Raw genomic sequence first — 144,179 nt, 5'->3', positions numbered from 1 at the left:
ATTGCCTAATTTAGTGAAGAAACGAGAGAGAAATCGATGTTTGAAATAAAGAACTATGGCTGAGTTCGGGTCTCTGATCTTAATTAAAAGACCAGGTAGTTGCTCTTCGCGACCGCTGGGACACATGTCGCAGTCACGACCAGCTCCCAAATAGACCATCGCGATCGTGAGGGTAAGGTATCAGGTTGGTAAGACCAATTGGGTCAAACCCTAGTCAACTCTTCATCGCGATCACGATGGTTCCTTCACGAATGTGATGAAGAAAGCCACCTACATCAGAAATTAGCTAAAAGCTAAGTTTTCACCAAGTTCAAATACTCCGATGGGGTGCTCGAAATTCATTCGGAATCCCATGTGCACAAATGAGATATACTACCCTACTAAATTCAATATTCTAGACTTAATGGCATAGTGAAACTTTCCATATGCGGTTTTTATGACTTAAAGAGGGTCCCATACCCAGGTTTATTTTAAGCAAAATTTCATAATGGACCTCTGGATTAGACTAGAAGTCTTGGAAAGTGAACGAAAGGTCATCCAACACCAAACTCAATATTCCGGAACTAACCGTGTTGTTAGAATTTTTATCTGGGCGTGTTTTCTAAGAATGTTGACCAAAGTCAACTATAGGCCAAATTTCAAAGGCAAAAGTGCTAAATGGTCTTAAACTTGTACCGATTGTCTCGGTACTCATGCAGACCATGAAACTAGCCTAATTTGGTCATTTCGGATCTGACGGAACCATCAGAATTCCGTTCTGAGGTCATTTCCATAAAGTTATGACCAAAGTCAACTTTTTGAGTTATAAAAGTTCCTAAACAGGGAAATGGGCCTAAAAGCCAAACGAACGACCAGGCGACCGAAAAGTCAATGCCAGCAAGTCATAAATGTCTTAGGGTCACTACAGGAATGCTCTAAATGCCAGAATGAATGCTTTAATTCAAAACTGACTTGGATGGTCATTACACCTATTGGACAAGTTACCCCCGCATGAAAAAAATATGGAAAGTATCATAAGGGAGAGTGTCTAGAGGGTTTGAATGCGTGTTATCAATGAGGTAAGCCAGGCCATCATGCTAAGAAGTGTAGGATTAAAGATGGTCCTTCTCAATTCCAAGTTTCCCAAGGAAATCAAGTACCACAAAGTGCTCAACTGCAACCAAAGAGAGGTCAACGTAACAATCGATTTTACACTCTCATGGAAGGCAAGAGGTGGAGGAGACTCCCGATGTTGTTACCGGTATGTTACGGGTCTTTCACTATGATGTTTATTCCTTACTTGATTCGGGTGTAAATTTATCTTTTGTTACTCCTTATGTGGCCATGATATTTGATGTTATCCCCGAAATATTTTTATAGCCTTTTGTATTTTACTCCCGTAGGTGAGTCGGTCTTGACTAAAAGAGTAAATAGAAGTTGTTCGGTTTCAGTTTTCCATAAAGTTATTCTATGTGATCTACTTGAGCTTGAGATGATCAATTTTGATTTTATGCTTGGTATGGATTGGCTACATACATGCTATACTTCTATTGATAGTAGAACCTGAGTGGTTAAGTTTCAATTTCAAAATGAGATGGTCCTAGAATGAAAGGGTAGTAATGTGGTGTTCAAAGGTCAATTCATTTTATGCATTAAAGCTCAAAAAATGATTTTCAGGGTTGCATCTACCATCTTGTGAGGGGTAGAAATACTAATTTTGAAGCCCTTACTATAGTGTCAGTCCCCATTGTTAATGAGTTTCTAGATGTGTTTCCCCATGATTTACTCGGTGTTCCTTCGAAAATGGAAATTGACTTTGGCATAGATCTTCTACTGAGTACTCAACACATTTTTATTCCTCCTTACCAAATGGCTCTGGTGGAACTAAAAGAGTTAAAGGATCAATTGAAAGACTTGTTAGACAAAAGTTTTATTAGACCAAGTATATCTCCATAGGGTGATCCCGAGTTATTTTTTAGAAAGAAGAATGGTTCGCTAAGCATGTGCATTGACTATCGATAATTGAATAAAGTAACCATCAAGAATAAATACCCAATTCTGAGGATAGAATTTGTTTAACCAATTGCCAGGGGAAAGTTACTTCTCTAAGATTGATCTCTATTCTGGTTATCACCAACTAAGGGTGAGAAAGTGTGATATTTTTGAACAAGGTATGGCCATTATGAGTTCTTAGTTATGTAATTTGGTTTGACTAATTCCCATGCGGCACTCATGGATTTGATGAATAGGGTGTTCAAACAATATTTATACATGTTTGTAATTGTGTTCATTGATAACATTTAGGTTTACTCTCGGAATGAGGAGGAGCATACTAATCACTTAAGGATTGTGTTGCAAACTCTAATGGACAAGCATTTATTTTCCAAATTCAATAAGTGTGAGATCCCAGAAGTTGGAAAGTCAAAAGAATAAGGTTCAAAAGAGAAAATTTCTGATAACTAATCTTTTGGCACTGGGTGATGACCACGAAGGACATCACGGGCCGTGTTCCCCACCACGTTTTATGGTGTGCTACCATGGTGGAAGTTAAGAGTCTCAGACTTTGTAGGGAAAGGTATACGATAGGGACCAAGGGTCGTGGTGCCCTCCATGGTGATCCTCCCTAGAGACCCTCATATTTCACTCCAAGTCAAGGACAACTTCCACACCACCAGGGGACGTATTGCCCTTCACAAACTATGGTGGGTATCATGGTGGCACCCCTTTTCAAAACCATTTTTCCAGAATTTGAAGTCCATCACCACGACTCTGAGTACGGCCTATATTGACCTTCATGGGCCATGGTAAGGATTCGTTTTAGATCTAGATTTAGTTTTAAGTTGGTGTTATTTTGGTCATTTCCTTATATTTCATTAATGAATGTGGATGTTTTGTGAACTAGATTCTTACCTATTAACTAACTGAATTACCCTTAACCCTCTCATTCTAACATAATTCCCCAAAATCCAAAAGTCTTCTCTCCCAAGTTTCCTATCAAGAGTCTTCTTCTCCCTCAACCAATTCTAAGGATTTCTTTAAGGTTAAGCTTCCATTCTCTTCAATTTAGGCTCACAAAGGTACAAGGTATGAGGAACTTCATCCATGGGTACCTTTCATCCATGGAATCCAAAAAACAAAATTCTCAAATTCTCTTATGATTTATTCAATTAAAAGCCCTAATTTCATGATCTGCATTGGGTTTTCTTAATTATGTTATATAATGCTATTATCCTAATTATGAATAATTCATATCATATTATATGATTTCAAGTTGAATTTCAATGTCCCATGCCATATGCTAGTTTCAAGTACGATTTATGAGATATGATCATGATTTTCAAGATGTTTCAATAAAAGTTTTATGTATGAGTTTAAAGATGCTTAATGCAAAGAAGTTTATGAATGATGATTGTATGATGCTTCAAGCAAGTTAATAATAGGGAAATTAAGCCCCTAAAGGTGTTTTATGAATATATATATATGTAATGATGGAAGACCTACACCCACATTACATGAGTTACATGACAGATGAGCAATTCTTATGCTATTTTATAAAGATGGATTGATATCTATTACTGTCTTTCTTATGATGTTTATGGTCATGTTTTTGTGCGAGTTTAATTGGGATAATGACTAGGCACCAGGTGCGGTCCATTATGCTATTAAAGCTACCCAAGGGAATCTAAGTAGGAACCCTTTAGTCCCAAACTATATTGCCCGTATAGGTTTATTGATGCCAATATGGCAAATTTAGTGGATTCACATAGAAAATTAGATGAGTTACTAATGGATTATGCCCTGTCAAGGTAGCCTACCCCATCTTGATGTAGGAGTCATCATATTCTATGTATTATCTCACATGGTCTTATATGTCGATTAAAGGTCCTATCCCGCAATAGTTTTATTTGAGTTATAAGTGCTATTGATAATTATGAGAATTTGATGCTTTGACCAATGAGATAAGTTTTTAAATGTTTTCATAACTTTATTCATGTTTTAAAGAAATTAGTATTGCATCTCATGATTCATATTGATTATGTCCTACATTTATTGTTCATGCATCTTCTTACATACTTAGTACATTCTATGTACTAACGCATACTTTTGCCTATATTTCCTCATAATATAGAGTCCGATGATCATGCTAATCATCCTTTTGCTTGTGGATAGTTCTTTCTATTAGCTTACTGTTAATGAGTTCTTATAGTTCGAGGAAATGACACTTATTTCACATTTGACAGTTATTACTTCATTACTCTTATTTGTCTATTTGGGTGATCTAGGAGTTTGTCTTCTGCCCCCATCAAGTCAATAGAGTCATGTTAGATAGTAAGAGTCTATGTTGTCATTTTCTCAATTCAAGACTTATGCTTATACTGAGTTTATGCTTTTGTACCCTTTGATCTTGTTATTCGCTCATTTACTTTATGTATGCTTATGAATATTATGCTAAGAGGGGTGGTTGGAGTTATTTGGGATTCTAATCATTGTGTAACAACTAGGCCCTAGTAAAGTCTTGTTCATCATTGTGAAGCACGCCACACCTATTAATAGGAGGCTATAATGCGTCACTTCTTTTATGATCTCATCATTCTATAGAGTTCAACTCTAAGGTTTCCTCTTCTAACGCTTTCTCTTTATGATTACAGAATTATGCCTACACAAAGATCTCCTATCCAAAGGAATGTTGAAGAGGAGCCACAAGCTCCAAATGATCCTCTGAATGAACAAGTTACTAATGTGGAGTTTTGACCCATTTTTCAGATGCTAGACCAAGCCATGACTACTCAAGTAAATCAAGGAGTAGTTTTATGGATCCAAGTTTGATGAGGATCCCCAAGACTTTTTTGATAAATTATATAAGAGTATTGAAATTATGGGAGTGTCTTCGGAGGAGAAGGGGGAATTAGTGGCTTACCAACTCAAAGTTGTCATTCAAGTGTGGTAAAACCAATGGATAGTCGAAAGGGTTGAAGAGGGTCCCATAGGTTGGGAAAAGTTCAAAGTAGCATTTCTCAACAACTTCTTCCCATTTGAGTTAAGGGAGGCGAAGGTGTTGGAATTTATCAACCTCAAGCAAGGAAACATGAGTGTTAGGGAGTATGCCCTCAAGTTCACAAAGTTGTCTAAGTATTCTCCATCCTTGGTAACAGACTCTCGTTCCCAAATGAGCAAGTTTATTTTGGGAGTGTCGAACTTGGTTATGAAAGAAAGCCAAACTGCTATGCTCATCAAGGAGATGGACATCTCTAGGCTCATGACTTATGCCAAGCAAATTAAAGGAGAGAAATATAAATGAGTCCAAGAGGGCTTGATTTGAAGGTGGTTTTTCTCACGACAAATATGGTGGTGGTAATGCTAATTTCTGATAGGGTGAAAAATTTGAGAAGGATAAGCTGCCAAATCCTAAGGCACAAGGACAAGCTCTGGGTGATGAAATCATCTCTCTATGTAAGAAGTATGGGAGAAAATATAGGAAAGAGTGCTTTGCGGGGTTAGATGTTTTTTACAAGTGTAGAAAGATGGGTCCCCATGCAGATGAGTGTAGGAGTGGGGCTAGACCCCAGGTTTAGACTTAGGCTACCAGTTGTTCAGATCAACATGCTACTACTTCAGGTGGTGGTCAGTGCCAAAGCAGATTTTATCCCCTCCAGATCATCAGGAGTTGGAGGATTCCCCCTATGTTGTGACTAGTATGTTGAATATTTTTGACTTTGATGTTTATGTGTTATTAGATCTGAGTGCTACTCTATCATTTGCTACTCCTTATCTTGCTATGATATTCATTGTTAGTCCTGAGATCTTACTAGAGCATTTTTCGGTTTATACTCTGGTTGGTTATTCAATTTTGGCTAAAAGAGTTTATCGATATTGTCCAGCTTCAATTTTTCATAAAGTCACCTCAGATGATCTTGTTGAGATTGATATGATCGATTTTGATGTTATTCTTGGTATAGATAGGCTCCGTGCATGTTATGCCTCTATATGTTATAGAACTTATATGTTTAAGTTTCAGTTTCCTAATGAGCCTATCTTAGAAAGGAAAGGTAGTAATTTTGTATTTAAAGGTCAATTCATCTCATGCTTTAAAGCTCATAAAATGATTTCCAAAGGTTTCATTTATCATCTAATTCGGTTCAGAGATACTAATTCTGAAACTCCTACTCTTGAGTCAATTTCTGTTATTAGTGAGTTTCTAAAAAATTTTCCCCATGATCTCCCAGACATTTCTCTCGAAAGGTAAATAGACTTCGGTGTCGATTTCCTCTCCGATACACAACCTATCTCTATACCTCCTTACCAAATGGCCCTGGTAGAACTAAAAGAGTTAAAGAATCAACTGAAGGATTTTCTAGATAAAGGTTTCATTATACCGAGTATCTCTCCATGGGGTGCTCAGATTCTCTTTGTCAGAAAGAAGAATGGTTATCTTCGTATGAGTATTGATTATCGATAATTGAACAAGTTCACAATTAAAAATAAGCATTACATTCCAAGGATTGATGACTTATTCGATCAACTTCAAGGAGCAAGTTACTTTTCAAATATTGATTTTTAATTGGGTTATCATCAACTCTTAGTAAGTTAATGTGACATTCTGAAGATGGATTTTAGAACTCGATATGGTCACTTTGAATTCCTGCTTATGTCTTTTGGACTAATGAATACCCCTGCAGCTTTTATGAATTTGATAAACAGGGTGTACAAATAATACTTGGAGATGTCTGTTATTGTGTTCATTGATGATATTTTTATCTACTCTCGGAGTACGAAAGAGCATTCTGATCATTTTAGAATTGTAATTGTCGATGCATTTAGTAGATTGTCCATGAGTAGTGTTGCCCAATTTGGAAGTCCAATTGGTTGATTTTGAAAATGGTGGTGTTATTGTGCAAAACGGTTTCGAATAATCTCTTGTGAAGGATTTTAAGGCAAAACAAGATAACGATCCCACTTTGGTTGAGTTGAAAAAAGTGATTGCCAAAAAATCCATTATGTCTTTCTCCCAAGAGGGAGATGATATTTTGAGATATCAAGGTTGATTGTGTGTTTTGAATGTTTATGTCCTGAAAGATATGATACTTTCCGAAGCTCATAGTTTGCGGTATTCTAAACATTCCGATTCCACAATGATGTATCAAGGATTTGAGGTAAGTACATTGGTGGAATAACATGAAAAGCGATATTATAGAATTCATGGCTAAGTCTCTAAACAATCAACAAGTTAAGGTTGACCATCAAAAATCGGGAGGTTTGGCTCAAGACATTGAGATTCCTATTTGAAAGTGGGAAGCCTTGAATATGGACTTCATTACTAGTTTATCTCGTACTCATAGGCAACATGACTTTATTTGGGTGTTGTTGACCGAATGACTAAGTCGGCTCATTTTCTTCGTGTTAAGACTTCGTATTCAGTCAAGAACTATGCAAGGTTGTACATCGAGAGTTGGTTAGGCTTCATGGCATTCCATTGTCTATCATTTTGGATTGAGGTACTCAGTTTACATCTCAATTTTGGAGGTTTTTCCAAAAGGGTCTTGGTAATCCAATCAAGCTTTGTATAGTTTTTCACCCTCATATGAATTGTCAAGCCGATCTTACAATCCAAACATTAGAGGATATATTTAAATCATGCATTATTGATTTTAAAGGAAATTAGGATGATCATTTGCCATTGATATAATTTTCCTATGATAACAGTTATCACTCTAGCATTGAGATAGCTCTATTTGAGGCCTTATATGGTAGGAGGTGTAGGTATCCTATTAGTTTGTTCAAAGTTTGTGAAGTTGCATTGATAGGAATCAAGTTGGTATTTGAGGCTATGTAGAAGGTTAGACTCATTAGAGAAAGATTAAAAGTATCCTAAAGTCGATAAAAGTCCTACTCGGATGTGAGAAAAACCAAAATTTAATTTGAGGTTAATGATTGGTATTACTTAAAAATTTCATCCATGAAGGGTGTGACACATTTTGATAAGAAAGGGAAGTTAAGCACCTGCTATGTTGGCCCATATCAGATTTTGAAATGGATTGGTAAGGTGGCTTATGAGTTGGATTTGTCTTCCGAGTTGGCATAGATGCATCCGGCTTTCCATGAGTCTTTGTTGAGGATGTTTGTTGGTGATCCTAGCTCCATTGACCACTTGGACAACACTGAGGTTAAAGAGAGTATTTCATATGAGGAAGTTCTAATTGAGATTTTGGACTGGAAATTTAGGAAGTTAAGGAACAAGGAAATAGGTTTAGTTAAAGAGTTATAGAGGAACCAAGAGGTTGAGGGTGTTACATGGGAATCCGAAGTGGATATGATATCACGATATCTTTTTCTCTTTCCTTATGAGCCTAGTTGAGGTATTTAGTTCCTTTATGATCCAATCAGCCCAAATCATATATTTTATTCACCTTCATGTTTTCATGTTCATTCATAGTCATAAATAGAGTTTTAAAGTCATTTTTTATCTTGTAAGATCTCAAAAGTTGGAAAGTTAGAAAATAAGGTTCAAAAGAGGAAATTTCTGAAAACTCAGCTTTTGGCACAAGGTGATGACCACAAAGGCCATCATGGGTCGTGTTCCCCACCACGGTTCGTGGTTTGATGTCATGGTAGAAGTTCAATAAGAAGAGGTCCACAACAGGGACCACAGTCTGTGGTGAGAACCACGAGCCATGGTTCCCTCTATGGTGACCCCCAAAGCCCTCAGATTTTACTCTTTAGATAAATGCTTTCCCTGGACTATGTTCAATGGCACCTGATAAGTCAAGGGCCACATCCACACAACCACGGATCCTATTTCCCTTCATGAACCATGGTGGGTCTCGTGAGTGGTTCTCGTGATGGCAAGCTTTTCAAACCATTTTTCCAACATTTGAAAGGGTCTCTAGTGGCACCCTTTTCAAAACCATTTTTCCAAAATTTGAAGTCCATCACCACGACCCTAAGTACGGCCAGTATTGACCTTTATGGGCCATGGTGAGGATCCGTCCTGGGATCCGGATTCAATTTTAAGTTGGGGTTACTATCATCATTTCCCTAAATTTCATTAATGAATGTGGACAGTTCTTGGGACTAGAGTCTTACCTATTAACTAACCTAAGTAACCTTAACCCTCTCATTGTCACATAAGTCCCCAAAATCCCAAAGTCTTCTCTCACAAGTTTCCTCTCAAGAGTCCTTAAGAAATTGGAAGGATTTCTTCAATGTCAAGCTTCCATTCTCTTCAATTTAGGGCTCACAAAGTTAAGGTATATGGGACTTCATCCATGGTTACCTTTCACCCATGGAATCCAAAAGATTTCTTCTCAAATTCTCTTAAGATTTCTTCAATTAAAAGCCCCAATTTCATGATATTCATTGGGTCTTCTCAATTATGTTATATATCAATGCTATTAGCCTAATTATGCATAATTCACATGATACTGCATGATTTCAAGTTCAATTTCAATGACCCATGTCATATGCTAGTTTCTAGTACAATTTATGAGATATGATCATGACTTTCAAGTTATTTCAATGAACATTTTATAAATGAGTTTAAAGATATTTTATACAAAGAAGTATTTGAACGATGAATCTATGACGTTTTAAGTAAGTTAATGATAGGGCAAGTTAAGCTCCTAAATATGTTTTACAAGTAAAGATATGTAATATTGGAAGGCCAACACCTACATTACATGAGTTAGATGATAAATGAACTATTCTTATGCTATTTTATAAAGATGGATTGATATATATATATATATATATATATATATATTATTTTCTATCCTATGATGTTTATTATCATGTTTTTATGAGATTCTGTTGGGATAATAACTAAGCACAGAGAGAACCTTTACATGTGGTTCGGTCTGGTATGTTATTGAAGATACCCAAGGAAATCCTAGTAGCAACCTTTTAGTCTCAAACTACGTTGTCCGCATAGGTTTATAGATGCCAATATGGCGAAGCTAGTGGATCCACATAGAAAAGTTAGATGAGTTGCTAATGGAGTATGCCCTGGCAAGGTAGACGCCAATGTCTCAATGTGGGAGACATCAAATTCCATATATTAGCTCGCATGGTCTTATATGTCGTCTAAAGCTCTTATCCCATAAAAATTTTAATTGAGTTATGAGTTCTTATAATAATTATGAGATTTTAATTCTTTGACCAATGAGATAAATATTTTAATGTTTTTATGAATTTATTCATGTTTTAAATATATTGGTCTTGCATCCCATGATTCATATTAATTATGTCATACATTTACTGTCCATTTATCTTCTCACATACTTAGTGCATTCCATTTACTAATGTAGAGTCCGATGATCACGCTCATCCTCCTCCCACTCATGACTAGTGCTTGCTATTAGCTTACTGTCAGTGAATCCTCACAGTTCGAGGACATGACATTAATTTCATATTTGGCAGTGGTTACTTCATTACTCTTATTTTGTTTATTTAGATGAGCTAGGATCTTGTCGAATGCCCCCATCGAGTTAGCAGCGGAATGTTAGATAGTAAGAGTCTGTGTTGTCCTTTTCTTAATTCAAGGCTTATGCTTATATTGAGTTTATGCTTCCATACCCTTTGATCTGGCTATTTGATCATTTACCATATGTATTCTTATGAATGTTATGCTAAGAGTCTTGGTTGGGGTCTTCCGGGATTCTAATTGTCGTGTTATGGCTATGCCCTAGGTTGAGTCATGACAAAAAGCTCCAAAACACATAAACTTTCATAAAAACCAAATGAACTGCTCGATGACCTTTTTTTAGTCTCAACAAATCATAAATTATTTAGGAAAGCTATAGGAACGGTCTAAACCCTGAAAATACTAGAAAATAGAGAAATGACCTAGAGGTCATTATAGGGTTACAAGGCCCGCAAGTCATGCTTGGTCTCCTAGGTAGCCTCTTTGATTAGAAGGTGTATGTAGTGGACCTTAACCACATGAATATTTCTCGAGCACAATCGCCTTACATCTTTTGCCAAAATAGTAACTAGCTCTTTCACAAAAGTCATATGGTCAACCAACTTAACTGAGTCCAACCATAACACATGGAACTCGTCTGAAATGTATCAGTGAAGCATAGACACATCAAAAACTGGATGAACAGCTAAAAACATAGGCAGAAAAGCTAAGTGATAAGAAATATCTCACACTGCCTGAAGGATCTAAAATGTCCCAATGAACCTAGAACTAAGTTTTCCCCACCTCCGAAATCTCATCATACCCTTTAAGGGTTACACTTGAAGGAAAACATGATCACCAACACAAAAGCTAAAGGGATGGTGCCTACTATCAGCATAATTATTCTTCCTGCTCTAAGCCTTTTTATCCTGTCCTGAATCACACATACTGTATCTAATTCCTCCTAAGGAAAGTCTTTACCATGCACCCAAGTCTCTAAAGCCTCAAACCAACCTGTTAGACATCAACAACACCTACCATATAATGCTTTAAATTGAGCCATTAGAATACTCTAATGATAGATATTTTTATAAGAAAACTCTTTCATAACTACAAATTAATCTCACTAACCACCAAAGCCCAATATACATGCTCAAAGCATATGCTCCAAAACCTTCATAGTCTACTCAAAGTGCCTATCCATCTATGGATGAAATATTGTGCAAAAATCCATGTGAGTACCCAACTCCTCTTGAAAGGTCCTCCAGAAAATAAAAGTGAAATAAGAGCCTCTATTGAAGATAATAGACACTGGCCTACTTGGAAAATGAACTACCTCCTAAACATAGATACGGGATAACCTCTTGGCACTAAAAAAACATAGAAAGGGGAATAAATGATCATATTAGGTTAATCAATCTATGAGAAATGATGAGTGGCTAATTTTCACACCTTTAGAGCTCTTTTATTATGATTTTGTGGCACTCAAGTAGAGAAAAAAGCCAATTATTCTTTGAATATTGATATTTCAGATAAATTTCAGGTTGGCAAGGAGCTTTGATGAAAAAAATGAAATTTAAGGCAAAATGGAGCTAGAAGAGAGAATTAATAAATGGCAAGACGTTACTCTCTGCGAACATGGTCAAAAGACTTATGAAGGCAGAATCTTGGTCAATAAAAGATCAAAAACATGGTCAAATCCACATGAGAACACGGAGACACATTCAATAAAGATCCGCGAATGCAGCACCTCATCCGCGAACGCAGAGTACATCATGATTCAGATCCGCGAACGCAGAGAACAAAATCTACCAGGTGCCACGGACAAATCTAGAACTTCACAATAAAATGTAATTTTTCAATATATACATAACCATTTTTTGAGCACAACACTGAGAGGGGACTGAATACACCTTGAAGAACATTTCAAATTTGGTCTTAGGTTTTCATAGCAAGCTTTCTACAATTTTCTATTGGATTGGAGATTGAAATCTTAATTGTAAATATTTCTATCCTTTCTTCATTTCGTTTCTTTGTATTGCATGAATTGTAGGTGTAATCATCACAATATAATTGGGCTTTTGTGCTAGAAATAGACAATTGATTAGGTTGTTGATTTTATTCTTTTGATTTTACAATTAATTGAATATAGTCTCATTTATGAATTGGGTATTTGATTATCTAATTAATTTCATGCTTTAAATATTTTCCTGTTGATTTGATCCCTCTTTGGACTTGTTCATTTACTTTGGTTGAGCTTCAAAGAGCAATTGAAGTTGGAAAAAGTTGATTAGTGCATAATTTGAGGTTTAGAATCTCATACACCAGAATTTAGCTAGAAATAATTAAATCTATGCATTGCATGTGTTAAATCAATTATGTTGTCACTCAACTAGCTTTGAAAGAACTAGTTGAAAAATATTTGCCTATACTCAAGAGAAATAAGTGGATACTTTAGAATCTAGGCACATACGATATTACCTATGGTTAATTGAGACTATATGAGATTAAGATGCAATGGATCATGTGAATGTTAATTGACTTCCCATTCCCCCAAATTCTCTTTGATTTCTTTCTTGAAGAGACCTTTGCACTTGTACCCGTATTTTCTTTTCCTTATCCTAAATTATTTCCAAAATCTTTATATTATAATTTTATCTTTTATTTAAGATTCAAACTAGTAGCTTGTAATTCTTTATTTATTCAATTGCCTACACATTGTTCATTGTGGAATTAGACCCAAACATTACATGTTGGGTTTGTATTGCTCACTACCGCCTACACTTTGTATCGTAAAGGTGCAGTTGAGCATTATCAAAAATAGTGTTGTTTCCACAGAATAATTTGTCATATTGAATTAATTTAAAATTTATAGTTTACTAGTTGCTATCCAAATTGTGAATATTTTTTTCTGCTTTGTTTTTGTCTTATTTCTATGGCTTCTTGCGAAGGAACGATGTTTGGTGGTTGTAATCCCTTTGTTGATGACCCTTTTCCTTGTTGTGGAGGACTTCATGTTGGAGATTGTGTTGTAGAAGCTTCTCTAGATGAAAAAATATTTGAAAAATTGGGTGTGGTGAGCGAATCTTAGCTCATAAGCTTGGCCCAAAAGGTTGGACATAGTGAGAAGCTACAATATCTAATGCTCAAAATGAGGAATGATTTCCATAATTCGCACCTAACTCGGTGCCATGAAATGATCCAACTTGAGTTTGAAATTATAACTTTGAAGGCCAATGTAAGAACAACAATTAGATCATATAATGATCCTCCTCAAGTGGTCAAGAATAGCATATGGAAGTTGGAGACTCAAGAAAAAGGGGTTGTGCTTGACATTGATAGAAACTTGTGTGTTTGCAACTGAACCAAGCCAATAAAATTCCAAGATGCTGAAATCAAAGAAATGATACTAAAGTTACGAGAAAAAGCCAAACACATCATTTATGGAAACTTTAGTTCATTTAAAAGTGATGGTGTCATTGACTTGAAGGACAAGAATTATGAAGTTCGATGTTTGAATGGCCTAGTGACTCTATAACTCTTTCCCAATGATCCTCCATTAAAAAATTATGTGAAGTTGGGTAAGAAATGCATTTCTTCAAAGTGGAGAGATCGAGTGAGATTCTTGGTGCTCTCATGTTGTCCCCATGATTTTCGAAGAGAACTTGATTTGAAGTTGGGGAGAAGGTCCATTGCCTCTAAGTGGAAACATAAAAGGTGATCAAGTCGGCATCGCACTGCAATGTTAAATTGTTCTCTTGATGGGAGGAAACCCATCGGTATCTAATTTTTTAAAAAAAGAATTAGTCTAATTTTGAGTTTTAAATTTTTTGAATAGATTAGTATTTTCATTTTTGACTAATCCTCATGATTTTAAGGCTTCAAAAGTGTTTTAAATAGGTTTGGAAGCAAAAATTTGAGTGGGATCAAAGCTTGGGGGGTTGTACTACCTAAAAAGGGACTTGGGACATTTTTTGATAGTTGGGAGTCACAAAAATTGAATGGTCAAGTCTCCAAATGGACCATCACATCGCCAAAAATTCCAAAGAGTTCCCAGCTTCAGGCCTAAATTTGTTCTCTGCGAACGTGAATGAGAGCATTTACAAACACGAAAGTCAAACTTCACTGACTACCGCAAACGCACCCATCCACCTCGAGCGTGGAGCTTTAAGAATCCACCAAGTGCAAACTAGCCCATAGTTCTGTGAATGTGGTTCATTGAAATTCCCCAGGTAATGAAGAGACATCAGTAAAGTAGGTGAGAAGTTGCTCTTCATTTGTTTTCCAGAAATGGAGTATTGTTTTCTCTAAAAATCACCTCGCCAACTACAGTGATTCCTAATCCTAGTTATGGAGTTTGAAATTCACATTAAAGGTGTGTTCTTCTCGTCCTTCTTCATTCCATTATTGGTAAGAAATATATGAAATGGATGAAAATGGTGTTTAAAGGTTCTATTTAGTTTGTGAAAAATTGTTCTTGAAATGTGAATTTGTGGGTTGATTTAGAGGTTGTATGTTGGGTTGTTGGTTAACTGGGTTTTGGGTTTAAGATTTGGGATAAATTTGTGCTATAAAATTGATTCCCACATTCTGTTTAAGAAAATGTCCCAAAGAGTCGTTTGGATAAGAAAGAAGACAATCCGCAAATGTAGTACTCTAGCAGTGAAAGCGAAGAAGTCTGATCCATAAAGCTCCGTGAATGTGGTAATCTTATCCGGGAACGTGGACGTCTATACATTGTTGAGCCGCGAACGTGATCCTTCTTTCGCGAATGTGGCGAAGAATCAGTAATTGTCCCAAAACAATGACTTCACACAACTTAGCTAGAAACTTCTTTTAATAATTTCTTTGGCCTAAATACTTCCTAATACATTTCTTTAAGTGTCCACAAGAACTTTTAACAAGTTGGCTTCTTTTGTAGGTACTTTGAGCTCAAAATGGCCTCCAAAAATGTTTTAAACACTCCTCAAATTGTACCAGAACTAGAAACTAAGGATCACTTCGATGCGACCAAGTTCCTATCATCCAAGTGTGCTCGAAAATATGATGAATACCTGGGCCGAGCGGTACTGAAAGGAAAAGGAATATTCTTGGATAAGCTCGAGGATGGAATGATGGACTTATATGGATGGCTTGTGACAAGCAGATGGTTATGTTTTACGGCTAAGCCTATCAAGGCTAACCATACTCTAGTTTTAGAGTTCTATGCTAATGCTTTACAAACCAACTTTGGAGAGGCCGAACTAATACCGTCCGAGGTATTCAAGTCAACTTTAGCCCAACCGCCTTCAATGCATTGTATGGTCTCCTGGTTGTTGATAATAAGTGTACATTGACCTCTAAAAAGAGTTAGGGAATCAATGGCTCGTGGATAAATTGCATGATGGAGTGCCTCTAGAATGGTTCGTTTCAAATAGAGGGATTGATTCACATGATTTCACCGTAGAAGTCAAATCTTGGCTTTCCATCATATGTGCTCCAATCAGTCCCTCAACAAATGATAATGAGGTGACACTAGACCGAGCCCTTGCCATTGTCGTGATTATGGATGGGTTGGTTGTAAATATCGGACGGCTCATTATTGATCATATCATTGAGTTTACTCAGTGGAGAGCCAAAACATTGTATTCCCATCATTTATCACTCAGCTGTGCTATAATGTCGGGGTGATGAAATACCCCACTAATGAGGACAAGAAGCAAGAAAAAGAGATTCACCCACTAAGAAGAAAGGGTGGCCAAGGAAGAATGAATAAAAAGAGGAAGATTGATATACTAGATCCTTCTTTTGGCCAATTCACCGAGTCTATTCTTGAGACCGACAGTTCCTTTGTACCTGTTGTAGGTTCTCTTCAGTTAGGACCAGACATGATGCGGAACATCTCCGCATAGGTACATGGAGTGGATGCTTAGATTTGACAGTTGATAGCTGGCCTCCCCAATAGTTTATTCGGAGCCCCCATTTCTAAGGGTGATCCTTCACCCACCATTACTTCATTAGCTGCTGTTTAGAGGGATATGAGTGACTAACTTGAGCACATGTGTAGGCGATAGGGTAAGATTGAGTAGTGTCAGAGGAAATTCAGAGAGCATGAGAAGAAAAAGAGCAAGACAAGCTTAAGAGCTTATGTGGTAGAGGTGCTTCCGATGATGACTTGTCCCCTCCATCCTTCTTGAGCTCTTTGTAAGACATTTCAGGGAGCCTCTCCTATTCTCTGTCTGATATATGTACTGTGAGGACACGATTTTATTTTTTGTAAGGGGTGATGATAAGTGGGTAATTTTAACTCATTTAGAGCTCTTTTCTTATGATTTTGTGGTACTCAAGTCGAGAAAAAAGTTAATTATTCTTTGAATATTACTATTTCAGTTATATTTTTTGGCAAGGATTTTTGATGAAAAAGAATTAAATTTTAGGCAAAATGGAGCTAAAAGAGAGAATTAGTGATTGGCAGCACGTTACTCTCCACAAAAACTGTCAAAAGACATGCGAACTCAGAAGCTTGGTCGACAAAAGACCACCATCATGGTCAAATCAAGATGCAAATGTGGAGAAACAGTCAACAAATATCTGCGAACACGGAACCTCATCCGTTAACATAGAGTACAACATGATCCTGATCCACTAACGCGGACATACATTCGCGAACACGGAGAAGAAAACCTGTCAGGCGCCAGGGACAAATCTGGAACTTCATAATTAAATGCAAATTCACACTATACAATCATACACAACCATTTTTGTAGGATAACACTGAGGGGGGGCTGAATACACCTTGAAGAGAACTCCATAGCTTGGTCTTAGGTTTTCATAGCAAGTTTTCTACAATTTTCTATTGGATTGGAGATTGAAATCTTAATTGTAACTATTTTTATCCTTTCTTCATTTCTTTGCTTTGTATTGAATGAATTTTAGGTGTAATTATGACAAAAGAATTGGGGTTTTGTTTTGGTAGAAATAGACAATTTATTGGGCTGTAGACATTATTCTTTTTTTGGCAATTAATTGAATATATTCTCATTTATGAATTGGTTCTTTGATTATCTAATCAATTTAATGCTTTGAATGCTTTTCTATGGATTTGATCACTTCTTGGGGGCATCAACACCTCTTCGAGGGCATCAACACCTCCCCAAAGCATAGAAATATTTTTGGACCTAAGCTTGTCCACATCTCTTCTCAAATCCTTTATATCAGTCCGTATGGACTCCAAATCATCAAAACTCCCCTCATTCTTTTCCCTCTCCTCAACTCGAGCAGTGAGAGTAGCTAACCGTAGGGCAATGTCACTCTATATAGCACAATATCCCGTAACCTCAGCCCATAAAAAAGCAATGGCATCCTCAATAGATGTGGGAATCATAGTGGGGACAGAAGCCTCAAGTCTTGAGGCCCTCACATTCTTTGAGTGGGGAAGTTTGCCCATATGGTACATCATGACCTGTGTAAGAGAAGGCCGAGATGTGGTACTAGTAGGAGGGAATGGAGACGTAGAAGTGGTAGTAGATGTACCTGGCACAGTAGGAGCGGGAGGTGTAGTACCTGCCTCTAGAGACTCTATATCAACTACCGGTGTCGTATGAATAGGTGGTGGTCTCCTTCAGGCCTCAAAATCCCTCAAATAATCCATCCTAATCCTTTGGATGTCACTAGATGATGTGGGGGCGACATGAACATCAGATGCATCAATAAACGAGACCCTAGTGTCAAGACCTAGTCGTAACATGGCAATCAAAACTGTGAAGGGATCCAACCAAGCCTCTTGACATATCTAAGCATACATAAGGTAAATTAAAGTGGAAATAACATATGAAAGAGTCTAGAACCTGAGTTATAAAAGAAAGTGTAAGCCCAACTACACAGACTCTACATCATTTGTCCAACAAATACCTCTACTAATCAAAAAGGGTAGGGGATAAGACATGTCCCTAACTTACCCTAAACAAGAATGTAACACAAATCTTTGAAATGAACAAACTCATAATTCGCCTTCGATAAATGAGAACTCACCAAAACTTCACCTGATGGGAACTCTACTAGCCACGGGTGGAAGGGATAAGATCCTTGACCCCTACATTATGAGACAATGTTGGCAACAAATATGTGTCAGTACGTTTGAATGTACTAAGTATGTGGGCATGACATACAAGGTAAATCATACGATGCAATGATCAAATAATGTATATGATAAAGAAGATAAGTAAAGTCATAAGAAAACCATAATGATCAAAGCATTTAAGAGACATAGTTGAAATCATAAAAGAACATAAAGAGAATATACACGTGTGGGATAGAACCATAACCGATAATAAGACCATGCAAGCTATAATATGGAATCCCGATGTCTCCCCATACAACGAAAGAAAGGAGAATCTACTTGCCAAGGTAGACTCTATGCCGTTAGGCGGGTGTTATAACATATGCCATATATGGGATCCACTAGCTAGGCCATATCGGTAAACCTACGGTGGAATGCAGTATAAGACAAAAGATTTTATATAAGTACCATGTAGGTCGATCCCCCACCTCAAGACTCATTCAGGGCTAAGTCAAGTCCCACGGAATACATAACATAATAATTATACATAAATTATATCATGAGCTTGTTCATAGGTTTAAGACTCATAGAGTAGCTCATTTTCATGTCATAATTGCAATGTGAGTAATAGCCTTTCATCATTACAAATTAGACTTTCATAATTCATGCCATTAGGTTTCTATGTCACCAATTAAGGATCCTAAGTCACCTTTCTTTATAACTTGCATGAAATTCATATATTGAACATAATTGTAATCTATGGTCATAATTCATACTTGAATTTAGAGTAAAGCTCATTACATAGTCAATTTGAGTGAAAATCATGCGAATACTTTGAAATCATTGAACTTCATAATCATAATTCAAGTAAATCATCATTGAAAATAGCTTCATGCATGAGCATTAACAATTCGACTTGAAATCATGCAATTAATGTAAAATCATACTTATAATGATCATTAATAATATTAAAAATATAATTGAAATAGCCCGACATAATTCATCAAAATTAGGGTTAGAAAACCAATGAAATTTAAAGAAATCTTTGAGGAAAATCTTGGGACTCCATGGGAGAAAAAAAACTCATGGATCAATCCCCACATATCCTTATGAAATCAACTCATAATTGAAGGGGAACCCTAATAAACTTGAAATCCTAGCTTGAAATTGTAGAAGAAACTTGAGAGATTTTCGTATCCTTCCTTAGGGAAATTTAGAAGAATGAATTGAATAGGATGGGAATTTGAAGAACTGGGTAAATATAGACTTTGAACTTGGCTATAAATGTGTCTAGGTTCATTGAACTAAACTTGAAAAAAGATGAAAATACCCTTCATTAAATCTGAATTTTTGTCCCACGAATTAGGTTATACTATTCGTAGACAGGTTGACGTACAAACATCTCAAAACTCTAGAAATCTTGAGTCTCTGATCTTTCTCTATGAGTCGTCCTTACGACTCATCAAAATGATTACTGGACATAGTCCCTCGTCGTCCTGTAGGTGCTGCATATTCTGAGCCTCTAAAGTTCATTACGAGTCAGTGTTAAGACTTGTCATCTGGACGATGACTTGTCCTATTGAGTCGTAAGGACTTCTTCTGAGAATGGTCATGAACAGGCTCAAGAGCTCCCTCTACGACTCATGCCTACGAGTCTTAAGAAGTTCTACAAGTCATAGATTGACTCATGAACTTGAAGTCAGTCTATATTTTGGAAATTTCTCCTTGGTTCCAACTTTCCAACCTTCAAGGTCTTATAATATCTCTCCCTTGGGAACATTCACCCTCGAATGAGATTCAGCTAGCATCGAAAGACACGAAACGAGGACTAGCAACCAATATGAATGCAACAACACATAGTAAAACATAAACCATGAGATTTTCAACCTTAACACAAATAATAACTTTAAAATGAACTTCATGAACATGTATGCATATGAAAGACATACGAAACTGAAACGTAGGAGTTTAATCATTTGATCATGGATAACTTAGTACCTTAGGCTTGAGTAGAAGGAAAGAGATAAGGATAACACTTTATCATGTCCGCTTTCACTTGCCATGTAGCACTCTCTACCTATTTATCTCCACAACACCTTGATGGACATAAATTCTTTGTTCCTTAATATCTTCACTTGTCGATCTTAGATTTCCACCGGAACCTCTTCATAAATCGACTTCCCTTCAACTTTCATATTCTCCAATGGTACAATAGCATTTGGATCACCCATAAACTTTCTCAATATTGACACATAAAATACTGAATAAACCATAGCCAACTCAAATAGCAAATATAATGCATATGCAACTTTACCAACAGGCTTCAATATCCTATAGGTTTCTACATATCTAGGACTCAATTTCCCTTTCTTACCAAAGTGCATTATCCCTTCATAGATGAAACCTTCAAATATGCTCAATCATCCATATCAAATTCAAGCTATCTTTTTCTAGTGTCTAAATAGGACTTTTGGCAAATTTGAGTCATCTTCAATCTTTCTCTTATGACTCTTTACCTTCTACAATACATCTACTACCAAATCGGGACCAATCTATTCCATCTCACCCACTTCAAACCATTCCACCGGGAATCTACATTTTCTTCCATATAAGGCTTCAAAAGGATCCATTTGGATGATAGAGTGATAACTATTATTGTAGGCAAACTCAATCAATGTCAAATGCTCATCCCAACTTCCTTTAAAATCAATCACACACGCCCTTAAAATATCCTCCAAAGTTTGGATCGAGCGGTACATAACTTAACCTTTGTACCAAGACCTTTTTAAAAGGACTTTCAAAAATGTTAAGTGAATTGAGTACCTCTATTTGATATAATAGACAAGGTAACACCATGAAGTTTTACCAATTCACGAATGTATAACTTAACATAGTCTTCGGTACCATAAGAAGTCTTAACCGCTAAAAAATATGTTGACTTAGTCATTTGGTCCACAATAATCCAAATAGAATCATGTTGTCTTCTAGTAAGAGGAAAACCCGTCACAATGTCCATATTCACATCTTCCTACTTTCAAGTAGGAATCTCAATGTCTTGAGCTAAACCTCTCAGTTTTTGATTCTCAACTTTCACTTGTTTACAATTTGGACACTTAGCCATGAACTCCGCTATGTCCTTCTTCATGTCATTCCACCAATAAACTTCCCTCAAATCATAATAGATCTTGGTGGATCCCGTATGAATCAAATACCGAGAACTATGGGCCTTATTCAATATCCACTCTCTTAACCCATCAACATTAGGAACACACAAATGACCTTGGTAGCAAAGTACTCCATCTCCCTCTTGGGAGAAAGCCTCAATGGATGTTTTGATAGCCGACCTTTTTAATTCAACCAAAACTGAATCATCATCTTGTTTGGCCTTAACATCTGCCACAAGAGACAATTTCAAACTATTATGCACAAAAACACCTCCATGGTTGGAATCAACCAAAAACAAACCTAAATGTGTCAATCTATGAACATCCTTAACCAACTCCTTCTTACCTTCTTCAACATGAGCAACACTATCCATGGACAACTGACTAAGAGCATCGGCCACAACATTTGCCTTACCCGGATGGTAAAACACACTGATGTCATAATTCTTTAGAAGTTCAAGCCATCTTCTTTGCCTAAGGTTCAAGTTCCTTTAGCTAAACACATATTGCAAGCTTTTGTGGCCGGTAAATACATCCATATGCACCCCATAAAGGTAATGATGTCAAATTTCAAAGCAAACACAACCGTCGTAAGTTCAAGATCATGGGTTGGATAGTTCCGTTCATGCAACTTGAGTAGACTAGAGGTGTATAACCTTACTATGTCGCATCAAAACACAACTCAAACCAACACGTGAGGCATCACAATAAACAACAAATTTGTCTGTTTAATTAACTTCTCTTTCTTTATTTTCTTTTACTTATTGTTTTTTTCTCTTTTTTAAAATCTTTTTCTTTTTCTTTTTCCTTTTTTCTTACTACTATTTTTTTGTCTTTTTTGTTTCTTCTAAGACAAAAGTTATTTTTTTTCCTCATAAGTTTGACTAGTGAAAATGATGAAAATTGTTGTCCATGAGGCGCAACATGTTATTTGAAAGTTTTTTTGGCTAAAACTTGCCTCTAAGGCAAGAGTTATAGAGAATCTCATAAATCAAGACACAATGTGGTAGTATCAATTTTTTTCCATAGGGAGTAACTTGTTATTATAAAGTTTTTGGTCTAAGTCTTGCCTCTACGGCAAGAGTTATTGAGCATCTCATAAGTTAGACATAATGAAATAGTGTAAACTATTGCCTATGAGGCATATGTTATGTTTTTTTAACCCCTGAGCTATGTTTTCCCTCTAGGAAAAAGTTATTATGTTCCCCATAAGTTAGACTTAGTAACAATGGTGTAAAATATTGTTCATGAGGCGCAACTTGTTCTTTCAATTAGTTGGGCTAAGTCTTACATCTAAGGCAAGAGTTATTGAGCATCTAATAAAGCAATACATAATGTGATAGTGTCAAGTCTTGCTCATGGGGCTTAACTTATTGTTTGGAAGTCTTTGAACTAACAAGTCTTACCTCTAGGGCAATAATTATAGAGTATCTCATAAATCAAAACACAATGTGATATTATCAAGTCTTGCATGTCGGGCTTAATTAACTTGTTGTTTGAAAGTCCTTGGGCTAAGAGGCAAGAGTTATAGAGCATATGATACATCAAAACACAATGTATTAGTGTCAAGTCTTGCTCATGGGGCGTAACTTGTGAAGTTCTTGGTCTAAGTCTTGCCTCTAAGGCAAGAGTTGTAGAGCATCTCATAAATCATGATACAATGAGATAGTATCAAATTTAGACCATAGGGAGTAACTTGTTATTTTGAAGTTTTTGGTCTAACTCTTGCATCTAAGGCATGAGTTATAGTGAATCTCATAAGTTAGACATAATGAAATAGTGTAAACTATTGCCCATGAGGCATATGTTATTTTTTTAACCTCTATACTATGTTCTTCCTCTAAGGCAAAAGTTATTACATTCCCCATAAGTTAGGCTTAGTAAAAATGGTGTTAAATGTTACCATGAGGCGCCAACCTATTTTTTAAAATCCTTGGCCTAAGTCTTTCCTCTAAGGCAAGAATTATGGAGCATCTAATAAATCAATATACAATGTGGTAGTGTCAAATTTTTTCCATGGGGCTTAACTTGTTGTTTGGAAGTCCTTGGACTAACAAGTTGTATCTCTAGGGCAATAGTTATAGAGTATCTCAAAAATCAAAATACAATGTGATATTCACAAGTTAGGCCCCATGGACAAGACTTATCACTACTACATTGTTTCTTGATTTATCATATCCTCTATAATTCTTGCCTCTAAGGCAAGAGTTATAGTGCATCTCATAAATCAAGATACAAAAATACAGTGTCAACTCTTGCCTATGGGACATAACTTGTTCTTTGAAATTCTTTAGGCTAAGTATTACCTCGAAGATAAGAATTATAGAGTATCTCGTGAAATTTCAAATCATATATATATATATGTATGAAAAGAGTTACCTTGAATCTATGAATAAATTTTATTTTTAAAAAATAAAAAATATATAAAATAGATACAAAAATTTAGTTCCATAACTTTAAAAAAAAATGAAAAGAGAGAAAAAATAATATAAAAAAACAAAAAGAAAGAAAGAAAACGAATGAAAGTAAAAAACAACAACTCAAGCCGAAGAAACTTATTCAATGATCACCGCTAACCGCTTTAAGAAAAAAAAAGACACAAAACGAGAGGAAAAAAGAGAGAACGAAAAAAAAAGAAATATAACTTTGTTCATTTCATTTAGTTATTAAAATACAAGGTTCCTTTATTTTGTTAGGTTTGGAGAATAATTTTGTCCAAAAATTTTTATTAAATGAATGAAGGCTATTTTTCTAATACTTTTCTTAACAGAAAAAAAATATCAAGACCAGCTCTTATGAATGGCATTTATGAACTTAACCCCACAGAGTTACCCCTCCATCAACTATACTCCACCCTAGTAGAATCACTAGACGTTGAGATTTGGAGGGGAAAAAATAAAGATTCCAGAAAGATTATAGAAGTAAAAACCCCAACATTCAATGTATGTATAGGTGAAAAGGTTGGTCTGTGTACTGATTTTTGGAAGAATAGTTGCGTTTTGGATGGTGTTGGTGGGTTGGACAGCGGTGTCTCTGAATTTTATTCGAAGCTTGTCAAAAGTGGGTACTAGTTAAATATCTTTTTAAAAGTAGACTCAACTTAATAACGTCCAAACTTCAAATAGGGTACCTCGTGAAATTTTTACTAAAATATGCATTGAAATTTAAATGTTTGAATTTAAATACATAATTGAATATATGATATTGCATTAAGATCTGAATATTATAAAACTATTTTTTTTCTCCACATCTAATATATAAAGTTGTTTTTGTTCAAAAACTAATGAATACCAAATTTAAATAAAATACTAAATTAATTTAATATTCTAAAAAATTACGACAATTGTTGGTGACAGCTAGAGCTAGTGGTTGCCAAGTGCAAATCGTGTTTATTATGTTAAGCAACTAATGGAGATGGCAGTTGACATTAACAATTATTGTTTGATAGAGAAAGCTAATAATTATGGTAGATTATAAATTTATAATAATAACTAATGATGATGGTGAATAATGATAGCTAATAATAGTGATTGTCAATAGTAATTATGATTGTAATGTTGTTGGTGGTGACAATTGACTGATTGATGGTGGTGGTAATTGATAATTGTTTGATGCATCCATTCTACACAGCTTCAGCTATGCCACTTGTTCCTATTATCCTTTGTAAAGTAAGTTGCCAAATGAAGCTCAATCGGATTGATAAATGTTATACATCAGTATGCCAAATGAAGCTCAACCGGATTGATAAATGTTATACATCAGTATTAAGCTTCACCCGATTAGAAAATACAGAACCATATCGCAACAACATAATGGCAAGCCACGATCATGTTGCCCACAAATAAATGGCTGTTTTCACGATTGCAACTTAAACATAAATCAAAAGGAAGTTTCTCTAAGAAAAGCATCCTTTCCAACAGCTTCAACATTATGGTCCATTTGAATGTTTACAATCTATATAGCTAAGCAAATTTGCTACATGTTTATCAAGTGAATTGGTGTTGTACAACCACAAGTTTGATAATTTACAGAGTGAAGTAATGCATGGAACTGCATTTAGTGAGGCAACCTACAAAGAAAACTTGGGATCATTTAGGAGCATAAGAGTTGGTTAGCCTGTTTACATACATGACGACTTATACATTATTAGAAAAGGAAAAAGTATATCTTAATAGGTGTCTGCATCTATTTACTCATTGCTGACTCCCCGGATTTCAACTCTTTCTCCAGCTCATCAAATTCCCAGTCACCAATCTCTTCCGCAGAGTAATTGCGATTTATCTTACCAAATTCAGATTCTAGCTTTGCCAACTCTGCTTCAGGGTCCAGGACCTCCTCTGTTTTGGCAGATGGTGGCTCATTTTCCTTCTTTTCCCCAGCTACAGCAGTTTCTATGGCCTGCTCTGAAGGATGTGAAATACTATCATCTACCATTTCATGAGAAGAAGTATCTCCCTCTTCGACAGGGATTTCCATTTCTAGGTTTGGTCTTTCAACAGATTCGAATTCCTGTCTAAGCTTCTCAATGTTTTCAAATAGTTTTTTAATTGTTGGATCATCTTTCCTAAGGAAAACAGCAGAAAGTAATTACTTTATGGAGCTTGGTATCCAAAAAAAAGATAAAAGTTAAAGAAAACACTATAATGCACAACCAAACCTGCAGATTTTCCCTTGTTGAGTGTAGAACTGCTCCCTCATGGTGTCAACTACACTAAAGGTGGTCACAATCTGCAGTTAGAAGAGACATATACCTTAAGATATTTAGGTTGGTTTAACAAGGTACATGCAACACAGTAAAAGGTAAGACCAATTCAACCGAAGATGTGTTTGAACTGATTTTTAGAAGGTATACTTATTAGATAGAAGTGGAGAAAATTAGAAACACGAATATACGAACATAGTGTAGGTTAGAGGTGACAATGATACAGTTCGATCAGTTACTTTAAAATTTTCAGTTGATATATTACACATAACAAGAAGCAATTTTCAAACCATTTGAATGTACCAGTTTTTCTTCAAATTATGTTTAATTGGGGAAATTTTCTGAACAATGTTTCTGGAAAGATAAATAAGAATGTCAATGATACTATGTTTTGGGAGGATATGGGCAACTAGGTTCCAGGGAGTTCAGGAGGCCAACAAATCTTTATAGGTGAGATCCAAATGACCATGCGTAGGTGAAAACAATGATTTTGAACATGTACACGGCGGTTATGGTTATGGTACTTGAATGATGAAGGGAAGACTATATTAGAATTCGCTTTAGCTTATGAATCTTATGAATAAATCTTGGCAACTCTGAACAACATTGCTATAGCCAGAGGCTTAACAGAAGAAGAATCAATAGAGAAGGCATCCTTAATCATTAACTTTGAGCAGCTAATCAAGAATGAAGAGATCTCATGGAGACAGAGATCTAGATCCCTGTGGTTGAAAGAAAGGGATAAGAATACCAAATTCTTCCACAAAATGGCTAATGTACACAAGAGATATAACAACATTGACCAACTTCTTGTTCAAGGGAACCTAATCAGAGATCAAGAAAGGATTCAAGGGGAAATAGTGGAGTTTTACCAAAACATATACTCAGAGGATGTCCGGAGGAGACCTGCCACAAATTGCCCAAGGCTGACATTGGAGGAAATGGAAGATTTAGAAAGGGGGTTTGAAGAGGAGGTACTGAAATGTCTAAAACAATGAGCAATTGATAAAGCACCTGGTCCAGATGGGTTTGCAATGGGGTTCTTCATCAAGTGCTGGGAAGTGGTAAAAAATGATATCATGATGACCTTTCAGAATTTCTATGAACAAGGAAGGTTTGAAAGAAGTTTCAATGCTACTTTTATAGCTCTTATCCCAAAGAAGAAAGGTGCTAAAAAATAAAAGGACTTCAGACCCATCAGCCAGATATGCAGTATCCACAAGTTATTCTCCAAAGTGCTTACTGAAAGACTGAAAAGTGTGATGGCTAAGCTTGTGGACTCACAACAACTGGCATTCATCAAAGGAAGACAGATTATGAATGTTGCCCTCATAGCAAATGTAGTAGTAGACTCCAAGCTGAACTTGAAGAAACTAGGAATCCTATGCAAATTAGACATTAAGAAAGCATATGATCATGTCAGCTGGGGCTTTCTTATGGATTTGTTAGAGAAGATGGGATTTGGTCAAAAATGGCATTAGTGGATTAAATTTTGCATTTCAACAGTGAACTTCTCTGTACTTATTAAAGGTTCACCAGCAGGTTACTTTAATTCACAGGGGGGCCTAAGACAAGGTGATCCTCTATCACCCTTTTTGTTCCTCTTAGTCATGGAGGGACTAAACAGCATGATTAAGACAGCAAACATGGAAGGCTGGTTAAGAGGATTTGAGGTTGCTAGAGCTGGAAGGGATAGCTTGAAGACAACTCACCTTCAGTATGAAGATAAAAAGGGCAGCCCGGTGCACTAAAGCTCCCGCTATGCGCGGGGTCCGGGGAAGGGCCTGACCACAAGGGTCTATTGTACGCAGCCTTGCCTTGCATTTCTGCCAGAGGCTGTTTCCAAGGCTTGAACCCGTGACCTCCTGGTCACATGGCAGCAACTTTACCAGTTACTCCAAGGCTCCCCTTCACCTTCAGTAGAAGATGACATACTTATATTCTGTGATGCTGAAGAGGAGCATCTCAAAATACTGAGATTGATCTTGGTAATGTTTGAAGGAATGTCAGGTTTACATGTTAACAGGAGGAAAAGCTTCCTACACCCAGTTAATGAAGTGCCAAACATGGAAATCTTGAAGACAATCTTAGGGTGTGAAGTGGGTGCTCTACCAACTATCTACCTTGGATTGCCTTTGGGTCCAAGTCTAAGTCTATGGAAATCTAGAATGGGGTGATTGAGAAATGTGAGAAGAAGTTAGCAAGGTGGATGTCCAATATCTCACTAGGTGGAAGATTGACTTTGACAAACTCTGTGATTGATGCACTTTCAACATATATGATGTCATTATTCCTTGTCCCAACAGGAATCATCAATAGGTTGGATAGCATCAGGAGGAAATTTCTATGGCATGGGAACAAAGACAGGAAGGGTTACCACCTAGTCAAAAGGAAGGTAGTGAGTGATCAATGCGAAGAGATTTGGGGGATTGGGGATCAAGAATCTGAAGAATCAGAGTAAAGCTTTAAGAATGAAATGGCTATGGAAATTGTAAGTTGTGGTACCAAAATTGTACACTTCTATTCATCCATATAGATACAAATTTGTAGTACAGAAAATAAACTAACTAGCAATCAGATCCCTTGATTCTAGGAGATTTGAGAATCCAGGGATGATTTTATTTGATCTAATATCCTAAGCTATTTAATAGCATATCAGCTATGATTTTATCGGATCAATTTAAATCCTACAAAATCATATCTGATCACACTTAGATATTTACAAATCAACAGAAATATTCAAATGAAAATCAGAATTTATGGGGCACAGTCATCAAAGCTAAATATGAGGAGAATGATAACCAGATGACAAAGGAGGTCACTACTTATGGTGTTAGCTTATGGAAATCTATCAGAATTTTGTGGAATGAATTCAAAGTTAACACCATAATCAAAGTGGATGACGGAGTTAAAATTGTATTCTGGAATGATGATTGGAATGAAGCAGGCAACTTGGAGACACAATTCCTAGCTATTTAAAAGTTAGTTTACATCAACAGAGCACAATTGCAGAATTGTGGACACCTTAAGGGTGGAATTTTGTGTTCAGGAAACACCTCAATGATTTGGAAATACCAAGAGTAAAAGAATTCTTCAGCACCATTGACCAATTTAGTAGTTTGAAGGCAGGACAAGAAATCCTATAGTGGCAGGGAAATAGTAAGGGGACTTTTAAAGAAAATGCAGCCTATAGGAAGATGAACCAACAAAACCAGCAGATACTCTAATGGCCTTGGAAACACATTTGGAAAGCCAAAATCCCACACAAAGTAGCTTGCTTTGTTTTTGGTTATTGGCAAAGGAAGTTGGGCTGACACAAGATAACTTGATGAAGAGGGGGATCCCTTTATGTTCCAGATGTTTTTTTCTGTGGGGAAACTGCAGAAACAGTGGTCCATCTATTTATACATTGCAAGGCCACAAATCAACTGTGGAGATTATTCCTAAGTCTCAAAAGCATATCTTGGTCCATGCCTAAGAAAATCACACAAGCATTACATAGTTGGAAAGGAACAGGAGTACAGGCTAAGAAAGGAACAATTGGAGAATTGTACCTGCAGCTATATGATGGACAATATGGAAGGAGAGGAACCTTAGCTTTCTTGAGAATATAGGAGAATAGTATCCAACAAGTCCAAATGAATTGTATTTGACTTTATGATTTTGGTGTAACCAGATGTACTCTAATGATATTGTCTCTATTATTGATGTCTTAGACTCATTAGTCATTATAGGGACAGGACAATAGATTTTTGAGATCTTTTGTAAATATGGTTTCACTACCTCCACAAGGTAGTGGTAAGGTCTGCGTACACTCTACCCTCCACAGACCTCAGTTAGTGCGATTTCATTGGGTATGTTGTTGTTGTAAATATGGTTTCAATACAACCCATGTACTGTGTTACAGAAATAGAAATAGTTAACAATGTCAAAAAAACATCTGCTTCGGTGAAAGGTTTGCTTTTCTCTAAACATGATCACCTCCAGATAGAAGCTTTTACAGATGCGGATTCAGCTGGATCTTTACATGAAAGAAGATCTACATCTGATTAAAGTTCACTCGTAGGAAGGAACCTACTTGGAGAAGCAAGAGACAAAGTGTAGTTGTCAGATCTAGAGCGGAAGCAGAATATAGAGCTATGGCCCAAAGTGTTTGTCAGCTTTTTTGACTACAAAAGTTGCAAGAAGAATTGATGTTGTCTGAAAAGGGAACTTTCCTTATACTGCGACAAACACTGTAATCAACATAGATCAAAATCTTGTTCAACATGAACAAACAAAGCATATTGAAATTGATTGGCACTTCAACAAAAGAGAAAGTTACTAGTGATAACTTGAGTTCACTTCATTTACTACCATCAGGAAAATTGCTAGCGGATGTTCTTACAGAAGGCCTCAGCAAAAGATATATTCATACTTAGGTTTGTAAGTTGGGCATGCGTGACATCGCTGCTCCAACTTGAAGAGAGAGCTGATTGTGTTGATAAATTAGCATGATTTTAGGAGACTTCTATTTTTTCTTTCCTGGCATAATTATAGGAACAAAATACTTTCTTTATTTAAGATGATTGTCTTTCCATAATTAGTTATAGGATGCATTGCATAAATACCTTCTTATGGGATGTAAAGACATTAAAATATAAAGAAGTCTTTTCTTCTTTCTCAAATTCTACAGTAGTAATTGTTACCTGATTTAAAAAAAATCTACAATAGTAATTACTATTATTATTTTATTTAACTTTTTTTCACTGTTATTTTATTTAGAATGATGATGATTCGAAATGAGCTAAAATGAAGAAATGGAGATTCATATAGCCAACTCCAACTTGTTTGGGACTAAGGCATGGTGGTTGTAGTCAGGTTTGGTCTGATCGGTATTGTTGATTGTAAGAAATCCTTTAACATCTTTGGCATAACTCTCTGGATACCAGACAGCAACATAAAAGTGAAGGGATAACATGTAGTAATGTTTTTCTACCTTGGCTTCATAGTCCAAGTATTCCTCCTCCAGATTTTTTCTAGGACTCAATGATTTTGACCCACCAGATCCCACAGCAGAGCTGTCAGACAAAAGCAAAATAACCATAAGACTCCGCGGTACATTATAGGCTAAAGAACACGTCAAAAAAGAGGATCTTACCCGTCACCTAAAATCTTCAAATTTTCAACATATGTACCTATGCGGTCAATAGAAGGCCTCAACTCTTTCTGTGCACGCAACAGATATGTTCAGAAAGATGTCCTGCGCTAAGCACAGGAAAAGAAACTATGATCATTTACCAATTAAGTACCTCATAAAAAGAGAGGAGTTGCAATATCAAGTTCCCAAAATAAACCTCATGCTTTTCAAGTTCAACACTACAAAAGTAAGTGCAGACCAAGAATTCATTTAGGATAACATTTAACAAACTAAACCAGAGTTATATTATAAGATTCTTCCGGTTCTGAAATCTGGAAAACTGACTGTGCAGTAAATCCAGTAACATACATGACCTCCTTGTCTTTACTCTCTATAAAGGAAGACTGAAGTGTCCAAGTATCTTCCAAAAAATTAATCCATGTACTAAGGATATTTGCTTCAACTTTACAAGAGCCAATGGATTGTGTCAGCTCATCTTCCTACAAGGATGAAGAGATAGGTCATGGCAAGTCCAAGAATTAAGGATAGGAGACACATAAAAGATATACCCCGGGAACAGGAAAAGCAAAGGGAATTAATGACAGAACAGATATTCAAATAAAAGATGCACCCTAGTTTTCAAATGAGCAACAATCTGATCATTAGCTTCATAGAACTGGTCCCTCTCTTCTCGGACATTTTGAAGGCGTGCATTAGCCGCAGCCAATGAGATATTTACCTGAAAGAAGAAACCATTAGACAGTACCAAAAAAATGAACACTAGCACAAAAAACAAAATGCAAATTCCAACAATTTGATCATTGAAAACAAACCTTGAATCCCTTTCAAAGCAATCTCCACCTTGATAGAGATAGAGAACAATAAAGCAAAAATATTGCATCAACACAGAGATGGTGTAATCACTAATCATGCAAGTCATTGAGCTTGCATTTGGACATGCAATTTCAACTCACGATTTCAAATCAGTGTTCGGACATGCAATTTGGGATCACAATTTGAAATCATGATTTCATAATTCAAATTCTCAAAAAAAAAACATGATTTGGGATTTAAAATCATGGTTTCAAGTTTTTTAAATGCAAACTAGACCCATAAGTTTATATTTTGCAATAAATGATCCATAAATTGGTAGATACACGACACCTTCTCAGTACAGGACCTTCTAAAGAAGACCCACGTTTGATCCATGGGATGAACATGATGCAATGGTGATGTCTTGATTAGGGAACTCCATGTTTCCGGAAATCAGTGATAGCATTATGTTTCTGAGCACCGGTAAGAAAATTTGGAATGCAGTGAAGGAGACATACTCTAAAGTACATGATGCTGCTAGGATCTATGAACTAAAAACAAAACTTTCTGCAGCAAAACAGAAAGCTTGACCTGTCACTGAATATTCTAACTTTTTACAGGGGTTATGGCAAGAAATGGATCATTATCAATGCATTCAAATGTGTTGTCAAGATGATGCTGTTATTCTGAAAAGATTTATTGAAAAAGAAAAGATTTATGATTTTCTTGCAGGACTAAATGCAGAATTTGATGTTGTGCGAGTGCAAATCTTAGGAAAAGAAGATTTGCCATCATTAAACGAAACAATGTCCATTATACGAACAGAAGAAGGACAAAGGAGTGTTATGCTTGAAACTCAAATTAATGACGGATCAACTCTTGTAGCAAAAGGGACAAAATCAAGAGGATCTAGACTTTCACAATGGGAGAGCATCGTCAAGCCTGTGGGTTCATTCAAACCTCCAACCAATAGGGGACAATCTTTATTGCACCTTCTGCTAAAAAATATCAGCACAGCCGAGAGATATGCTGGAAACTCAGTGGTAGTGATGGAAAGCAGGCACATATAGCTAGCAGCCCTCAGATTGATGAAACAAATCCACACTCCGCTTCAGCAGGTAGTTGTTCATTGGCCTTCACAGGTATTTCTTCCTCTTTTGGTAAAAGTCTCAGACAAAAGTTCTCCAATCATATGACAAGTTCCACTGATCTATTTATATCATATTTCCCTTGCCCTAGCTATAAAAAATAACTATAGACAATGGTTCAGTTATTATTGTAGTTGGACAAGGAGACATACCGCTGGAAAATTTCTTGATACTTAAAGATGTCTTTCATGTTGTTTATTTCAGGAACATAACACGAAGGAGATGATTGGACATGCTAGTAAAGGTGGTCTTTATTGTCTGGATTTCCACAATGGCGAAGATACAACTATGAATTCCTTATCTAGTTCATTCTTATCTGAATCTATTAAGTCCAATAAAGAGAAAGTATGGCTTAATCATAGTCGGTTAGGTCATCCATCCTTTTATGTGATCAAAATGATGTTTCCATCTTTGTCTAAAGATTCGATGATTGAGTCTTTTCATTGTATTGATTGTGAAATTGCAAAACACAAACATGTTTCTTTTCCAATTAATAACAAAATACGTCAGACTCCATTTTTTCTTATTCATAGTGATATTTGGGTCCCTCTCCCATTCCTAATACTTTTGGTGCTAGATGGTTTGTCATTCATTGATGATTGTACAAGTGTAATGTGGATCTATTTGTTAAAGCAAAAATCAGATGTCAGTCAAATTCTTCCTTTTTTAATCTGATCTAAACCCAATTTGATGTGCCAATTAAAACATTCCGATCTGATAATGCCAAGGACTACTTCAATCAAAACCTCTCTGTTTTCTTCCAAAAAGAGGGAATTATTCACGAATCTTCATGTGTCAATACTCCTCAACAAAATGGAATAGCAGAGAGAAGAAACGGTGCATTACTTGACATTACTATATCACTATTGTTTCACAAAAGGGTGCATAAAGTGTACTAGGGGGAAGCTGACCTAACTGCCGCACACCTTAGTAATAGAATACCATCAAAAATTCTGAACTTTAAAAGCCCGCTTGATACTCTTAGGAATTTCTTCCCAGATAAATTGGTAACTAGCATTGTAGTCAAAGGCGCGCTTAAGCCCTGAAGCGAGGCTCAAAACGTGTTGAGCGCTTCGCCTCGCTTTATGTGCGCTTCAGTATTGTCGGCAAGGTTCTAAGGCAAACTTTTCCTTGCCAATGAGCCTCTTCTAAAGAAGTGACACTAAACAATTGATGTTTCACTTTATCATAGTTTTTTTTCAATTTCTTTGGTCATATATTTGTCACTCATGTTTATAATTATTAGACTTGGACTAAACATATATATTTGTATTTTTTTGTCCCTTTGCGCCTTTTTTCATTAAAGCTCATGCTTTATTTGCGCTTAAAGCCCCAACACACCTTAGAGCTTTTTGGGGTTTTTTGCCTTTGATAACACTGGTAGCTATAACTAATAGCATCCATGTCGGCCAACTTGCACTAAAGTTGATGGGCTTCAATGAGAAATCAAAAAGATGTTTATCATGGAGAAAAAGCCCGAAATAGATCCAAGGATTATAACAAAAAGTGGACTAAGTGCTACATGTTTTTCGTGGTCCAAGTTTGAGTCCAAGAGCCAAAAGATTGGGCCACATTAAGGCAATGAAGAGGGCCCACATGGAGCCCAATAGGAGCATAAAAGTTTCCTAGTTTAAAGTTTCCTATGTTTAAAGTTTCCTAGTTTAAAAATTTCCTAGTTTAAAGTTTCTAGTTTAACATTTAAACTTTCCTAATTTAAAAGTTTCCTAGTTATTATTTCCATAAAAGTATGAATTGAATCCCATTCTATTTTGGATAGGTTTTCCCTATATATAGGGGTAGGTTTTATTATTATGAAAGGAAGACATTATTATTATTAATTGAGAGTTTCTCTTCTTTACACCTTTGTGTTTGCCTACTTGGGATTTATCTTACAACCTTATAAGAACAATTCTTAGGAGGTAGGATTAATTCTTTAACTTCATACCTTTGGTTCTTATTCGTGAATTAAAAAAGGTAATTAGTCTTATACTAATTATTGTCTATAGTTTCTTCGAAATAAGGGTCTACATCACTTTTGATCTAAGTACTTGAATTGACTCTATTAGTATCATAATGAGTTTTAATCCGCTAATTTTATACTAATTAGGGTTCTTATCACTTTTCTTGAAATTTGGGGATTTTATTTTTGAAATTCACATATCTTTCAATTTCTATCTTTAATCTATATAATTTCGCTTCCGCATTAGTTTCTTGTTATAAATCCCCACTTAATAATCTAATCATGGTTAGTTAATCCCTAATCTCCACTAATATTTCCACACTAATTGTAATTAATTAGCAGATCGTGCACTTATTAAAAATTGGGATTAAAAAGTCTTTATCTCATATCTCAAAATGATCTTGTCCTTAAACTTATCTCGATTAGCTTAAAATATTCCAATGTACAAAAATACGGGATATAACACTTTTTTTATAATTATTTTGGCTCCTCGTTTTTTTGGCTATGTAGCTTAACGTTTAAGCTACTACAATAAAGACAGTTTTTTTTGTTTTGAAACTCCCAAGATTATCAAGTAACCTGATTCTTATCAAGTGGTATCAGAGCGGTTCTATCAAGGTTCTATTGTTGATAATCTTGGGAGTTTCAAAACAAAAAAAACTGTCTTTATTGTAGTAGCTTAAACGTTAAGCTACATAGCCAAAAAAACCAGGAGCCAAAATAATTATAAAAAAAGAGTGTTATATCCCGTATTTTTGTACATTGGAATATTTTAAGCTAATCGAGATAAGTTTAAGGACAAGATCATTTTGAGATATGAGATAGAGACTTTTTAATCCCAATTTTTAATAAGTGCACGATCTGCTAATTAATTACAATTAGTGTAAAAATATTAGTGGAGATTAGGGATTAACTAACCATGATTAGATTATTAAGTGGGGATTTATAATTAGTTAAGCTAATTGGAGTGCTAAATGGACCCCACTACAACATGGCCAAATCTGATTAGTCCATGCCATAGTGGGACACATGTCATTGTGGTTGGACACATGTCTTAAGGGATGATAGCATATATATGTACCAGCTGATGACAAAGCATAGAACATAATCATTTTCATAATTCATCTTCTTCATCACAACTTCTTGAAAGAAAATTAAGAACAGCCATGGCAGCAAGCTCACGGCCAGCTCCCATATGGTGAAAGAAAGGGAATTTTAATTCCATAAAAGTGTTCTAAATGTTCCAAGGGGGCAGCAATATTAGGATTTAAATTGAGGAAGAAGAAGTGGTGTAATTGGTGCAAGTAATTATAGGATCTGTCCTAACTTGTTTGAGGTAAGATTTCTTTTTCTTATGGTACAATTGAAGTTAATGATGTTGTGTTGGAGAAATTAATTTCAATTAAGTGGAATTGGAAGTAAGAAATTACATGATTATTGTTGGCGTTGTAAATGGACAGAATTGGAGTTGTTCTAATTGGATTAAAGTTTGATTAGTGTTGTCATTATTATGGTATTGTATTTGAAGGTAATTTGTTTAGGTTGAAGGGATGGAAATATAGTTATAGATAAGTATAGGTGCTGCTGTTCACAGCAATATTATGCTCTTTTCCGTGTGTCTGTAATTTTGCGAAGTAAAGATCGAAAATCGTATTTTGATGTTGTAGTTTTGGTGGGCTGTTTAGAACTTGTATTAAAATGATATTGAAGTAGTTTTATGTATGTGGATGGTGGTCGATGTTGTTGTCATGTTGTTGTTGATATGGCTCGTAAATTGGGAAGAAAGCAAGCGTATAAAATATCGTATAAGAAGCGTATGTTGATCTGTTTGGCGTAAAATCTTAGATGTTAATGATCTGAATTGAAAAAGGGTTAGGAGAGGTTATTGGGTTGTTGTCGTTGTTGTGGGAGTTGTTGTGCTAATCAGAGATTAATTGGATGTTCGGGTTAGGCGAGTTATATAGAGGAAATGCTGCCCAATTTTCGTTAAGTTCTTAACCAATCAAAATACTAATCAAGAAGTGTGAACTAAGAAATGATTCCTATAAGTGATCGGTTGTAGATTTATAAGCTGGAAAGTCGTAATTTATTAACAATAGTGTTACTTTCGTATAAAATAGGCTAAAGGGGCAACGAAGCAAGCTTGGTTACGGTTGATCTATAACAGGTATGTGAAGCTATCCCTTCTTTATTTTGGCATGTCTTAGATATAAGTGATATATGATATGGCTTTGGGGTAATTCCATCCATAGGTTCCGAGTATGATTCATGGTTCTTATTCACTTCTTGATGTTAAAACTCTTAAAGTAGCCAAGCTACTGCCCTTGAGTCTTCTATACGTTGGACAATCGTTGGTATGTGAAAGTCCCTATCCTTAAAGACTCTGTAATGATTAATCTTCTTAACTTTCATAAGTTGTTTCGCATTATCTTGATACGTGTCTATGATTCCCTGAGGCTTTATTTGATATAGTTCATACTGACATTCAAAGAGTATGGAACATGATTATCGCCCGGATACTCGAAATTAACCTACTTATCAACTGAGTCTTAAATGATGATTTAAATGCATATGGTTACTCATTACTCTGCTCGTGCATACTGTTATTACATCTTTCACCGAGTCCCAGGCTAAGTATGTTATCATGCACAGTTTTACTACATCATTCACCGAGTCCCATAATGGACCGGGTACAATATACGTGTACACAACTTTATTCACCGAGTCCCTTACTAGAGGGGCCGGGTACGGTATATGTATATGATGATATGATTATGGCACCGAGTCCCTTACTAGAGGGTCGGGTACGGTATATGTATATGATGATATAATTATGGCACCGAGTCCCATAATGGACCGAGTACGGTATATGATAATGAAATGCATGACTTTGTTTCGTAAGGCACAGGTACAGTAATTTCTTGATTATTATACTTGCCTCCTGGAATCTCTACTTCAGTTATAATCCTTCTTATTGTATTTCATGCTTTATATACTCAACACGTATCTCGTACTGACCCCCTTTCTCTGGGGGGGCTGCATTTCATGCCTGCAGGTACAAACACTCAATTTGGTGATCCGCCAGCCTAGGATTCCTACTCAGCTGTCTTGGAGTGCTTCTTTGTCTCGGAGCCTAGACTTTTGGTATAGACCCTTTTTGATGTATATATACGTTTATTCAGGGGTAAGGCGGGACCCTGTCCCGCCATATGATGCTATTGATACTCTTAGAGGTCTGTAGATATATGTGTGGGTTGTGTGTATATGTGTTCGGTTGTGTCAATATGACTTATATTTTGGGACATTCCCATTCGTGGTGCCAGCCTTGTCGGCTTGCGTACGTACCTATTTTGGGGTGTTGTATGTAGTGACAACCTTAATGGCTTGTGTATTATGATGTTTTAATTTGATTGTGATTCCTCAGGAGACAGGTTACCCTAATACATGTACGTAACGCTTGAGATAACGTTCTGTTTTCACAAAGCCTCCATATTGTGTTTGGTTTCAGTTTGACGATGTCTAACAGATATGTACACGACTGCCCAGCTCAGGCACTAGTCACGGCCTACGGGGTTGGGTCGTGACAAAGAGAGGGAGAGAAGAATTAGGGTATTTTCAAGAAACTCTCAATTTGTTTGGATTCTTGATTTTCTACCTCAAAGAGGAAATCAAAAGAGGGGAAATTTGAGAAAAAAAATTGTTACCCAACTTGGTCTTTTTCTTGTCTCATTGAACCCAAATTATCTGGGTATTGGTAAATTCCTTTTTCTTTCTACATCTTACTTCTAAAAGAATGTTACTAATAGGATTTATATATAAATCGTGAAGGATCCCTCAAAAGGTAGTAATTTGAGTGGGAAAAGGCAAGAGAGGGTGAGATCAATAGAGAAAGAAAAAGCCAAATTGAGAGATATTTGTTTCTTTAATAATTCTTTGAGATGTCTCAAACAGGTAAGGAAATTGAAGCAGGAACTCAAAACATCATCAACTGTGTTGATGTGTTGATGTGTTGATCAAACGATTGGAGGAGAAGAATGTTACCATAGCTAATTTAAGAAGAGAAAATATTTTCCATACAAGGTGTGGGATAAATGGTAATATTTGCTCTATGATTATTGATAGAGAAAGTGGTACTAATGTGGTAAGTTCATACGTTGTGGAGAAGTTGAAACTTAAATGCATTAAACACACTACTCCTTATAAGCGGCAATGGTTGAATAATTTTGGTGAGCTTAAGGTGACTAAGCAATGCATGATTTCTTTCTCCATTAGAAGGTATTCTGATAATGTTCTTTGTGATGTCATTCCAATGCAAGATTGTCATATGATGCTTGGGCACCCATGGCAATTTAATAGGAACGCAATTCATGATAGGAGAAAGAATAGAGTTTCTCGTGAGATAAACAATAGAAAATATATACTTGCACCTTTTGAGGAAAAAGGAGAGGATTTGTTGTGTGAAGAAAATGGGATGTCAAGTGAGATCAAGAAAAAAGAAAATAAAGATAACCATGAGAGTAAAAATTAGAGAGATGGTCGTGAGAGAGAGAGAGAGAGAAAAACAAGAGAGTTTGAGTGAGATTATTTCTTATTCTAACTCTAACATTCCTACTTCTTCTAGATATTTTGACTCTCTTATAGGTACTCATGGGAAAGTTTGCATTGAAAAATTATCATTGGATGAACTTAATCCTAAGGTGGTTGATACTACATGTCCCATTGAGCAAGTGCATGTTGATGAGAAGGATAAAGAGCATAAGAAGTCCAACAAGACAGATGTGAATCTAACACTCATGCAAAAGGAAAAACGAGGTGATAATGTTCCTTTGTCACATAAGACCAAATATGGTATGTATAATTGGTTTATTCACATTCTTTATATTCCTAGAACACCTAAGGTCTTTTTGGTAGTAATGAACTACACTTTTAATTCTTATGTTGGTGACTTTGTTAATTTTGAAGATGATGATATTTTACTATATAACAAGTCATTAATTGTAATGTCTAAGTTCAATAAGAATAATTCAATCTGTTTTAAAATAGAGCATAATATAGTTGATTTTGGATTCTCACTTGTTGAAAAGATGCGTGATGCTTGTTCGAGGAGGATTGTGAATGGGTTAGATGATTCTTTCCTTATTCCAGTGTTGAATCAATTTTTGTGCGATAACTTGTTGGAATATGATTCTTTCTATGAGATGAGACATAATTCTTCAAGTCTTGATTATTGTGAGCTTTAAAAAGGTGTTTGTTACTAGTGATAAGGAGATACATGACTATTATGATACTAGAGATCAAATACTCTTTGTTGAACCTATTCATAATTTCTTGTTTAAGAATTTGAGAAATTACTTAGAATTTAATGGAGATTCTAACTTGAAATATAAAGGTTCTTCTAACCTTCTTGGAAACTCATGTGTTTATGTGAATAGTTTTTATGTGGGAGAATCTTTGGGAGGTAAAATTGAAAATGATTGACTATATCATAAAAGTGTCAAATTTGGTGCAGATTTTGTTTCGTCTCTGTCATACCCATTGGAGTACTTTATTGATCGAACTAAATTGAAGTTCCATGTATCATTTGTAATGGCATCTAGACGAGAACTTTGGTGTGCTTACTCAAGTAGGAGAATTTTCTATTGGGATGATGATGTCCACATGCTTTATAAGGGTGTATTTATACATGCTAGGATTAATTGGGTTAAGTGGACACATGGTCATTATCTTGTTTTGTTTCTACCATTGTTGCTTTCGAGTAATGGATGTTGTTTACTAATGCATGTCTTCTTAATTTTGCGAGATTCAAATTCGATGACGAATTATTTGCAAGAAGAGGGGAGTGATAGCATCCATGTCGGCCTACTTGCACTAGTGTTGATGGGTTTCAATGAGAAATCAAGAAGATGTTTATTGTGGAGAAAAAGCCCGAAATTGATCCAAGGATTATAATAACAAGTGAACTAAGTGCTACATGTTTTTCATGGTCCAAGTTCGAGTCCAAGAGCCGAAAGATTGGGCCACATGAAGGCAAGGAGGAGGGCCCACATGGATCCAATAGGAGCATAAAAGTTTCCTAGTTTAAAAGTTTTCAAGTTATTATTTCCATAAAAGTATGAATTGAATACAATTTTATTTGGGATAGGTTTTCCCCATATATAGGGGTAGGTTTTATTATTTTGAAAGGAAGACATTATTATTATTAATTGATAGTTTCTCTTCTTTACACCTTTGTGTTTGGCTACTTGGGATTTATCTTACAACCTTATGAGAACAATTCTTAGGAGGTAGAATTAATTCTTTAACTTGATATTTTTGGTTCTTATTCGTGAATTAAAGAAGGTAATTAGTCTTATACTAATTATTTTCACTGGTTTTTCGAAATAGGGATCTAGATCATTTTTTGATCTAAGTTCTTGATTTGACTCTATTAGTATCACAAATTAGCTTTAATTCGTTAATTTTTTAATACTAAGACTAATTAGGGTTCTTAGCACATATTTGAATTCGAAGATTTTCTTCTCCAATTTCGCATATCTTTCATTTCTCATCTTTAATCTATTTATTTCCGCTTCCACATTATTTTCTTGTTTATTCAAGTAACCCGATTCTTATCAAGAACCTTCGAGAGTGCCACATATATTCATATTCAATCTTAAAATACAGGCATATTAGACTCACGTGCTCTTAAATGTGTTTCCATAGGATATTCTCCTACTCAAAAAGGCTACAAGTGTTATCAACCATCATTAAAGAAATTCTTTGTTTCAGCTGATGTCACATTTGATGAGAGTGAACCCTTTTTTAATCATTCTACAATCGGAGGGATCATTGAAGGGAGAGGGGCCTCTAGACTTATCAATATTTGATTTGTCTATTTCTAGTTGTGCCAAATCCTTGCTTGAGTCGCCATTTCTTCAATCACCGGATTCTCTAAATCCAAATGAACCAACTAAGTCTCCTAATCCGGATATTGATAATGGAATTCTAAAAAATCATCTACCATTGCAGGTTTATTCCAGAAGAAAGAGGCTAACTGATCAAACTACACAGCTGCAATCATCTCCTTGGGTTACTGCTCCTAATACCCATCTTGAACCTGTTTAACCATCAGAAACACCAAACTAAAATGATCATGAAGAAGAACCTCACAAACCTATTGACCTTGACCTTCCCATTGCACTAAGAAAAGGAACCAAAACTTGCACACAATACCCTTTGGGCCTTTCTGTGACGTCAAAATCTATCCCCAAGTCATAAAACTTTTTTTGTAACCTCCACACAATTTCTATCCCTGGAAATTTGTCTCAAGCATAGGAAACAAAGAATGGGAGAAAGCTATGAAGGTAGAAATAGAAGCGTTGGAGGCAAACAAAACCTGGGAAATTGTGGAATTACCAAAAGGGAAAAAGTCAGTAGGGTGCAGATGGGTGTTTAGTGTGAAATATAAGTCAGATGGATCCATAAAAAGATTTAAAGCATGTTAGGTAGCAAAGGATTATACACAGACCTAAAGAATTGATTATTTGGAGCCTTATTGCCTCGGTGGCAAAAATGAATAGAGTGAGAATCTTATTATCATTGGTTGTGGTTTTTAATTGGAACCTACAACAATTTGATGTAAAAAAATGTTTTTTACATGGAGACTTAAATGAGGAGATCTATATGGAGGTGTCACCTGGTTTTGAAAGCAAGAAGGGACTGGTGTGTAGACTGAAGAAGGCACTCTATGGATTAAAGCAATCACCTTGTGCGTGGTTTGAAAAATTTTACTAAGGTTATGATCAAGCTAGGTATCGATGATGTCAAGGAGACCACAGGTTCATACGACACTCAAAAATAGGAAAGGTGACAGCATTATTAGTTTATCTAGATGACATCATAGTAATGGGTGATGATTCAGAGGAGATACAAAATTTGGAGAAGTGTTTACTCAAGGAATTTGACATCAATGAGCTTGGAAAATTAAAGATTTTTTTTTGGGAATCGAAGTGGCACACTCAAAACAAAGAAGCTTTATTTTCCAAAAAAAATATGTGTTTGATTTTCTGAAAGAAATAGGAAAATTAGGGTGTAAACCGGTGTCTACACCAATTGAACATAATCATAGATTGTGCAATGCTCCAGAAGTCTGTGGTAGATAAAGGCTTGTAGAAAAATTAATCCACTTGTTCCATACAAGGTCGGACATTGCCTTAGATGTAAGTGTTAGTCCAGTGTTGTGAAAAAGCGCTGAAGCGCTCGCTTTAAGCGTGAAGCGAAGCGAGGCGAGGCACTAGCGCTTCAACATCGTGAAGCGAAGCGATCTCGGAAAAGCGAGCGCTTCATGGGAGAAGCGAGAAGCACGCTTCATCTAGAAGCGAGAAAAAAGCGAGCTTTTTTGGAAAAAAGCGGCGCTAGGTTTTTTTTTTAAAAAAACTGTATAACTTACATTAATTGTTCCAAGCTGCTCTTTCAGTGTGACTTCTTCTTCAATTCGACAGTCCAACTTCGACATTTCAACGTCAACCAGGTTAGTTTTTCTTCTTCTCTTCTTCTCTTCTTCTCTTCTTCTCTTCTTCTCTTTCTATTTCTATTTCTATTTTTATTTTCATTCAGCAGTGTTGCGGTCTGCTCTCAACTGCTGCGATCTTCTTCTCTTCTTTTCTTCTTCTCTTCTTCTCTTCTTCTTTTTCTATTTCTGCGCAACTGTTGTCTGCAAGAATTATTTTTTTCAACTTTTATTCAGCAGTTTGGCCTTCTTTTTTTTTAAGATAAAGCATATGCTCTGTTTTTTTTTCCAAAGTGGCTGTTTTATTATTTTTTAAAAAATTTTGCTGCAGCTGCTCTTTTAATTTTGCTGCAACTGCTCTGTTATTGTTTTGACAATTTGACTTGTGTGACTGAATTATTATTCTATTTTTTCTTTGTAGTAAGTTATATTTTCTTAATGGCACAAAAAAGGGATCCAGCTTGGGCATATGGAATTGCCATGGTGGGTAACACAAAAATCAAATGTATTTTTTGTGATATAACATATAATGGCAGAATATTTCGTCACAAGAAGCATCTTATTGGTGGTTATAAAGATGTTAAAGTGTGTCCAAAGGTCCCAAATAGTGTGAAGGAAGAAATAAAAGAGTATTTTACGAAATAAAATGAATTTAAAACTCAAATGAATCCTGAAACATCCATGGTGAATCTTGTTGATGATGATGAAATGGATGATGAAGTTGAAGTGAATATGCCAATGGGGCCTCCCTCAAAAACAAAAAAGAAACTTTCAACTAGTGAAAGTGGGTCATCCACCTCTAGCAATGTCAAAGGTCCTCTTAATCTCTATTTCTCGCAAAAACCAAATGAAAAGAGAAAAGGTGGATGTATGATGCAGGATTGCCTTTCAATTGTGTTAACTACACCGAAAGTTTTGGTGAATTCATTGAGGCAGTAGGCCAATATGGCCCTGGAATGAAGCCCCCCACCTATCATGAGGTAAGAGTTCCTTGTTTAAAAAAAGAGGTGGAAAAGACAAACAAAATTGTAGAGGATCATAAGGTTCAATGGAAAACGTATGGTTGTTCCATTATGATGGATAAATGGACAGCAAGGAATGGGAAAATGATCATCAATGTTTTGGTGAATTCTCCAAAAGGGAGTGTGTTCCTTGAATCTCATGATGCTAGTAACTCTTCTACTGACTCTAATAAGATGTTTAACTTGTTTGAGAAGACTATCTTGAAAATAGGCAAGGAAAATGTGGTACAAGTTGTGACTGATAATGCAAGTGAGAACAAAAAAACGGGTGACATGTTGAAGGGAGTGTTCCCGCATATTTTCTGGACTCCTTGTGCTGCTCACTGTATCAACTTGATGTTTGGTGACATTTTCAAAGAGGCCCCGTATTCTACAGGTGAACTTGAGTCTTGATATTTAATATTCTTTTTTAATCTTCATGGTAGTTTTCTTACTTATTAACTATTAAATTTTTTTGAATAGTTTTTGGTAAGGCTATTAAGATACATTCTTATATCAGTCAAAGGGCACTGTTGTTGAATATGATGAGGAGATACACAAAGCAAAGAAACTTGGTAAAACCTGCTAAGACAAGATTCGCAACAGCTTTTTTGACATTGCATAGTTTTTATATGCAAAAGAAAAATCTGAGAACCTTGTTTATGTCCACTGAATGGAATGAAAGTGTCTATGCAAAGGAAACTCTTGGGAAAGAAGTTGCGAGACACATCATTAGTCCATATTTTTGGAATGACACTGTTCAAGCACTTAAAGTTGGTGGTCCTTTAGTTAATGTACTTCGTATGGTGGATGGGGAGAAAAAACCACCAATGGGCTACATTTATGAAGCCATGGATAGGGCAAAAGAAAGTATTGAAAAGGCATTCAATTATGATGAAAGGAAATATATGAATGTTTTCAAAATCATTGATGCAAGGTGGACGGATCCACTTCATCAACCTTTACATGCAGCAGGACATATTTTGAACCCGGGGCTCTATTATAAAAATAATGAGATGAAGACTTTAACTGAAGAAGTGTGGTTGGGATATCATGCATGTGTTGAGAGGATGATCCTAGATAAAACTTTGCAAGACAAAATAGGGGATGAGCTTGGTGTGTACATGAAAGCTGATGGGCTACTTGGAATTGAGTCGGCCATTAGAGCTAGAACCTTAAGGTCACTAAGGTGAGCATTTCAACATTTAACTGTTTGAGCTTTAACTTTTTAAGTTATTACATATTAACTTTCAAAATAATTCTTCTACAGTTGAATGGTGGAAGCAATATGGTCATAATGTCCCAAACTTGCAAGAATTTGTTATTAGAGTGCAAAGTTTAACTTGTAGCTCATCCGGTTGCAAGAGAAATTGGAGCGTGTATGAACATGTGAGAACCTATATTATGTTATTACAAAATTAAATGATATCTTAATTGTCCAAAGTCCTCCCATTAATTACTTTCTACGAATTCTATGCAGATTCATACTAAAAAGAGAAACAGGCTTGAGTTAAAACGCCTGAATGATCTAGTGTTCATCAAATATAATAGAACATTGGTGCGTCGCTACAATGCTCGCAATACCATTGATCCAATTTTGTTGGATAATATTGATGATGCAAATGAATGGTTAACTGGAGCACCCCAAAATCATGAAGATGAAGAAGTATATGAAGGAGAAGGTCTCACTTATGGTGATGTTGCTACGGCTAGTGGTGTGGAGGGGAATATTTATGGTTTTAGGGGGAGTACTTTAAGGGGCAAGGAAAAAAGAGTAGCTACAGGTTCAAGTTCATGTTCAAATAGAAGTAGAACTCTTGTTGATGAGTCCTCCGATGAGGAAGAAGTTGAGGACCAAGTAGAAGTAGAACCCTTGTTGATGGCACTTCAAGAGTTTGAGGATCTTGTTGAAGAATAGGATTTTGCTCTCTTTGTGATTTGGTTATGCATTTGCTTTATATGTTGTTACTTATGAGGATTATTGACTATCTAGTTACTTTTTAATCTAAGTCTTTTGAGTTCTTGATAATTTATCTATGCATATTTTATATTTTATATTTTTATACTAAAGAGCGCTTTTTCTGAAAAAAGCATGTGCTTCGCTTCACGCTTCTCGCTTCTGTAAAGCGAGCCCCCATCGCTTTTTTCCGCTTCTCGCTTCTCAAAACACTGTGTTAGTCAATTTATGCATGCTCCTAGAAAAACCCATCTTCAAGTTGTCAACAGGAATCTACAATATTTTAAAGGAAGTCCAGGATAAGGAATACCATTCAAAAGAGGAGGAGACATGGTTTATACGCTTAGGATTATGCTGGTTTACAAGTGGATCGATGGTCAAGTTCTACATATTGCACTTTCTTAGGAGGAAATCTGGTGACTTCAAGGAGTAAAAAACGAAATGTAATAGCCAGATCAAGTGCAGAATCCGAGTTCAGATATATGGCTATGGGAGTTTGTGAGTTGTTATGGTTAAAGATAATCCATGATGATTTGAAGATGAGATGGGAAGGACCTATGAGACTATATTGTGACAATAAATCAACAATAAGTAAAGCTCATAATCCTGTACAAATTGAACTAAGCATATTGAGGTAGATAGACATTTCATTAGGAGAAATTGGATAGCAGACTCATTTGTACACCATTGGTATCTACAAACAGGTGGCTGATGTTTTAACAAAAGGACTGCCAAACAATGTGTTTTAAGATCTAATAAGCAAGCTAGGAATGGAAGATAACCATTCACCCGCTTGAGGGGGAGTGTTGGCTGATAGAGAATTTCTGAGAAGATATACTTCATATCAAGATCTGATCCTCTAAGATCTTAGAATAATTGTCGTAATCTAGAATATCATATCTACAAAAGATCAGGTGGCTGATGTTTTAACAAAAGGACTGCCAAACAATGTGTTTTAAGATCTAATAAGTAAACTGGGAATGGAAGATAACCATTCACCTGCTTGAGGGGATGTGTTGGCTGATAGAGAATTTCCGAGAAGATATTCTTCATATCAAGATCTGATCCTCTAAGATCTTAGAATAATTGTCATAATCTAGAATATCATATCTATGATTCTTTCTCCTTGTGTAATTTATATGATTCTACATATCCCAGATTCCATGGGATTTAGGTGATTTTGTTCCACAATCTCTTATGTATATAATGTCATTTATATGACATAGAAAGATATGAATAAAATTATTCAACTATCTTATTCCACAGAACTGATAACTGATACAGCAGAAGCAGATAAAAGAAGAATAGTTCTTGCATTGTTAACATTTTCTGATTTCCAAAGATTTTGGAGCTTATTTCATATTATCTTTATCATACAAACTCATATCATTTAGACAATTTACGTACAGTTCATGCATGAGCGAGATTATCACTATGAATGCATAGCACGAAAGAAAATATTAGTGTTGACAATTAAAGATAATCATGGTGTCTTCACCTATCATGATAAACCTGTACATGAAATGCACCAGCAAAGAACTCATCCAATGCAAAATATAGCAACAATGTCACCAAAGGAATGCCTTCTATCAACAACAGAGTACCTGTTTCAATTGAGCTTCAATCTCATCTCGTTGTTTCTCCAGTGTAGAAATCTCACCCACTAATTCCTGAAAAACAAGCAAATGAACCCCAAGCCCTTTAGGCCAAGCAATCCCAAAAACCTATATTTGGCATATACTCTTCAACCACCAGTGGTGCAAAAGCACTTTGTTTATAACTTAACATCATGCAAACATGTTACCTCCTCTATTTCACCAACTTCGCTAGTCTTGGCCACACGAAATTTTAGTGCCTCCTCTTTCTGAATTCTGTCAACAGCAAATAGTGATAATAAATCAAATAGCTACATAGATACATATTAAGAATCAAGTAGCAGCAAAAGCACTTCACTCAATTCATTATTAAGTGATGTCATCATTCAACTAGTACTATCACTATTGTCTATCTTTAATGTGATTTTATCTTTTATCTTTTAGTCAGAAATTTGCTCTTATCTATTTAAAAAATAATCTAACCTTTAGTTAGAGATAATGTTCTACTAATCTCCCTCTTCTGAGTATGAAAGTAAAGCATCATAATTGATGAGAGAACAACCGAAACTAGAGCCTTCATACTCTCTAGGATCCGGGCATAAGTCTAAATATATATCTTCCATGTTTCTCCAGATAACTAAATTCTCCTTGAATGAGAATAATATATTGAGATTAGTAATGATGAAAGCCTAGTTATAGGGCAAAGGGAAAAGTAATCAAAATCCATTGTTTAATTATGAGGAAGACGTAGCATTCTGATTTTAACTTCAGTGGGAACTGGCAAGATATGACACAAGTGGAAGAGGAGCAACTAGAAAAACAAAATCTTCCAAAATTTCAACATGTGGTATTACAAGTATTTAAGCAACACCAGGAAACAAAAGGTTTTAACTGATTAAGGTTGGACAGATATAGCAGCAAAATCTTGAAGTTTATTCAGAAAGATATTTACACATCTATGATGGCAAAAACCTTAAGAAAGATGAATATGCACACAGGTGGAAACTATGGAAGAGAGGACGATCAAGAAGAGTAGTCGAAGGAGAAAAATGCAAACAAAGCACCAAACTCTGTTGGTGATTTAAGTGCAGAGCTCAATCAGAGTGTAGACTTCAGTGAAGAAAAGCATCAATGAGGATAAACCAGAAAATACAAATGTAATGCAAGAAAACGTAAATATCTAGACAAACAATAATTATTTGGACAAGAGAATGAAAGAACTATAATTAAGCTATATAGATGCAATTAAATCATGTCAATCAAGTTCAGAAACCATCTTAAATTTTTTATATCTAGATGAAAAAACAATGTATTTATAGGTTTTCTACTAAATTTTAAATTTCTTATTCTTAATCACTAAAAGGCCAATCATGATGTTTTCTTAAAATATAATTTATCACTTACTCAAATATATGTTGTCTAGTGTTTTGCTCTTAAAGATTGAGCCCATCAGTGAAGATGTGCACGACTTACCACCTTGATTCCTACATTAAAGTGCCAACTAAGCTAAGGGAAGCACAAAAAAAGAGTTTCACGAAGTTTAGTAGTTATGTAAGCCTATTTATAGCACAAAGAGAAAAGTAATCAAAATCCGTTGGTTCACAATTATGAGGCAGAGATGTAGCATTCTGATTTTATTTTCAGTGGGAATTGGCAAGTTATGTCACAAGTGGAAGGAGGAGGAGCAACTATACATGAACAAAATCTTCCAAAATTTCAACATGCAGATTTACATGTATTTAAGCAACACCGGGAAACTAAGGGGATGTTTGGTTGGGAAAAAGTTATCCTGGGATCAGTCATCTATCATATATATGGATAACTTAACCCATCACTATAGTCTAAATGAGGGGATAAATAATCCAAGGAGTATCTAATACCTCCAACCAAACGCGTGATAAAATAATCCTGCATTTTATCCCGGGATTATTATACCTTATACCTCACACCAAACGACTCCTAAAGGTCTTAACTGATTAGTCTTAAAATCAATCAGGATGGAGGTTGGACAGACATAGCAACATAATCTTGAAGTTTATTCAGAGAGGGATTTACATATCTATGATGCGACTCCCATAGCAAATGTGGAAGTGAGGATTGATACACACGTCATCTCCAAGAGAGAGAGTTTCAAGTATTTGGGGTGATAATACAAGGAAATTGGGAGATTGATGAGGATGTTAGATATTGTATTGGAGCGGGGCGGATCAAATGAAGGCATGCATCTGGTGTCTTGTGAAATAAGAATGTGACACAAAGCCTTAAAAGTAAGTTTTATAAAGTGGTAGTCAGACTAGCTATGGTGTAAGGGGCATAATGTAGGTCGAACAGGAACTCGCACATCTAGAAAATGAAAGTAGTGTAAATGAGAAGTTCAGTCAGATGTGTGAGTATATTAGGAGAGATGGAGAAGGAGGGAATGGCCTCATGGTGGACAAAATGAGGGAGGCGAGGCTGAGATAATTCGAGCATGTGAAGAAGAGATGCACAGATGCCCTGGTGAGAAGGATATAGAGGTTGGCTATAGTGGGTACGAGAAGAGGTAGTTTAGGCCGAAGAAGTATTGGAGAGAGGTAATTAGATAAGAGATGAAACTAATAGAAAAATTTGTAGGTCGAGATTAGGATAGAAGGTTAATAATTAGTCGAGCTTCTCTAGTTTCCTTATCAGTATTGTTTTTAGTACTCTTCTACTATCTTATTCTTCAATTTTGTTGTCTCCTTGGCTTTAGTTATCATATATTTGTTGTTTCTACTATTGTCTTTGTAGACACGTAATTTTTGACCAAATCTGAGGTTTAACACTATTTTATGTGCCTAAATATTTCTTTTAGATCTAAATAAAATAGATATTTTAATTTTTATCTTATTTTTAGTAAGTTTATTTTAAAAGATTTGAAAACTACAAAAATAGAATAACTCTTTAGGCTAAGTTTTATTTTCAATTTCTTCAAAAGAAAATTAACAAAAAATATATGGTTCTTTTAATTTTGATTTTATAAATAAGCAAATGTTTCTTAATTATATTTTTAGATTAGCTATTTAACTTTTCTTATATTTTTATTAGTTTAAAACAGTTAGCTAATATTTTTGTCATTATATATATATATAGATATATATATTAGGCTTAAGTCATCTACGACTCCTTAAAGTTGTCCACATATTTCACTTAGACATCTCAACTAGGAGTATTACCTATTGAACACTTTTAACTATTCAAAACTTGTTCCTATTAGACATTTTTCGATACTCAGCAAAAATATATAAAGTGTGTGTGATACACTCGCGATGACATGGCAAAATAACTAATTAGAAGCTGACATGTGGCACTTGGCCCCAAAAATTATAGAAAATGATTTTTATATTAAAAATAAAAATTATTTCAAATACATTTTCAATCTTTCTTTTATAAAATAAAAAATTGAAAATAACAACACATTTTACCCAGCCCCACCATACCCCACCCACTTTCTTCTTCATTTTTTCCCTGCAACATTTCCTTTCCCAAATCACAAAACTCAACTTCTTCTAAAATTACTTGCAAATTCAATTTTTAAAAAAATATATATTTCATGCCTAATATGTGAGAGAAAGATATAGAGAGAGATTGGTATAGGAGTGATGAAGAAATGGAGTTTGTTGATGGATAATCATTTCGAAATCGACTGCAAAGAGAGATCAACAGGACCCAAATTAATTTTATCAAATTCTCTAATATCATTTTGATAAGTTTAATGGATTTACATTTTAATTTGAGGGGTGATGTTTGTTCGTAGTGGTCGAAAATGGCGATGGCCGAACGTGTGCTAATTTTTTTTACTCCGATGTTCTTTCTTCTTTGTTTATGCAGATCTAATTAGTTGACTAAAAAATGGACACAAGATGCAGTTGGCTTTGAAAACCTAAATGAGGTGAAGAAGACGATTGAAAGTTGGGGGTGGGTTGGGGGCTTTTTCTTTTTTAGATTAAGAAATTATTACTTTTAAAAAATCTTTTACGTTATTTACAATGCCAAATGTCAATAGAAAAAGAAAAAGAGTAAGATTTTTCAATAAAAATAAATATTATTCCAAATATCTTCACGCCCTAAATGAAAGTGAAGAACACTTTTTTTGCCACATCAACATTTTGTGTTTAATAGGTACACGTTTTGAACAATTTAGGTGTTCAATAAGTAATAAGTAATACTTCTAGTTGAGGTGCCTAAGTGAAATATGCGGACAACTTTAAGGGTCCGTAGATGCAGTGGTGGACCCAGGATTTTTAATAAGGGGGTTCAAAATCTAAAAAAGTAGATACACGAACTAGCCGAAGGGGGTTCAACATCTACTATTTATACATAAAAAATATTTTAACCATGTATAAATAGTATAATTTTTCGCCGAAGGGGGTTCGGATGAACCCCCTAATTACATGCTAGATCCGCCCCTGCGTAGATGGCTTAAGCCTGTATTTTAATTAAGAAAAGAAAAACAAAAACAATAATAAACCTCACCCACCTTTTTCCCTTATTTTCCTCCCACACTTCACCATGCACACTCCCTTCAACCACCTTAATCTACTCATCCTCACATCTCACACCTATATACTCCATTCTCCCTCACAAACCAAGAAAAGGAGGACAGCCACTCAAGAATCAGCAAGAGAAAACAGAGAAAACAGAGAACACAAAAAAAAAGTGAAAGAAAAAGAAAGCAACAAGAGAAAATAGAGAGCATTCTTGTGAAATTTTGTCAGTTGGAGTCTGAAGTTGGGTTCCCGTTTCTAGTGTCCAGTGACGCGCTCTTGCTTCTGTTTTCAATTAGTCATCACACAGGTTTTTTTAATAAAGTTTCTTAATATTTATTTTTCGTAAATTTATGGTAAATCAAAGCATGAACAAAGTTATTTAAATGGTTTCATGTATTGTCAATATGTAAAGTTGTTTATTTATTAAAGTCTTTTTATGAGTTATATATTTAGTTATTCGAGAACTTATATTTGTGCATATATTAATTTTAGATCATTTTACATTTATAATTTTGATTCAATAAAACATGAACATGGTCTTTTCCCTATTTGTTCAATGAAAAATATTTGGTTTGATTATTTTGTTTTTTTTAATAAAAAAAATAGGAATTGGAAACTAAATAATATGTGTTAGGCTGTGAATGAAAATAGATATTTGACACAAACGGGGATTAGACACGATAAAATATTTTTTTCGATTAAGAATGCGGTTACGCATCTTTTTGAGACACTTAAAAAATTTCAAAGATGCGGTGACGCACCTTAGCCAAATCGTTTTAATAATTAACTTTTTTTTAATTTAGATTAAGAGGTCTAGATATAGAATATTAGGTGTAATGCACTCGAGAGAAAAAAGCAGTTATGCTTCTAAGTTATTGTATGTCAAGAACATGAATGTGGTTACGCATCTGAGCTGAGACCAATAAAAGTCAACAATAAAAAATGTGAGAAAAACAGTAGTCTATAATAATATATCCAAAATAGTTTAAGATAAGTATAAGTCGATAAAAGGGATCGTGCTAAAACCATAGGACTTGAGGGGTGCCTAATACCTTCTCCTCGGTCAACAGAATGCCTTACCTGAATTTCTAGTTCGCAGATCAATAAAAAATAAAGAGTCAACTTCCTTTTGATTAGGTATTTAAATAAGATGACTTGGAACACCACAATTCAATTCCAAGTGGCGACTCTGAGTAAATAATAAAATAGTCCCTTTCAATACAGTCACTTAAATTGGAAAAATCCGGACGAAAAAAGGGGTGTGACAGTCTTATCCATTATTTTCAGTATGGCTTCTTCACTATTGTATTTATTTAACATACTTGATATTTGAAATACTTTACTTGAGCTGGAATCTATCGAAAATAGTCTCTCTACTTTCTCAAGATAGGAGTAAGGTTGCGCACACGCCACCCTCCCCAAATTACACTAGTATGTTGTTGTTGATGGCAAAATTTAAAGAGAGATGAAGATGCACACGGGTGGAAACTATGGAAGACAGGTCGATCAAGAAGAGGGCAAAAGAGAAAAATGCAAACAAAGCACCAAACTATGTTGGTGTTTTAAATGCAGAGCTTAATCAAGCGGGGACTTTAGCGAAAAAAGCATCAATGAAGAAAAAACAAAAAAATATTAAGTAATGCAAGAAAATGTAAATATCGAGACGAATGGAAGAACTATAATTAAGCTATATAGATGCAATTAAATCATATTAATAAAGTTCGGAAACCATTTAAAAAAATATTTAGATGAAAAATATAGTTACAGGTTTTCAGTGGCTAGCAATCTCATACTTTCTTAATCATTAAAGGCCAATCATGACGTTTCTTAAAATATAATGGATCACCTACTCAAATATATATTGTCTAGTATTTTTCTCTAAAGTAGATTGAGCCCATCACTGAAGATGTGCATGACTAACCACTTGATGCCTACATTAAAACGCTAAGTAAGCAAGGGGAAGCAAGAAAAATGAGTTTCACTGAGCTTTACAGCTTAAACAAACCTTTAACAAAACTATTAGGAACATCGAAAATCAAAGGTGCAATGACTTGTGATGAATCATTAATTGAAGTAGATGGCTAGTCTGGAAAACCTAGGTCACAGATCCCGAACATAGAATATATTCAAGAATGGCTTTTGTTTTTTTTATAACCGAGAAATCCCCAACACTTGTTGCACATGGTTGAACACTAGGTGGACCATGGCCCCACCCCTCTACACTTCTTAAATTAAAATACCAGACTTTTGTCTGCGGCAGGGCTCGAATCCAGGGTATGAACCTAATCCACACATCACGGGTTGCGCTCTTACCACTAGACCAAAGCCCTGGGAGTTTATAATTTGGACAACCTATTAATATGTTGATAATCTAACACAGCCTAAATAATATTTGATGAATTGATCTGGTATTATAATTCCACTTTTTATTCCTTCTTTCTCCTACCATCTCCCATCATTCTTGTTATTCTCTTCTCCAATTTTTTACTTGGTGATACATTCTATTTTTAAAAACGTCATGATTGAACTTTTAATGATTAAAAATAAGAAATTTAAAATTTAGTATGAGAAAGCTGGCAACTTAAAACCTCTTTCTCTCCCTTTTACTCTTTTCTCTCCCCTCATTCTTTTGTCTCTCCCTTATTCTTCTCTCTTTCTTCGCTTTCTCATCTTCCCTGTCCGTCTACCCTACTTTTTTCCCCGTACTACATAAATTTTGGTATCAAAGCACCACAGGTTTTACCCTTTTCAGCATTATACTCACAATAGAAAATGAGGTGCTGTTCCAAATGGAATCATAAGAAAATTTAAAATAAGACCTTAGAGAGAAACAATCAACTAACTATCTTGAGAACTTGCTCAAACATGAGGTTTTTTTTATATAACCCAGTCAATAGACAGATATAATATAAAAAGCTTCTAGAATGTCTCATTGAAACAAGCAGAAATCATAATCTGATCCACCAACAAGCCAAAACCAGTAACTCGACTAGGCTCTACTATTAACCTGTTAGAGTTCAAGCTGCAAATGGAGGGAATAAGTTCCCTTCTGTCATAAGTTGACAAGCCCACAAATCTTTCAACCAAAAATAATAAGCATTACTTCGTAGAATAATTATATTGATAAATGACTTTAGCCCAGATGAGCAACAAAATTGCTCGTTATCTAGCAATAACCAGAGACAAATGATCTGCCTGTCTTCTTGAAATACAGGATCAACCTTTTACTTAAGCATTAAAAAGGTTGCACTTATATATCCTATATATTTCAACAGTAGTTCATCCTAGTATAAGGAAGTGAAATCCAAACAACCCCCCCCCCCCCCAACTACACTATTTATTTTCCTTCTTTGGTTGAAGTATCAGTCTTTAGGCAGATTCCATTTTAATAACGTTTAGTCCCATGACCAAAGATGGAAATGAAACTATCATCTACAATCCCTCACAAAGATGATGCACTCTCCCCCACACCCAAAAAAGAGGGTTGTTTGCAAACGAAGTAAATTCTTGGTGTAGAAAACTTAGGGGTCGTTTGATAGAGTGTATAAAAAAATAATGTTAAATAGAGTGTGTTAGTAATGTCTGCATTAGTAATGCTAGTATTAGTTATGCTTGCATTAATTATACATAGATTATTTCGTATGCATTGTTTGGTTTGGAGTATTAAAAATAGCATGCATTGCATAAAAATATTTATTTACAAAGATATCCTCCACAATTATGGTGGAAAAGATGTAAAAAGGGTTTTAAGGGGTAATTGGGTCTTTAACCATGCTAATGCATGCATTATATTCCCTTGCATTACTAATACCTTGAAATCCATGGTATTAGTAATACACACCTTAATAGTTAATACACAATAGATTGTATAACTAATGCTTGCATCAGTCATACATAGCATAAAAAAGTGTACCAAACAAGGTATTACTAATATATAGAGCCAATGCATGCATTATTTTTGTTAATACACTCTACCAAATGAGCCCTTACAAGACATGGAACACAGAAGTATAGCATATCTGGTTTGGGGAGACAGCTCTATGTGAGTAATTAAAACTAATTTAGAAGCAAAGAGAATACAGATCCTTTAAAGAGACTCAGGTCTCCCTTTACCAAATGGAAACACAAATAAAATTAAAGATTGCAAGAAAAGTATACAAGGCCAAGATAATGGTACTCCTAGTGATGAAGTGAACAATTTGCCAATATACAAAAGGGACTTCCCTTTTTGGGTAAAATGTGCCACTTAAAAATGGGATTAACTTAACACAAGGACGTAGCAATTGAAATATTTACTTCCAACCTGTGGTCGGAGATCTTCTTTTCAGCTTTTCCGGTGGAGCTAGCAAGAGATTCAGATAAGACTTTCAACTTATCAACCTGCAAACAGTCAAATATTGCTTTAATGTAGCGAAAGATGCAACAAACAATTGATACAAAAGAAGGGATGAACTTTGCTGAAAACAATGCTCCCTGTCTCTCACTAATGTATAAGGGGATCTACCAGTGTTCTTTCCACAAACAATTTTTTATACCAAAACAAATTGCATGAAGCATGTTGCTTTCTAGAACTTGGACACTGAAAAGATATGCTTGATACACACCACAAAGAGAGAAGTCCCTAACAAATACACTCCCTATGATTCAATTTATATTATACTGCTATTATTTGGGGAGTCAAGTAGTTTTTATTTGACTAAAACTTTATAAACATTTGATAAATAGTTTTCGTTATAAAAATTATGATCTGTTGTACTTTTTATGTAGTTTCCAAAAGATTAAATTATTTTAAGAAATTAGGAGATCAATGTCCAACTGAGACAGCAAATTTATGGTTTGACCCTTGAAATCCAATCCCCTTCATCCTTCTTGAAACGGAGGAGTAACAGGAAAGAATGTGATGAACAATGAAAAAGTCTCACATTGGTGGTAATTGAGACAAGTGGTCTACTTATAAAGCTTGAGCAATCCTCCTCTCTTTGAGCTAGTTTTGGGGGTTTGCGCTAAGCCCAAGACCCAATTTTACATGGTATTAGAGCCGGACTCATCTCACCATATGTTGCGCCCAATGTTCAGGGAAGCGTGAAGGGGAAAAAAGCGACAAGACCCCACTTCACGCTTTAAGCAAAGCGTGAAGCAAAGGGCTCGCTTCGTTGAAGTGAAGCATAAGTTAAAAGAAAAAAGACCAAAATAAATAAAGACAATATATATAAGCAAAATTTCTAATTAAAAATTCTAGATGCGTGAAAATCCTAAAGGAAAAGCAGACCAGTAGTCAAACTAAACTGGGTCACTTGAAATAAAAGGTCGCGGCTCTTTTTTCCCCTTTAATCGACTTTTTCAGACTTAAAAAAAATTAAGAATCACTTCCTTTGCTTCGTGCATTGTCACGCTTCAGCCTTCGAAGCGACCGCTTCTCTTCACCTCTATCGCTTCTAGTCTGCGAAGCGTGACTGGTTCGCATCGCTTCGCTTCATCTAAGTGATGAAGCTCTCGCTTTCCTGAACACCGGTTGGGCCCTTCAATTAAATAAGCTCAAGCACCAGATGTCCAGCGCTGGGGTGAGATGGGTTGTTGAAGAATGAAAAAATCCCACATTGGTGGTTTATGAGATGGGCAGTATTTGGGCATTTCTCCTCCATTTGAGATAGCTTTTGCGGTGTGAGTTAGGCCGAAGACCTAATTTTACAAAATATAGTTGTATAAATAGAACACAAAGCCCCACCGGAAACAAAGAATGGGTAGGACTAAGAAAGGCTTAAGATTTATATGAAACTAAAAATTTTCATGAGAAAACAAATTTACAAAGGCATACACACCAATAGTATAAAACTTGACAATGTAGTTCAGGAGTAATGATTTCAATGGAATCTAGACTGTACAAATATGGACATAACATATTATAGAGTGTTTGATTACCAGCCTGATGTAGCAATAACGAACAATATTTCAAAAAAAAAGATGGGCACAATGCGTTTTTCCACAAGATGGGGAACCATAGGTCCTGTTTTTCAGAAAACTACATTGTAAAGTAACAACTTAGAGTGGTGTACCTTCTGAACATGGACTTCAGGAGAGTCCCCATATTTAAGAGCTTTTTTCTTCAGTAGAAGCCCTTCTAATTGGGAGCAGACACGAATATGTGCAAGTGCTTCTTTCAAAGCCTATCAATAAAAAAGAACTGTCGTGTTAAATCATGTTCTATTTCTAATGACAAAACAAAAGGAATTTTTAGCCTATTTAATGAAGTACTAAGTACTTTTTGCTAATTTAAGCTTCTTATCATGTCCATAGGAAAAAGCCCAAAACTCCTTAAATTAAGGCCCTGGGAGAATTCTATTTGTGGTGATGCTGAGAGTTGAGGCACAGTTATTTACCAACCATTTTAAGTACAGATGTCCATTGTTGATGCGACGGGGAAACCTCTCTCTTGCAGTAACCTCATATAAAATTATGAGACCTTACAAAGGTCTACAACTAAAACAAACCATGAATACTTTTTTTTAATAAGTAAAACTAGAACCATGAAAACTTCATTTTAGTAAGTATAACTTTTCCTTGAAAACCATAAAAGTGAGCAAAATAGAATTAAATCTGAAATCTGAAAAGGAGTTAAATATGAAAACTACAAAAGTGAGCTCAAATAGAGTTATGCAATACACTTATGTTATATTTCATGCATGTAAGGCATCTACCTTACTACAGACCATATTTAGAAATCTGAAATAGGAAGTATATTCGTGAATAGGGTGTCAACACACTCGCAAGAACCAGAACAGCAACGGAGGGGAACACCTGGATATCGCACACTTCCCTCTCAATAAAAAACATGTCATTGTCATATATAGCCCAATTACATTCTTCAAATACAGATTAAGACAAGATAACCTATCTGAATTCATGAATTATATCCTCCAAGTAACAAATACATTCACAAGTTTCATAATATAAACTCATTTAACAATTCAATGTCAAATAATTATACAAGAATAGTTTCTTTATAAAGATTACTCAAACAATGGAGAGGAATACCTGAATATCACATACTTTCCTCTCCTTCAAAAATCATGTAATTTAAATATATAGACCAATTATATTCTTCAAATACAGATTAACATTCAAAAATATATGTATGAAATACATTCACTAGTTTCAATAATGTAAACTCAGTTAACCATTCAATGTCAAATAATTGTACAATGATAGTTTCTCTACAAAGTATGTTACTATAATAACTTGCAATTCAAATTAACTTCTTCATGCCATGCTCAATTTGATTATGCCACATAAAATGAAGTTGGAGACAACAGCAAAGCAATACCCTACAAAAATCCAGTTAAATAAGCAATAAGGTTCACCTCTATTGAAGCAACAGTCTCTTGGGACATCACTTCATGACCCTGACCATTTGGGTCCTTTGCTGCTTTTATTTCATCAAGTTTTTTCTTCAACGAGGAGACTTCAGCATCAATTCTGCAAGGCAGAAAGATGAATGATGAAACAATGTTACTTATAACCTCTTCCTGACATGTTTAAACATTTTTTCACAATGTATTCAGTTCAATGCTTATAACAAGTTTGAAAAAGAACTGGGTTCTTTAACTGAGGTCAGTTGTGAATTTCAAGTATGCTATTTTTCGGACATAAGTAGACCACGAACAAATGAAACAACAGAAAATATATGAAACAGTTCCTTGCTCATGATTCAAGAACTTGACTACAACCATTATTCACAAATTGAAGACTTCCTTCCCTTTTTGGATGATTGACGATTTAACACGCTGATATTGCCATTTATTTTGGTATAAGCACTGATTTGCCAGTTACCCCCAAAAAAAATGCAAAATGGAATACCTTTAATTATTTAGTGTTCCATTTTCTACTCTCAGAAAACCTACAATTATGTCTTCATTTGCATTAATGGACAAGGAAGGGAACAAAAAGAAAAAAGGCAATAACTTGGAATATTGTTTTAGATACATTATCATTTTTCTATCATAAAGATCAAATGAGCATAAATTTTCCCCCCTCACCTAAGTAAGACCCTCTTTACTAATCGCATAAAGATTCCAAATTGAAATCAAAGCTCATAATTGGCTCCTGATGGCCAAGTATCAAATACACAAAAATGTAAAGAACGGAAGTGTCCTAACAAGAAATAACCTCCCAAGATCTGCATTAATTTTCAAACCAGTGATAGCACTTTCTGCAAACTGGAGCAGCTCCTCTCGCTTTACCTGCCAAAAGAAAATTATATTTGCAAAGGTAGTAAGCCATGACAGCAAGGATTAGTCTTTTAGATAACATTTTATTATAGAGATGTAAATATTGTTATAACAGAGGAGACAATTCCTAAAAAATTACATAGGTCAGAAAAACAGATTAGGTAAAAGCGGACACTAGAAACAAGTGCAAAATTTGCTTTTGAGAAACGGAATGGAAAGGAGCAAATAGAACTGCATTAATTCCTTGAGACTGGTCAAGACTCAACAGCACATAAAAATATTTGCACATGCGCACAAGCAGATTGTACAACAAAGTATGACAAAGTCTGAAGATTCTCCTAGTGTTCCCACCCACCCCTGTCAACTTTGATCCACAAACGGAAGTGACAGAAAGTGTGCTAGAAATGTGCAAATGAACCTGGAAGAGCCTAAGAATCTCACTGGCCTAGATGGAATACAGATAAAAACATTCAGAATGATCAAAGATGTGGAGAATGTAGGAATCCTAAGTAATGAACTTCAGACATCAAGACCATGGGGAAACTACAACATATCAGATAAAGTGGTCCATACAATGGCTGGCAAGAACTTCTGCAAATAACCCTTATAAGTATTGTGGGGCATCTATAATCAATAAAATAATACACAGAATTTTGAAGGAGATAGAATTTTCCTTTTCAAGATGTCGAGTATTTGGTGTAACAGACATAAAAGCTGGTAGAGATGTTTTTCGATAAAGTAATAAGACCTTTTTTATGTTTGGGAAAAAACAAACGCAGATGAAATACAGATAAAAACATTCTATCCTAAGTAATGAACTTCAGACACCAAGACCATGGGGAAACTACAAAATATCAGACAAAGTGGTCCATAAAGTGGCTGGCAAGAACTTCCGTAAGTAGTCCTTATAAGTATTGTGATAATTTCAAGGAGACAGAATTTTCCCTTTCCACATGTCAAGTATTTGATGAAACAAACATAAAGCTGGTAGAGATATTATTTTTTGATAAAGTAATAGGAATTCTTTTGATGTTTGGACAAAAACAACCACCCGTACACGAGGTATACCAAAGGAAGAAAATCTAGAAAAACATATGGTTTTCTACAAAAGCCACCCAGTCTTCTATACCTACAAGGATCTCATGGGTGCATCAAAAGCAATAAGGAAAGAGAGGCTACTCCTCATTCCTCAAGTGTACTAAATTCATCATCACCTCTTTAAAAGCTCTCCTATTTCTTTGTCTCCACAAAACCCACATAAATGCTACTGGAGATACGTTTCCAACTCTATGCCCTTTCCTCCATCTGACACAATTCCAGTTGGACAACATTACTAGGCACCACCCATTGCACTCCAAACCGTATCAAAACTTCCCACCATAATCTCAAGATAACCCTGAGATAACCCGGCAATGAAGAAGATGGCCAACATGTTCACCCGAGCCCTCGCATATAAACACCAACTCACACAACGAACTTTCTCTTCCTTAAGTTCTCGATCGTCAAAGATCACCCCTCTAGTTGCTAACCAAGTGAGAAAACACACCTTTCTCAAAATTATATGAATCCAAATCGAGCCATAAAGGAAGTTGATACTCCCCGGTCAACATCTTCACATAAAGTGACTTGACAGAAAAACTCCATTGTTCCCGAAACCCCATCTCCACACATCATGTCCCTCCGGTGAGCATCCCTATTTGTGCAGAAAATCTAACAAACTTGGGAATTCTGACTCCCCCCAGTCTTGAAAATTTCACCTAAACTGCAAATACCAATAGACTTTCGCATTTTGTAATCTCCGAAATCATTGGACTATTATCTCATTTTGGCTCGAACTATTGTGTATAAGTTGGGGAATGTAATGTACAAAGCATTATTGTCACACCACTTGTGCCTCCAAGAACTTATTCTCCTCTTTCCCCTACTCTAAATGTCACGTTGCCACTAAATTCTGCTCATACTTTCAAAATATCCTCCACAAACCAAAGTCATATGGCATAGTGACATCTTTAGTTCTCCACCCCAAATTTCCATAACCGATATCCTAGTAAGCCTTGTTAAATACCTTAAGGTCTTTAACTCCAAGTGCACCCCCAACGTTTGGGGGTATAACATTCTCCCACTGCACCAAATGAAACTTCCTGCAACCTTTCCGAAATTCCCCCAACACTGGTTGGAGCATAAAACAAAGACAAAAAGTATGAGCTCGATAAAGTGTTCTTAAGGAGCAGTTCCTTCCCCCCTTTTTTGGACAAATATCTTTTCTTCTAACTCATAAGTCTTTTCTCCGTCTTCTGAAGAACTTGATTCCAAGTTGTTTGATCTTTTTTCAAAACTTCTAGGGACCAAGATAGGTAGTGGGCAGAGCTCCCAATTTATATTTCAAAATTTGTGCCAACGACACAATATCTTCCACCATGTCAAACGGATGCGTCGGAGGGACGTCAAGTGGTTGATATTATCCCTCCTGGACCAGAATTTAGCCCCTTGTTGTTTGAAGAAACCCTCCACTTCAATTGGTATTTTTTCACGAAAAGCAGACATGAGATAAGAAATCCAGATCTTGTTGTTTCTTCAACAATTTCTGATCTCTAGTGGACCTCTCAGTAGGATTCGAACCCAGATGAAGTTCTGACCATCTATTAGAGAAAAAAGAACGAACGCTTGATCATTCAATTGACTCCTTGTTTGATCTTTTTTCAAAACTTCTAGGGACCAAGATAGGTAGTGGGCAGAGCTCCCAATTTATATTTCAAAATTTGTGCCAACGACACAATATCTTCCACCATGTCAAACGGATGCGTCGGAGGGACGTCAAGTGGTTGATATTATCCCTCCTGGACCAGAATTTAGCCCCTTGTTGTTTGAAGAAACCCTCCACTTCAATTGGTATTTTTTCACGAAAAGCAGACATGAGATAAGAAATCTAGATCTTGTTGTTTCTTCAACAATTTCTGATCTCTAGTGGACCTCTCAGTAGGATTCGAACCCAGATGAAGTTCTGACCATCTATTAGAGAAAAAAGAACGAACGCTTGATCATTCAATTGACTCCTTGCTGCCAGTCCGTGCTTGCTGTCATGCTGGCAAAAGCTTGAGACTAAGGCAGGTTTGGAACCCTGTCCTATCACCTTTATGATTTTCGACGGAATGAAAAAGACATATATGGTAGAATCGTAACCATAGAATACGACCCTAATCGAAATGCATACATTTATCTATGGGGATGGTAGCCATTTCATGAATAAAATGTGACCAATTAACGGGTGATCTCGCACTTTCTGAGGTTTATATTGAGTCATGACACCATTCAAAACAACAGTAATTTCTGCCTCATGTATTCAATAGAGACTTGTTAGCATCACAAAAAATATGTCTTTTGTGAATAATCAAATGTGAGATCGGCATGTGCGAAAGACTCAGGCTTGTGCGACCTTTCTGACTATTTCTACCTTCCACCTCTTTTTCCCTTTAGTTATCACATTTCAACTAGTCTTGGTCTTCAGGGAAATCAAACCTAAACTTGTGAGACCCTCCCCAGAGGTTCGCACCTCTGTGTCGTGGTCTGAATCGTGAGATTTTGCTATTTCTATTAACTTTCTAAACCACGCAACCTCTAATTCTGAAATTCTTTGATGTCATTTACCCATGTCGTACCTCGCGATGGGACATAGAGAAAATTCAAGGACTTAAATTTGGTCAAAATCCATTTTGTCAGTGAACCGATTCACTATACTCCTCCAAGTTGGTTCACAAGCCCGAGGGCAAATGTGTCCTTTCACCTTCTTAATAATTTCGCTGTCTCTTAAATTTAAAATTCTTGTTGGCTTCCCTCCTTGGAGACGTTATCGATGATGTCTACATGTAATCATACCTCCATCTTTTAACCATATCATATCCAAAGAATCCCCCACTCTTCCTAACACATTTCCTTCCCTCCCTCTTACCTACTTCCTCAAATCCCCATCCTTCAGAGTCGTAGCAAGTGGTTGATGTTAGTGTTGACTTTAATGATGTATGTGTATTGTGTAGGAAGATCCTAAGTTGGAAGTCAAAAAGGAAAAACCCGTGTAATACCAAGTGAGTAGCTATAGTACAAAAGGAAAAAGGAAGCAAGTCCAAATGAGGCACGACTCATGGTCAGCAGCAATTAAAAGACTCAATTGCTTATGAAATCAATTAAGGAAACAAGTACCAAAGGAAGATCTCAGATCTCGTCAACTAAGGAAGATATCGAGATTAATTGATACTGACATCAATTAAGGAGGATTGAATCGAAAACAATCAAGAACTCAACAATCAAGGAAGAAGTCGGGAAGTAGCCTTCATTGATGGTCCCTCAATCTCGCCGGGAAAGAATCAAATCCAAAGTTGACCAATAGCCAAAAGTTTACGAGTCAATCAAGACTTCACCTTATTCTTGGAAATAGGATCTCCCTTTCCTTTCCTTTTCCAAGGATCAAATCTCTTGGGTTGTCTTCTCTTCTGAAGATCTCCAAATTAGCTGAACATCTTCATCTAAGGCTCTTGAAGAACATAAGTATACAACACGTGTGAACCATTTCACAAGCTCTGCTCTAATTTCACAAGCTCCTTCCCCATTCTTTCTTGGAAAAAAAAGAAAAAAAAGAGAGAATTCATCTAGTAATTGGAACTACATTGTTGAATCCCAAGTTTCAGAAATCTTGAATTTTCAGCAAAACCAAATTGAATAGAAAAAGGGTTGCGGCCAAGAACAGGATAACAAGCTTCGTGCTCTTCGTGAGATCTTTACTAGGCCTGGTGTAAATATTGACGCTTATATTATTCCTTCCCAAGACGCCCATCAGATCTGCCCTGAAAAAGTCTGAAGCAGACAGCAACGGTTCTTTCTTCTCTTTTTCTCCGACGGCTTTTGCTTTGTGCTATTTTATCTTTGATATTTGCAGGAATATGAGTATTTGTTTCCTCTGCAGTTTATAGCTTGCTGGGTTTGGGGTTGTTTTGAATGCACCCCATCTGTTCGATAAATTGTCTAAGAGGGAAAAGAGCTTGTTGGTAAGCCGACGTGAACGGTAACCCCGATGTGAACAGTACTTCCAAAGTGAATAGTGTTTTTCGGCGGCAATCAGGTTCATTTCAACCGGAGTTGGTACCTCCGGTTTTCGATTTCCATATCTTTCCATATCTATTCTTTGTTCTTACATTTGTAATTACATTTTGCTAACTTTAGACCTTAGAATAATTTAGTAGTCCTTACAAGTTTTCATGGCTTTGGGTAGTGATGGTAGATTAGGGTCATGTTCTCGCTCAAGGACGGGGACGAGGGTAAGAAGGGGTAAATAGGTGAAAGGAGCGTCTAGACTGAGAGTAGGTTCTTGGAATATTGAGACGTTAACGGAAAAATCCATAGAACTAGTTAAAATTCTTAAGAACAGGAAGATCAATATAGCCTGTATCCAAGAGACCAAATGGGTAAGTTCTAAAGCTAAGGAGGCAGACGGATATAAGCTTTAGTTCTCTGGTAGATCAAAGTATAGGAATGGGGTAGGCATTTTAGTAGATAGCGATTTAAAGGATCAGTGGTGGAGGTTAGGAGAGTCACTGATAGGATGATGTCGATTACGGTGGTCATTGAAGGGACCACGTTGAACATTATTAGTGCTTATGCACCGCAAGCGGGCCTAGACGAGGAGGTTACGAGGCACTTTTGGGAGGATTTGGACGAATTAGTAGGAGGCATATCGCCTACTGAGAAGCTTTTTGTGGGAGGGGATTTCAATGGGCACATCGGGTCTATTTCGGGAAGGTATGATGATGTGCATGGAGGCTTTGGCTTCGGGGACAGAAATGGAGGTGGAGTCTCACTTTTGGATTTCGCAAGAGCTTTTGGGCTGGTGATAGCTAATTCGAGTTTCCCAAAGAAGGACCATTTGGTAACCTTCCGTAGTTTGGTGGCTAGGACCCAGATAGATTTTCTACTCCTTAGGAAGGATGATAAAGGTCTGTGCAAAGACTGTAAGGTCATTCCGATCGACAACCTAACAACCCGACATAAGCTCTTGGTGATGGATTTAGGGATCAAGATGACGAGGAAGAAGAGGGTCGGGGATGATCGACCCAGGATCAGATGGGGAAGTTTGATCACGGCTAGTGCCCTAGAGATGGGAGAGAAATTGAAGGATATGGGGGCCTGGGATAGTAGTGGGGATGCGACCAGTATGTGGATTAGAACGACTAGTTGTATTAGGGCTGTAGCAAGGGAAGTGTTGGGAGTCTCAACAGGTAGTCGTAGTCGGCATTGAGGGAACTGGTGGTGGAATGGAGAAGTGCAAGTGAAGGTGGAAGCAAAGAAGATGGCGTATGCGAAGTTGATATAAAGCAAGGATGAGGTGGAGAAGTGGACTAATGGGGAACTTTATAAGATAGCGAGGAAGGACGCGAAGTTGGCGGTTTCGACGGCAAAAACAGCAACTTTTGAACACCTTTACGTTGAACTAGAAGAGAAAGGCGGGGATAGGAAATTGTTCAGGCTAGCTAGGGTGCGGGAGAAAAGGGAACGCGATGTGGATCAAGTAAAGTACATTAAGGACGAGCATGAAAAAGTATTGGTAGATGAGACCCTCATTAAACAGAGATGGCAGTCCTACTTCCGTAAACTCTTGAATGAAGAAGGGAACAGAGAGATTGTGTTGGGAGATTAGGAACATACAGGGAGGCGTCACGATTTTGGGTGTTGCAGGAGTATTACGGTCGAGGAGGTTAAGGGTGTTGTTCGTAGGATGCGCTGGAGAAGAGCGACCGGACCTGACGAGGTTCCTGTGGAATTTTGGAAGAGCGCGAGCTCGGTAGGTTTGGAGTGGCTGACTAAGCTATTTAATGTCATTCTTAAGACGGCAACGATGCCCAAAGAATGGAGGTCAAGCGTAATGATCCCCCTATACAAGAACAAGGGGGATATCTAGAGCTGCGTCAACTATAGAGGTATCAAGCTGCTAAGCCATACTATGAAAGTGTGGGAAAGAGTGGTGGAGATGAGGGTGAGGAGAGGAGTGTCTATTTCAGAGAATCAGTTCGGATTTATGCCAGGACGCTCAACTACAGAAGCCATCCATCTTATGAGGAGACTGGTGGAGCAGTAAAGGGAGAGGAAGAAGGACTTGCATAAGGTATTCATTGACCTAGAAAAGGCTTACGATAAAGTTCCACGGGAAATACTGTGGAAATGTCTGGAGGCTAAAGATGTACCGATGGCGTACATTAGGGTGATCAAGGACATGTATGAGGGTGCCAAAACCAGGGTAAGGATAGTAGGAGGGGACTCAGAGCACTTTCCAGTTGTGATGGGGTTGCATCAAGGATCAGCTCTCAGTTCGTTTTTATTTGCCTTGGTTATGGATAAATTGACGCGACAAATTCAAGGTGAGGTGCCATGGTGTATGCTTTTCGCGAACGACATAGTCCTGATCGATGAGACTCGTAGTGGAGTTAACGCTAAGCTGGAGGATTGGAGACATACCTTGGAGTCTAAAAGGTTTAAGCTGAGTAGGACGAAGACAGAGTACTTAGAGTGCAAGTTTAGTGAGACCCTTCAGGAGGTTGGCGCGGAAGTTAGGCTTGGAGACCAGGCCATCCTAAAGAAAAGTAGTTTCAAGTACCTTGGGTCTATCATGCAAGGCAGCGGAGAGATTAACGAGGATGTCACACACCGTATTGGGGCAGGGTGGATGAAATGGAGGTTCGTTTCCGGTGTGCTATGTGACAAGAGGGTGCCACCACAACTTAAGGGCAAGTTCTACAAAGTGGTGGTTAGACCGGCTATGTTATATGGGGCGGAGTGTTGGCCAGTTAAGGTCTCCCGTGTTCAAAAGATGAAAGTTACCGAGATGAGAATGTTGAGATGGATGTGTGGGCATACCAGGAGCGACAGAATTAGAAACGAGGCTATTCAGGACAAGGTAGGAGTGGCCTCGGTGGAAAACAAGATGCAGGAAATGCGATTGAGATGGTTTGGGAATGTGAAGAGGAGAGACCCAGATGTCCCAGCACGGAGGTGAGAGAGGTTGACCGTTGATGGTTTCAGAAGAGGTAGGGATAGGCCGAAGAAATATTGGGGAGAGGTGATTAGACAGGACATGGCACAGCTACAGCTGACCGAGGACTTGACCTTAGATAGGAGGGTGTGGAGGACCCACATTAGGATAGAAGGCTAGTACATAGTCACGGTATTCTATCGTACTAGTAGACGCTTTAGCAAACTATAATTTCTTGTTCTCTGATGTCTGCTATTATCTATTACTTTCCGTAGTTTTCGTACTTTGATTACTCGATTTTATTTGTAGCGCCCCCGTTATTTGCCTTATCATATCGTCTTGAACTTATTAACCTCTTAACTTTGTAGCCTTATCTAACGTCTTTTTATGCTTTATTGAGCCGAGGGTCTCCCGAAAACAGCCGTCCTACCTTGGTAGGAGTAAGATCTGCGTACAATTTACCCTCCCCAGACCCCACGTTGTGGGATTTCACTGGGTTGTTGTTGTTGTATTGTATTTTTGAGTGATTTACTGTGTACTTAAAAAAGATAGGAGAGAAAAATATTGTTGGTGAAGCTTTGTATCAAAAGATTGAAAAGAGATAAAAAGAATTGAGTGTAGACTTAGGAAATATACTCTATAAGCACCATACAAGTACTCAAAAGCCAGAAGAGAATACCCTTGTAACTCAAGGGGATTGCACTAAGATCCATTCCAGATCCAACCAGTATAAAAACATCTGGTGTCATATTTACTTTCAGCACTTTCTTATCTGTCCGAAGTAAATTGAAGTTATTTACTGTTAATCTAGAAGATAGTTGACTGCTGGAAAGAGGAAGTCGACTAGGAAAATATGAAAAAGGTCAATCCCTCCCCCCCCCCCCCCCGCACTTTCAGTCAAAACTCTGGGTGCAACCAGATTTTGAAGCTAGCCTCATCTTCGATGACCATAGAAATAGGTACCTTGCCACACTCTTCCTCACCATAATTCTAGCTCTTTACAAATCATTCAAACTACACACAACATCTACAATTCTCCCACAAAGATTCTCCACCACTTTCTTGAATAAGTCAAAACACCAAAGGTGAACCCGGGGACGCACTAAATCCTCCACCACAGTCTCCGATTAATCATGAATCTTCGCACCGAATATGTTCTGCCCACCCTTCCACCTTCAAAAGATTGTCACCCAACAATCTTCTAACCCCTTGAAGACTTTCGCAGCTTGGCTCTCGTCTACAAAACGAAATAGGAACTGTGAATCACTCAACTGAGTGATCTTCAACCCATTAACCAGATCCCATACTGCAGCAACCCAGCTTCCTGCCGCTTCTGACGATCCCACCATTTTGAGAAGGTCCTGACCAAGCAAGACTTGAAGAAACTCTTCTTTGAACATGTTTGCTTGATAGAGAGAACCAAGGTTCTTTTCCTGATTCTATCTTCCAGCATGTTCCCCCAACTCTAGAACTGGCCATTCCAGCATTTCTTTGAAGGACCTTTGCTCCAGCTTCCTTAATTCTAAAGAGAAGTAGGAGCCCTTCTCAAGACATAACTCTCGACTCCAACTCATGCAAACTCTACACACTAAAATTCTACAAGGAAGAATTCAAATCAAGTTACAAGATTTCTCATGTTCAAGAGGGGGAGGAGGCGAACTAATCCACAGAACTTCAATAACCTGGTTGAGATGTTATTAAGGAGATACAATTTGTTTTCAGACTAAATGCAGAATGCCAGTACCCTCTAGGACAAAATGGCCTTCTATTTAATTGGCATTATATTTTAGTTAGCCAACCAACACTGTAAAATTTTAAAATTATTAGATAAAGGATATCTGAAATTGAACTTCATAACAATTCTCAGCCTCAGCAAAACATAGTACTGCAGTGAAAAATATTGAATGGATACGAAGGCCCAACACTTCATCAAATGATTGTGGCATCAAAGTAGCACAGTCAAAGACAGTAATAAAAGTACACAGAGTTTCAATTACAGTTGTCTATTGCTAAAAGATAGAAAGGACTGTTTGACTTTACCAATACTTCATCTTTGTAGCTTGAGAAAGCTTTTGCCAGATCCTGGATACTGCTGACTATTGCATAGTGCACCTCTTTTCCTCCTGTGAGACAAAGTCTGCAAGTAACTAAGTTAGTATCTTGAAACTCAATGCCTACTCAACAGATACAACATAAGCCAGAATTTACTGAAGACAAAAGTTAGTAAAGCACAAACTCATGGCCTGTGATACTGACTTAACTTACCCAAACAATTCAAGAAGGAAAGAGACTTCTTCTTCATTTGGCGCTTCAAGAATCTGAATAATAGGAAAGAGTAAATTAGTCGTTAACTTTTGTAATCAACAATTTCAAGAGCTAGATATCGACCTCTGATGGTATTGGTTTTCGTACAACACTGTCAAATCTAAAGATTGACGTGAACAGCCACTCAGGTCGCCAGAAAATTGCATGATGACCGAGTTCTTTCTTTCTGGATGTCGCTAGAATGAGGCACGACGATAATTATTTTACCAAAGCTTTGATACCATGTGAGAAATAAAAGAGAAAAATGTTATTGAATAGTGTTGATTACTTTATTACACTAAGCTCTATTTGTAGACATCATCTACTACATAATAATCCTTTTCCATGTAGGAGACTACATAAAATCCTATTCTTATTCCTATTTTAACAATACCTTTTGTGCGAAAAATACAAAATTAGGTGTTTTATTAACACTTCCCGTAGGGATAATGCACGTGAATATTTATCATCTCAATTTCAACAATTTATGTCCTCCCATAGAATTATCCACCACATGGCACCAAAAAATAGGATCGTAGAGGAAAAATAGTCATATTAGTGAGGTTGCTCATACCTTACTCATACAAGAACATATTCCATTGTGCTTTTGGGAGGATGCAGTACTCACACCTTGTTATTTAATGATCATAAGCCTTCTTCCGCCATTCAAAATCAAGTTTCACACATTATTTTGTTTCTTCGGTCTCAGCCTTGTTCTCTCTTCCACCTCATGTCTTTGGAAGCACTTGTTTTGTCCATATCCTCACTCTAGGAAAAGACAAATTGGTTCATCGTACTCTTAATTGGATCTTTCTTGCTTATTTGAGGGTACACTAGGATATTGATGCTACTCATCTAACCTCCAGCAATACATTATTTGCATTGATTCTATTGAACATCCCGACATCTCTGAGGGTTTACCAGTTCCATGATTTGGAGATATCACCATCATCTATCCTCCCACTCCACCTTCTACAACTCTGTCCTCCTCACCTCAACCTCCACCACTTTTGACTTATCATCATCGTTCATGCTCTTCATCTAGTCCTGAATATTCAACACCAGATTCTTTGCCTGCTACAGACTTGGCCACACGTGTTCTCCCATTGCCACTTGAAAAGGTATTTGTTCCACGGGTAACCCTCATCCTACTTATACTTGTTTGAGTTATCATCGTGTCTCACCGGCTCACTTTGCCGTTGTATCATCTATTTTTATTCGTAGACTACAGGTGAAGCTCTTTCTCATCCAGGATAGCAACAAGCTATGATTGAGATGTCTACCCTATACTCTAGTGGTACTTGGGAGCTAGTTCCTCTACCTCCAGGTAAGTCTACAATTGGTTGTCGTTGGGTGATACGGTGAAGGTTGATCACCAAAGGGCACGACAAGCTGCCAAGAATTCTACACAGATTTTTGGTCTTGAAAATGGTGATACCTTCTTTCTTGTGGCTAAGAATGCTTCTGTCCATCTTCTTTTTTATGGTTGTTGTTGACCATTAGCCTCTACGAATTGGATATTAAAAATGTTTTTCTTTATGGGGATCTCAAAGATAAGGTATATATGGAGCAAGCATCGAGTTTTGTTGCTCAGGGTGGAGGTCTAACAACATGGTGTGCAGACTACGAAGATCAATTTATGGTCTGAAGCAGTCTCCTCGATCACGGTTTGAAAAAGTTTAGCATGATTATTCAGGAATTCGGCATGGTTCAAAGTAAAGCTAATCATTCTTTATTTATTATCACTACTCTAAGTTTGTGCATGTCCTTGTTGGCAAAGGAGGATCTAGGATTTTTATAATATGGGTGCACCACTAAAAAAAAAAGGAGAAAAAAGGAGAAAGAAGAATGTATGGGAATTGATCCTCATTCCTTCGAGCAAATAACTCAATATTCAACCAAGTGCATCATTCAGCCTTTTTGAAGTATGTGTGTGCCAGCATCAGACAATATTAGATCAATAGAAAACATGTACATAAAATAACTAGTTTGATGGAAAGACCACGGGTTCACGTGCACCATGAACTAAGCTATAATTCTATAAATTCGCCATGTGTGGTGGTTTACATTGATGAAATAGTCATTATAAGTAATGATGAAGAGGGAATCACCAAGTTGAAATGTCACATTTTTCAACACTTTCAGACTAAGGAACTTGGTCGACTAAGGTCTTTTCTGGAATCGAAGTTTCTCAATCCAACTTAGGAATCGATATTTCACGAAGGAAGTATGTACATGATATCCGCGAGGAGACAGGGATGACAAATTGTAGGCCTATTGATTCTCCAATGGATCCAAATGTTAAGCTCCTACTAGGTCAGGGGGAGTCTCTTAGTGATCCTAGAAGATATAAGAGGTTAGTAGGAAAATTGAATCACCTTATTATGCCTCGACCTGACATTTTCTAATTGATTAGTGTGGCAAGTCAATTCTTAGGTTCTCCTTGTGACAATCACTGGAATGCAGCTAATTGCATTATTCGATACATAAAATTTATTCTAGGGAAAGGACTAATTTACGAAGACTGAGGACATGAGATATACATATATAGATTGGAAAACTTTTTGGATAGACATATGAGATTGGATAGGGTCAACCTCGTCAGACGATCTACTTCTGGATACTATGTTCTAGTTGGGGAAAATTCAATGTCTTAAAAAAGTAAAAAACAAAATGTGGTTCTAGATTGATTGCAGAAGCAAAACATCAGGCTATGGCAATAGCTACATGTAAACTCATATGGATCAAACAACTATCGAAGGAATTGAAATTTGGAGAGATCACAAAAATGGAACATGTTTATGATAATGAGGTTTCACTTCACATTGCATCGAATACAATGTTTCACAAGAGGGAACAACAAACACATCAAAATTGATTGCAATTTTGTCAGAGAGAAGGAACTCTCAGGAGACATCGTCACAAAGTTTGTGCGGCCAAATAATCAATTGTAGATGTACTCACCAAGTCCCTCGCCGGTCTCAAAACATGTTATATATGTAGCAAGTTTGGTATATATAATTTGTATGCACCAACTTTAGTACGAGGATTAGGATCTCGTGAGTATTTTAGATTAAGTATAAATCAAGTATATTGCTTGATTTACAACAACAACGGACCCAATGAAATCCTCCAAATGGGGTTTGGGGAGGGTAGAATGTACGCAAACCTTACCACTACCTCATGGAGGTAGTAATGTAGTATTGCTTGATTTACTCATATTGTAATTATGTAGTGATTTTCTTTCCTTTTTACAGCATGTATACATGGTTATTTTGACCATAAAAGCTTGAGGGAATAATTAAGCCATGTTCTCTCTTATTTCTCTTCCTCTTCACACTTGGAAACAAGGATGACATATACAAAATTGGTAAATGAAACTAAGCATGAATGAGCTTCTTTAGCAAAACCAAGCAGGAAATGGAAATATTTATTTACATACCATACATATTGATATGCCCTCCAATGCTTGACTGTAAAGAAAGATGTCACGGAAGTTCATTGGTTCACCACCCATCTCTGTATCATAATAGAGAACCTATCAAATTGGAGACGGGTTAGGCTAACTGTGTGAAACAAGTAAACTGGAGTTAAAAACTTTTCTGAAGGGTGAAGCATGAGAATCCAATCAATCAATAAATAACATATACCCATAACAGAAAAAAAATATTGTGATTGAGTTTACTCTCCATCTAAGCAACATAAGACAAGAAACACCTGTAACTAAATAAGAGGTAAGGTGGCCACAATCAAAAACAGTCTGAATTTAATTGTGAAACAGTAGCATAATTTATAAAACATAAGAGTTTTCTCTAAACCGTTCAAGAAAAAGCAGAAACAATCCACAGATCACGAACAATAGAACTTGATATGCATTGTAAGACAACCAAAGACAATTCGATATCCATTCACATTTTCTTCCATAAAAATTGTGGAATGTGGACAAAAAAGCACTATCAAACATATCAGTTTTTGAGAGGTCGGTTTCTCATGGTCTGCGGACTTGATGCAATAAATATTACTGGATTGTAGATGGTATACGAATCATGCTCCAGATAAAATAGGCTTCAACAAGGTTGGCTTGAAATCAGCTGATGAAGACATCCTAGAAGTATAAATAACAAACCAAGACCGAGTTGCTAATTTAGCAATCAAAAGCAGCATAAAAAGATTGGAGTCTGACACTCCTTGATATTTCTAAACCAGTAAAAGAGCCTTTTAAGGGACTAATAGACACACCATATCAATAACGAGATTACTTGACACTAGGGGTGTACAGAATCAAACCGTCAAGTCAAATCGAACTGACGAACAAAGTCAATCCGAAGAAAGAAAATCGACTTGTGGTTTGATTTAGTTGGTTTGGCGTAAAAAAAAATGACTCACTCTTTTTTTGACAATTGGTAAGTAATTCTTCAGCATTACGGAATGTTGGCCACCATCAAAAAAGGTTATAGCCATGTTCCAACAAAAATTACAAGCTTCCTATCATATCTATGGTTTGATCTACTTCTTCTATACCTAATTGTTTACACCAAAAAAGTAAAGATACTAAACAATTCCATTGACTTTGTGGATAGAATTGAGTCTATCTTCAAAACATCTAGCATTTCTTTCTTTCCAGACAGCCCACCAAATACATGACGGAATCAATTTTCACCATCTCCTTTGAGTCTTGCTGCCCCCTCTTCTGATCCAGCAGCTAAGGAGGTCGGAAGCATGTTCTGGCATGGTCCAACTTTGGCCAGAGATGTTTAGGAAAAGCTCCCATAGTTGGGTAGTGCATTTACAGTGTAAGAACAGATGTTTGTTTGTGACTCCTGTCAAGTTACACAAAAAACACCAGGGAACTAGTGTCATTCCTTTTTTTTCAACAATTCTTGAGCAAGACATGCTCTCCTGATAACTAGCCATGTGAAGCATTTCACCTTAGTCGCAGTGGCGGAGCTAGGATTTTTATTAAGGGGTGTCAAAATATAAAAAAAAGGGCAGCCCGGTGCACTAAAGCTCCCGCTATGCGCGGGGTCCGGGGAAGGGCCTGACCACAAGGGTCTATTGTACGCAGCCTTGTCTTGCATTTCTGCCAGAGGCTGTTTCCAAGGCTTGAACCCGTGACCTCCTGGTCACATGGCAGCAACTTTACCAGTTACTCCAAGGCTCCTAAGGGGTGTCAAAATATAAAGTACAAAAATATATGTTGTTATCAAGGATAGAACACACAACCTCTAACAATTTTTGTAACCCCTTAACCACTATACTAAAGTTTTAACTTGTGTCAAGGGGTGTCAACACTTGTATATAGATTCATTAAACTAAATTTTGACTTATATATATAATGTAATTTTCCGATGAAGGGGTGTCGCTCGACCCCCCTTGCCCGAGGGTGGCTCCACCCCTGCTTAGTGGGTGTCAATCCTTTCCAGATATTGTTCCATTGGTGAAGTCTACCACCTGCCATTTCATGTACCCTTCTCCTATATGCACTATTTACTGTGAAAAGTCCCTCCTTTGTGTGATTACTCTATCAGGTACATCGTAGAGATGTCAGCTCCACCTAGCAGTTCCAAAAGGGAAGCTACTCTAGACACTTCCCAATCATTTAGAAGTTTCTGAAGGACAGATCCCAACCTTGAGCAGTCCAACATTCACTAATTTTGGCTTCATGATTGTTATTTGTTGCATATAGAAAATAGATCTGGGAAGACCTCTCTCAGTGAGCTTAAATTGATCCAAACTTCTTGCCAGAACTTTACTTTGATGCTTTGGTTTGGTGTTAACAGTAAAAAAAGTCAAACCGAACTCAAACCAACCAACCTAATACAAATATGATTTTAATTTTTTATACATAAAAAATATTAATTATAATCTACTTTGTTAATATGTTTTAAATTCGTTTACATTTTCAATGTTTAGATATATTAATTCAAATGTAGGCTTGTAAATATTTTGTTTAGTATTCGGATCGGAAATTAACAATCTATTTTGTAAATATTTTGTTTTGTATTCAATTTGATTGTAGCCTAAAACTTATAAATTTAGCATATTGAATGTTGATATTTCAACAGAAGTATTTTGTACTGGTGTGAATTTTACAGTCTTTTTGTAGATTCATGTTCAGTTAACGTTTTTAAGTGCTAGCATGTCACATAGGTAAGTGAAAATATGTTTGATCTCTTTTTCAGTCACTCTGTATGTAAGAAAACTGAAAAAACCGTCTAAAAGCGAAACCGGAAAATCCGACTTTATGTTGGGTTGATTTGGATTATAGATTTAATAAACTGATATAGTTGGTTTAGCTATTTCTTTAATGAAAAAAAACCCAAACTGACCTATGTACACCCCTACTTGACACAATGAACCAATTCCTGAACAGATTATACCATGAGATAAAACAGCACCAATGAATCTGCGGCAAAACTACTTATACATACAATTATTTTACTTAATGCACATACAAATCCCAAACTGAAGAACAAAATAATTCTAGAATATTCAGATTTTCTTCTAACATGAAGACCAAAAGGGAGAAATTATTTCTAAAAATAGAAAATCCAAGTCCCGCTTCATCACAAAACAGCAAAGATAAAAGTGAAAGAGCATGGAAGATCAATTTACTAACCAAAGATTGTTTTCTTGGATTATCCTTTATTTCTTCAGAAGGATACTGCTGCTCGTTGATCTTTTCCTTATCTTCAGCAGAAACCTCAGTCCTCTTTTCAATTTCTTTAAGTACAGCTAACCACCTTTTCATCAATTGTACTCTCTCTGGTCCCCTACAAGAGACAGAAGCTTCTTCCAATCTTTTGACCGTCTGTTTGAAACTTTTGAAGTTCCTATTCCCCTGGCATAAACAATAAATCATCTCATGAACTCTTTAGTTATACATAAGAAACGGAGCGCAAGCACAGGGAGCCCAAATATAAAACTTCACATTTCCTGTAGTATTCCAGAAGTTCATAATGATGTTAAACTCCAATTTGAGCTCTGCTTCTTATATTTAGAGCCCGTTTGGATTAGTTTATAAGCTGCTTTTTTGAGTATTTGGCTGGCCAACTTAAAGTCATTTTGTGCTTAAAATAAGCCCCAAAAAATAATTGGGTTTGTTTGATTTAGCTTATCTAAAACAGCTTATAAGCCAAAAAAATAAATTGGGTTACCCCAGCTTTTTTTAAGCTTAAAATAAGCAGTTTTCAGCTTATAAGCAGCTTAAAAAAAGCTTCTCCAAACAGGCTCTTACTTTAAGCAACCTTACTTTTAAAAAAAAAAATTGGTCAAAACTTTTTAAAATTTTATTATACTTCAGCTATCATAATGATAAAAACAAGAAACAACTTGGTTTCCTTTTCTTTCGAAGACTATAATACAATAATACTCTCTTGCCTGCTTATATCAGGATTTTCTCTATTCTTTGATTTGTCATTTAAAGTTACATTATCTTCTAAGTTGCTCGGACGTAGGTGCGGGTATCCGATGTGGATGCGAATCCAACGTTAGATTCAACAAAATCTAAATTTTAAGATTCAGCAGTACGGATCCAAGTATGGATACAGGCGCTGGGATTCGGCTAAAAAATCCAAAATTATAAAAGAACTATAAACAACAACAACAACAACAACAACAAACCCAGTGTGATCCCACCATGTGGGGTCTGGGGAGGGTAGAGTGTACGCAGACCTAACCCCTACCTTAAAAGGTAGGGCGGCTGTTTCCGAAAGACCCTCGGCTTAAGAGAGAAGAAACAAGGGAGGAGAAACAAGGAAAAACAAGACATAGGTCAGTAAAGCCAGGCATATAACAGACAATATAAAGATATGAATAATGAATAATGAATAATGAATAATGAATAATGAGAGCGATAAAGCGATAAAGTCAGGGTAGGAAAGATCGGGGATAAAGGGGCATTAACTACTATAGATAAAATAGGATACCCAAAGTAGACTGGGCCAACTAATATAAGCAGTAAACCCATGCACAATCCTATGTTAAGACAAATGAGCGCGACTACGACTACTATGGGGAACCGATCGGCCACCTAGCCCACTATCTTAGTCTGAGTCCTCCATAGCCTCCTATCTAAGGTCATGTCCTCGGAGAGCTGCAACTGTGCCATATCATGTCTAATGACCTCTTCCCAATATTTCTTTGGCCTCCCTTTGCCCCTCCTGAAACCGTCCATAGCCAACCTCTCGCACCTCCGCACTGGAGCATCTGTGTCTCTCCTCTTCACATGCCCAAACCATCTCAGTCTCGCTTCCCGCATCTTGTCCTCCACCGATGCCACTCCCACCTTGTCTCGGATATCTTCATTCCTAATTCTATCCATCCTAGTGTGCCCACACATCCACCGCAGCATTCGCATTTCCGCGACTCTCATCTTCTGGACATGAAGTTTCTTGATTGGCCAACACTCCACCCCGTACAATAGGGTCGGTCTAACCACCACTTTGTAGAACTTGCCTTTGAGTTTTGGTGGCACTTTTTTGTCACACAGCACTCCGGAGGCGAGCCTCCATTTCATCCACCCTGCACTGATGCGGTGTGAAACATCGTCGTCGATTTCCCCATCTTCCTGTATAATAGACCCAAGGTATTTGAAGCTTCTTTTCTTTTGAATGGCCTGGGTACCCAGCCTCACTTCCCCGTCAGCCTCACGTGGCAGGCCACTGAAACTGCACTCCAAGTATTCTGTCTTGGTCCTACTCAATTTAAATCCTTTAGACTCCAACGTCTGTCTCCAGCCCTCCAGCTTGTCGTTAACTCCGTTGTGAGTCTCGTCAATCAGGACTATGTCATCCGCGAACAACATACACCAAGGCACCTCACCTTGTATTTGTCTAGTCAATTGATCCATCACCAGGGCGAATAGAAACGGGCTAAGAGTCGATCCCTGGTGCAACCCCATCGTAACAGGAAAGTGCTCCGAGTCCCCCCCTACCGTCCTTACCCTGGTCTTAGCTCCATCATACATGTCTTTAATCGCTCTAATGTATGCCACAGGTAAACATTTCGCCTCCAAGCATCTCCATAGGACCTCCCTTGGGACTTTGTCATAGGCCTTTTCTAGGTCAATAAATATCATGTGTAAGTCCCTTTTCCGCTCCCTATACTGCTCTACCAATCTCCTTAAGATATGAATGGCTTCTGTAGTCGAGCGCCCCGGCATAAATCCAAACTGGTTCTCTGAAATAGACACACTACTCCTCACTCTCATTTCTATCACCCTTTCCCACACTTTCATAGTGTGACTTAGCAGTTTGATACCTCTATAGTTGTTGCAGCTTTGAATGTCTCCCTTGTTCTTGTACACGGGAATGATTGTACTCCACCTCCATTCTTCAGGCATCTTCGATGTCCTGAAAATGACATTAAACAGCGCAGTCAGCCACTCCAATCCTACCCTACCTGCATTCTTCCAAAATTCCCCAGGGATCTCGTCAGGTCCGGTCGCTTTTCCCCTGCTTATCCTACGAACAGCTCCCATAACCTCCTCAGCCTTTATTCTCCTACAATACCCAAAGTCGCGACACCTATCCAAGTGCTCCAAGTCTCCCAACACAAAGTCTCTGTCCCCTCCTTCGTTCAAGAGTTCGTGAAAGTATGACTGCCATCGCTGTCTAATGCGGGATTCCTGTACCAGTACTTGACCATCCTCGTCCTTGATGTACTTCACTTGATCCAAGTCGCGTGACTTCCTCTCTCTCGCCTTGGCAAGCTTAAATAGCTTCTTATCTCCGCCTTTTTCCTCTAGTTCTGCATAGAGGCGTTCAAAGGCTGCCGTTTTGGCCGTCGAAACTGCCATCTTCGCCTCCTTATTCGCTAACTTATACTTTTTCCTATTCGTTCGCTTTTCTTCATCATCCTTGCTATATACCAACTTTACATATGCCTGCTTCTTTGCTTCTACCTTTTCCTGGACTTCTCCATTCCACCACCAATCCCCTCGGTGCCCGCCATGGCGGCCTCGTGAGACCCCCAGCACCTCTCTAGCTGTTTCCCTAATGCAGCTGGCCGTCCTATCCCACATACTACTCGCCTCCCCCCTACTATCCCACGCCCCCATAGCCATCAGCTTCTCCCCCATCTCTAGGGCACTAGACGGAGTCAAACGACCCCACCTAATCCTCGGTCGGTCATCCCCGACCCTCTTCTTCTTCTTCCTTCTTATCTCCAAGTCCATGACCAATAGTTTATGTTGGGTCGTAAGGTACTCACTTGGTATGACCTTGCAGTCCTTACAGAGGCTTTTATCCTCTTTTCTAAGTAGCCAGAAGTCTATTTGCGTCGCCGCCCTCGAGCTACGAAAGGTTACCAATTGTTCCTCCTTCTTTGGGAAACTCGAGTTGGCCACCCTTAAACCAAAAGCCTTTGCGAAATCCAAGAGTGAGGCTCCTCCACTATTCCTGCACCCGAAGCCAAATCCTCCATGCACCTCGTCATAGCCCGTCGAAACAGACCCAATGTGCCCATTGAAATCTCCTCCTATGAATAGCTTCTCAGTAGGTGGTATACTGACCACCACTTCGTCCAAGTCCTCCCAAAAGCGCCTTTTTGTCTCCTCGTCCAACCCCACTTGCGGCGCATAGGCACTAATAATGTTCAGGGTGATCCCTTCAACGACTAACTTAATCGTCATCATCCTATCATTTGTCCTCTTAACCTCTACCACCTGATCTCTAAGCTCGCTATCTACTAAGATCCCTACTCCATTCTTAAACCTCGACTTGCCTGAGAACCAAAGTTTGAACCCATCCACCTCCTTAGCTTTAGGTCCTACCCATTTAGTCTTTTGGACGCAAGCTATATTAATCTTCCTCTTCTTAAGAATCTTAACTAACTCTATGGACTTTCCCGATAAGGTCCCAATATTCCAAGACCCTACTCTCAATCTAGAAGCTCCCTCCGCCCCCTTAGCCCTCCCAACCCTGGCCCTTGATCCCAACCGAGGACATGACCCTATTCTACCATCGCACACTAAAGCCAGAAAAGCAGAAATACGCTACTGAAAGGTTACTCTCAGATACACGGACGATCAATATTATAGCACAAGTTAGCAATTGTTTAAAAACAGTGAGACAGGTACTTAATTTGGCAGTGCAATAAATATTTATAGGCTAAAATATCGGAAATGGACTATTGGAGGTACCAACTCCAAGTTAGTAAAACCTGGTAACTGTCGAAACACTGTTCACCGCCGGAAAGTACTGTTCACCGCCGGAAAGTACTGTTCACTGCCGGAAAGTACTGTTCACCGTCGGAGCACTGTTCACTCGCCGGAAAACTGGATACAAATATATGGTCAGCCTCGGAATGCAGAGGCGAGCACCCTGGGAAAAAAAGCGGAGCCCAAAAAATGGCCGGAAACTGCCACACGATATTGTAAATTTTAAAAGATCGTCTAGGTCGTCTTTCCCAAGATCCCCAACTTCTTCTTTCAAGCTCTCTGGTTCCTCCCCTCATAAAAGAAAAAGAAAGTCATTAAGACCTTCCACCAACTCCCTTTACAAATCGTTGCTACAGTCTACCAAAAGTCGGAACACGACTGCTTGAATTCTTAGTTTCTCTTTGTTTGGCTTGAAACATGAAGCAACAAATATTGACCACGAGGCAAGAGGAAAGGCTAAAAAAGAGACAAAATAACTATAATATTGAAAGTATGTCATTCCTCATGTCTTAAATCTATTCTATCATTTATCATAATCTCAATTTTCCCACAAATTTGTCCATGGACTCTGGTCAAAGTATCTGATGTGGGTTGACCGAATCTCACACGTATCCAACACTTGCACCTGCGCCTGTCTCGTGTCGACACGGGTGCGGTAGCAAAAATGAAGAGTACGCACAACTTAGATCATCTTCATAGATATTTGTATAGTGTCTGCCTTTGTTATATCCATGCACAATGAGAAGCTCATTTCTGTTGTCTTTCCTTATTTATTGCCACTATGGTAGTACTACTTCAAAGGAGATACTCATTTCCTTTGTATCGTTGAATTGATCTTTTAGCTACTTTGATTTTTCTTTTCAATAATGGTAGTGGCTGGCCAACTGACTCACACTCAACTAGTCCACCAGGTTATTGCTACCCCCCACCAGCACAAATACTAGGTGATTCTACCCACCAACACATAGAAAAAGTTAACCTAGTGCCAGCTCTCCTGCAATTTGAACCGTAGTTCACTAGGGTTATTGGTCCAAATAGGCAACCATGTAGTTGTTGGAGCGCTAGCTATTTAATTTATACTTTCTGTAATGTTGACATCATCGAGGTGAAATTTGCACAAAACTCAATAGTCCTTACAAATAATTCTTGGATTAAATGCAGTGTAAACTAGGACTAGAAGTTTACAGATCTATAACCCTGCACGACGTATTTTATTAGAAAAATCACTTCCGATCAAGAATCAAGCTCTCTTTTACTCTTTTTTCCAGGTGAGTAGACCCATCACCCTAATATCAGGACTTGGCTTTTTTGTTTTCCGCTTTTGTGAAGTAAAGCATTTGACGAATGCCAATTCGTCAAATATTACCAAGCCTAATACTCAGCTCTATTAAAACCAAAATGGAAATCAATAGTTCTACTAGTAAGTAACTTACATAATACATGGACGCACCTCTCTGTTTCCTCAAGCATCAACTTGAGCTTAGCTGTCTGGCTCTCAATTTCTTGTAGTTAATCATTCCTACACTTGTGGTCGGGCCCTTCCCCGGACCCTGCGCATAGCGGGAGCTTAAGTGTACCGGGCTGCCCTTTTAATCATTCCTACACTTCAAAACACCATTGCTAATGCCATGGTGATATCTTTCAACTCATCCAACCCTTCTTCTTAGTATCTTCCTCTTTCTTCACTCTCTTGATAGCTTCCTATGCAAAAAGCACTCAAACCAATACCCCTTCTCGCAGTCTTCCTCAAATCCTCCACAAAAACATTCATTGGAATAACCAGTTTGAACTTACCCTTCCACTTCATTTAGGTGACCAAAATTTGTCTCCACGAACTTCTAGACACAACAACAACATACTCAATGTAATCCCATAAGTGGGGTCTGGAGAGGGTAGTGTGTATGTAGACCTTACCTCTTCCTTAAACAAGAAGAGAGGTCGTTTCTGATAGACTTAGACTAAGGAGCCTAAATTTGATTCTCTTCCTCTATCAATCTTACAACTATCGTCCCCTCCATCCCTCATGTGGCTCATGAAGCTCCATTGTGCAAACTCACTACCCACTACCAACCACAATTTAGGCTCCTCAATCAAGTCATTCGTGGAGTAGAAACATAGGTCATCTAAATGAAAGTAAAGCAAAAGGGTGAGTTGAAATTAGTTATTCTAATGAATTTTCAAATGGACGATTTGAAGAAGATTGCGAAAGGGTACTAGTTTATGTGTGTGTTGCAAAAAAAAGCTACTGAAGAGAATGAAGAGAGAGAAGGTAGTGAGGAGAACTGTTAACCGAGTTGAAAAGGAACAACATGACATTAGGAATGGTGCTTAAAAGTGAGATGGTATGGTCATAGCTAGAACTTTATTGGATTCCACTTGCTGTTAGATCCCACATCAGTTGGAGATATAAAAATGGATCTCCTTTTAAGGTATCGGGCAATCCTCACCTCATGAGCTAGCTTTTGGAGTTGAGTTAGGCCGAGGGTCTATTTTATATCATGGTATCAGACCTCAACTTCATCCTGATTTCTTGGTTTACCTAATGTTGGGCCCCTATGTCATTATGTTCACGCTCCAAAATATACAAGTCCTGGGCATGCAGGTCATTAGATCCCACATCCGTGGGAAATTTTAAAATGGGTCTCCTTGTATGGTTTTGGGCAATCATCACTTCATGAGGTACTTTTTGGAGTTGAGTTAGGCCTGGAATTCATTTTTTATTATTTTGTCTTAATTACTTTTGTCGAACTTGATTAGTTGCTCAATATAGTGATGATTATTTACAAGAATTAAAAGAAAGCACTAAGGATAAAAAAAATCCGTCGCAAAATATTATCCTTAGTGGAATTCACCAAATGCCTAATGTATAATTCACAAAATGTGTAAAACAAATAATCAAGTTCTAATATTAGGGACATAAGTACACACACCATTGAATGAAAAAATTAAAGAAAGTCTTATACCTGACTAGAAACTACATTTTTAAATTAGTTAAAGGTCGTTTAGTTCAGATACAAGTTATGCAACGATTAGCAATACAAGCATTACGATATAAGGATTAGTTATGAAGGGTTTAGTAATATAAGGATTGTTTTGCACTGATTAGTAATGCAAGGATTATAATGTGAATTATTTCTTGTTGAATATTTGGTTTGATTATCATATTAGTATATAGTGTATATATTTAAAATATTTAAGTAAAATAAAATGTTTGTTCACTATTACGAAGGTTAGTTTTATCATTTCAATGTTTTAATCTAGTTATTATTTAATACACCTATTTTTATTCCACATTTTACCCCACATAAAATATATGTAGATTCCTCATTAATTTACCTGGGTAAAGCTAACCAAACTTAATATTAGCTATACTGGATTATATGCCAAGAATAATCTCCCTAAAAGGCAACCTAACAATGTACTATATTATGCTGATTTTCGTAAATCGGCCAACTCCATTGAAAGACCAACCAAACAGCACCTTAGAGATTTGTGTGTCGTGCAGAGGAAACTGAGAGGTTTCGATAACATAATTTGTGTTGTCTATTTTCAAGACATTAATACAAAAGTATTAAATATATGGAGTGCTGGCCGTAACAAAAAAAATTGGATAGTGGAGAAATTACGATACGATCCTGGAGGATTTTGGCACCCTCTGCGACAGCTTGACCGGCTTGTTGAACAACGGAGTCGGCGTAGTTCTTGACAGTGCGGGTGAGATTGTTCTTGTTGCCAACCTCCACGGCTTTGCTCATGGCCGATTTGAACCACGACATTTTTCAGTTTTGAACTCTGGTTATCCCAATTAGGGCTCTACAGAATATGACGTTACGGATGTTTGGCTCGCCGGAGAGAACAGATACTAATGAAGCTAACTTTTTCCGGTTGCTGATATCCAATCTATAGTGAAACGGAAAATGGGAATGAAGATCGCGCACGGTGTTGCTCTTCTCTGCACAGCTTGGGATAGGAAACTTGCTTTGCCAAGACTAGACTTCTTCGGAGTCCACTATAGAAAATTGAATTTCTTTTGCAAATTACACTCCGACTACCTAAGTTCTTCCTTTTATCATTTTCTTTTAACTTAAATTTGGAAAAATACCTAAATTGTTAGAGAGAACTTATTTTAAGTGTTTTAAAGTCAAAATAACTTTTAAATATTTTTGAGTATTTGTGTAAAATTTGTAACAAATCTAAATATTATAATATGAAAGCAATATAAGACGAGAATACTAATAGATGAAAGCAATAGAAATAGATACACAAGAGAGGGAAGCTTTTTTATTCTTCCAAATATGTTCAAGTTTCTCTAATATAAACTCTTATGACGTTATTTATAGTGCTACATAAAAGCATATAAAAGGTTAGTCAAAAATATGACATAAACCATTTATGGGGGAAGGTTATGGAACAACAACAACAACAACCCAGTGTAATCCCACAACGTGAGGTCTAGGGAGGGTAAATTGTACGCAGATCTTACTCCTACCAAGGTAGGACGGCTGTTTCCGGGAGACCCTTGGCTCAAAAAAAAAGCATAAAAAAAACGTTAGATAAGGCTAAGAAGTGAAGAGGAAAAAAAATAAGTTCAAAGCGAAATGATAAGACAAATAACAGGAGAGCTACAAATAAAAAGGAGTAATCAAAGTAGGGAAAGTACGGGAAGTAATAGTTAATAGCAGACATCAGAGAACTAGAAATTATAGTTTGCTAAAGCGTCTACTAATACGGTAGACTACCGTAACTATGTACTAGCCTTCTATCCTAATGTGGGTCCTCCACACCCTCTTATCTAAGGTCATGTCCTCGGTCAGCTGCATCTGCGTCATGTCCTGTCTAATCATCTCTCCCCAATATTTCTTCGGCCTACCCCTACATCTTCTGAAACCATCCACGACTAACCTCTCACACCTCCGCACTGGGGCATCTGGTACCCTCCTCTTCACATGCCCAAACCATCTCAGTGGCATTTTCCGCATCTTGTCTTCCACTGAGGCCACTCCTACCTTGTCCTGAATAGCCTCGTTCCTAATTCTGTCGCTCCTGGTATGCCCACACATCCATCTTAACATTCTCATCTCGGCAACTTTCATCTTTTGAACGTGAGAGACCTTAACTAGCCAACACTCCGCCCCATATAACATAGTCGGTCTAACCACCACTTTGTAGAACTTGCCCTTAAGTTGTGGTGGCACCCTCTTGTCACATAACACACCGGAAGCAAGCCTCTATTTCATCCACCCTGCCCCAATACGATGTGTGACATCCTCGTCAATCTTCCCACTTCCTTGCATGATATACCCAAGGTACTTGAAACTACTTTTCCTTTGGATGGCCTAGTCTCCAAGCCTAACTTCCGCGCCAATCTCCTGAGGTGTCTCACTAAACTTGCACTCTAAGTACTCTGTCTTGGTCTTACTCAGCTTAAACCCTTTAGACTCCAAGGTATGTCTCCAATCCTCCAGCTTAGCGTTAACTCCACTACGAGTCTCATCGATCAGGACTATGTCATCCGCAAAAAAGCATACACCATGGCACCTCACCTTGAATTTGTCGTGTCAATCCATCCATCACCAAGGTAAATAAAAACGGACTAAGAGCTGATCCTTGATGCAACCCCATCACAACTGGAAGTGCTCTAAGTCCTCTCCTACTGTCCTTACCCTGGTTTTGGCACCCTCATACATGTCCTTGATCACCCTAATGTATGTCATCGGTACCTCTTTAGCCTCCAAACATCTCCACAGTATCTCTCGTGGAACTTTATCGTAAGCCTTTTCTAGATCAATGAATACCATATGCAAGTCCCTCTTCCTCTCCCTGTACTGCTCCACCAGTCTCCTTATGAGGGGAAGGTTATGGAAGTGGGAGTTAAAATCATTTAAGTGAAGAATAATGAAGGGTTTTTTTATTTCTAGAGTAGTGGACATCCGTGATTAGTTTTACAATACTCCAATTTGGATGTTCATGTCTTGATAAATATTGTGACTCATTAAAATATTATTAAGACAGACCCTATGGAGGGAAATCTAATGAAAGAAAAAGAGAACAGATAAATTTTAATGCACATTATTGTTACCTCGTTAAAAATCTTGCAAGAATAATTATGTGGGATGAAATTTGACTAAGAAAAAAAGGGCGTGTATTTTACTCCCTATGATGAAAATATTATGCAATTTATCGAAGATAACACATTCCAATCTTGTTTGTATTATGTTGAAGCTCGTGTCTGGAAAAAAAACTTTGACAAATGTACTTTATATTTTGTCTTCTCCAATAAATTTTTCATTCAATTGAGTTACGGAAGCAATATCGTCTTCATATAATATTGTAACCTTCTTCTCAAAGAAAATTACACATTTTTATGTGTTGAATCATTGTTTATAAGTTGCTATTATTTTGTCCTTGTAGATGTATAAAATTTTTTTAATTAAACTCATACAAATTTTTGAATGTAATTCATGTTCATTTGGGTTGATTAATTAATTTGAATTTTATAAATTAATTAGTCCATTTTAATAAATTCAAGTCCAGGGTTCATTATACCTTGAAGCCTAAACACAGGCCACGTGTCATGGTGACTAGACATCCAAGACCAACAAGATGACGTCACATCTCCAAATGATGTGGTAATCCCAATCAAATTCAAGAACCAATCACAATCCTTCAAGTATCAAAATGACATTATTTGGCCAATTATAAGCAACCTTATCAACCCCTTAGAACTATAAATAGGGAAATAGACATGACATTCAAGGGAATTTTGTAAACACTTCAACATGCATTGAAGCAAGCATTGTAGAAAACTACAATTCTTCCAAGGAGTGGTCGACAGAGTTCTTCTTGAAGATCTTTCCAAAGTAACAAAGTACTATAACATCTCTGGTGATTGGAATACATCTCAATGATCCAAATCATCCAATAATTCGAGAAGTATGCTACTGAAGGCCCTCGAATCTCAGAGAAGTTTAGGAGAGAAGAATCAAGAGAGTAACAAAATTATACTCACAAATTCATCAATAAAAATTACTCTTTACTTTTATTTATTTTTTATTGAAGGTAATTTTCAGCACTATGGAAATTTGTTGCGAACAAGTTTTGGCATACCCAATATGACCAATTTTGCTCTTCATCTCTTTATCTTGCAAATAAGAAACTTCAATGTCAACAACTGCAATGACCTTCAGAAAGACTAGTAATGTTTGATAAATGCTCAATTATGTCTTATTTTTAAAGCATAGGCGGTCATATGCAAAACAATACCCAACTTGAAAGATCAGAGTTGATTTACAAAGATTGAAAGATGGGATCACACTCAAACTGATTTCGTAACTTAAAATTAACTAGCAAATTGAATTCTTAATAATTGTATATAAAATAGGGGGTTAAAAAAACAACTATAACTATCAATTTCAAGTATCAAAAGCAAGGAATCAACACAAATACAATCTATCAAGTTTGAAAATGACTAGGGGTGCATGCATTATGATGGAGTTTTGACACAATAGGTGTAACATCCCCTAAAAATGTTGTATATGATGTTCCAACTCTCGATGAAAATAATACAACTTCTATATTTTGGGCATAAATTTTCGTAGGATAGTCCAAATTAGATGATTCAAATTTCTGAATAACTCCAACATCATTACCTACAACTTTTGTGAGACCATATTTTAAGTTTCGGAGGTTAAGTAGGTCAAATAAATAAATTATTGTAAGCTAGGGTGTTGTGATGAAATGGAGTATTTGTAGAAGAAAAATCATATCTCACTGTAGGTGCTCCAAATCAGTTAATTCTTAAGCACATGAAAGTAGACTTCTAGATCAATAATTCATGTGAAGACACCAAATTCTAATGAGGAAGTTATCTTGTTCAAACGTAGCTCCGAAAAAGGGTATTCCATTAAAAGAAAATTCATCTCACCAATCATGGAAAGATCTAGATACATTTGACATCACTCATGACATCAATAGTCTTCCATTTGACATCACCCATGACATCACAATCTTCCATTAAATTTTTAATTTTTTCTTTATAATTCTTTTAATTATTATTAGGTCCCTCTTTCATACCTATAAATACTCACCTTAATTCATCATTTTGTTCATCAAGCTTTCTCAAGCAACTCTTCTCTATACACTTCTTTACTCATTCTCAAAATATAGTTTTAGTTCTTAGTAGTGTATAAATACTACTTCGGTGATTGATATACTCCGGATAGTACACAAAATGCTCCGGCAAGGAGAAAAGGCTAGGATTTAAGTGTATTCATTAAGTCCTTCGATTCTGAGTGACGCTTCGAATTCCAGGTATGTAAGGCTTCAATGAGAGTATTCCTTCCACTCTCATGCCTAAAGTATTTTGATTATATGATAAATTATATTTATTTTCTTTAAGCTTTACTCTAAGTTATGTGGGTGTTTATCAATGGGTTCTTCCACCCATGTAGTCCAAAAACTCTTTCAATTAAGTCTCTTGATTTCAAGTAATATTTTCTTATAGGTAATTCTTATTTTTACTTAGTAGCATGAATCATGGTTAAAGTAATAATTATTGGTCTATTTTGATGCAATATAATTTCATATGTATGAATTGATGATTTGCAAGTAATTTCTCTATTTATCTCTTTAAAGGTTCTTGAAATTAATGGTGGGTTGTTTAAAGCATGATTTTTAATTAATGGATTTCAAAATATTTATGCATATTTATTTACATACATGTTTGCAAGTTGAAGTGATTTGAACCCACCTAATTTTACTATGTTTTCAATAAAGTTTGGCTTGAAAGCTTTGACTCCAAATGAATGTTTATGAAAGCAATATCTATGATCAAAAGAGAGTCTTATGAAATGAAAGAATGATGAAATGATTTGAATGATGGATTCTTTATGCAATAAGGATAATTCTTGCATATTTGAATTACCAAATGTTTTAATGAGTAATTCTACCGAATATGATATTTAAATTCTCAAGCTATATGCTATGACTATTTTGAAATATTAAACTATTTCATGGATTTGACTTAGCACCGAATGGGGCATTGAGGTGGGATTCGATAAGGGAATTCTAGTAGCAACCCCTTGTCTCATTAACTACGTGCCAACATAGGAGCCCTTGTAGGCTTAGTCTAATGGATCCATGAAAGCCCTTAAAGTTAAAGTTAAAGAAATGAATGAAGTTGATGGAGTTCTACCCGGCAAGTAGTCTCCCCGGCCAACGTAGGGGATTATGTTGGATTCCATATAATAGCTCGCATTGTCTTAAATATCGGTTATGGTCACTTTTCTACAAAATAAATGTTTTAAAGGATATCTATATGATTTATTATGCATGCATTACATTATGTTCCATATTACATAAATGTTCTAATGTTTCCTCAATGTTCATGCATCCTTACATACTTAGTACATTCAAAGTACTAATGCATACTTTTTTGCCTACATGATATCACCATGTAGGGACTGATGCTCCTCTTTATTCTCCTTCACATGGCTAGTTGAGATTTTGTTTGAAGACTACTTTTGGTGAGTTCTCATGTTCCAAGAACAATACTTCTTTATATTTCTAGCTTATGATATATTGAGATCTTTTACTATGGCATTTCTTCTATTATGATTGAGGGTGAGCTAGAGACTTGTCTTAGCCTCATTAAATCTAAAAGTTAGAGGTATTGTTGGACATATGTAAGTTGAACATTTACTATTATAATTTTCTCTTATTTATTTATCGTTATTACCTATGAAAGGCTAAAAGAATGCTAAGAGGCTTGTTTGAGGTACTTTCGGCTTCCTCATTCGCCATGTCACATCTAGGCCCTAGGCTTGGGTCATGACAATAGGCAATAATTAATTAAAACTAAATTGATTGATACATAGATGTGTTTGTTCTGGGCTACATTCGATATTCTCTCAAACTATCAAACGTATAGCACTTGGATTCTCTCGAACTCCATGACCCTTACCAATAAAACACCAAACATTTCTTGTGTAGATAGACTATCACTAGCTCATATCATTAAATAGAAAATTAGTTGGTTTATCTTATCTCGACATCAAATTTTTTGATTAATTTCACCAAGTCCTCACCATTGAAGTCTTACCCAACTCTATTTTGCTTTCTCAAGACAAACTAGTGTCTGAGAGGTCAATCAATGTTTGCAACCACTTATTTTTAGATTAAAACTTCAAGACAAAAATAGATCCATGCTTAACAATCAAATTTAGAACTAATTAATCAATACCCATTGAATTTTATATCCATATATCGCACAAACACCCTTAGCTACAAATTTAGCTACTCATAATTCAAAAAATAGAGAATATGCCCATGTAAAAAGGCTCCATATCAAGTGATATTGATTAACAAAACTGAAATCCAAAGCTTGGAAGAATGCAAATCTGAGTTTTCTTCCTTAAAAGTAATAAAAGTTCTTATCTACTTTCTATCACTACCAAAATATTCAAAAATGTATTCTCTCTAGACTATTCCAAGCACAATTTCAAAGCATCTCAAGTCAATGGCATCAACCTTCAAGGTTTGCCTAAAGATTCACAAGAATTTATCGCGTTCATGCAACTCAATTAAAATAAAGATCTTACTATTCAAATGAAGAATGCAATGCCACTTAAGCAAGAGAGAATCCACACAAAAATATGAATGTCAATTCAAAGGATTATATATCATGCAAAATGCTCACTCTCACAAATGAATTCAAGTATACACACATTGAACCATAGACTTGAACAGTATGTAGATCACCACTAATGTGGATTCACAAGGCGCAAAACCCCCAAGGATTTGTGGGTTTAACTTAGGCTTGAGCAAAAGGTAGGGTATCATTTGGTCGAGCGACTAAACTACCTCCCTAATGTTTTCACTTCTTATTTAAGCACACTACTCACATTTTCATCTTGCCTTCACCTTATCTCTCCTAATCAAAAGTTTCACTCATTCAACATCCATTTTTCTTTTCACTTCAGGCTAGTGCACATTATGAGCTAGCACCAAAAAATTATTTTCCTTATTTGCATTGTTTCATCTATTAATTCACATAAGCACTTTTTATTTTGACACTTATGGTGATCTATACTTTTCATAGCTAATTTCTCTTTGTTTTTCTTGGTGCACAAATCCCCAAACTTAGACTTTTTATTTTGACGCTTATGGTGATCTATACTTTTCGTAGCTAATTTCTCTTTGTTTTTCTTGGTGCACAAATCCCCTAACTTAGACTTTTGCTTACATCTCAATTCACTTAGGCTCTTAACCTACACTTTTTCTTATAAGCAATTAAGAAGACACTAGTATGCCAAAACAGAGGATTACAAATGGTTAAGGTATGCGTAATGGTGGCCAAAGAATTAGGTTCAGGCCCAATAGGGTTGACAAAGATTTTATCAATGGAAGGAAGAATTGGATGAAGTGGCTAGTCAAAAAGGGCCTAGGTTCATTTCTCAAGCCAAGTTATATCTAAAATTTTGCCTTGAAATACATTTTGGAAAAAGTTCTAGATAGCATGTATATATAAGAATGAATCAAAGCCTTATCACACAAGGCACAACAACCCAACAAAAATTCAAGTTAGTTGCGAAATCAAATAATGACAAACTACAATGTGAAGAGTTTTACTCCCACTTATAAATCACAAAGACAAATAAAGAATACATGATCAATAACAAGAGATTGATTCAAAATTCATTTTTTCCTTATTTTGAAATCGTTTTCAACCTTTCTTTGGCAATTAAAAATCTTTAGTGGTCCCTCTTGCAAGAGGTTTGACACAAGACTCAAATTAAAATTAAAACTTGCATTTTTCCTTAAGAAAGTCGCATCTCAATCTATCATAGGGAAGCTGCAATCTTGTTCGACACAAAAAGACTCAAAGAAAAAGATAAAAATAAAGAATAATTTTGCTCCTTGGAAAAGAACCGTGGTATAAAGAAAATCCTTGGAGTTTATTCAACTAACAATCATTCACAAAGACGATTTTGAATCATGCACTCATAAATTCATTGAGATAATAAGTCATATTGAAGGAACTAAGTGTGATTTCCAAGCATAGAGAGTAAGACAATAGAGCAATGTAAGACTAACCTGGCTCACATCAAAAATTAAACAATCAACCATTTTAAATACGGCCTATTAAGGCATGTTTAAAAACATTGTTTCAAATTTTTGGCCAAAAGACCCTTAAAATATTCAAACAAGCCCGATAAGGGCCTACAAAAATTACTAAGAAAAAATTATCATTGCCCTCAATGTTTTACCACTAAGAAGGGGCAAGAGTACTTCTTACCCTCCTCCTGGTACACTTGAACCTTCTCTGACATCCGAGAATTGGGATGCTAATAATGTCCTTTGAAACTCTACCTCATCTTCCCACTTTCCACCTTCATTCTGCTCTTCCTCAGCATTTTCGCCTATCCTCGCTATAAACTCATCAATTGCATCCATTCCCGTTCTATGTGTCTGCCTCAAGCTTTCTATTGTAGATTATCACATCCCAAACTAGGGGCTAGATGTGATAATTAGGATTCTCGAAAAACCCCCAACCAAGCCTCTTAACATATCATAAACATATATAAGGTAAATAATAAAATTCATAAAAGTCCAAGAAGACATAACATAACTAGAGAGAGTCAAGACAACATAGACTTCTTACATATTTATCTAGCATGCCTCTACTTGACTACATAGGCGGAGATTAGGACATGTTCCTACCTCACCCTCAAGAAAGTAATAACATGACACAAGATAGTCTCAAAATATCAACATAGCCTAGAAATGACAATGAAAGGAAGAATGACTCAATTTTTCCTCAAAGCATGAGGACTCACCACAAACTCTTCAAATGGATCACTAACTAGCTACAAGAATAAGATGGAGCGTCTATCCCTATATTGTGATATAATGTAGGCAATAAATTATGTATTAGTACGTTTAAACGTACTAAGTATGTAGGCAATGCAATGCATAATAAAACCATATTGTGCAAATGACCATTTTCAAAAGCGTGATAAAGAAGTAGTAAAAATCATACGTAGCCATAAGAAGGATCAATGCATACTAAACCATAAGAGTATTATATAAAAGTAAAGAATAAGAGTAGTCTTGTAAAACATCATAAGGACCATACATATATGGGATATAACCGTAACTGACAATAAGACCATGTGAGCTATTACATGGAATTCCGGTGTCTCTCCATATAATGAAAAAAGGGAATCTACTTGCCAAGGTAGACTCTACCTCATTAAATGGGTCATCATACTATGTGGATCCACTAGTGAGGCCATACTGACAAATAATCCTACAGTGGCAACATAGTTTAAGGGACTAGGGTATAATATCTCGGAAGTTGAAAAGTCACAAAATGAGGATCTAAAGATGAATTTCTCAAAAATGCAGCTTTTGGCACCAGGTGATGACCATGAAGGCCATCACGGGTCATATTCAATACCACAGTTCGTGTTGTGCCATCGTGATGGTAATTCAAAAACTTAAACCCTGAAGGAAAGGGTCCACGACAAGGAACACAGGTTATGGTGAGCACCACGAGCCGTGGTGCCCTCCACAGTGACCCTCCCCTAAGACCCTCAGGTTCCACTCCAAGGCAGGGACCACATCCCAACCACCACAGTCGATATTTCCCTTTACAGATCATGGTAGGTTTTGTAGTGAACACCTCTGCAGAACCCTCTATTAGGTTCCTTACCACGACCCTCACCACGGACTATGGTGACCTTCATAGACCGTTATGGTCTCTATGAAGGAGGTTCTGTAGATTTTGTTTTTCCCCAAGTTTAAGGCATTGGCCACATATACCACCATGGGCCATGGTGAAGTTCACGGACTATAAGGGGTCCTTCGTGCAACCACTTTTTAGTTTTAATAAAGGATATTTTGGTTATTTTCTATATTTTTATTAATAATTGTGGACGGTTTTTGGGACTAGATTCTTACCTATTTACTATCCTAAAGTCTTCCAACCCTCTCATTCTCAACATAACTCATAAAATCCAAAACCTTCTCTCCTAAGTTTTCTCTCAAAAGGTCTTCTTCTTTCTCAAGCAATTCAAGGGATTCGTTCATGGTCAAGCTTCCATTCTTTTCAACTTAGGGCTCATAAAGGCTAAGGTATGTGGGACTTCATTCATGAGTACCTTTCACCTATGAAATTCTAAATATTTCTTCTCAAATTCTCTTATGAGTTCTTTAATTAAAGGCCCTAATTTAATGATCTTCATTGGGTCTTCATGATTATGATATGTATCAATGTTATTAGCCTAATTATGCATAATTCACATGATATTGCATGAGTTCAAGTTGAATTTCAATGACGCATGCTACATGCTAGTTTCAAGTATGATTTATGAAATATGATCATGATTTTCACATTATTTCAATGAAAGTTTTATGAATGAGTTTAAAGATGTTTTATGCATAGAAGTTTATGAAAGATAATTCTATGATGTTTCAATCAAGTTAATGATAGGGCATGTTAGACCTTAAAGCTATTTTTATGAGTAAAGATATGTAATAATGGAAGGTCTACACCTATATTGCATGAGTTGTATGATAGATGAGCTAGTCCTATGATTTTTTATGATGAAGCTAGATAAGCTATTCTTATGTTATTTTATAAAGATGGATTGATATTAGTTATTGTCTTTCCTATGATATTTACAATCATGTTTTATGAAAGTTCCATTGAGATATTGACTAAGCATCTAGTGGACCTTGGGGTAGGCATTCTCTCTCGCAGTTAGGGAAGGAGACCCGTAGTAAGATTCCATTGTCCCATAATTACATTGCCCGCGTAGGTTTATAGATGCCTATATGGAAAAGCTAGTGGATCCACATAACCTAGTTAGATAAGTTTCTATTGGAGTATGCCCTAGCAAGGTAGCTTCCCTTGTCTCGAAGTAGGAGTCACATGATTCCATGTATTAGGTCACATGGTCTTATATGTCTGTTAAAGGCCATATGCCACACCAATTTCAGCTGAGTTATGAGTTTTTATGATAGTTATGAGATTTTAATGCATTGACTAATGAAATAAATGTTTTAATGTTTTCTTGACTTTATTCATGTTTTAAAGATATTGGTCTTGCATTCATGATTCATATCGCCTATGTCCTATGTTTATTGTTCATGTATATTCTCACATAGTTAGTACATTCCATGTACTAATGTGTACATTATATCATAATATAGGGACTGACGATCATGTTCATCCTTATCCCGTTCGTGTCTAGAGTTTGCTGTTAGCTTCTTATTGGTGAGTCCTCAAAGTTTGACATAATATGACATTTATTTCACATTGGACAATTATACTTCATTACTCTTATGTTTTCTATTAGGTGAGATGGGAGATTGTCTCACGCCCCCATCTAGCAGTAGAGGCATGTTAGATAGTAAAGAGTCTATGTTGTCGCTTTCCCATTTTGATACTTATGCTCTATTGAGATTATGCTTCCATATCTTTGATCTTATTTATTTACTTTATTTACCTTATGTATGCTCATGAATTTTATGCTAAGAGGCTTGGTTGAGATCCTTCAGAATTCTAATCGTCGTGTTACCACTAGGCCCTAGGTCGATTTGTGACATAGGGGTTGCTACTAAGGCTTAGGTTGATCCCCCATCTCAAATATCTCTTGGTATTAAGTAAACATCCCATGGAATACATATCATATCATAATCATAAATCATACTTGTCCTACATTAGAAGCTTTTCACAATCATACTTCATAACATTTGTTCATAGGAATATCCATTGTCATGTGATTCATGTAATGTAGGTGTAGGCCTTCCATCATTATGTATCCTTTTTATAAAACATCATTAGTTTCTTAATTCAGCCCCATTCATAAAATTTCTTGCATACTTGAAATTCAAGATCATAGCTTATACTTGAAATTAGGGTAGAAACATGAATATATGATCGATCAATTGACTTGGAAATCATGAAATTTACTTGAAAACATGCATGGTCATATACTTTATATCAATCCATACATAATTTATGAAAATAACATCAATTGGAAGTATAATTGATACTCATAATTAATACCATGAACCCTAAGAATCTATGTATGAAAATTCATAGAAAAAATCTTCTATTCAATGCAATAATCATCACTTTATATTAAAACAAAATCATAATCATAATTAGAATCATACTTCATGCAGTTGAAATAGAGATCATAAAATTCATAAAAATACATATTTTAATTGATTGAAAAAGTAGAAAATCTTTTGGGCTCAATGGGTGAAATTACCCTAGGATGTAATACCCACATACCTGAGTGAGAAGACTAAAGAAATTTGAAGAAACTTGGAATTTTAATGGAGAGCTTGAGAGAATTCCTTGAAGGTCTTCAATGGAGTTTTGGAGAGCTTTTTAGTAGAGAGAGAATTATTTGAATAAGTTAATTGTGAAAGAATGAATGAAATTCGAGTTTTAGGTTAGTTTATTAGCTGAATTAGGTTCTAAAAATGTACAGGTTCATTGACTAATAGTTAAGAAAATGTCCAAAGTGTCCCCACTTAAAAAATGAATTCAGATAGAAAATCACACCTGTGTCCGCGATGCAGACTTGTTCCCAGATAGGCTAATTTTGAGCGAATGATCTTTTGTCTAGATTTTGACTTGGGGAGAAATTGCACAGTAGGGTATCAAGTGTGCGACAAGGACTTGCCGCACACCCTCTTATTTGTGCAATTTCTTGAAAAATTATATCTTTCAAAATACGGATCCTACAAATCCTCCGAGATCATTTTTGGAGTGCTTATCCTTATTATATCATATTCTAACTTTCAGACATTCGGGATATTATAGGTTCGTCCTCCAACTCCATAGGTGCCTTTCCCTTCCAATTTTTGACTTTTCTAAGCATGATTGTGACTACGCCTTCTAGCACCTTAACTCACACACACAAGTTGTACACTTTATCGACTAACCTCTTCATGGCATCATTTGTTGCATTATCAATCATTTTGGGTAGGGAAACAACTAATTGACTGAGTTGTCAATTATTACAATAGGTGGTTTCTACCAATTCTTGGTAGCTATTTCCAAAAGTAGAGGTGGATGGTGGTTGTGGAGTTGCTGGTGCATCCTCGTCAGAGACATTTCTCGGTTCTATGGGAGTAGGGTCATGTTGTGAAGGGTCATCTACCTCCAAGCTAGATTTTTACATCTTCTTTTTAGCTTCGAAGCTACAACATCCCTCATTTTCTCAACCGCTGTAATACTCCTAACATGGATGGATTCATTAGACCTAAAGTAATAGATCTTGGCTTGGTCATAGAGTCAGTTAATAAGTACTGATAAAGGCATGGAGTGATTATGTTGGTGAACTTTCTTTCGGATCTACACTGCAACAATTTCCTCGTAGTTCATATGAATGGATGTTATCAAGCAGGAAATGAGAATAAATACCTCATGGGGAACCCTCTGATCATTCTTCGATGGCATAATTCGGGTATAAATGAAGTCAAGACACACTTTGGCTTTGGAAGACAAGTCTTGCCAGGAGATATCTTTACCTGCAAAATCCCAAGGTTGTTGGCTACAAATTAAGCTATCCATCTATTGGAATTGGCTTCTTTTGAAGGCAACCTTCTGAGAATACACACAAACGGTTCCGATTGTCTCATCCCAAAATAGAGAATTGATTGTTGTTAGTGTAATATCCACCTCCACACCATGCACTTTCATTGAAGACAAGCATGGAAACTTGTATACACTCCTTCGATGCCCTTGGGCATCATGTGTGACTATTAAAAGGCATATAATTCCAATACCACCTTAGAATAGTAGTCCTCGGGTGCTTTCATTAATGAGAGCTATAGCCGATCGGTAAGCTGCTGTACCATGCTTAGGACAACCTCTGCTAGGCCAATAAAACTTATTTCCCTCTCTGGTGTGAAGGACCTATTTTCCTTAAACAACTTGTAGTACTCATTCATGCCCTCTACGCAGAACTTAATCGGTGTTTCTTCTCGGAGGTTGTTTGGTATTCTTATATTTTGGGAGGTGGAGGCTTGCCTGGAGGGCTAGTGCCACATGATTTTGCCTCGGCATAGTTCTTAAGAAAAATATGAGTTGCAAATGACAAGCTTATATTTTTGGGATTTCATTTATGAAAGAATAACAAAGCTAAAAGAAGTGAATAAAAGAAAAAGAATAGTAGTGCAAAAGGTTGAAACATTTTAGCTCGTAGTGAGAACGACATTTGACCAACAGTTCGTAAATGTGATATTGTACACCACCAATGCAAAAGGCGACTACAAGCAATAGTCTGGCATCAATTTAGGCTAGACTGTGTTACATCGACAGTTCGACAATGGAGACAAACGGCTTGTAAGTGGAATGCCAGTCGAGGTCATTGGAATTTAAAATGTTCAAAACTAATCGGTGTTGCACCGAGAAACACAGGGCATCCATTGTGAAGTGACAATGCTTCACATGTGCCACTTCGGCCAAAAAAGGTCCAATTTCAGTTCAACCTTTTACCAATCACTTCCAATAGGTACTCAAACTTCTCCAAAGGATTCACAAAGCAATTTTCAACCAATCTTTGATGATTTCTCTTAAGAAGGACGTCACCCAATCTATTATTGGGAATAGTCAAGCATAAAAGCAAGCCATTTTCAATTATGCACCTCTCATTCACAATTATTTGCTCACCACAAGATTAGAATCATTCAAATTAATTCAACAACACTCATGAATGCTACTCTTTTACAAAATTCCGCCAAAAACTCAAAAATTCACACAATGATGAATTTACCCTTGGGTATGGTGTCACCCAATCCATCATAGGGTAAGTTCATACATTACGAAAACATAAATAGATTACTCATACTTCACCCCCAACTCAAATTTAAGAAATATACACACGATTTATATGCTATTTTGCATTTACAAGCACATTCATCTCAGATCTATCAATTTTAAAGTACAAAAACCCATTTTCAAATTCACATTTCGAGTGCAACAAGTGGGTCTTGAAGAAACTTACATCTAATATGGAAACATTTTCATATTTTATCACTATGAAAGCTCAAAATTAGTAAAAATGGAGTAACGTGCCAAAGATTAAAGAAATTAAGGAGAAAGTCTGAGAGCTTCAATGGAGATATCAACTTCAACTCAAGGAATTTCACACTTGGTCCTTTTGGATTTGATAAGGGTGAGGGTTTCAAGTAAGGAAAGAAGAGAGAAAATAGGGTTTAAATAGAGAGGAAAGGAGGAGTTGGTGGTGTGTGGGAGAGATGAATGTATGAAATGGAGTTTTAGAAAATGAAAGTGGAAGAAAGTGAAGGGCTTTAGACATTTGGGGTTTTAGGAAAGGTGGTTAAAATCCAATTTTTGGTTCTCCATGAGTCAAAATTTAAATTCTCTTCACATTACATGACTTGCATTCGATTGTTGGCTTGCCAACCAATACCGACGAGATGTTGGTTCAACGCAAATGCTAAAACATTTTGCTAGTGCACTGTATTGCATCAGTGCCTCGCCTGTTGATGTATAATTTTTGGCAGTGGTTTACTGGTCAAGCATAGAATTTTAAATTTTTTCCCAATTAGTTGTTGGGAACCTGCATTTGATATGCCTTGTACAATTTCCAACTGGTTTTTTGCCTATCTGGCGCCATTGGCCACGACATTCAATTTTTTGTCATTTTTCTTATCATGTTTTTGCACCCTTTTAGCACACTAAAGACAAAAGAAAGTGAAGTAAAATAAATTCTAAGAAGCACTTGATTTAACATTATGGCACGACGAAAGTACCTCAAGATCAATTTATGTCAGGTGGCACTTTCTCCTTCAATGGATCATCCACCAACTTGTACATCAAGTCAATCACAAAAGTCACTCTATACTTATCAAGTGGTTTTTGTAGAAGTGCCCACACTAAACTTCATTGCATCTTCTCCAACTCTAAACTAGAGCTCCCCAAGCTCAACATTAGCAAATGCTCAGCTCGTGGCAAGAAATGGTCGTACTAGAGTAATAGGCACCTCTAAGTCTATGTTGAAATCAAGTAGTACAAAGTCAGCTAAAAAGAATGTATTTTCTACTTTGACTAAAATATCAAATAGTATACCCACTAACATTTTTATAGAGCAATCCTCCATTAGTAGCCTTATAAAAGTTGGTGTGGGGTTTCTGAGGCCCAACTTTTTGAAAATAAAAAGAGGCATCAAGTTGATTCTATCCCTAAGTCACACAAGGCTTTGTCTAATTTGTGCATCCTAATGGTACATAGAATGGTAAACGCTCCCTAATTTTCTCCCATTATGGCCAAATTGTTGACCATCACATCATTATAATTATGGGATATTTCAATTATACCCACATCAACCACTCTGTTCTTTTGTAGTAGCTCCTTTATGAACTTTCAATACCTCATCATTTGCAACAGAGCATCAAATAGTGGTTTATTCATAGACAAGTTGCTGAGTTGATCCAAAAACCTCTTGTACTGATCGTCCTTCTTGTTTATCATCCTTTGAGGATAAGGAGGGAAAAATTAGGCACATCTCTCTTAGAGGATTTATTCCTTTCCCTTCCTCAATATCAATCATCACCTTAGGAGGTTCATTTCTTTTTTTCATCGACAATCACATTTTCCTCAATTGATAAGACTTTATTAATGATAAGTTGGATGGGTGCATTAATAATGCTCAACTACCTGCCAATAATAGGAAAGTAGGCGATCGTATGCAAAATAATACCTAATGTAGGAGGCCGTGGTCAAATTTCTCAATGAGCAATTTATGGGTGTTGGAATATTAAGGAATGATAAGCCGCGAATTTGATCCAAACAAAAAATACAAGTAATTTTAGGAGTTTTCAATAAGGAACAAATAATAAACGTAAGATAATAATAATAAAAGATAGGTTGATCAAATACCTTTTAACTCGAGGATAAAAAAATATGGGAATGGAGATTCAATTGTTGCTCATATGATCCATCACAAACAACCAAATATTATCAAGATAATCGTGTGTGAATAAACTTTGCATTTGTATCTCAAGTACCTAATTGTACCTGCCAATCAGAAGCAAGTAGATCTTGACTAATTCTTTTGAACGTAGAAAGTATAGAAAATAAAGAACCAATATAGCAACACTAGTATATCCTTTCCCAAGCTCAATAAGATGAAAGTTTCTACACTCTCCCGAGCTCTAGTTCGTTCGTCAACTCTCAAATCATGCTAATCAATGTTTCTACACTCAATCTTCTTTCTCAAGCAAGATTGAGACACATAGACAAGTCCTTGGGTTAATTACTCCCTTGAAAATCATTTAAAGCATGTGATTAATTAGAGATTCAAAGACTATATGATAAACAAGATAATATTCAATTAATTGCAATAGCACAAAGCAAGAATCAAAATCCAAATATTATTTATATCTAACACAATTTCCAAATATGACAATTAGAAACACTACAATTATAAATAATCAAACAAAACCAAGAGTTGAAGAAGGATTTAAAGATATACATATTAAAGCTCACAATCTTCACTCTTCAAGTTGAGTGAAGGCTTTTTACTCTTCAAATTAGGGTTGATGTTCCAAAAATTAGGTCTAACATAGGTGATTGATATCAATGATATGTTTCTAAAGGGTTGAGATTCCTTTTATCTATATTGGGGTCTCCAAAGAGTGGGAAGATAGCATTGGGCTTTACTGTAGCCCGTCAATCACAAGATAGGCTCTGTAGTCATAGGCATGACCTTCACTACAGTGAGTTTCCTTCACAGGTGCAAAGTTCTCCTATTCATTGGTGTAACACTTTGAATTTTTGACAGGTCTTAATTAACCTATGTTTTCGTGGTAAGATGAAGAGTTATTAATAAATTAATAATTATGTGGTATGCTATATTTGAAGTGTTTGAAGTTCATATTTTAAGTTTTGAAGTTGGGCGAGTTTTAAATTTTGTATCTTCAGTGGATATAACTGTCGTTTATCATTCTTATTGGGCTAATTTTATGATTTGGACTTGGATGGTCAGAAGTGTGACATTGATGCCTTATTGCTTGGTTATGACTCATTTTTGCAACCTTTTGATTCTCACATTTGTCCCAGTACATTTGGTTGGTTAAGATTCATAACAACACCTTTGGGGCTTTAGTTGAAAGGTATGTTAAGAATATTCCGTTCCTTCGACATATTTCCTTAAGGTTTAGGAACATTATAAGAAGGTTGTTTTTATTATTGATATACTTGAGCCGTGATTATTGGTTGTTGTCTGCTTGAGTTGTTATAATTCTTTATTGCAGTAGTGGCCCTATTTTTGGCATGGATTAAAGACTATTTATAGAGGTTGCTTATAGCTATATTGCTCGCTTTATCCTATTGAGTTGTTATTGTTTCCCTTGGGGCTATTGTAGTTAGCATAAGGAACGTGATTTATGCCTAAGAAGGATATGAGTTGCCTATGGGGCTATATTAATGCTTTAGAAGGCTATGTGTTGCCTACAGGGCTATATTAATGCCTAAGAAGGCTATGTATTGCCTATAGAGCTATATTATTGCCTAAGAGGGTTATGATTTGCTTACCATGCTATATTGATGCTTGAAAAGGTTATGTGTTTCCTACAGGGCTTTGTTATTGCCAAAAGGGCTATGAGTTGACTATGACATTATATTGATTCCTAAGAGGGCTATGTGTTGCCTATAGTGCTATATTATTGCTGCTTACTGGGCTAGGGAACTATCAATAGGGGTATATAGATTGAATTGGTACCTTCTAGCTTATGGGGGCCTACGCAGGTGGTCTTGTCTTTTGTTTATACCTGACAAGCTTATGGGGGCTTGGTTAGCTTATTTTTTGATTATTTTTGGTATACTTAGATTTAGGAGCAGGTTAATACACATATCTTATTCTTGACTTCCTTATATGATTACTTTCAGTATATTATGATATCTGCCCATTTAGTCTATTTCCTTTCATACTTGGTACATTGTTTCATATTGATGGCCCATTGCCTGGGAGATCTGCATTCATGCTGTAGGTCTCGATAGACAGCCCGATTGACCTCCCCAATATCATGGGTAAGTTCTAGCAGGTTGGCCAGGCCTTTTTTTTGGAGCTGCTAGATTTTTGAGGTTTGTTACCTTTTACTATAGATAGTTTTGGGTAAGTTGGGGCGCTGTACCACATATTTTACTACTCTTAGTAGTTTGCAGACTAGTGTGTGGATTGTATAGCTACGTTAATGGCCATATTTCCCTAGTTTATTGGTTTTCTAAGGCTTGATAGTTGTTTGTTCTATTGTATTGATATATAACTACTTTCAATTTCTATATAAAGATTATGGTGGATTTGATGACCCATATAGCATTTGCGTTTCCTAGATATCATAGTGGCCTCGATGGCCCAAACATTATATGTGTGCTAGTTGGTTATTTCTTTAAATGAACTATTGTGAGTAGCTGTTTCCTTTATGGAGCTGTTGACAGGGCCTTACCGGACAAGGGCTTATTTTTAAGACAAGATATACTTGCTTGTTTTCTTGATTACATGTGGCTTCTATGCGCTAGTAGCAAATGGTTAAGTAGGGTTAGCTCAGGCCTAAGTTTTGACATTACGTGCCTGTTACGCCTTTGATTTTGGGGCGTGACAAACTTAGTATCAAAGCAACATCGTATCTTTGTTAGTCTGCAAGCCCTGTCTTATAGAGTCTTGTTTTTAAATATGTTGTGCACCACATTCGATAAACAAAAAGTTACATGTCATATTAGAATGGTTTTACTTTTTTTGCTCACCTCGTGCTATAGAGTGGTGTCTTAAGGGTTGAGTTTTCAGCCTTATATTTGATATTTATATACCAAGAGAGATGGCTGACACCAGACGTGCCGCAACTAGCCAAAGGTTAGATATAATTATAGGTGAGGGTACCACCAGGGTACCACATATGGAGGTAGCCCATATTGAGACCAAGATGGAGATATCTTCTCAGCCCTTTATAGCTTCTCCACCACTTCAAGAGCCTCTTAGGGCTACGAGACCCTCCCTCCCCCACTCCACTAGTAGTACCACCTTCAACTCTTCTTATTTCATTTGATCAGGATTTCAAGAGTGCAGTAGATATGTTAGCACAGTTAGTAGCAGCACAACGCCAACCGCCAGATGTTGTTAGATATTCTGAAGGGCCTAAAAGTTTGAGAGTTTGTGAATTACTTACCTTGAATCCTCCACTGTTTATAGGGACATATCATGGAGAGACTCTCAACACTTTGTTGATCAACTTTATAAGATCTTCAGGATCATACATGCCTCAATAAATGAGTCACTTGAGTTAGAAGCATTTTGATTGCATGGTGTTGCAGTATTATGGTACGAGAGTTGAGATAGATCGAGGGGAATGATGAACCTCTACCTACTTAGTACAGCTTTACAGAAGTTTTCATAGATCACTATTTTCCTCGAGATATTTGGGATGCCTGAGTAGATTATTTTGTAAACCTCAGACTGGGCAACATGAGTGTCTGAGAGTATGAGCTAAGATTTGATTCATTAGCTAAATATGCTGATGAATAGCATATTCAAGCCATATCTAAGCTTATCATAATTGTATTCATTAAAGATATTTTAGTATATTCATATTTAAAAGCTGAGCATGTAGATCATTTGCAAGAAACCTTTCAGGTTCTTCAAGATTGGGAACTAAATGCAAAGTTATCTTAGTGTGAGTTCTAGATGAAATATGTTTCTTTCTTAGGGCATATTGTATCACTTGCAAGCATTATGGTTGATACATAGAAGATCAAAACTGTGAAGGCTTGGCCCATGACTCCTAGAGGTTTGTAGTGTCCTATGGTTAGCTAGGTACTATAAAAGGTTCATGGTTTTTTTTTTCACTTTAGGAACCACTAAAAAAGTTGACTCAGAAAGCAACTAAGTTTCAATGAACTGAGGCTTGCGAGCATAGTTTCCAGAAGCTAAAGGAGAGGTAGACATCAACACCAGTTCTAACCTTTTAGAGGGTTTAGAGGGCTATGCAGTATAATGTTATGCTTTGGTATTGGGTTGGGATGTTTTATGATGCAACATGGTAAGGTAATCGCATATGCTTCAGGAAATGAAGCATGCGAAAAACTGACCTATAATTTAAAGTTGGATGCAGTTGTACATGCGTTAAGGATATGGAGACACTATTTTTATAATGTTCATGTTGTCTTCTTTACAGATCATAAGAGCCTTCAATATATATTTAGATAAAAGGAGTTAAATCTGCGACAATTTTGATGGCTTGAGTTTTTGAAAGACTATGACATACATATTTTATATCAATCAGGGAAGGCAAATATGTTAGCTGATACCCTCAGTCTTAGATCTATGGGTAGTTTATCCTATTTAGGTGTTGTGAGGTGTTACTCAGCTCGAGAGATTTATCACTTCACTAGCTTGGGATTCAAACTATTAGAGACAGGTGATAGTAGGGTCACAGTTCAGGACATAGTTGCAACATCTCTAGTTATAGAGGTAAAGGTACGATAACATGAGGATACCATCTTAGAGTATCTAAGAGCCAAGGACAAGATCAGGAGTCTTTAGATTCTATAATATAGAAGGAGATGGAGTCCTTAGATATAGAGGTCAATTGTGTGTTTCAAATGTTGTAGGGCTTCAACATTAGATTATGATAGAGATATATCATTCTCGTTAATCTATTTACCCAGGTTTGATGAAGATGTACCATGATATTAAGGAGATCTATTGGTGGTATGGGATGAAGAAGGACATTACTGAGTTTGTGGCACAGTGTCCTAACTGCAAACAGGTGAAGGTTGAACACCAAAAGCTCATTGGGATAATACAAGAGATAGCCATTCCTTTGTGGAAGTGGGAAGCAATTAATATGAATCATATTACAGGGTTACCCCGGTCACATCGTAAGTTTGACTCTATTTGGGTAATTATTGATAGGCTAAATAAATCAGCTCACTTTTTACTAGTAAAGACCACTTTTATAGCCGAAGACTATCTAAGGCTTTATATTAGAAAGATTGTTAGGTTGCACAGTGTCCTGGTATCTATTATCTCTGATAGAGGAGTACAATTTGCCGCTAACTTCTGGAAGTCTCTCCAGAAATGATTGGAGACACAAGTTAATCTTTGTATAACATTTCATGCTCAAATAGATGTCCAGGTTGGGCGTATAATTCAAACACTTGAGGATATAGTACAAGCATGTATGCTATATTTCAAAGGAATTTGGGATTACCAGTTACCTTTTATTGAGTTTGCATACAATAATAATAATAATAATTATTCTAGCATCAGGATGGGCCTTATAAGGATTTGTATGGACAAAAAAGTTGATCCCCTATTGGATGGTTCAAGGTAGGTGAGTCAGGGTGGATTGGACCAGACTTAGTACAATAGACAGTGGAGCAGATTAAGTTTATTCGGGAATGATTGTTTATAGCTCAAAGCTGGCAGAAGTCATGCTCAAATGTGCGGCAAAGAGAGTTACAATTTTGTATCGATAAGTGGGTATTCTTGAAAATATCACCTATGAAGGGTGTTATGGGATTTGGCAAGACAAAAAAGCTTAGTTAAATATTCATTGGGCCATACCAGATCCTTTAGAGGGTAGGACCAGTGGCTTATGAGTTAGAGTTACCTTCGGGGCTAGAATCTATTTATCTGGTTTTGAATGTATTGATGCTACAAAATGCATATTAGACCACTCTTGGGTTGTCCTAATTAAGGATGTTCATATCATAAAGGAGTTTTCCTATGAAGAAAATCCAATAACTATATTAGATCGACAGGTCTAAAATTGAGGACCGAAGATGTGGCTTCGGTTAAAGTATTATGGAGAAACAAGTATAGAAGAGGTGACCTGGGAAGCTAAGGATGGCATGAGGTCCAAATATCCTCACTTATTTCATACCCGAGGGTGATGTCGTATCAGTTTATATTAGTGTAGTAAGGTAATATACCTATTTGGTCTTTATATTATTGCTTATTATTATAGTTGTTGTTGTTGTTGTATTTTTGCTCACACTGTTATTGCTGAGCTATGGTGCTTAGCTGTTTGTTTCAACCTATGAGATGCCTAGGTTGGAATGTTTGCATTTCAATTTTTTTGATAGTCATGTTTATAGAGGAGACTACCAAAATTTTTGGCAACTCTTAAAGACTTAACCACGTGCCTCAGATTTTTCATTCGAGGACAAATATTCCTATGGGGGTAAGGATGTAACACCCCATTTTTTTGAAAGGTCTTAATTAACCCGTGTATTCATAGTATATGAAGAGTGGCTAATTAATTAGTAATTATGTGGTATGTACAATTTAAGTGTTCAAGGTTCGTATTTTAAGTTTTGAAGTTAAGCGAGTTGCGAAATAAAAGTTGGCAAAAGTTATCACAAGTTTCATTTTAAAATTTCTCTGAAATTTGGGTCAAATATCTCATAGTTTTTCTCCCAATCTATAAATAGTTATGGGGCCTATGACCTATCGAATTGAAGGTCTACAATTCTAATTTCTAATGCAACAAACCGTTCATCCATACAATTTGAAAATAGGGAGATATTTGCGTTTTCTTAAGACTTCATATGTAGGCACGTCAAGATGGTCCGGGTCGGTGGAATTGAAATATATTGAGACTTTAACTTTTAAAATTCATGTTCTAGTATCATTTCTATAGTTTTTCAAGCCACAAAGTGGTGTTTTGGATACTGTGGCATTGGATAGCCCCTTTATCTTACTATGTTTGGTTATTTTTGTCGTTAACTTATGGTGTTAAGGTTCTTGAGGGATTGGGGTTTATGTGATTCTTATTGGATTCTCGTACGATAGTTATTGGATTGAACGACGTGAAGTATGCCTTGTTATATTACCTCAGGAGTTCGTCGCTCCTTTGATAAGTTATTGGAATATCTTCATTAGATATAGTTTCTTATTGGCCTAAGTTTATGATTTGGACTTGGATGGTCATAATTATGACATTGTTGCCTTATCAATTGGTTATGGCTCATTCTTACAACCTTTTGATTCTCACATTTGTTGCATTACATTTGGTTGGTCAAGATTTATAGAAATATCTTTGGGGCTTCAGTTTAAAGGTATGTTAAGGATATTTCTTTCTTTCAATATGTTTCTTAAAGCTTAGCAGAGTTACAAGAAGGCTTAGTTATCAATGATATACTTGTAGCCGTGATTATTGGTTGTTGGGTGCTTGAGTTGTTATAATCATCTATTATTGGGATTCTTATACTGTTAGTAGAGGCCCAATATTGGGAACAAATTAGAGACTATTCATATAGGTTTCTTATAGTTAAATTGTTCATTTTAGCCTATTGAATTGTTAATGTTTCCCTTGGGGCTATTGTGGTTAGCTGCAGGAATGTGATCTATGTCTAAGAAGGCTTTGAGTTGCCTATGGGGCTATATTGATGCCTAAGAAGGCTATGTACTGCCTATCAAGCTATGGTGTTGCCTACGAGGGCTACGAGCTACCTACTAGGCTATATTGATGCTTGGGAAGGCTATATGTTGCTTATTGGGCTATATTGATGCATGAGAAGGTTATGTGTTTTCTACGGGACTATATTGTTGCCAAGAGGGCTATAAGCTGAGTATGAGGTTATATTGATGCTTAAGAGGTATAGTTGCTGCCTACGGGCTTATATTATAGCCTAATAAGGCTATATGACTCCCTACGGGGCTAGGGTACTATCGATAGGGGTATGTAGATTTAATTAGCACCTTCTGGACTTTTGGGGGACTAGGCAGGTGGTCTTGTTTGTTGTTCGTACCTGCCGATCTTATGGGGGCTTGGTTAGGTTGTTGTTTGATTATTTTTGTTATACTTAGATGCAGGAGCAGGTCAATACGCTTATTTTATTCTTGATTTCCTTACCTTATTACTTTATTTGTATTATGATACCTATTCATTTAGTCTATTGCCTTTCATACTAGGTATATTATTTCGTATTGATGCCCTATTACATGAGGGTACTACATTCATGCCTGCATGTCTCAACAAATGGCACAATAGACCTCGTCTGTGGCACAGTTGAGTTTTAGCAGGTTGTCTAGCCCCTTTGTTTCAGAGTTGCTAGATTTATGAGGTTTGTTAATTTTGTTATAGATAGTTTTGGGTAGGTCATGGACCTGTTCTACCAAGCTTTACTACTCTTAGAGAATTGCAGACTTTATATTTAGGTTGCATAGCTACGTTAATGACCATTTTGGCCTGGTTTGTTTGTTTGGTGAGGCTTGATAGCTGTTTGATGTATTGCCTTGATATATTCTTTCTTTAAGATTTTGTATAGAGATCATCGTAGATTTGATGGCCCATATAGTATTTGCGTTTCCTAGATATCATGGAGGCCCCAATGGCCCAAACAAGACTTGTGTGTTAACTGGCTATTTATTTATTTGAACTGTTGTGAGTATTTGTTTCCATTATAGAGCTGTTAACAAGGGAATTGGCAGCTGAGGCTTAATTTCAGGCCGATATATACTCTCTTATTTTCTTGATTGCATGTGGATGCTATGTTCGAGCAGTAAATGGATTAGTTGGGTCTATTCAGGCCTGAGTTTTGGCATTAGGTGTGTAAGACCTCACAAGTTAGAAAGTTGGAACAAAACAAATCTCACAAGTGTGACTTTGTCTATGTCTACGACTCCCCAAACGACACGTAGAAATTAATTCATAGGATCAAAATTCGAGTTTAATAAAGGGTAATATTGTCTTTTCCCCAAGTTTGGTTTGATCAACCTCAACACATTTATGGCCAAGTTCAGAGCCTATAATTACCTAACCTTTCATATTCTCCTCTTATTCTAATTCATTCTTCTAAATTTCCCTTAGGCAAGATCAATCAATTCTCTTAAGGTTCTCTTATACACTCAAGCTAGGGTTTCAAGGGAAATCAATTTCTCCCTCAATTTTTGGGTTGATTTCATCAAGTTATGTGGGGTTTCAATCATGGGTTCCGTTCACCCATGAAGTCCCAAGGTTTTTCTCAAAGGATCTCTTGAATTTCAATTGCTTTCTAACCCTAGTTCTGATGAATTGCATTGGGTTATTTCAATTACGTTTTTAGTTGTTATAAATGATCATTATAAGTATGATTCAACCTTAATTACATGATTTCAAGGTTAATTATGAATGCCCATGCATAAAGTTATTTTCAATGATGATTTACATAAATTATGATTATGAAGTTCAATGATTTTCAAAGAAAGTTTTATGAATGAAGTTAAGACTTATGATTGAATAATGAAAGTTATAATAGTGATGAATGATGATCCAATAAAGTTATTATGGTGTGATAAGGACAAGTCTCACATAAATTATGATTTAAGATGGTGATAAGGACAATTCTCAACAAAGTAGATGGATTCCTACTAATCATTAAAGTTAATGAGCTACTCTAATAATTATTTTTCATGATGAAGTTAATGATGATGTTTTAATGTTTTCAATGAATTCCTTTGAAATATTGACTGAGCACCGAGAGGAATCTTAGGGGTTTTGGTCTGGTCACTTATTTAGTGAACCAAAAAAATCATAGTAGCAACCTAAAATTCCAAACTACATTACCACTGTAGGTTGCCTTATGGCTTAGCTAGCGGATCCATATATAGCTTATAATATTAAAGTTGTTCTCACGGAGTCTACTTTGGCAAATAGCCTCACTCTTCTTGATGTGGGAGTTACATCGGATTCCATTTTATGGCTCGCATGGTCTTAGATGTTAGTTAAAGGTCTTATCCCACACAAGTTATATTCAAAGATGTAAGTTTTACTATGAAGTTCTATGATTCATTTACCATAAGTTTTTATGTGTTTTCAAATGCTTTTAGGCTTTATTCATGTTCATTTATGATTGGTCATGCATCCTATGTCATATTGCTCATGTCCTATTACTTGTTCGTACATATCTCACATACTTAGTACCTTTTATATACTAACACATATTTTGCCTACATTGTCTTATAATGTAGGGATGGATGATACTCACATTCCTAACATTCTTGGCTAGAGTTCACTTAGCATTCTTGAGTTGTCATTCGTAAGTCCTTATTTATCAAGGACCGGTCTTTCTTTCATATGTTATTTTGACTTCTTTATGATTCAGGTGAGCTAGAAGCTTGTCCTAAGAACCTATCAAGTTTAGTATAGAGGCATGTTTAGACGTTGAAAGTTGATGTAGTTCATTTTGGACTATGGGATTGAGTTTACTTTCTTTGACTTCTATGTTGAGTTGATTCTTCTACCTATCTTATTATGTTCATTTACCTTATCTATGCGATGAATGCTAGGATGGCTTAGTTGGGATCCTTTGGGTTCCCGATCGCCGTGTCACGTCTAGGCTCTTAGCTCAAGTCATGATAAACTTGATATCATAGAACAAGGTTTAAGAGTGTCCTAGGGAGTCTAATATGTTGTGTCATATAGATTCTTGTTCATCTGTGTGAAGCGCTCTTGATCTATGAATAGGAGACTATGAGGCATCTTAGTAAAACTTCACTTCTTTCATGATCTATATCCTGCAGTAGAGTGATACTCTAAGTCTTTTTCTCTAACGCTTGTTCTTTGCGATTTTCAAAAAATACCTCCACGAAGATACCCTATTCAAAGAAACATTGTTGAAGAGGAGAAACAAGCTCCAAATGATCCCTTGAATAACCAAGTTATTAATGCCGAGTTTTGAGTGGCCTTCCAAGTGCTTGCCCAAGCCATTATGGCTTAAGTGAATTATGAGATGATAACTCTCGTGAACCCAAATATGGGTACGATAGTGATAAGGTTTCATGACTTTATAAGGATAAATCCTTTGGAATTTTGGGGTTCTAAGGTGTATGAGGATCCATAAGAGTTTTTTGAGATTATCCACAAGATTGTTGAGATAATGGGGTTTATCCTGGTTGAAAGAGCGGAGTTGACTACATATCAATTGAAAGGTGTTGCTAGGATTTGGGTCGATCAATGGAAGAGTGAGAGCTTAGGGAGGTGGATCTCGTGATGCAGGAAGAATTCAAAGGGGTGTTTCTTGATCACTTTTCCCATTGGAGTTAAGGGAGGCCAAGATGCAAGAGTTCATCAACCTTAATCAAGAGAGTATGAGTGTGAGGGAGTATGCCCCTCTAGTTCACCCAATTGTCAAAATATTCTCCATTTATAGTTGTCGACCCGAGAGCCCATATGAGCAAGTTCATGTCGGGTCTATTGAATTTGGTTTCTAAAAAATGCAAGATGGCCATGTTGATTCGGAAAGTGAACATCTCTAGACTTATGAACCATACAGAGCAAATAGAGAATGAGAAGCTGAGGGAGGAAACTTGGGAGTCCAAAAGGGCAAAGACCGATAGTGGTGATTCCTCTCATGCTAGGTCCAAAAATGGTGGACGTCCTTATTTTTTCCAAAGGTATTCCGGTCAAGGTTCTTCAAATGATACTACCCCAAGGTTTGACAAGGATAGGGTTCCCAACCCTAAGCCTTAAGAAGGTGCCCCAATTAGCCAACTTAACCCCGCATGTAAGAAATATGGAAAGAATCATAAGGGAGAGTATCTAGTGGGTTTGAATGTGTGTTATTGATGTGGCAAGAGGGTCATCATGCTAAGGAATGTAGGGTTAAGGATGGTCGTCCTCGAGGCCTAGTTACTCGTGGAGGCCAAGTTCAACAAGTGGCTCAAGCTCAACCAAAGGGTGGTCAACGTAATAATCAGTTCTATGCTCTTCATGCTAGGTAGGAGGTAGAGAAGGCTCCCAATGTTGTTACCAGTAGGTTACAGGTCTTTCACTATGATTTTTTATACTTTACTTGATCCGGATGCAAATTTATCCTTTGTTACTCCTTATGTGGCCATGAGATTTGATGTTAGCCCCGTATTATTGTTGGTTCTTTTTTCGTTTATACTCCCAAAGGTAAGTCGGTTGTGGGCAAGAAGGTCTATAGGAATTGTTGGATTTTGTTTTTCATGAAGTTACCTTGTGTGATCTAGTTGAGCTTGATATGACCGATTTTTGTGTTATCCTTGGTATGGATTGACTATATGGATGTTATGCTTCTATTAATTATAGAATCTGAGTGGTTAAGTTTCAATTCCCTAATGAGCCATTCCTAGAATGGAAGGGAAGTAATTTCGTGTTAAAGGGTAAATTCATCTTGTGCCTTAAAGCTCAGAAAATGATTTTCAAGAGTTGCATCTATCATTTTGTAAGGGTTAGGGATACTAATTCAGAAGCCCCTACTCTAGAGTTAGTCCTTATTATTAATGAGTTTCTGGATGTGTTTCCCAATGATCTACCTGATGTTCCTTCCTAAAGAGAAATTGACTTTGGCATAGACTTTCTTCCCAATACCCAACCTATCTTTATTCCTCCTTATCGAATGGCTTCGATGAAACTAAAAGAGTTAAAATATCGATTGAAAGACTTATTAGACAAAGCTTTCATCAGACCAGGTATATCCTCATGGGGTTTTCCCATTTGATTTTTAAGAAACAAGAATGATTCGCTTTGTATGTGTATCGACTACTGACAATTGAACAAAGTGACCATAAAGAAAAAATATCTAATTCCTAGGATAAATGATCTGTTTGACCAATTGTAAGGGGAAAGTTATTTCTCTAAGATTGATCTCTGTTCCGGTTATCACCAACTAAGAGTGAGGGATGTGACATTCTCAACTCAGCATTTCGAACAAGGTATGGCCATTATGTATTTTTAGTTATGTTGTTTGGATTTTCTAATGCCCCCACAACCTTCATGGACTTGATGAATATGGTGTTCAAGCAATATTTGGACATGTTTGTAATTGTGTTTATTGATGACATTTTTGTTTACTCTCATAATGAGGGGTAACATGCCAATCATTTAAAGATTGTGTTGCAAATTTTAAGGGACAAGAAAGTATTTGCCAAGTTTAATAAATGTGATTTTTTTCTAAGGGAGGTTGCATTTCTTGGCTATGTGGTGTCCGGTGATGGAATTAAGGTAGATCCAAAGAAAATGGAGGCGGTGAGGATTTGGTCTAGACCGTTGTCCCTTTAGGATATTAGAAGTTTCTTAGAATTAGTCGGATACTATAAAAGGTTTTTTGAAGAAGTTTTATCAATTTCATCACCTTTGACTAAGTTGACTCAAAAGAAAGTGAAGTTCCAATGGTCGGAAGCTTATGAGAAGAGTTTCCAAGAGTTGAAGAATCGTCTTACTATTGCTCCAATTTTGACTCTATCGGAAGGGTTCAATGGTTTTGTATTGTATTGTGATGCCTCAAGGGTTGGTCTCGGTTGTATTTTGATGTAACATAGTAAGGTGATAGCCTATTCTTCTAGGTAACTTAAGGAGAATGAAAGGAATTAACCGACTCATGACTTGGAACTAGCTGCGGTTGTGTTTGCTTTGAAGATTTGGAGGCACTATCTTTATGGTGTCTATATGGATGTGTGCACCGATCATAAGAGTTTACAATATGTATTTCAGTAAAAGGACTTGATCCTTCGACAAAGGAGATGGATTGAGTTGTTGAAGGACTATGTTATGAGTGTGTTTAACCATTCGGGTAAGGCTAATGTGGTTGCCGATACACTTAGTAGGTTATCCATGAATAGTGTTGCATATGTTGAGAAATGCAAGAATGAATTGGTGAAAAATATGCATAGAATGGCTCGTTTAGGTGTTTGGTTGGTTGATTCCAATAATGGAGGTATTCTTATTCAAAATAGTTTGGAATCGTCTCTTATGGTGGATGTAAATCTAAGCAAGATAATGATCCAGTGTTGGTTGAATTGAAGAAGTCGGTTTCCAAAAACGCCATTGAAGCTTTCTTCCTTGGGGGAGATGGTGTGCTTTATTGCCAATGTCGGTTGTGTGTACCAAATGTTAACGGTCTAAGAAAAATGATATTAGGTGAGGCCTATAGTTCTCGGTATTCAATTCATCCAGGATCCACCAAGATGTATCGTGATTTAAGAGATGTGTATTGGCGGAATGACATAAAAAAGGACATATCAAAGTATGTGGCAAGGTGTTCTAATTGTCAACAAGTTAAAGTTGAGCATCAAAAACTGAGAGGTTTAGTTCAAGACATTGAGATTCCTACTTGGAAGTGAGAAGATGTGAACATGGAATTTGTGATGGGATTGCCTCGTATTAACAAACAACATGATTCTATTTGGGTTGTGGTGGATTGGATGACTAAGTCAACATATTTTCTACCGGTTAAGACTTCTTATAGTATTGGCGATTATGCTAAATTATATATTCGTGAGTTGGTAAGACTTCATGGTATCCCCGTTTCTATTAAATCGGATTGAGATACTCAATTCAATTCATATTTTTGGAAGTCGTTTTAAAAGGGTCTGGGTATGCAAGTCAAGTTAAGTGCCACTTTTCACCCTTAAACCGATGGTCAATCTAAAAGAACAATTTAAATTCTAGAAGATATGTGAAAGGCGTGTGTTATTGATTTCAAAAGAAGTTGGGATGGGCATCTACCATTAGTTTGCCTACAATAATAGTTATCACTCTAACATCAAAATTTCCCCTTTTAAAGCTTTGTATGAGAGAAGATGTAGGTCCCCGGTGGGAAGATTTAAAGTAGGTGAGATGACGTTGATTGGTCCTAATTTGGTGAAAGATTCTATGGAGAAGGTTAGACTCATAAGGGAGAGGTTGAAGATGGCTCAAAGTCGTTAAAAGTCCTATTTGGATGTTAGGAAGAAAGAGCTTAAATTTGATGTAGAAGATTGGGTTTATTTGAAGATTTCACCCATAAAGGGTGTAATGCGTTTTGGTAAGAAAGGGAAATTGAGTCCTAGGTATATTGGGCCAATAAGATATTGAGACATATTGGCAAGGTTGCATATAAGTTAGATTTACCATTTGAGTTAGCTATGGTTCATCCGGTGTTTCACGTGTCGATGTTGATAAATATTGTGGGTGATCCAAATTCCATTATGCCATTGGAAGATGTGAGTATTGAGGAGAATTTGACTTATGAAGAAGTTCTGGTGGAAATTACAGTCTGGCAAGTGAAAAGGTTAAGGAACAAAGAGGTTGTGTCCATCAAGGTATTGTGGAGAAATCAGCAAGTAGAGAATGCTACATGGGATGCGGAGGCGGATATGCTGAAATGATACCCATACCTCTTTCATTTTACTCAAACCTAAAGTAATAAGTTGTTCTTGCTAAAAACTATTAAACTCCTATGTATTCAGTTCTTTCTATTTCATTTATATGCATGCATGTTCATGAAGATTGATTTTAAAGTCTCGTTTTATGTTAAGCTTAAAAATCTCATGTCCTATGAATTTTTAAGGTGTCATGATATTCATGTTGATTGCTATTCCTCTTTTCTTGTCTTTCCTACACTAGTTGAATCTCATTCGAGGACGAATGTTCCCAAGGGGGAGATATTGTAAGACCCCGGAAGTCGGAAAGTTGGAACAAAAGAAAATCTCACAAGTGTGATTGTCTTTGAGTCTACGACTCCCCAAATGATTCGTAGTCACTCCTATGACTCATAAGGAAGGGTCGTAGAGGGAGATCTTGAGCCTGTTCAGGACACCCTTAGAAGAATTCCTATGAATCACCTCTACGAGTCGAAGTCCTGTTGATGAATCGTAAGGTTGACTCATAATGAAACTTCAAAGGCTCAGAATCTAAGGCCTACAGAACAGATTGGGTCTACAACCTGTAATCATGCTGACAAGTCGTAGAAACGACTCATAGATGCAACTTTAGAGACTCATAGAATTCAGAGTTTACAAGGTTGCCAGGATGACTCAACTTGACGAGTCGTTAAAGCTTCTACGACTCCATCACGATGCAAGCCTATGGCCTAGACGTGACATGGCAAATGAAGAATCCGAAATTACCTCAAACAAGCCTTTTAACATTCATTTAGCCTTTCATAGATAATGACAATAAATAAACAAGCATAAATCATAATAGTAAATCTTTAACTTACATAAGTCCAATAATACCTCTAATTTTTAGAGTTAACGGGGCTAAGACAAGTCCCTAGCTTACTCTCAATCATAATAGAAAGAAATGCCATAGTAAGTGTCTAAAGATCTCAACATATCATAAGTTAGAAAGATAAAGGAGTATTGTTCCCAGAACACAAAAACTCACCAAAGGTAGTCTTCAAACGAAATCTCAACAAGCCACGTGGAGGAGCACCGGTCCCTACATGGTGATATCATATAGGAAAAAGAGTACGCGTTAGTACTTTGAATGTACTAAGTATGTAAGCATGCATGAACATTGAGGAAACAATTAAACATTTATGTAATATGAAATATAATGCAATTAATGCATAATCAATCATATAAATATCCTTTAAAATATTCATTTTGTGGGAAAATGACCATAACCGACATTTAAGACCATGCAAGTTATTACATGGAATCCAACACAACTCCCTATATTGGCCGGGGAGACTACTTGCCGGGTAGAACTCCATCAACTTCATTTATTTCTTTAACTTTAACTTTAAGGGCTATTTGTGGATCTATTAGCCTAAGCCTACAAGAGCTCCTATGTTGACATATAATTAGTGATACAAAGAGTTGCTACTAGGATCCCTTACCGAATCCCACCTCAATGCCCCATTCGGTGCTAAGTCAATCCCACAGAATAGTTTAATACTTCAAAATAGTCATAGCATATAGCTTGAGAATTCAAAACATCATATTTAGTAGAATAACTCATTAAAACCTTTGGTAATTCAAATATGCCAGAATTATCCTTATTGCATAAAGAATCTATTATTCATATCATTCTTTCATTTTATAAGACTCCCTTTTGATCATAGATATTAATTTCATAAATATTCATTTGGAGTCAAAGCTTTCAAGTCAAACTTCATTGAAAATATAGTAAAACTAGGTAGGTTCAAATCACTTCAACTTTCAAACATTAATGTAAATGAAATTATGCATAAATAATTTGAAATTCATTAATTAAAAATCATGCTTTAAACAACCTACCATTAATTTCAAGAACCTTTAAAGAGCTAAATAGATAAAATACTTGCAAACCATCAATTCATACATAAGAAATCATTTTGTATCAAAATAGATCAATAATCATTAGTTTAACCATGATTCATGATATTAAGTAGAAATAAGAATTAACCATAAGAAAATCTTACTTGAAATCAAGAGATTTAGTTGAAAGAGTTTTGAACTACATGGGTGGAAGAACCCATGGATAAATACCCACATAACTTAGAGTAAAGCTTAAAGAAAATAAATATAATTTATCATATAATCAAAATACTTTAGGCATGAGAGTGGAAGGAATACTCTCATTGAAGCCTTACATACCTGGAATTCGAAGCGTTACTCAGAATCGAAGGACTTAATAAACACTCTTGAATCCTAGTATTATCTCCTCGCCGGAGCATTTTGTATACTATCCAGAGTATATGAATCACTTGAATAATATTTCTACACTACTAAGAACTAAAGCTATATTTTGAGAATGAGTAAAGGAGTGTATAGAGAAAAGAGTTGCTTGATGAATAAAATGATGAAATAAGGTGAGTATTTATAGGTGTGAAGGAGGGACCTAACAATAATTAAAATGATTATATAGAAAAATCTAAAAATTTAATGAAAGATTGTTATGTCATGGGTGATGTCAAATGGAGGACTATTGATGTCATGGGTAATGTCAAATGGATCTAGATTTTCCATAGTTGATGAGATGAACCTTCTTTTAACGGAATACCCTTTTTCGGAGCTGCCTTTGAAAAATATAACTTCCTCATTAGTATTTGGTGTCTTCATATGAATTATTGATCTAGAAGTATCTTTCATGTCGTTTAAGAATCAAATGATTAGGAGTATCCTACAGTGAGATATAATTTTTTCTTCTAAAAACACTCTATTTCACCACAACACTATATCTTGAAATAATTAATTTATTTAACCTACTTAACCCCTGAAACTTAAAATATATCCTGCACAAAAGTTGTAGGTAATGATGTTTGTGTTATTCAAAAATTTGAATCATCTAATTTGGACCATTCTATTAAATATTATGCCCAAAATACAGAAGCGATATCATTTTTATCGAGAATTGAAACATCATATACAATATTTTTAGGGGGTGTGACAGACTCATAGGAATCAATTCATATGATCAAAATCTGAGTTTAATGAAGGTTAATATTGTCTTTTCCTTAAATTTGATTCAATGAACCTAGACACTTTTATGGCTAAGTTCAGAGCCTACAATTACCCAACCCTTCAAATTCCCCTCCTATTCTAATTCATTCTCCTAAATTTCCCTAAGGCAAGTTCAATCAATTCTCTCAAGGTTCTCTCTCACACTCAAGCTAGGGTTTCAAGAGCAATCAGTTTCTCCCTCAATTTCTGGGTTGACTTCATCAAGGTATGTGGGGTGTCATTCATGGGTTCCATTCACTCATGAAGTCCCAAGCTTTTCCTTAAAGGATCTCTTTAATTTCAATTTCTTTCTAACCCTAGTTTTGATGAATTGCATTGAGTTGTTTCAATTATTTTTTAATTGATATCAATGATCATTATAAGCATGATTATACATTCATTGCATAATTTCAATTTGAATTATGAATGCCCATGCATAAAGCAATTTTCAATGTTGATTTACATGAATTATGATTATGAAGTTCAATAATTTTCAAAGAAAATTTTATGCATGAAGTTGGGACTTATGATTGAAAGATAAAAGTTATAATGATGATCAATGATGTTTCAAGAAATTTATTATGGTGTGATAAGGACAATTCTCACACAAATTATGATTTAAGATGGTGAGTAAGGAAAATTCTCACCAAAGTTGATGGATTCCTATGAATCATTAATTTTAACGAGCTACTATAATAATTATTTTCATGATGAAGTTAATGATGATGTTTTGATGCTTTTAATGAATTCCGTTGGGATATTTACTAAGAACCGAGAGGACTCTTGGGTGGGGTTCAGTCTGGTAACGTGGTTAGTTACCCAATGTAATCCTAGTAGCTACCTAAAGTCCCAAACTAAGTTTCCACAGTAGGTTGCCTTATGGCTTAGCTAGTGGATCTACATATACCTCATAATGTTAAAGTAATTCTCACAGAGTCCACCTTTGCAAGTAACCTCTCTCGTTTTGATATGGGAGTTACAGCAGATTCTATGTTATGGTCGCATGGTCATAGATGTCAGTTAAAGGTGTTATCCCACACAAGTTATATGAAAAGATGTAAGTTTTACTATGAAGTTCTATGATGCATTGACCATTAGTTTTCATGTCTTTTCAAATGCTTTTAAGCTTTATTCATGTTCATTTATGATTGCTCATGCATCCTATGTCATATTGCTCATGTCCTATTACTTGTTCATACATATCACGTAATTAGTACCTTCTATATACTAACACATATTTTGCCTACATTTTCTTATAATGTAGGGACAAATGATACTCACACTCCTAATATTCATGGCTAGAGTTGACTTAGTATTCTTGAGTTGTCATTGGTGAGTCCTTATTTATCAAGGATGGGACTTTCTTTCATATGTTACTTTGACTTCTTTATGATTTGGGTGAGCTAGGAGCTTGTCCTAAGCCCCCATCAAGTTTAGTATCGAGGCATGTTCAAACATTGAAAGTTGATGTAGTCCATTTGGACATTGGGATTGACTTTACATTCTTTGATTTCTATGTTGAGTTGATTCTTCTGCCTATCTTATTATTTTCATTTACCTTATGTATGTGATGTATGCTAAGATGTCTTGGTTGGGATCCTTCGGGTTTCCGATCACCATGTCACATCTAGACCCTAGGCTCAGTTCGTGACAAGGTGCTAGTTGTGCCCCTTGATTTTTGGGCGTGATAATTGACTTCTGTTGGGGTGATTACTTTTTTTCTTATGCGAGATCGCAGGCGCGAGCATTTGTTTGCAAGTACAAAGGGCTTGGCAATGCACTTATAATCGTAACTTCTCTTTTTAGCTTCTTTTAGCTCTTTTCCTTGTCAATCTTTCTTTTACAGCTTTTCACCTGAAATATGCATAAAGCATGCATAAGTAGTCTCTTCTGATGATTAGAAGACACAAGATCACAAGAAAAAGGCAACCTATAAGTGGTAAATTCACAACTTATCAATACCCCCAACTTAATCCATTGTGTATCCTCAAGCAAAGTAAAATAAAAGCACATAGAGATTAAACGTTTCAGCACATACTTCATGTTTATAACTTTACTTTCCCACATAACAATTAAGCACAATGAACATGACTTTGGTTAGTATTAGCAATTATCCCATTCATGCAAATATTCTTTTTTGATGCCCTCCTCTTTCTTTCAAAAACTATTTACAAGCATGTACCACATTGCAACTAGAATAAACATGTGACAACAACTTATCCTCAAGAAATAACACTCACTTACTTGTTCCTTTTCATGCACGCTTGGCTCCATTTAGGAATTTCAACATAACCACTATCATAAATTACATGCCCTCATAAGAAAGAATGTCCCAAAAATACTTGCATGATATATACAAAATGAGGAACAAATACCCAAACACTCACACTCACAAAGAACTTCTCACGCTCACAAGTACCAAATCATAGGCTTGTATTTATTTTCAATCAACAATGACTCAAATATAATCGACCGAGAATCACAAAGGACTTTTACCAAGCTTGTACTGTAGGCTTAGGGAATGTTGGGATAACATTTGGGTATGAGTGACTACACTCTACTTGAACTCTACATACACCTTTCACGTGCCTTTTTACCTTTTTTCTTCACTTTTCAAACCATACTCTTCTTTTTAAACTTCACTAGATGCCCCACATGTAACAATTTACTTTCTTGGATGAATTCTTTTTTTTTCTTTTTCATGCTTCATTTCATTTTTTCCTTTTCACTTCTTTCTTTAGAACATATTCCTCCTTTCTTTGACTTATTCATTCATTGCTCATTTCAAGCCACTTCGTTGTTAGCATATCCTCTTCACAATTCTCATCACTTCCAACTTAGGCTTTTAGCCTCATTTTTTAATTTCTTTTAGAGTTGAAAAAGGGAAGTGTTCAAGAGACGATTTATTTTCTGAAAAAGGGTAAGGCTTGTAAATTTGGTTGCCAAAGAAAAGGTATTAGGCTCAAAAGGAGACAACTAGTAGGATTTTCCGATCAAGTAGGTTTTCAAAATTCACAAAGAAGGCCTAAGTTCATTTTCCCAATAAAAAGTAATCAAGACCACATTGAAAGACTAACCGGACAAGTTCTATATGGCACAACAAACATAAGAATTTATTTTAAAATCTCACTTCATATGACATGCAAATTAATCAAGATAGTTAAATATTCACATCCTTTCACAAAGAACAAAATATCACTTTTAACACCACTAATGAGTTACGAGTCACAAAAAGAATTACAAGAGTTGTCACAAAATCATTCTGAATGCATTTCTTTTGCAACAATTTGAGGGGTATTTATTTTTTAATCGCATTGGAAGGTTACATTGATAGTACTAATTAATTCACATCCTCCTAAAAAGATGACAATTTACCCTTAAGAAAGGTTACCGACTCCATCATTGGAAAAGTTCATGCATCATTTTGAGATGTGACTACTCAGACACCATACAAATTCCCCATGTATATTTTCTCAACCACACGATGGTTTTTTCCTGAAGAAAGTTGTCACTCTATCCATCATCGGCCACCTCCACTCAACCTCATCGTAAAATAAAATAAGAAGCTTCTAAATAAAATATACAAACTAAAAAGGAAAATAACAAAAGCAACACTAATCCAAACACATCCATAATCATAAAACACCTCGATGAGGGAACATTATCCAATAAAAATCATTGAAAAGCCCAACAACAGTATAATATTCTATAACATAAAAAAACAACCCAAATACAACCACCCCAACTTAAAGAAATGCATTGTCCCCAATACACAAGGCAAAATTAAACGCAGAAATATAAAAGGGGTTCCCTGAAGTCGCTTTAGACTAGTATACTCGGGACATGGTGTACATCTAGGCCGAGGAGTGTGCCTCCTCGTTCTCCTCCTCATCCTCTTCCTTAGATAGGAAAGAATACTTCTTATCCTCTGTCGCATCAAGGTGGGAATCTTCTTGCTTAGCTGGCCCCATTTAAATATTGCTTTGATTCCACACCACATCTTTACCATAAACTTCTCTCTCTTTTTGTTTCTTTGTTTCTCCAACTTGCAATCTTGTTGAATAGTAGCATGTGGTTTGGCTGAATTCATATAGGCCATTTCAAGCATGCTTAATGAAGCTTCGATTTTGGTGATGGCCTCACCCTGTTTCTTTTGGGTGTCAAATAACCCCTTCATTTCCAGCTTAGTGAAGTTCTCTATTTATGAAAGACCACTAGTCGAATTAGATATCACATCCTAGATGATATCCAATTGGGAAGAGAAAACTCTAAAGAGCCTTTCCGATTGTGGGTTTTAGGAAGAAGTGGCTTGCTCCACATTTATGTCCAACTTCCTCTTTTTGCTCTACAATACACCACCTTTGCCATTCACTTTCAATGGATGATAATACGTCTCTGATTGGAGCCACTGATTATTAGGTTTCATTTCAGCACCCGCCATCGATATAACTCTATAATTAAAGAAAGGAATATCAAAGTTGGACTATCTTGATATAAATACTCCTTGACCTCATTCACTATATAGTGACCAACATTCATGGAAATGCCTTCAACTAGACAAGCTATCATCTTAGCTCGGAGTAGGGGCACATCTATAATATTTGATAAAGGGGACATAAGACTACAAATGAAATTGAGCCACATCTTTGCTTCAGCCGTGAAATCACTAGCCACTATTCCCTATTTTCCTTGTGCCTATTTGATGCTATTCCCCAGGGGACACAAATCTGATGCTTACCATTCCAAGAGATTCTATCATAACTTTGCATTGGCTCAAGTGGATAGTTTGGAAGCCTATAAACTGAGTTGATGTTTTCTAGGTTGAAATGAACTACTTTCCCTTGGATGGTTAGTTTTGGGTCATTGAAGTCCGTCTGCTTGAGATTAGCATAGAACTCCTTCAGCCATTTTATTATGACCCAATTTCTCAGGCTGTGATGGCATCTGCTAACACCCACCAATAGGTAAGCCTGACCCTTAGTCCTTAGCCCAGAACTAGAGGCAACGGGCTATCAAGCAAAAGATTTATAAATAAAGTGGAAAGTGAGTGCTAATGAGAAGAGAAAGAACAACTGAAACAAATATAAGAAACCACCCATGACATGATATCAGTCAGTAATTGAGCATCTAAATCAAAACAGAAGTATAGGGATTTTACAAATACAATACATGAGTACAGACAGTCTCCAAAAGCAAGTAAAGACTAGTCCTAATTTGTTATGCATGGAAATCAACAACTCCGAACACTAGGAGCTTACCATATCTCCAAATCAGAAGTTGCTCTGCACCAGTCCAAGTGAACGACATTAACCCGTACAATGATCTGTAGGGGGCTGAAGTATAGTATGAGTACCAAACGAATGGACTCAATAGGCATAGGACAACTGAGCTCCATAGATAAAGCAAGTATGATGAACGTATAATCGGGTAAATATTGCACAAGTAACTAATCAGGGAGTTTCACAATAATGACAGGAAATAAGGCAAGAAGACTGGGAATATAGATAAAGGAATAGAGTCAAAGAATGCACCTGAAACGCAATCCAACAACCTATTAACAGGAAAAAGATATCATAGGAGTGTACTAATGGAAATACAGTGCTAACTGGTAGCTCTAACCATATAGTCACCTAGGAACTATTCCGATTGAGCCTAGCAGGAAAAACCATCCACATCCAACTCAAATACCACGTGGACCAACTACAAATACAACCCAAAGGTACCAACTACAAGTACTATAAGATATAAGAACAAGTATAATTAGATAATAACCGACCAGATGCCCATACCCCTGAAAGGTACAAACAAGGATAAACATACCCCCGACCTCTATAAATCTCAGGGACAACACGATATAAGTATGCTGATGATAGGCGATGCTAATGAATGCAAGTCTGTAGTAAAAACCAGTGACATCATCGATGGTTCTTAGAGATCAACAACCATAAAGGTATAGACCAACCCCATCCCCCGGCTTTCCAGGTGGGACCTATGCGACTCCCTCATCCAGTTTAGTGGTGCACTGGCCAAAAGGGCCCATAGGGGTCGTAGGAAGTCCATATACACTATATGGGCCTGAACTTGGTCTTATATAGACATATAGAATATCTGTAATAGTACCGAAGAGTGATCAACCAAGCCAATGTAGAAAGGGAGATGTCGCACCTGATATTCAAGTACAGGCTAAGGAATCTTGGACGCAACCAATGTATAAAAGGGTGACACTACGATAGATATCAATAAAAAATTAGCGCATCACCGATACCTCTGAAATTGTTTGTATAAAAAGAGCAAGTCCTCGATACTTCGTAGATCTCAAAACCAGTATCCAATATTCAAGGTGGTATGACTACCTTTAAACCAGTTTAAAAGTAGAAAAAGTGTGAGAACTCCTTCTCAAAACAATCATTAAAAACCAATAAAGTACCAGCATCGTACCACAAAATGATGAATATGGTCAATCAATGCAAGCATGCCATCACTAGCATTCAAATAAGAACTACATAATAAAAATAGTAACATCGAACTAAACCACACTATCAAGGGAACAAAGGGACTAACCTGGGATCCAATCTCTCCTCGAGCATGGCCTCAAGCCCAAATAATAGGTAATAGATAAGATGGCATCATAAGCCTACCGCTAAACAAAAGCAAAACAATTGAGGCATGGCTTGAAATCATAAAGGAGGAGAGATATCTCTAGGTAAAATAAGCCACCTTAGCACCCAACCATCCCAAATAAGCCAAACCTATGGCTAGGATGAGCCCCAGAGGTCTCAGACACTAGCATAAAAGGGTATCCTATCCATAATAAGCCCTACCAAAAGCTACACCTAGATAAGAGGGAAACAACCATATGATAAAGCACCTAAGGCTCAAATCTAGCCTAAGGCTCAAATCTAGCCTAAGGCCATCAATATCGATCCTAAACAGGATAGTAAATTCTAAGTCAACACCACAACCAAGGCCCACAACCTAATCTAAGGATTTTACGAGATCATTCTAGCCTAAAGCTCACCCGAGAAAAAAAAAGGAGGAATCCAATTAGGAGAATGCCAATCTCGACAATTACTCACTTGGGTCACATGTAAAATATACTACATGATATCTAGTAGAGTTCAGTCAAAAGGGGGAGACCGTAGCCTACCTCGAAGCCGATCACGCTTGCTTTGCATCCACCATAATAAAGCTATCATCCTCTGAATTGCCTCTAATTTCTGCCACACTAAGAAAATGTTAATCACTTTATTAATGCGATTATTTTGATACTAAAATTATCAAATTTGGAGATGGGTCAATTTCAGGGTCTAAAATGGGAAATATGGGACCCGCATCTGGAATTCCGAAATTGACCCAAAAATAGGTTCTAAACAGACTCCATACTCAAGTATCAAAATTATAACATAATTCGGGGTGGAAAACAACGCAAGACGAGCATGCAACAAGATTCCCATAATTTAAGCTAAAAAGGATAAAAATGCCAGCTTCTTTACGCGACTATTTCTCATAAAACACATCCTCCCAATCCAAACAAATTATACGATGACGTTCCTTGAAAAATACCCCACAATCTAGACTCTAAAATCACTAAAAATGGAGTTCATATGATCAAGATACAATCTCCACAAATTTAATAAAATCCAGTCCGAAAATAACTAGGACAGTAGATAATTATGAGGTTTTACCTCACGCAAAGCTTTTCCTTGAGATTTTGAGCTCACTTCCGGATTTCCTACGAAAGTTTCTTAAATTTGGAACTTGGAATCACCTAATTTGAGCTTGTGATGAAAGATATATCGATGTTGGAAGTTTGGAAATGAAGTTGAAAATTCGTGCTTGGTCTTTATGAAAAGACCAAGATTTGGCCTTCATAAATGCGGCTACAGTGCTCTGGGAATGCGGAGGCCAAGAAGCTTGCCCTTCACGAATGCAAGGCAAATCTCTCACACCTCTGCGAAAGCGGTCAAGGCCTCACAAACATGGAGAGCACCTTCCAAGACCTCCGCGAAGGCGTCCAAGGGCCCGCGATCATGGAGAACAAAACTCTTTGCACCAGATATCAGCTAAAAAGCTGATATTTCTCAAGTTCAAATATTCTAACGGTGTGCTCGAAATTCATTCGGAATCTCATGCATGCAAATGAGATATTCTATCCCACCAAATTCAATATTCTGGACTTAATGACGCAGTTAAAATTTCCATACGAGGTCATTATGACTGAAAGTGAGTCCCACACCCAAGGGCTATTTTAAGCTAAATTCCACAATGGGCCTTGAGATTAGACCAAAATCCTCGGAAAGTAAATGAAAGGTCGTCCTAGATCAAACTCGATATTTCAGAACTAAATCTACTATTAAAATTTTCATCTGAGTGTATTTTCTAAGAATATTGACCAAAGTCAACTATAAGCCAAATTTCAAAGACAAAAGTGCCAAATGGTCCTAAACTCGTACAAATTACCTTGGTGCTTATGCCAACTATGCTACTAGCCTAATTTGGTTATTACGGAGCTGATGGAACCGTTATAATTCTATTCTGAGGTTGTTTTTCTAAAGTTATGACCGAAGTCAACTTTTTAAGTTATAAAAGCTCTAGAATAGGAAAGCTGGCATAAAACCCAAACGAATGACTAAGCGACCAAACTGTAGTGCCAGCAAGTCATAAATGACTTGGAGTCGCTGCAGGAAAGTTCTAAATATTGTAAAGATCGGAGAATAAAGAAAATAACTTGGAGGATCATTGCACATTCTTCATTATCTTTACACTATGTAGGCACAAAACAAGTCCAACCTATATCTTCCAACCTACCATAGAAATCTAGAAGAAGTTCCTCTAACCTCTTTTCCTGTATTTCTCTCTCCAACTTTATCTTTTTATCGAGGAGGTTATTGAAATATTGACGTGCACAATCAGTCAACATGAACCTTTCTTAATCATATGGAGTTTCCTCCACTTTCTCCTTACTATCGTCTACCAATCGGGTGGTTCCATCTTCATCGAGATACATCTTTGTATTGGAGAATACCTAAAATGTTCAGTAACATTAAAATGGGTATTTTACATGTAAAACATCATAATTCATTAAAAGTATGCAAAAAACAAAATGGACAAAAAATCTTAGCATATGGGTTGCGCGAAGCTACTATTTTTGACAGTAAGAAGGGATCGTTTACCTGTTAAAGAATTATCGCAGGTTTAAAGTCGCGCCTGTGATAAGAGCATCATAGTGGCGGAGTTACCCATCACTACATCTTCACTCCTATGGAGTGGTCAGCAGATGAGTGGCATCACCGGTGCAAAAAAAGTTCTGCTCCTGCGGCTTCGTCTTCATCAGTTAGGTTTCTAAATTTTCGGCCACCAGCAGCTGCTGATTGAACGTTCTAAAAATACAACCTCAATGCAGGTTCATTATGAAAACCACCCAAGACTTTGTTAAAGCGGTGTTTTCCTATTTCAATATTGTAACTCGTCGACTCAATATAATCAAAATCATATTTTTTTTTATCACTTTTGGTCATATGGATTTGTACTCAGACTGTCAAATCCATTTTTGAAACACATATTCATGCTTCAATCACAACACATTACAGATTTAAATGCAAAAATCAGAAAAACATATTCATGCCTAGATCTCTACTATCAAAATCATTTCAAGCATATTCCAATGTCAACAATGTTAAAGAAGTAAAATACCCTGCAAATGCAGACCAAATGCAATAAATTTAGACTTTATACCTGCTTTTTAGAGAAATTAAGCAAAGGAAAAATTTAATTTCTTGAGGTCCCCTTGAAAATTCTTTGATCTTTGGAGGAGATTACTACTCTCTTTTTATAAGATGTGTGGTGTGTGAAAATGGTGGAATTATAGCAGACTCACTGAGAGGGGTGATGAATTTTTCTTAAAGATTGGATAATGAGGAGTTGTGAAAAACCTCCTCATTCATGAACCTGATATGAATGGAATTCCAATTGAGTCTCACTCCGGTTATCCTTATGTTATAGTTGCGGCGCCACATCTACGCAAAAAGGGTCACTCTTGCAAAAATCGACATCTTAGGTAAGAAAAGGTCCTCTCACATATTGTATCGCGCCTGCAGAAGAAGTTTTGCAAGGGCGTTTCCCTGTACTTGTGCTGCCAAATCACCTGAATTGTAGCTTAACTTACTTGAAAATTATTGATTACTGCAAATAAAATTAAAACTAAGAACTAAAAAATTAAACTAAGAATAAAAATCAACTACATTGCAAAAATTTTAAAATTAATGGTTGCCTCCCATCAAGCGCTCAATTTACCATCACGACGCGATGGCGGTTGCATCACCATTTTATGTTCCACTTTGAATCAATGAATCTCATCCCCAACTTCAAGTAAATATTCCATTGAGGATTGGGAGATAAATTTGAGCATACCATACATCCCACTCTATCTCTCTACTTTGAAGATTTAATCTCTTGCCTAAATTCATGTCAAATATTTGTTGAGGAGAATTAGGAAAGGGAGAGGTAATAATAGGCCGATTTTTTGATATTGAATCATGAATTGCTTGGCCTTAGAGTTAGGAATTACCTCACCTTCAATTGAAATAAAGAGGGTATTGTTTACCTTTTTTGGACCTCTAGTATCATTTCCTTGATTTTGGCATCTTGGATTAGCTATAGCTCGGAAGGTCTAAAAATACCCAAGATTTCATCTATAATAACCACAACCCTTTCTTCATCAGACTCTAATTCTATCTTATCACTCTTGATTTCTTGAGGAAGAGCATTATGTTCATGAACCTTTGCTCTCAAGTCGGCCTTTAAGTTCATTACATAAAGCCCAAGTTGGATCATGGCTTGGCACCGGTGAAGATATAAGTCAAGAAGATCGTCACTCCATTGGAGAAAGTGCATCCGTGCCTCTTCTTGGAGTTCAATACATAGGATTATGCACATGATCCAATTGTCACTCACAACGTCCATTGTGTCACTCATTTTTGCATTTAAAGAAGTCTCCATACAAAGTTGCATAATATGAGGTCCTCCACAATAGGGGCAAAGGTCATCACTATAGGAATTGCAATCAACAAGCTTGGTTTCATCACAAGACATAATAGAAATAAAAATAAACAACCAAAATAACAAACCAATAAAAACACAAACAAACATTCACAAGGTGGATCGAAACAAGTGAACTATCAATTCAAAATTAATTCAATACTCTAAATTTTTCCTCGGTAACAATACCATTTTTGATAATTCTCAACTACCTCCCTATATTAGGAAAGTAGGCAATCATATGCAAAATAATATCCAAGGTATGAGGTTGGGGTTGAATTCCACAAGGAACAATATAAGGGTGATTGAAAAAGTAAGGAATTACAAGCCACAGATTTGATCCGAACAAAAGATACAAGTAATCTTTGGTTGTTTTCAATAAAGAACAAATAATGAGCCTAAGATAATAACAATAAAAGATAGGTTGATAAAATACCTCTCGACCTGAGGATAGCAAATATATTTGGAAATGAGGATTCAATTTATGCTTATATGATCCATCAAAACAACCAAATATTATCAAGAAAATCATAGGTGAATCAACTTTGCATTGGTATCTTATGTACCTAGTTGTATCTCCCAATCAAAAGTTAAGTATATGTTGACTAATTCTTCCAAATATATCAAGTATAGCAAAATAAACAACCAGTATAGCAATACTAGGATATCCTATCCCTATCTCAATCCAAAAGATGAAAGTTTGACTCAGATCTAGACTCTCCCGAGCTTTAGTCCATTAACCAACTCTCAAATTGCATCAATCAATCTTTCCTATACCTAATCTTCTTTCTTAAGCAAGATTGAGACACATAGGCAAGTTCTTGGGTTAATTACTCCCTTGAAAATCATTTAAAGCATGAGATTAATTAGAGAATCAAATACCATATGATACACAAGATAATATTCAATTAGTTTCAAAAGCACAAAGTAAGAATCAAAATTTAAATATTATTTATCTCTATCACAATATCCAAATCTGACAAATAGAAATACTACAACTATGAGTAATCAAACAAAACCAAGAGTTGAAGAAGAATTTAAAGATATACACATTAAAGCTCACACTCTTTAAAGTTGAGTGAAGGCTCTTTCCTCTCCAAATTAGGGTTTATGTCCCAAAGATTGGTCTAATATAGGTGATTGTCATCAATGATATGTTTCTAAAGGGTTGAGATACCTTTTTACCAAGATTGAGGTTTCCAAAAAGTTGAAAAGACAGCCTTAGGCTTTATTGCTGCCAGTCAATTGCAAGAGCGGCCCCGTAGTCGCAGTTGTGACCTTTACTGCGATATTTTATTCATAGGTGTGATGTTCTCCTATTCATTGACTTTACTGGGTTGATTGTTTTTCTACTAGTGCGGGATCACAAGTACGGACCTTTATTTGCAAGTAGAAAGGGCCTGACAGTGCAGTTATAATCAAAACTTCTTGTTTTAGCTCTTTTTGGCTCTTTTACTCATCAATCCTTCTTTTACAACTTTTTGCCTGAAATTTGCATAATGTAAGCATAAAATGTCTTTTTTGATGATCAGAAGACACAAAATCACAAGAAAAGACAGTAAATAAATGTTAAATTCACCATTTGTCATGCATTAGGCTTCACCCCATTATCAACCTTCTCAGAAACATCCTTCTTAGGCACAACCTTAGCACCAAAAGCACTCTGCTACTACTTGTGACTATCACCATACAATGGCCATCATTCTTGGGATTTGGGAGAGTGTCACTTGGAAGTGTACCATTGGCTTTTTGGATTATTTGAGCTGATAAAAGATTCATCTGGGGTCTTCTAGTGTTTGATTAAAGTGGAGTGCGATCTAATGATTTGAGGTAGATTGGATACACCAGTTTAAATTCCTTAACTCTCGATAAACTTGACCCTCTTAAGAACTCGGTTCAACACCTCCTCGATCTTTAAACTCATTACACTTGTTTGATTGTGAGGAGCATCATATTTTTATGGAGGCATATACGGGTTTGAACTTTGATGATTGTGCCTCTCATCTATTTTTGTACAATCACTCTCATACCACTACCCATCTTGTCCTCTCCAAGGACTGTCTTGACCTGTCCAACATTGATTCTTCTCTTGAGAATGCCAAGGACTTTGATTGGTACCTTGGTACCATGGTTGAGAACCCGACCCTTAATTTTCCAAGTATCGAATATATCATCAAATAATGTATAAAAAAATCTCCTATTCAAGTGATGACACATCATATGATCAAATGACCTTTACACTCTTTGTTCTGGTGCCCATCATGTATTTAGATAAGAGCTCCACATTAGTCATCAACTTTGCCATCTGTTCGTCTAGCTCTGTTTCACTCCTCATCATCTTCTTTTCCATTATTAAAGCATCTACACCCAAAGACATTTCATTTTCCCTAGTATGCCATGCCATATTGGTCTTCCCCATTTGATCAAGGATAATGAAAGCTAATGGGTAGGTTAGGATCATGAAGGAACCTCTATCTAGGTTGTTCACTACCACTTGGTTCACGTTATCCAATGACCGGTAGAAGATTTGTAGCAATACTTCATTCAAAAACTCATGGTTTAAGCAATCAACAACTTTCTTTTAAACCTTAGCCACACTTTATGTGCATAGGTTCCCTCCAGTAATTGTTGAAAGTTTTTAATCTCATCCCTCAATCTAAGGAAAGCATTCTTTAGTTCAGCCGAAGATATAATAGACCCTTGGGGCAATTTAGCAACCAATGAGGTGGCTTCTCTGGTCAATGAGAGAGGGGGATACCATAGTCGAATAGAGGCTAATGTCCGTCATTTGAAAAAGAGACAAATATCCATAAAGTTGCAATGGTGTTGGTTTTCATCTTCCACAGCTTGCCCTCTGAATAGTCCTTTTATTTGAAGAAGGTGCAACTTGGGAATTGTGACTTGGAAAATCGTGCTCCCTACCATAGGTGGTAGGAGAATAATTCCATAACACCTAACTCAATGAGCTCATGAAAAACATCGTCGTCAAACCCATCCATGCTTTTATTTTCATCTGCTTAGATCATTTTGCCGTATTTTTTCCACAACAAACAACACAAAACAAATATTAATAGGAGCACAAAATGTAGAAAGCTGGAATTCAAAAATCAATTAGAGGTAATCCTTTACCAATCCTTAGCGACGGTGCCCTTTTTGATAAACACTGAACTATGATGTCGTATTTTTCATAGTATAGATGGTCATATGTAAAAAAATACCCTACTTTAAAGGTCAAGGTCAAACCACAAGAATTGAAAGATGGGATTACACTCAAAATTGATTTCATAACTCAAAACAAAATAGCAAATTGAATTCTCAGTAGTTGTTTATGAAATGGAGGTTTATGGGAACAACTATAACTATCAATATCAAGTATCAATATCAAGGTATCAGCATAAATATTATGTACCAAGTTTGGAAATGACTAGGGGTGGTTGCATTCCGTTGGGGTTTCGATATAATAGACAAAGACTAATCACAACATATCGATCTATACATGAATAGCGTTTGGTTTTGGCCACATTCAATATTCTCTGAAACTATTAAATGGATATCTCTTAGATTCTCTCGAACTCCAAGACCCTTACTACTAAAATACTAAACATTGCTTGAGTAGATAGTCTATCCCTAACTCATATCATTAAATGGAAAATTAGTTGGATTATCCTATCTCAAGCTTAGCTCCTTTGACTAATTTCACCAAGTACTCACCATTGAAGTTTGACCCAACTCTATTTTAGTTAAAGACAAAATAGTATAAGATAACTCAATCAATGTTTGTAACCATTGATTTTTAGATTAAAACTTTAAGACAACAATAGATCCATACTTAACAACCAATTTTAGAACTGATTAATCTATATCCATTCAATTTTACACCCATATCTTACACACAAACCCCTAACTACAGACTTAGCTACTCATGGTAACGAAAATAAAAAATATATCCATGTAGGAAGACTCCTTTTCAAGTGAAATTGATTAATAAAACATAAATCCAAAGCTTGGAAGAATGCAAAGCAGAGTTTTTTTCCTTATCAAGTAATAAAAGTTCTTAGCTACTCTCTATCACTACCAAAATATCCAAAAAGTATTCTCTCTAGATTATTCCCAATCAGGAAAAAGATAATAGTACATAACTACACAAATCTCCATTCTATACTTGGAACCTTGTAAAGGAAGCACTTTATCTATCAAGTACATTTTTTCTCTTTGCTTTCTGTTCTCCATCTTGCATTGGACTGGAGAAACAATGATCTAAGTTTTTACAGTACCACTTCAGCCTTCGATTTCTTCAGTACCACCCGTGGTGGAGTCGGTGAAATGCTGATAAAAAATTGTACATCACCAATGACCCACCGATGCTTGGAAATTTCCTCTAGTCAAGTCGGTGTTTAGCCTACAATAAGTCAAGTAGATCATATGGGATGTCGGTTTCTTTCCCCGTATGCTTAAGTCATTTTAATCTCTAAGTCCTTCAAACATGCTTTTTCCAAGGAATGTCTGCATACAAGAGAACTGGAGCCTAAAACCTCCTCAATAAGCGTTAAAACATAACAATGATTCATGAATTTGAGTCTAATAAGTTGGTAAAATACTGGCTCATCAATGTTTCATGCAATGGCTCTATTATTGCTATATCTACTGATCTCTGTCATGTTGGACCAATTACTCGATGTAAGTTCAAGATTAGTGGCTTATATATATCTAAATACATTGCCATTTTAGAGATGGTGAAAACCAACTCTCCTATAATGGTCATAATTGCATCCCATGGGGGCAACCTCCCTCCAATTATGGTGAATCTGATGATTCAATGGATTCTCCAATTTTGACAAAGGTCAATGCTTTGATGGATGAATTAACTAACATGGGCGAGAAGTTTGTAATGATGGAGAAAACTATTAAAGCCTTGAAGAAGTCTATTGATGATAAATATCTTCATATTTCTCAACTTATAAACAAGTTAGAGGCCTTCACACCTAAGAGTCAAGTCATATCCCCACTCACCCTCCTGGATTCAATTTAAAAAATAAGGACATTGAGAAATCTCTAGCAAAGTCAAATTTTTAAAGAAGAAACAATCTATTTCATTTGTAGCGTTATCTATCCAATAATTGCCAGATATGACAACAAACACCATCAGGGCTCAATATGGTTGTCTATCCATGCCAATGAACTATAAACCATGAAAGCTGTAACAATTTGATGGCAAAGGAAACATGTTAAAACTTGTAGCAATGTTGGAACACATGTTGACCTTTTTGTAAAACAATTTGTTTGTTCTCTAAAAAGAAATACATTCGATTGGTATATCAACTGGAACACGAGTCCATTGATGGTTGGAAGAACCTCAAGAAGGAATTCCTTAATCATTTTTATAGTATTCATTGAATCGTAAGCATGATAGAGTTGACCGACACTATACAAAGGAAGGACGAACCTATGGTGGATTACATCAATCACTGAGAGCATTGAGTTTGGACTACGAAGATTGCCTTTGTAAAATATCTGCTATGGCATTATGCATTTAGGGTATGCATTGTGGACTTCTATACATACTACAAGTAATCAAACCACAAACTTTTGAACAAATTTCTACACAAGCGTATACCATGGAATTGAGCATCACAAGTCATGAGAAGGCATCTTCTTTTGCTTATTTGACAAAATAAAAGAAGGTTTTCAAGAAAGGTAGGACCTCAAATATATAAATAAAAGAATCTATGGTAGTAAAAACAACTTCTGTAAAAGTGGTCACAATCAAGAAAAAAAACTAAAAAAAAGAGGAATCCCCAGCTAATATCCAAAAGAGAAGAAATGTCATTCAACATTAAAGGAGTTACAGGTAAAGGTTTACCTATTTCCAGAATTAGACGTACCTATGATCCTTGATGAATTAATAGTGAAGAAAATCATTGATCTCCCTAAGTGAAAAAGGCCTGAGAAATCAATAAGGTGCGTGATCCTAAATACTGCATATTCTATCATGTTATTCGCTACCCGAAAAAGTATATACTTTATTTTAAAGGAGAAAATCATCACATTAGTAAGTATAGGAAAAATTATCCTTGACATGGATGAAACAGTGGATGCAAATCATGCTAGTGTATCACCCAATCAAAAGAAGTACTTGATGTTGCAAATTATGCCAAACACCATTTTTGTGTTGTTCTGGAGTCTCATACTTGTTGAAATTGATGTTCCAAGAAAAAGTCTTGAAGGTTCACTAGAGATAGACGACAACCACATTGAAGATGATGATTGGATACTGGTTACTCGTAAAAAGTAGAGACATCAAGCATTTCTTAGGATACTCTTCCTAAAACAAGAGCAATATGTAAAGTAAATCAATTACAACCATAAAAAATGTCAAATCTTGTAGTAGTCAAACGCTTAATGTTTATTGAAGAAGCTTTGAAAGACTATTACATTGCATGAATTCTTTCCTAAAAAATTCCTTCTCGATAGTCAAATCGGTATGACACATGTTGTGTCAAGCTTAGATGAAACAAAGAAAAACAAAGGCGAGCATAATCCAGTAATAACATAAAAATATCATACTAACGATAAAGTAGTCCGATGTTGTTCTACAATTGCCTTCACAAATGATGACTTGTTGTTAGAGTCTAAGCTATATAACACACCTTTGTTCTTATTGGGAGCTATTTGGAAAATAATATCTCAATCGCATTCTAATCGAAGGTGGTTCAACAATTAATATCATGCCAAATATGGTTCTAAAAAAGCTCAAGATATCTATTGATGAATTGCCAAAAATAACCTAATGATCCAAGGTTTCTATCAAGGAGGACAACGAGCCATAGAAAAGGTTCATGTAGGATTATCCAGTGGCCACATGAAATCAAACACTTTGATTCATATTATAAATTCAAAAACATCATACAACTTACTGCTTGGATGTTTTTGGGTTCATGAAAATAGAGTGGTGTCATCTACTTTACATCAATGCATGAAGCATATGAAAGATGGTGAAATTTTCAAAATTGATGTAAATATCAATCCTTTTATCGAGACGGAGTCATACTTTTAGATGCAAAATTTTATTAAGATTCTAGAAGATAAAATATGGAGAAACCCACACATATCGACTAAATTGATGTCTATTCAAAAGAAGAGAGTGAAGTCAGTGGATAACTATTAAGATTTCTTAGAAGAGAACATAAGAGGTCGCCATTAAGCTTTCACCATATAAAAGAGATATGCAGGCAAATATTGATAATGATCAGCTAGTTTTTTTGCTACATTCCATGTGAGCATTAAAAAGAGGACAATCCCTGCTAAAGGAATGTACTCAATAAATTCACTATCTAAGAAAAGAATTGAGTCACACAAAATTCTAAGATTTGAAAGAGAAAATGATTATCCCATTTACAAAAGTCCCATCTATCACTTTTGAGTCAGCTAAAGGTAATACCCAAGTTGGTAAGCTAAAAGGACACTTTGATAAAAAGGTCTTCAAACTATTTAAAAAATTAGGTTACGACTTCTCAAATCTAGTATGGATGGGAGAAATCAAATATGAAGTCACTGATGAAAAGATTCATAGGCTTATAACATCTTAAATGAGGTTGAGAAAGCAAGGGTATTATGTCCTTACTCCTATATTTGGGTTAGGATTCAACTTGTTAGAGCCTCTTTAAGTTTCATCTAAAAGAGGAAAGGCAATGAATTCATCATACCACACCTAAGTAGAAACGACAAAGGAAGTTGATAACAATTAATCACACCAACAAACTTAGTGTTTGAACGGATAGAAAGATTGACACCTCGTGTCTCTGTATTTAAACGATTAGGCTGTAAGGTTGAAAGTGAATCCTCTAAACAAGTGGAAAGAGATGACACCACATCAAAGACCTATATATTTCATCCTTGGTAACCAAAAGGAAGTCATTATCAAGAAGGAGATTGTTAGAGAATGAAAAATAATATTTTTGTGTAGTAATCGATGACGAGGAGATTTATAGTATTTTTATATCTTGTATGAAGAGAAAGGTTGTAATGCTAATAACCATAGATGGTTTATTTAAGGTTAAAAGAAGCACCATTATTGTCACAAACTAGATTCATGGAGAAACAAAGAAGGAGCAAGAAAAAGCCATCACAACCTTTGAAAAAAGTCAAACAGGAGAATCAAACTTGGTACAAGCATCCTATCAAATAAAAGTGGAAGAAGGTCCACACCTCGAAAATATGGATGATGATGATGTTCAAGAGGCTCCCCCTCAACTAAAGGGTGGTGTACAACCAACCATATATGACCTCAAGGAACTAAATCTAGGCACTCTTAAAGTTCCACGCCAACCTTCATTAGTGTACTTATTACACCACAATAAGAGAGGAAATACTTCTAGTTATTGGTTGAGTATAAAAATGTCTTTACTTGGTCGTACGGATAAAATTCTAGGCTTTAGTCCTAGGATATCTATTCATCACTTGGGGATTAAAAATGTAACACATCTTATAAAGTAGTTACAACGAGTGTTTCGCCTTGAGTTGGTACAACAAATTGAAGTTGAGGTCAACAAGCTCATCGAAGACAATTTATCTAAGAAGTGAAGTACCCATCTTGGATATCAAATATTGTACCTGTCAAGAAGAAGAATGGTCAAATACATGTATGCGTTGATTTTCGAGATTTTAATAATACATGTCCAAAAGATGATTTCCCACTACCAATTATTGCGTTCATGGTTTATGCTAAAACTAGGCATGAAGCTATGTAATTTATGGATGGGTCTTCTAAATATAATCAAATTAGAATGTCTTGGAAAGATGAATAATGCAATACCTTCCAATCAACAAAAGGGATTTATTGTTACAAGATGATGTCTTTTGGTCTAAAGAATGCCGGTGCCACCTATCAACATGAAATGCAAAATATTTTTGATGACTTGCTTCATAAGAGGGTGGAATGTTAAGTCAATGACTTGGTGGACAAGATAAAGCATAGGTATAACCATCTAGACGACCTTATAATTGTTTTTGAGAGGTTAAAAAAATTGACTTGAAGATGAATCCTCTCAAATATGCATTTAGAGTTGCCTCAGGAAAGTTTTTTGGATTTCTTGTGCATCATCATGGAATTAAAGTTGATCCTACAAAGATTGATGACATTAAAAAAATGCATGATCCAAATAACTCAACAGACCTTCATAGTCCACAAAGAAATTTGGCATTCATTCAAAGGTTCATCTCTGAATTGGCTGGAAAATGTCAACTCTTCAACCATTTAATGAAGAAAGGTTCCCTTTTCCACTGGACCAATCATGTCAAAATGATTTTAAAAAAATCCAAAGATACTTATTGAAATTCACCTGTATTAGGGGCACCGACTCTTAGGGGGCCATTGATTCTCTACTTCAAATGAGGTCTTTTGATGAAGATGCATTATTTAGTAAAGAACTGCCAGTATTAAGAATGTTCTGTGATGAATCTGTGTGTCAAGTTGGTACAGGGGCAGGAGTCGTGTTATTCTCCCTAGAAAGACTAATCTTGCCATTTTAATTTGTTCTAGGTACAACATTTTCCGGGAATGCTGTAGAGTATCAAACTTTGATTGTGGGCCTTGAAATGGCGACTATGAAGATTACATAATTGGATATCTGCGGTGTCATGACCTAAGCTAGCCCCCGGATGTGAAATAAATATTAGGATCTCGAGTGACCCCAAACAAGCCTCTTAGCATATCCTACATGAGCATACATAAGGTAAATAGAAATAAAGATTAAAAAAAAATAAAAGCGGGATATAGATTTCAATATGTAAGACCCCAGAAGTTGGAAAGATATAGAACAGAGTTTAAAGCAGAGAGAACCAAAACTATCTGGCACCAGGTGAGCACCAGGGAGCCCACCACGGGCTATATTAGGCACCACAGGCTGTGGAGTGGCCTTGTCGTGGTGATAGGGAATAGGGAAAGTAGCCAAGCAAGAACCACGGATGGATCCATGACCTATAGTCCATATCACAGACCATGGAAGGGTCCATGGGAATCCTAACCTCCAGGGCATGTCAAGGTCATCCCAACAGAGCTCTAAAAGACTCATGTATCTCTTCGCATGCCATGATGAGGGTTGTGGAGGGTGGACCCCTCAGTTTAGATGTCCCTTTTAGGTTCACGAGACCCTTCATGGACCGTAAAAGGCTATACAGTCCGTGAAAGCCATTCCTTGTAGGAGCCCATTTCAGTTAAATTTAGGTATGTTTTGGTCTTTTCCCTACCAAGTCATTAATTAATATGGACGGTTTTTAGGGGTTTATACTATCCTATTAACAATCCTAAGCCCTCCTAACTCTCCCAAACACTCAAATCTCAAAATTTTCTCTCTAAAGTTCTCTCTAAAGATTCTTCTTCTTCCTCAAATAATTGAAAGAGAAAATCAAGGTCAAGTATCAAAGTCAAGAGAAAATTAGGGCTTATAAGATCTAAGGTATATGAGAATTCATCCATGGGTTCTTTCATCCATGGAGTCCTAAGGTTGTTCTCAAATTCTCTTATGAATTCCTTTTCTAAAAGCCCTAGTTTCATGAATTTGCATTGGGTCTCCTTACTTATGATATATCTTATTAGTTTTGATTAAATTATACATAATTCATATCATATTTTATGATTTGAATTTGAATTTCAATGACTCTTGTTATATGCTATTTCAAGTATATTTTTAAGGAACTATGATCATGAATTTCAAGTGGTTTTAATGAAACCTTTATGAATGATTATCAAGGTTTATGATGACACATGAAAGGTTATGAATGATGTTTCAATAATGTTTTAAAAAAGTAATTATAGTGTGAAATGTAATTCTAACACAATCACGATAAAGAGGTGAAAGGACATTCTCACCAACTCATGGATTCTTACGAATTAATCATGTTAATGAGTTATTCTTATGATTTCATTATGATGAGGATTGATTTCTTTTATTATATTTTGAAAATGATATTAATGACTATGATTTATTACTTCCTTTGGGATAATGACTAATCACTGAGAGGATTTTAAGGTGGTGTTCGAACCATTAGCTGTAATATCTACCCATGGGAATCCTAGTTACCTTTGGTCCCTAACTATTTTTCCCACGTAGATTTATGATGAGAATATGGACTAGCTAGTGGATCCACATATAGATCATGATTATGATTTTATCATGGAGTCTAACTTGGCAAAGTATCCTCTCTCTTCTCAATGTGGGAGTTGCATTGGATTCCATGTTATAGCTCGCATGATCTTATATGTCGGTTAAATGTCTTATCCCACACCAAGGTAAATGAAAAGGTATAAAGTTCTCATGATGATTGTTTGATACATTGACCATATGATTATGATATTTTAAGGTTTTAAGTCTTTATTTGGATCCACCAGCT

General features: G+C 36.3%; 1 protein-coding gene and 1 long non-coding RNA gene across 2 annotated transcripts; one reads left to right on the top strand and one right to left on the bottom strand.

Annotated features, from left to right (window-relative positions):
- Positions 1-15,553: 15,553 nt before the first annotated feature.
- Positions 15,554-17,354, top strand: LOC129901348 (uncharacterized). Its single transcript, XR_008769822.1, has 2 exons — positions 15,554-15,633; positions 16,792-17,354. It is a non-coding gene; the product is annotated as an uncharacterized LOC129901348 (long non-coding RNA).
- Positions 17,355-25,484: 8,130 nt separating this feature from the next.
- LOC129901438 (uncharacterized) lies at positions 25,485-86,617 on the bottom strand. Its single transcript, XM_055976609.1, has 18 exons — positions 86,196-86,617; positions 78,028-78,249; positions 74,851-74,946; positions 71,370-71,422; positions 71,145-71,241; positions 61,032-61,105; positions 60,227-60,341; positions 58,922-59,032; positions 57,172-57,248; positions 48,570-48,636; positions 48,370-48,435; positions 32,030-32,137; positions 31,768-31,898; positions 31,571-31,637; positions 31,420-31,487; positions 31,258-31,339; positions 26,235-26,305; positions 25,485-26,141 (listed from the first exon to the last, which is right to left on the bottom strand). The coding sequence occupies exons 1-18, from the start codon at positions 86,343-86,345 to the stop codon at positions 25,763-25,765; spliced, it is 2,034 nt and encodes a 677-aa protein (XP_055832584.1). The 5' UTR covers positions 86,346-86,617; the 3' UTR covers positions 25,485-25,762.
- Between the last annotated feature and the right edge of the window lie 57,562 nt (positions 86,618-144,179).

The sequence above is a fragment of the Solanum dulcamara genome, chromosome 8 (assembly GCF_947179165.1).
Source record: "Solanum dulcamara chromosome 8, daSolDulc1.2, whole genome shotgun sequence".
NCBI classification, from domain to species: Eukaryota; Viridiplantae; Streptophyta; class Magnoliopsida; order Solanales; family Solanaceae; genus Solanum; species Solanum dulcamara.
Note: the sequence above shows the minus strand (reverse complement) of the source record. Positions and strands in the feature narration are given on the sequence as shown.

What these genes read in the sequence shown, in the direction of transcription:
- LOC129901438 (XM_055976609.1), bottom strand. Translation starts at nt 86,345, where the DNA reads ATGTCGTGGTTCAAATCGGCCATGAGCAAAGCCGTGGAGGTTGGCAAC. An exon ending in AGGGCATATCAATATGTATG is followed by an intron (nt 71,423 to 74,850) that starts GTATGTAAATAA and finishes CCTATTATTCAG; the next exon opens with ATTCTTGAAGCGCCAAATGA. An exon ending in GCTACAAAGATGAAGTATTG is followed by an intron (nt 61,106 to 71,144) that starts GTAAAGTCAAAC and finishes TTCTTTTGGCAG; the next exon opens with GTAAAGCGAGAGGAGCTGCT.